The sequence below is a fragment of the Malania oleifera genome, chromosome 13 (assembly GCF_029873635.1).
Source record: "Malania oleifera isolate guangnan ecotype guangnan chromosome 13, ASM2987363v1, whole genome shotgun sequence".
In the NCBI taxonomy this organism is placed as follows: domain Eukaryota; kingdom Viridiplantae; phylum Streptophyta; class Magnoliopsida; order Santalales; family Ximeniaceae; genus Malania; species Malania oleifera.
This window is the reverse complement of record NC_080429.1, coordinates 5,227,508-5,371,686: the sequence shown is the minus strand read 5'-3', so window position 1 is coordinate 5,371,686 and position 144,179 is coordinate 5,227,508. Positions and strand designations below refer to the sequence as shown.

General features: G+C 36.1%; 6 protein-coding genes, 1 long non-coding RNA gene and 1 pseudogene across 12 annotated transcripts in view; 5 read left to right on the top strand and 3 right to left on the bottom strand.

The window, feature by feature from the left end:
- Positions 1–3,409: 3,409 nt before the first annotated feature.
- On the bottom strand, positions 3,410–10,740 carry LOC131145405 (putative pentatricopeptide repeat-containing protein At3g25970). Of its 2 annotated transcripts, XM_058094430.1 has the most exons (2): positions 8,604–10,730; positions 3,410–7,216 (listed from the first exon to the last, which is right to left on the bottom strand). In XM_058094430.1, the coding sequence occupies exons 1-2, from the start codon at positions 10,684–10,686 to the stop codon at positions 7,074–7,076; spliced, it is 2,226 nt and encodes a 741-aa protein (XP_057950413.1). In that variant the 5' UTR covers positions 10,687–10,730; the 3' UTR covers positions 3,410–7,073. The 2 variants fall into 2 exon arrangements, with proteins under 2 accessions (XP_057950413.1, XP_057950414.1); XM_058094431.1 differs by lacking the exon at positions 3,410–7,216 and having other exon boundaries at positions 8,262–10,740.
- LOC131145402 (disease resistance protein RPM1-like) lies at positions 3,775–7,347 on the top strand. Its single transcript, XM_058094426.1, has one exon. The coding sequence runs from the start codon at positions 3,775–3,777 to the stop codon at positions 6,517–6,519; it is 2,745 nt and encodes a 914-aa protein (XP_057950409.1). The 3' UTR covers positions 6,520–7,347.
- A 3,094-nt stretch (positions 10,741–13,834) lies between the features above and the next one.
- Positions 13,835–16,793, top strand: LOC131145418 (uncharacterized). The gene is made up of 3 exons (XM_058094462.1): positions 13,835–14,351; positions 15,426–15,677; positions 16,280–16,793. The coding sequence occupies exons 1-3, from the start codon at positions 13,995–13,997 to the stop codon at positions 16,547–16,549; spliced, it is 879 nt and encodes a 292-aa protein (XP_057950445.1). The 5' UTR covers positions 13,835–13,994; the 3' UTR covers positions 16,550–16,793.
- A 1,409-nt stretch (positions 16,794–18,202) lies between these two features.
- On the bottom strand, positions 18,203–18,618 carry LOC131146716 (large ribosomal subunit protein eL27x-like; annotated as a pseudogene).
- Positions 18,619–57,818: 39,200 nt separating this feature from the next.
- On the top strand, positions 57,819–76,582 carry LOC131145412 (polypyrimidine tract-binding protein homolog 2). Of its 2 annotated transcripts, XM_058094445.1 has the most exons (11): positions 57,819–58,053; positions 58,731–58,934; positions 59,053–59,262; positions 72,275–72,337; positions 72,430–72,503; positions 73,002–73,097; positions 73,291–73,348; positions 73,891–73,995; positions 74,087–74,168; positions 74,934–75,046; positions 75,689–76,582. In XM_058094445.1, the coding sequence occupies exons 2-11, from the start codon at positions 58,749–58,751 to the stop codon at positions 75,986–75,988; spliced, it is 1,287 nt and encodes a 428-aa protein (XP_057950428.1). In that variant the 5' UTR covers positions 57,819–58,053; positions 58,731–58,748; the 3' UTR covers positions 75,989–76,582. The 2 variants fall into 2 exon arrangements, with proteins under 2 accessions (XP_057950428.1, XP_057950429.1); XM_058094446.1 differs by lacking the exons at positions 57,819–58,053; positions 58,731–58,934 and adding an exon at positions 59,407–59,464 and having other exon boundaries at positions 59,096–59,262.
- Positions 76,583–78,481: 1,899 nt separating this feature from the next.
- Positions 78,482–93,480, top strand: LOC131145404 (ATP-dependent zinc metalloprotease FTSH 11, chloroplastic/mitochondrial). 3 transcript variants are annotated; one of them, XR_009134142.1, is made up of 18 exons: positions 78,482–79,435; positions 80,634–80,787; positions 82,349–82,441; positions 82,663–82,751; positions 82,834–82,957; positions 83,939–84,058; positions 84,634–84,684; positions 85,454–85,515; positions 87,554–87,611; positions 88,173–88,298; positions 88,373–88,453; positions 89,071–89,200; positions 89,296–89,444; positions 90,305–90,586; positions 90,789–90,878; positions 90,963–91,016; positions 91,938–92,163; positions 93,020–93,480. XR_009134142.1 is itself a non-coding variant. In XM_058094429.1 (17 exons), the coding sequence occupies exons 1-17, from the start codon at positions 78,831–78,833 to the stop codon at positions 92,091–92,093; spliced, it is 2,424 nt and encodes an 807-aa protein (XP_057950412.1). In that variant the 5' UTR covers positions 78,482–78,830; the 3' UTR covers positions 92,094–93,480. The 3 variants fall into 3 exon arrangements, 1 of the variants encoding a protein (XP_057950412.1); XR_009134143.1 differs by having other exon boundaries at positions 92,662–93,480; XM_058094429.1 differs by having other exon boundaries at positions 91,938–93,480.
- Positions 93,481–100,335: 6,855 nt separating this feature from the next.
- On the bottom strand, positions 100,336–104,392 carry LOC131145421 (abscisic acid receptor PYL8). 2 transcript variants are annotated; one of them, XM_058094468.1, is made up of 4 exons: positions 104,349–104,392; positions 103,849–104,247; positions 102,720–102,935; positions 100,336–101,107 (listed from the first exon to the last, which is right to left on the bottom strand). In XM_058094468.1, exons 2-4 carry the CDS (start codon positions 103,969–103,971, stop codon positions 100,889–100,891), a joined length of 558 nt encoding a protein of 185 aa, XP_057950451.1. In that variant the 5' UTR covers positions 103,972–104,247; positions 104,349–104,392; the 3' UTR covers positions 100,336–100,888. The 2 variants fall into 2 exon arrangements, with proteins under 2 accessions (XP_057950451.1, XP_057950452.1); XM_058094469.1 differs by lacking the exon at positions 104,349–104,392 and having other exon boundaries at positions 102,720–102,863; positions 103,849–104,284.
- Positions 104,393–135,600: 31,208 nt separating this feature from the next.
- Positions 135,601–144,179, top strand: part of LOC131145422 (uncharacterized) — a 10,432-nt gene continuing 1,853 nt past the window's right edge. Inside the window, exon 1 of the long non-coding RNA XR_009134152.1 lies at positions 135,601–135,808. This is a non-coding gene — a long non-coding RNA (uncharacterized LOC131145422). The remainder of the gene's footprint in view (positions 135,809–144,179) is intronic.

Genomic DNA, 144,179 nt, shown 5'->3' with positions numbered 1-144,179 from the left:
TATCAATAAGTCTTTCCTCAAAAAACTTCGTTGGAGCTTTTGAGTATTGCATCGTCATTGCAATATCTTGAGAAATTAGTATTTGATTTTGCTTGCAAAAATTCTTTTCAAATCACTTTCAAATATTTAGTGTGTTTCATCTTGATAAATCTTTGAAGAGATATTTGTTTGTATGACAGAAATCTATGTTGCAATATTCATTGATTTATATCATTCGTTGAATACAAAGATTAAACTCTTTTTACAAACCAAACATATACATTACTTGAGCATCATACAATTGAGAAAATCTGCTAATTGAAATATATATATATATATATATATATATATATATATATATATATGTTATTTGACTGATATCTTTGTTTGAACACTTAGATTAAATACATCTTGTGATACAAAGATCAGATAGATTTGCACTCTCACGCACTAATTACATCAATAATAAATATATTTGAGAGTTGATATATTGAACCACATTGAGTTTACTTATTATTTCATATTGGTGGTGTATGTGATTGCGTGTAACTGGGTACATATCTGTTTTACTTGAAAGTATAATCACTGTACCATTTCATTGATTGTGAACATAATGTTGTATTTCCAGGCACGGGCCTGAAGAGGGGGCTAGCCCTTTAAAATAGTCCCAGATTGGCTTAAACCCGGCTAGAAAAGTTAAGTGTATCATCCTGTTAAAGTGTAGGTTGAGGTCAACCCCTCTGATTGACTTGGTTGTAAAGGTTGAGGTCAACCTTGTACTAATTGACCTGATTGTAATCGGTGTCACTCCACCCATTAAGTGAACCTTTAGTGGAATTCTCAGACTTGCAAGCTAAAGGTGCGAACATAGGCACAGTTGGCTGAACCCCGATAACATATCATATGTCTGTTTATATTTCCGCACTTTATATTTACCACACGGGTATGTTATTGTGTGAATAATGCGCATGATTTAAATTCCATGTATTTTACTTATCTGCGCATCTGAGTAGACCGACCCTAGGTTGTGAATATACTGTTGCTAAACTAATTGAACTTAGGAGAGAAATTTTAAAATTTCAATTTACCCCCTTTCTTGAGAATACACCAATTCTAACAAAATTAAACCATTAGATTCAAATCAAAGAATTACGGTCAATATAAGTTGATTTTTTTTCCTTTATAATCAATTAGTAAATTTTAAAATTTAAATATTAAAATTCAATCATTAATAAGAACAATTATATTTTAAATTTTTTTAATTTATATCCTAGATGCACAAGTTTAAAGACATCTACCCTTGAATTGAACATTAAAAAAATCCTTAATTCAAGTTCTAATTCTAAAAGGGTAACATAAAAAATAACAAACCCAAGGTTAAATTATTATAAAATCAAAATTTTAAATTTAAGTTATTAAAATATTATACAACATTTAATTGCATAATATATTTTTATATGTTTATAATATATCGATTTGGTTCAATTAATTGTGGTTTTATATATACCGAATAAAAAGCAAATCGTCAACTTAAAAAAATAAAAAATTTTAATTGAGACTAAATCAAAAAAATAGTTAACAGATTTTTAGATTCAGTTTTTTTTTTTTTTTTTTTTTTTTAGAATTTTCATGCCCACGCCTAGTCAGAATGTCTCCCAAATTTTCACTTTCATGCTAAAAGAGTTCATTTCAATCAATGATTTTGGTTGGCAAAAGAAAGAAAAAGAAAATAAAGAGAGGACTCATTTTTTACTATATTTTCTCTCTATACCTAATACTACTAAAAATAAAAATTTATGATATTATAATTAGAAATTAAGAAAAATCAAATTTTAATGATGCCTAAAATAAAAATTTTATTTATTAATTTTGAATATTTTTTTATTTTTTTCTCACTTTCCTTGATAACCAATAAGAAAAAAACGGATTCCTTTCATATTTTTCTTTCCATCTCTTAGTATTTTTCAAATTCTAAATAGAGGGTCAATGTTTCATGCTTTAGATTATAGAATTGTTTTTCTTAAAAAAAAAAAAATTATGCTTCAAATTAGTCTTTGGCTAATAAAAGAATACAAATATATTTTCCAACCCATTTGAATTAATGATTTTAGTTAGGAAAAAAAAATAACGAGGAAGCTCATTTTTCACTATATTTTCTCTTTATATCAAATATTATTAAAATAAAATTTTATTTTAATATAATTAAAAATTAAGAAAATCAAATATATATGATGTGCAGAATCATAATTTTATTTATTAATTTGGTATAATTATTGTTTTCTTTCTTACTGAACTAAATATAAAAATGTAAATTTCTTTATACTTTTCTTTTCTTTATCTAACATTTTCCAAGTTCCAAACGAGAACCAATAAAAAAAGGTTTGAATTTTTTTTTTTTTTTTGCAAGATCGATAAATTTTCACAGGAAGAAAAATTATAAATGAAATGATGTATACAGTTCTCAATGAAATTTAGTTTGATGTCAAAAATATAATAATACATAAAATAATAATGATTAAGAAAATTTATAATTTGACATCTGTAGATGGTTTGTTTATCAGTGGATAGAATTTTCAAAATAAACTGAAAATTCTATTAAATTTCTTTTCAAAGGAAAAAACTAAGTTCTATAATTTAGAGAAAATATTCTGCAACATGTTGGTTTGTTGTAAAATGCGAACCGTAATTAACCCATTTTAAATGGTTAGTTGAAATTCGATTAATGATTTTTAAACCAATGTCCAATGAATCAAATTGTTAGATTCAATTTAAAATTTTTGAGTCAACATTTTTTTCCTATTATAATCAACTTATAAATTTTAAAATTTAAACTTTAAAATTCAACCATCAATAAAAAAGTCTTAAATTTATGAATTTTAAATTAGCACCCTACATAAATTCAAAACATCCACTCATGAATTGAATATAAATAAAATCCATAATCCACGTTCTAATTCAAAAAAAAAAAAAGTATAAAAGTAACCAATCCACGTTTCAAATTGTTAATTAAAAACAAAATTTTATTTCAAATTAAAATAATTCTTAAAATATTATAAAAATATATTTATAATATATTGATTTGGTTCGATTAACCACGGTTATTGCATGGACTAACCCAAAACCGAATCATTAACTGAAAAAATTGAAAACTTCAAACCGAAAAAATGAAACCAAAGAAATAGTTAATCGATTTTATGCTCGCCCCTAATATACGATCTAGTATTTTTCATACAAGCTGTCCCCTTATACTTAAATTTTACCTTTTGAGAATTTTCTTTGAGAATTTATTCCACTTGTACGAAAAATGTTGACATAACGCAATCCGTCGCACTGGTGCATTGCACTAAGTTTTTCTCCGACAAGGACAAGAGCCATCCCTTCACTTCATCCAAATCCAGCCATTGACTAAAGACAAACTTCCCCAGAATTATTGTTATTTTAATTATTTAGTTGTTTATTTAATTAAATAATTAATAATAATCATAATTATAATTAATTACATGATTCCAGCATAACTAAATCAAGAAGATGTTCACAGTAGCATTCCCAAAAACAACAAACAAAAAATAGTCGTCACGCGGTAATGTTGAGGAAACTACATGGGTAAGTTGACTTTTGACTTCTTCTCAGCAACCTGTATTGAATGGCTGGCAAGAGAGAAACGCTCTAAGGCATCTCACTGTTCATAATTGTTGAGACCCTGATCAAGGAGCTTCAAGCTTGAGAGAGATTTGAAAGAGGTCTGGCACGGGCAAAAGGGACATTGGAACCTAATAAGTCCACAAGTGAGGAGAGATGGCTATGATAGCAGTGAAGATTGTGTTGGAGAAGTTGTCTTCCCTCGTAGGAGAGGAAGCCAATCTGCTCGGTGGACTTGGCAAGGAAATTGAAGTGCTGCAAGATGACTTGGACAGCATGAAATCCTTCCTGCAGGATGCGGAGGCGAGGAGCGAGAATGACCAAGCGGTGAGGACTTGGGTGAAGCAGGTGAGGGACGTGGCTTATGATGCAGAGGATGTGCTTGAAGAGTTCTTACTCCGCTTGGTGCCGCCTCATGGGAACGGCTTCCTCCGTTGTCTTCGCACTTCGTATCATCACATTAGCCAGTCAAAAGCACGACACCAGTTGGCCGTCCAGATTCAGCGCATAAAGGATAGAGTGAGGAACATTTCACAGAGAAGAAGCACATTTTCATTCAATGACACGAGCGCCGGTACCAGCTTGCAGGAATGGCATGACCCACGGCGAGCTTCTCTGTACATTGATGAAGCTGATGTTGTGGGAATTGAGAACCCCAAAGCTTTGCTAATGAAGTGGCTCGTCGAGGGAGAACAGAAGCTTACAGCCGTCTCTGTTGCTGGAATGGGCGGCTTGGGGAAAACAACTCTAGTGAAGAAAGCTTTTGACAGCCATCCAGTGAAGAGAGCCTTTAATTGTCATGCTTGGGTTACAGTCTCCAAATCATTTACAACTGAGGAGCTCTTGCGGGCAGCGCTCAAAGGATTCTTGGAAGCGACAAAAGAACCAGCTCCGGAGGGAATGGAATCAATGATCGACTTCCAATTAGTTGATAAGCTAAGAAATCATCTGCAGCAAAAGAGGTATGTCATTGTCCTTGATGATGTGTGGAGCCCAGATGCTTGGGAAGCAGTCAAATATGCACTCCCTGATTGTAACAATGGCAGTAGGATAATTTTCACAACACGTTTAATTGATCTAGCTGATTCTATAGAAACTACTGGTCATGTCTACCATCTCCAACCTCTACCAGAGAGGGAGGCTTGGACCCTTTTTTGCATGAAAGCTTTCAGAGGGGAACGGAGAGGCATTTGTCCTGAAGAACTTGAGGAGATTTCTCGAAGTGTCTTGAAGAAATGTGGGGGACTTCCACTTGCAATTGTCGTGATAGGAGGTTTGCTGTCGAAGAAGAAACGGATTTTGGAATGGAAGAAAGTCCATGACAACCTAGCTGCAGAAATGAAAAGTGATTGCCACCTAGGAAATCTCGAAAGAATACTTCTACTAAGTTATGAGGATCTACCGCACCACCTTAAATGCTGTTACTTGTATTTGAGTGCTTTCCCAGAAGATTACTTGATCAAAAGAATGAAGCTGATCCGGCTATGGGTTTCTGAAAGGTTTGTGGAAGAGAAGCAAGGCCTTACAATGGAGGAGGTTGCAGAGGACTACCTTAATGAACTAGTCAATAGGAGTATGATTCAGGTAGCTGAAATGGATCAGCTCAACAGGGTTAGGACTTGCTCAATTCACGATCTTATGCGAGAAATTATTCAATTGAAATCCAGGGAAGAGTCACTTCTTACAGTTGTGGGTGAAAGCGGTGTTGCAGAGAACGAGAAAGTTCGTCGACTATCAATCCATGGTAATTGCAACAACTTAATGTCAAGCATGAGATTCCCTTATCTTCGGTCTATTTTTCTCTTTACACGATCTTGCACATCCTTCCGCCGAAGATTCTTTTCTTGCTTTAGATTATTGAGAGTTCTAGAGCTAGAGGGTGTTCCTCTTTCCAGCCTCCCTCCAGAGGTGGTTGAATTGATTCATTTGAGATATTTAAGTTTGAGGAGCACAGAAATAAAGCAGCTCCCAGAGTCCATAGGAAAGCTTAAGAACCTTGAAATATTGGACTTAAAAGGAACTTTAATATCATCAGTGCCTAAAGGGATCTTAGAGATGAAACACTTGTGCCAGCTCCGTAACTTCCATTACCGTTTTGAATCTTCAACTTATTTTGGCAACATATATGGCACTAGGGTTCCCACAGAAATAGGAAGATTAATGAGTCTACAGAAACTTGGAACTGTTGATATAAACGATGACATTGAGCTTGTAAAAGAACTTGGGAAGCTCACCCAACTTAGGAGGTTGGGTGTGTTGAACCTTGGAGAGCAACATGGAACAGATTTTTGTTATTCTCTAGAGAAGCTGAAACACCTTACCACATTGTATATGCTGTCCAAAGGTACTCTTGAAGTTATAAAATTAGACTCGCTATCTTCACCCCCAGAGTTTCTTCAGCGCTTATATCTAAAATGTAGATTATTGGCGTTGCCTCAATGGCTTGCTTCCCTACATCACCTTGTCAAGCTAGTCCTTCAATATTCAAATTTAAAAGTTGACCCCTTGAAAGCCCTTCAAGGGCTGCGTAGCTTGGTGATGCTTGAACTTCGACAAGCTTATGACGGGGAGGAACTATCCTGTGACAAGTTGGGATATCCAAAGCTGAAAAAGCTTTTCTGTCATCAACTGCAGAGATTGAAGTGCATAAAAATTGCAGATGGAGCAATGACTGAGCTGAGGGCATTGGATATAGCAGCATGTTGGGAGCTAGAAAGGGTGCCAATTGGTACTGAGCATCTCAAGAATCTTCAAGATCTGCTGCTGTGGGATATGCCTTCAGAATTCTTGGAAAGAATTGGACGCTTAAATGGCGAAGATTTCTGGAAGGTTCAACATATTTCAACAATTAAGCATGTCTATAAAAGTGGACAAAGATGGGCTGCTGAGACTCTTTCGTGATTAAAATGACTAGGCTGCATAGAATATTGACATCTGTCCCTCAGATGGTGATTATTTCTGGAAGGTTCGACTCATTGCAACAGTTAGATGTGTACATTAAAGCGGAGGAATGAGCTGCAGGGACTTTCATGATTCAAAAGAGCAGGCAGCACAAATATTGGTGGCCACCCCAAAGGTGCATACCTGATTACCTGCCTATGGAACTGTAGAAAAGAAATGGTGGACTTGATGGCAAAGACATCTCGACGGTTCAACATATTCCACAAATTAGGTCAGCCAATAAAAAGTGGTGGAATATTGGCTGCTGAAACTCTTTCATGATTCAAAAGACAAGGATGCATAGAATACTGAAGGTGATCCCTCGGGTGCATACCTTACGCACTGCTTCCTCTCATTCTTCTTCTTCTTCTTCTTCTTCTTCTTCCTCCTCTAAATTTTACAGTCTTCCATGTTGATCGGGGTAGTACACCTGGCAAGAATAAAGTCACTAGACTGGATTGGGAAAACTAGTCGAGCTTATCCCAGAACACCCCATCCAGGCACACTGATACCGTCTATGAAGTAGCCTGCAAAAACCAATGGAGGAAAAATCTGCAGCAATGTCCAAAGGATGCCATTGGATAGCTGCGGGTTGCCTTGGATAAATTGAAGGTGAGATAACCTGCTAGATCTTCTTGCCTAATTTGGCAGTTAGTTTCTGCACCATAGACCACGTTGACCAAATATCATGACAAGAGAAAATGTAGTAAACTCTTTGTTCTTCTCTCGACAACATGTTATAAATAGTAAATACTTAAGATTTTTAAAGAAAAGGTTCTGACAGCAAAATTGAATGTGTAACAGTATGAGTATGGTAATTGGTATGGCTAAGGCCTTTTGGGAAATGAAGATCAATACAATTAGGAACTGAAGGTTGTAGGCCAACCACCTTCCTCTATCTTTGATTTTACGTTTGCAGAAAAAAAAACAAAAATTCTCTGTATCTTGCTGATAATCTTTCGACTATCTAATAACCAACTTCTGTGTGATGCTACGGTAATGCAGTTAACTACATTAATTAAGGCCCCATCAGTTGTCCCTAAACCCAATTGCAATGAGACATGACAATGTAGTCCGAGTAGGACAAAAATAAAGAGGGTTCTTAAAGTCTTGTTTTGGAAATAACTGCAACAGTCAACATTATGTGAAAGTCAACAAGCACAGTAATAGCAAAAGCCAAAGACTGGAGTGAGAAACGTTCTTCACAGACACCAAACCTGATAAAACTTGTCAGCCAGAAATAAGAACAAAGCAAAGATCTACTGCAAGAAAAAGGCTCAACTAGCGCATGTGTGTGTGTAAATAAAAAAGAATGACCCCTAAAAGAACACCCAGGCAGCTGGACGACATGGATAAATCATTGCTTTCTATTTCTACTGCCACTAGAAAATGTTCTTAATAGTATCTTTTTTGGGTTGAAATACTTCACAGCAATTAAATTAGTACTTTCTACAGGATATGTGACTTCGATAATTTTGGCTGCATTTTGTTCAAGTTCTATAATTTAAAGAATGCCCAGGCATGCCATATAAATTTCAAACAACAAAAACAAAAAAAGCAACAGCTAGAAGAGAAAATTTCCCTCATGCTTGCTTTAGCAGGCCAGTATTCCAAAATTCATGGAATCAAAACATTGATTTTCAGATAGGAAATAAACAAATTAATCAACTAGAGATAGATTCTTACTTAGTGCCAGCATATTATGAACAAAATAATTTTTATCAAATCATGAATACCTTAATAATTAGAGAGCAACAACATGTTCCACATATGATATGTACCCTATACAATGCTATGGTGACTAAAAAGATTTTCAAAGTCCCTACATCAGATGGTTGGTGAATTATACACAAGTTTTTGTCAGCAATTCAAGGATATAACATTGAACAGCTAAAATGACTCTAGTTAATGGAAGTGTCTTTCACTGAAATAATAATCCCCTGTTATTGGCAAAGAGACATTGCCAAATTGAATAATAGAGCTTGCATTTACAGTTAGATGCTCCAAAGTTGCATAAATTACATTACAGTGTGGATTCGTTCTACCTTCTACAGAGAAGACATGGACTCTGTTGTTCAGCTCAAGCCAACTGCATCCAGGATCTTTCTTCACTTTCAAAGCTCTCAATCTCTTCCTCACATCCATCTTCTCTCCCCACTTCCCCATGCTTGCATATATGTTCGACAAAATAACATAAGCACATATTGGCATGGGATCTAATTTAAACATTTTCTGAGCCACCCTCTCACCTACTTCCATGTCCATCCAAAACCAACAAGAACTAAGCAAAGCTCCCCAAACAACCCCATCAGCTTCAATTGGCATCTCTCTAATAAGCTCCTCGGCTTCTCGTAGATGACCTGATCGGCCAAGAAGATCCACCATGCATGCATAATGTTCTAAGGCAGGGGTTACTCCATAACATTTTTCCATGGCATAAAACAATCTCATCCCTTCATTCACCAAACCAGCACGACCACAAGCAGACAGAAGCCCTGCAAAAGTAGCTCCATTAGGTTTTACTCCTTGCTCTAACATTTGCTCGAAGAGTATGATCACCTCAGACCCAAGCCCATGGTGTGCATACCCATTAATAAGAGCTGTCCAAGCAGCCACATTGGGTGAAGAGATGCTAAAAAATGATTTTTGAGCACCAATTATGCTCCCACATTTGGAGTACATGTCTATAAGGGATGTTCCAACATAAACATTTGATTCAAACGGTGTCTTAATCAAATGCGAGTGAAGTGATTGTCCTTGTTTAAGAGATCCAAGGCATGAACAGGCATGAAATAGAGCAGAGAATGTTGATCTAGTTTGGTCAACTGGTAATCTGCGCATGGTCATGTATAGTTTCAAAGCCTCTTCATGTTGACTATTATGAACATAACCAGAAATCATTGAATTCCATGTCACAGGGTTCCCTTGCCCTTTTGTTTCTTCAAAGAGTTCAAGAGCCTTATCAATTTCACCATTCCTAGAATACACCGATATCATAGTATTCAAAGAAGTTGTAGATCTGTGAGGCATCTCCTCAAACAATTTTTTTGAATCCTCAATTCGACCACTAACTGCATACCCTTTAATCATCAAATTATACGAGACAGGATTAGCTTCAGCCAGTTTACTGAAAATTAGCTCAGCATCTTCAATCCTACCCATGAGTATAAGCCCTTCAATCAGCGAATTGGAAGCGTTTAAACACAGGTTTGTGCAGCTACAGTAGATTTTCATGGCATCATCAATAGCATCACAATGACAATAAAAACCAACGAGTGCATCGCCAATTGAGCAATCAAATTCAAATCCAAATTTGATCAAAAGCCCATGGACAAACCTTCCTTGGTGCAAAACTCCCAATCTACCACAAGCCCTTATTACACAATCCAAGGTAAACTCATTTGGGGTCACTTCACCCTCCACTCTCATCAACCCAAAGAGCTCCAAAGCCCACTTGCAACCATCCTCCCTCTTTGAGTAACCCGAAATCAACGTAGTCCAAGCAATGACATCACGGGTTGGAATTCTCATAAAGACATCCCAAGCCTCACTCATTAAATTACACTGCACATACCCCACGAGCATCAAACTCCACAACAATTCATTCCTTCCGCGCAACACATCAAAAACTCTCCGAGCTTCTTCAATTTTGAAACAACTCGAATAAAAATACAACAAAGCACTCCCTACGAGCTCGAAGCTCTCTGCCCCAGATTTCCAAACAAGACAATGAATCTGTTTTCCGTCACACAACGATCCGACACAAGCACAAACACTCAAAACCGACGAGAAAGTGGTTTCGTTTAGCTTCATGTTGCTATAGTGCATCTCGGAAACTAGGCTGAGAGCTTCGCTGTATCTACGCCATTTCGAATACCCACAAATCATAGTGTTCCATGAAACCACGGTTCTCGTTGGCATTTCGTCGAACAGATTTCGGGCCATGTCCAACTCGCCAATTTTCGCGTGGTGGGCAATTGAAACGTTCAAAGAGACAACGCTGTGATGAAGCGTTGAATAGAGTTTGAGGTCCTTCCATCGTTTATGCTTCCAACTTCCCAGAAAATAAGATTTCACTGACATGGTCGAAGGCATGAAGAAGTTCGCAAACAAAACCCGCATACTCATCCTGCGGGACACCTTCAAAAATCCCTCCTATCAAGATTTGGTTCGTTTTTATAATTAATTGATAATTATTTATACTAATAAAATACTTATACAGATTTATATTTATAGTTTTTTTTACTGCCTTTTTGAAGATAAATTTAAAATATTTATTTTTCTTCAACATTTCAAAATAATGTATGGCCAAATAGAAAAGAAATTCTTCCAATTTAGTCTAGTGTTCTAAATATCCCAAATACTCGACTTTTTGTACCTGTTTAATAATAATTCCTTCAATAAATTTAAAATATCTTTCCAACTTGTGTTTATCTTTTTTCTAATTATTTTTTAGGACAAAAGACACTAACCTCTCCTGAGGTTTGGTAAAGAGATAGATTTTCCTTGAAATTACAAAAATTCCAAGTACCTCTCCATAGGTTTTAAAAATTTCAATGGTCTACCATGAGATTTGTTAAGAAGACACAAATATCTTCTTATATTTTGTAAAAATAAAAATAAAAAATAAGTTTTTTCATGAGAGATCTGTGTTTTTTTGACAAACCTCAAAAATGGTTTATGACATTTTTGAAACTTCATGAGAAGTTAGTGTTATTTTTTAAATCTTAAGAGATATCTCTATCTTTCTACTAAACTTTAGGAGAAGTAAGTGTCTTTTGTTATATTTTTTAAAATTTAAAATGAAAGTTTACATAATATGATATGCACCTTAATAGTGGGAATAAAGTAAATTTTAATTATTTTAAGCATTTTTAATAGAATAAATTTGTAAGACATAATAAACCAAACACAAAATCCTATAATAACAACACCAATAATAAATTAAGCCTTAAATTCTATTAGATGAGGTCAGTAATATAAATTAACATAACAAATTAACCTAACCTTGATTAACATAACCCTAGTTTAGACTAGCCTTGGGTTTCCCCTTGTTTATTTCCCTAAAAAATTGAAGAAAATCGAAATAAACACCGAAAAGAAAAGAGAAGTGGAAAGAGGGAGGAGTTCGGTTTTTACCTCTTAATGATCCAAATTCGGATATGAAACTTCTTTGCCTTCTTGTGATCAAAGATTTGCGAGAATAAGAAAAAAGAGTGAGAATAAGGAAAATAAGAAATAGCGGAAACTAATTAGTAGAACATGTGTTATCATATGAATGGTGCTCCGTGGCGCGACCAGAACTGTGCATTATGAGAATGGTGTGACGCGAACCTAGGCATCCAATCTATGTTTTCACTAGATGAACGGATTGCTAGCACATCAATGATCCATGCCAAATTCTCAAAACTAATCAGAGTCTTCCACATGGCGGGTGACATAATGATGGTGTCACCCTATTGCAAAAACTTTTTAAAAAATAATATATATATATATATATATATATATATATATATATATAAAGTAGTGCCATATGTTGCTGCCGTTGGCTGACACGTAGCCACTCTTCTCCAATCGGGTCACCCTAGGTTGACTTGTTGACCTGATTCAGATCGATTGAACCAGTCTAACTTTTCTGAGCCATCGATTTATTTATTTAATTTTAAAATCGACTTTTATTTTTAAAAAATTGGGGAAGATAGTAAAAAAATTGAAAAAATATTTTTTAAAAAAATAAAAATTATTTAAGTTATTTTGAGTTGGATAACAAAAGAATGGAAAATAAAATATCAAAAATGAAGGAAAAAATTTTTTAAAATCCCAAAAAATTGTAGATATTGTTGAAAAATTTGCATAAAATTTTATAAAAATTTTATAAAATTTTGGGAATGTTTTAAAGATTCTTTTTTGTTTATTATCAAATTTGATGAATTTGTTTAATTATTATCTGTATATAGTATATTTTTGTATGTGTGCGCCCCAATAATTAAATAAAGGGTAAAGAGGTGTCTATGAGGGAAATTTATCTAATAAGATCCTTTCATTTAGAGTTCTTATTACACATTTCTAAATCACATCTTAGTTCAAATTTTATTTTTAAATTTTAAATATTTATTTATTTTTTTAAAAGTAATTAATTAAAGACAATTAGATTCAGTTTATGAATAATTCATGGTTAATTAGGAACAGCTAGTAGAATTGATATATAGGAGCTGCTAGTACATTCCTCTCATATAATTGAATTTTTTATCCTGACTCTGGTAAATACAAATCGAGACTACTGGTTTATTGACCTAAGATTAGTCTAGAAGACCAGTCAATGACTAATAATTATGTGAACTAATCGTACCTAAGTTAATAACAGATTAGTGGCAGTTCTATTGAATTTATATTATTATTATCTCTCATCATTCCAAACCCTTCTTTGAGACGTTGCGGCATTTGTAAATTGATATTTTTTCTACTATTCTTTATTTTTTTTCCATGTAATTTCATATTTAAAATATAAAATGTGTTATTATTTAATAATAATTTAACTAAATGTATTATTATTATTTAAAATAAACTATATTTCTTTTGTATGAAAGGTACAACATTATTATTTATTTATATTTTATAAAACTTCGCCAAAGAAAATTTTAAAATATATTTAAAATAATTTTATGATTAAATAATTTTTTAAACACCTAAAAATTAAATAAATCTATTAATTTGTCTATAAAAAATTAATTTAGTAACTTTATAATTTTTTCAACACAATTAAATCTCAATCCAAATAATTATATTAATTATGAGTTTTTTTTTTTTTAATTTTTAACCAAGAATTAGTAATGAATTTCATTGTAATTAATTTTGAGAAAATTTAATTATGAATTTTTTGGTATGTAATTTTTATTTGAAGTGAAATTAATAATAATTTTTTTATTTGTTTTGAAAAAAAAAATTAATTATATTTTAGGCGTGTTATATATATTATAATTATTATTTTAGTAAATTAGTTCATGGATGACGTGTAGGTGATATACCAAATAATTTCTCGCACGTTGGAGAGTGAAACCAAATGTTGTGCATGAAACGCGGCGTTTTCACTGGTGGGGAGTATTGCTTTAGATTCGGTAACAATGGTTCAACCCCACAGTTCAGCTGGAGACTGCCGCGTATCACTCACTGCATCATCGCTGTTCCAAGTTCAACTCATGGATCATCACAGGCGCGCAGTAGCTCCATGCACCCTGCCACGTGCCCCCTTTCCGCCACGTCACCACGCCCTCTCTGTCTCTATCTCTCTAACTGGTTCGCTCTTTTCTCTAACTCCTCCCGTTCACCCCCATTCCATCGGCTTTACCAGATCTCCTTCCCTCCGACTCTTCTGCCAATCAATCAATTCACATTACGATTGGTTAAACTAATTAAGTAATTTGTTCATCGATTCAATCATGGTGAAGCTGGCGTCGGCGCGGGAAAGCCGGCTGTACGGGCCGCGGCTGGCTCGAAACCGGTCGGAGTACACGAATGCGGGGCTGTACGTGTTCGCGGTGGTGGTTTTCATCGGCGGCTTCGCGGCGCAGCTCTCGAGGGAGCCGAAGTCGGGACTGGTTCTGCTGCTCATAGCCCTGGCTCTGATAATCGCCGTGAACCTGCACGATCTGGTGGCTCATCTCGCCGGAGTCGATTTCCGGCTGCCGTTGGTGGAGTTCGACTTGCAGCTGGCGCTGGTGGAGTTCGCTGTCCCTGTGGTTCAGGCCGTCGGGTCGCTGCTCGTGTTCTTGGGTGTTCTTTTTCTCTTCATTCAGGCATGCTCTCTCTCTCTCTCTCTCTCTCTCTCTCTCTCTCTCTCTCTCTCTGGTTTTTCCGTTTTCGTTGCTTTACGGAAGTTTCCAAGCAGGTGAAAGGTGAAAAGGCATGAAAAAGTGCAGGCAATTATCAGACGCAGTATTTACTATTTGCCGAAAAAGGAAAAAAAAAAAGGAAGAAAGGAAAATACAATCGAAAAAAATAAAAGAAAAGAAGAAAGGAAAATACAAACGAATGGTTTCAGGGCTGTTTAATTATGGAATTCATTATTATTTTTATTTTTTTGAGGATCTTATTTTTAAATATTTATATCAAGAATTTGCAAAAATAAAGATGTTCTTCATGCCTTTTTTTTTTTTTTTTTGCTGTTAAAGCACTACAAAACAATAACAAGATTTTTAAATTTTTTTAAATATCTGAAAAATAAAAAATGAGGTGACATATTTGCAACTTGCAAGTTTATAGAAATTTGAACAGTAAAATGTTTGCAATTAAATACCTTTAGTCCGTCTATTTATAGAAATTAATAAACCCTATGTTTCTAGATAATCAATGCGCTTCACACATTACTAAATTAATTAAATTTTATGCAACAATATCAACATCAATTAGTTTGAGACTTTGATATTAGATTTTTTAAGTTTGAGAAAAGATAAGGGATAAGAGATGAGTTAGTTTTGGTCGTATGACCATTGAGCCTCCATGGACAAAAATATAAAAATAAAAAATAAAAAATCAATCAACACCAAATGGGAGAGAGAGGTTTGCATCTAAACATGCTGTGGTTAATAGATAATTGTAGGATTGAATCGATAAACCTCCTATTACTAGGAGACTTGCAAGCTGTTCATGGCCCTTTTGATCCAACCAGGGGAGCAAACATATATATTTTTTCCTTCGTGGGTGCTTTTTTTCTTTTGAAGTTTTAATTCAGGTTTTAACTTTCTGTTTCCATGATAATCTGTTTATTATTGATTTAAGCTGTTTTGCTAAAGTCCATATCGTGTTCTATAATTTTATGTGAATGTTAATGTTCTTGCATGGGGTGGGTATGGACTATGGAGAAATTGCAGGCAGAGAAAGGATATGACCATACTAAGCCAGAGAAGCATGCTGTCAACATGCTTATTGCGGGTCCTATCCTATGGCTACTGGGCTCAATCCACAACTCATGTCAGATATATGAGAGGGCTGATGGGCATGTCCAAATTCTACAAGAGAGTGTCCACATTCCATTCTTGTTGGGAAGCTTATTGTTCGTGGTGGGCGCAATTCTCAATGCTCGTGAGCAAGCTCAACCAATCCATCACGGCATCGACTTACTTGTATGTCCCCGCTAACCATCGAACTCAGCCATGTTACTATTGCTATCTTATGAAAACCAAGGTCGAAATTGGAAGCATCGATTCTGGCCTTGGATTTGCAATATTTTAAGAAAATACAATCAACACTGTATCGATCAGATGTGTCAAGATTCATACAAATTCAAATTTAGGATTCGAAACCCAACCTCTCAAGATAGGGTAAATGATCTTAATGCATTATAGAATGGTGTTAAGTTGTAAGTTTGTTTTTCCCCGAAATGTTATGAGAAAGACACCACTATGAAAAAGGAACAAGTTATAAGAGAGAGATGAAGATTAGCTTTTTTTTGCAAAATTGTTTGATTTGCAGGGTTACTATTTTAGCTTACAGTCTTTAATACTTGGTTTGAAATGCAAATCATCCTATTGTAGGCGCATTGGTTGAAGTTCATAGGAACAAATGAATTCATTTGCAAAGTCTGCAGTTCCTTGATTTGTTAGGAAGCATATTTGACAAATTATGGGATCGAAATACTAACAACAAATCATGGAATTGAGTTACCTTAATTGAAATCAAACCAAAATTGGTACAACTTAGGAATGATTTAGGTTTGTGTGTGCAGAGTAAGACTTGGGCCTGGTTGGGGATTTTTGGAAGCCTCTTGTTCTTGATCGGCGGATTGATGAACGTTGTGAAAGTGTTCAAGATGCAGCAAATCAACGGGCTACGGTTGGAGAAGCTGCGGGGAGGGGCGCACGAGTGGCTTATTCATGAGAGAGAAGGCCACGTCTCGCTCATTATAGAAGAGGAGAGGATGAGAAAGAGGCAAGCCGAAGAAGCCAGACGGACAGTTACGACTCCTTACAAGGATGTTCTTGTTGGTCACAGTTGAAGGTCTTGCTTGGAGGCTGAGGTAGTTCCTTTGGTACTTATCGCATGTAGTTATTTTCTACCCGTCTAGCTGATCTGCAGTAGATTACAAATCAACAGCTTCGCTGTTTTTTGTTTTTAAATTTTTTGTATTGAGTTGTGTTCAATATTTAGTGACATTTACCTTCGGCAATTGTTGTTGGCATTCTTCACCGTTTCTTGGAAGAAAATAATGGTAATCTTGTGTTGGTTTGTGGAATGAAAAAGTGTCATATTTTCTTTTGTAGTTTTCTTTATACATTGCACCAAAAGGATGGTTTTCAAAAATTATGTATATGGCCCTTTAATTGAACTAATGTTCTATTTGCTCCCGTTAATTATTGTCCCTTTTATTGTTTAGCTTGCTTTTAATTCTCCCACACTTTAATCCCCTTTATTTACTTTTTTTCTTGTAATTTTTTGTTTTTTAAATGTGTGAATGATGTTGTGTTTGGCCTTGTTTGGGTGTTGGAGGTTCTTCTTTTGAAGGGATGAATTGTTTGGGTGTTGGAGGTTCTTCTTTTGAAAGGGATGAAATGGAATATGAAATGGGAGCTTAGTTATTTTTTTGTTGTGTATTTCACTATAAATGGGCTTCCAATGAGTTTTTTTTTTTATATCCTATAGCCAACAGGATCTTCAACTATCATGAGCTTCACATTATTTATTATCATGTGGAAAATAAATAAATCATAGCATAAACTTTACATATCGGAATCAGTCATATTAAATTTTACATACTGAAATCAGTCATACTAAATCAATCGAGAAGAACACCCAGAGAAGCCGTAGAAATCGTTTCTCGCACTTTTCCTCGATCTCTTTCTTTCCTTCATCAAATTTATGGGATGAATTAATGATCAGAGAGCAAAGGCAGAGAGAGGACAAATCCTCTATATCTTCTTTCTTTTCTTTCCTTTACCTTGCAGCTAACATCACCATTCAGCTAACCCTTAAAGCTTTTGAGCTTAGTTTTCTTTTCTTTTTTCTTTCTCTTCTTTTGCTCTATTTTCCTTAGCTTAACTTGATGTTAGCTTGCCCTTACAACTACTCCCCATAACAGTAGTTAATGAATATAATATAGGAATACCGTTCAAATTTTCAGTCATAAATATCTCATTTATTTCAAAGCTAAGTTTTTAGTTAACCCCTTAATAAGTATTCAATATCCTTTATCATATGGGACATGTACCCTTCATGTGGGATCTATATCATTCATGTAAGACATATTCTTTGAGATATATATCCTACAAAAAATATAGCACACTAGGGAAAACTTCAAGAAAATCCAATTCACCATTTCCATATGGTCTCTACAAGTAAATTATTGATTGGAAAAGTAAAGGGGTATTGCGAGTATCAAACTTTTCTTATCCTTCCTCTCAATTGTTTTTTTTAGCATGGTATCTTTTAGGGGTGCTTACTGTGTAACGACTAGGAGTGAGCATAATTCGGGGAAACCCGAATTAATCGAATTAATCAAATTAACCGACCAAAATTGGTCGGTTCGGTTCAGTTAAAAAAACCAATTCGGTCGGTTCGGTTATGCCTTCCAACATTTTGGTTAATCGGGTTTCGGTTCGGTGAATAGAAAATATTAATTTTGTTAACCGATTAACCGATTTAATAAGGATACTCAAGACCTGAGCTTGGTGAAGAACCACCTGTTTTTGTCGGTCTTGAATCTCTGCTCAAGCTTGGCCTTGGTTTTCTTTGGTGGCGGCGACCTTCTATGTCGCGGGGGATTGAAGGGTTTCAGCGTGATGATGTCCCTTGAGCTTGACGGTCGAGGGCTACACCGCATGGCCATAACGTGATTGCAGTTCACCAGCTTAATGAAGGCCTTCATGCGGGACTTCTTCGCGGCCTTCTTGGTGGAGTCCTTTCAGTCTGCAGATCACCTTCTTCGGGTACTTGGCTATCCCGGCAACCAAACAGTGCCCGTATGGACGGTCACAGGTGCCATCATCGAACGATCGGATGATCATTGTGGCCGGCATAGCGGCTTTGGAGGAGGACCACCACCTTGTTTGGCTTCAGAAACTTCACCATTCTCTCCCTATCCCCCCCTCTCTCTCTCTCTCTGAGCAAAACCCTAAGCAACTCAACGAGCTCAATTCAAATTTTGGGTCTCAAATGAAAGAACCCACCAGCTCAGAAGAAGAATTTGAGCTAGTAATCGAGTACACAGCTCCGCGGCTGAACCGAAAGCGCATTATGTAGAACAATTCTCTAAATCGATCCCATGTCATAGCTATCAACGTCGTCCTCTACTATTCCAGGACTTTCACAGCAGTCCACTAGTGCTCGACTTCTCCTGTCAATTTATAAGTAACGAATAGAACCCGCTGCTCCTCAGTACACTGCAGCATGGCCAACATGTCATCAATATCCTGAACCCAATTCTCAGCCACTAATGGGTCGACCCCTTCGAAAAAACAATGGGGCTTCATATGCATGAACTGCTCAATCATGCAGTTTCGTTCCCCTAAATTCCTAGTCATTTCTGCCATCACCTGCTGGGTGACGCTACGTAATACCACTAGTACACTTAACACACTAGGATCCAAAAGTAATCTTCTATGACCATTCATTTTATTATCCTTAATCCCAATTTAGGATTCAATCCTAACACTCACAAACAAGAACCGGCGATAGTATCCATGGTTTTCCTGAAATCGTCACCCCAGGAAAAACACAAAAACAACCACGGAACTCTTGCCTCCAAGCTGCAAGATAGAACCCCAAATTTCCAATCTCATCCTCTAAAAATGACTTACTTATATTTCAATCTACCCATCTCCTACTCTCATTAAAATCCATTCCTATACTTTGGTATTGTTTCCGCTGCACTTTAAAATTTACAGAACCTACCAACTTAGGCTCTGATACCAAACTGTAACGACCTATCTAATTTTCTCATATATATATATGTATATTTCTTTTTACATAATAGCCTGCCAATAATCATAACTACCACATACATAATCCACCCAGACCCGTGGGTGATGGAAAATAAACCTGTCATATGAACCTGACACCCGTAGCAGTGGAAGGCTACAACATATACATATCAAATAGTCCAACAAACACAATACCTATTCAAATACACACATCCCAACATGAATATAAAGTTTCCTAGGATCACTACCCCAAAGTCCATCTGACCCTAGTGGAACGACTAACCCTTCTAGTAGGGTAGATCAGGCGACCACTATCGCTGAGTTTTATTCGCTCCTCTACCTAGATTCCTTGAAATATTTTAAAACTAGGGTGAGACACCTCTTAGTAAGGGAAATAAACTAATATCAGTGTGTGGCAACATGGGTATTTTCATGTGTCATAAGTATATACTGTATATAAATCATATCAAAAAAATCTGTCTGATAAATACTGAATAAACATATTTGAAAGTAGCATACATGTCATGCTAAATATTTGTACATGTAAAACATCTTATATCACTGTATAATATGTGAAATAAATCTCAGGATGGATAGCTAGCTGATGCCATCATGCCATGTATTACCCCCACATAACTAGGTCGTGCGGCCCGAAGGTGAGACCTAGTACTGGCTGGAAGACCATGTTAGATCAATATTAGTCTATAAGTATGATGGGCCTGCCCCACCCTGGTCCGAACTACCAGGGGGACGTCTACAACTACGCACTAAAGCCACATCAACTGCCAATCTCCCACAGCCCCTTGCGGCATGTGGCAGCACTAACATAATCTGAATACATATATAGTTACGGTACCGTACTGCTGAACTGATCTAAACTAAGTCATCCGGGTACTGATATCATATATTGTATTTCATATGCTGAATATAACCGTTTCACCATAATATCTAACATAATAATATTTTTATAAAATAACATATCTTATTTCGGCCCTGCCGCGACCATTTCATATCATATCATATAAATTATAGCCTTACGCCTGTTTATATAAAACTATGCCCCTTACGCCCATTTCACATAAATTACGGCCTGCGCCGTTTCATTAAATACGGCCCTTGACCATTCACATAATTACGAAAAAAATAAAATTCCTGTTTACTGTTCAACCATTTCCTGAAAATAAAATAGCACGAAGGTTCTAAAAACATAACATTTACCCATCACAATAAAATCATAAGATTTTATACCCATGCCACACAAATTAAATCATTTTCCGTGATAATATATATATATATAAACATTCCCTATAAATAGCAGTAATTTTTCCAAACATAATTTTATATCATATATAATTTCTGAAATAAAATGATATAGAATAATAAGTATTTCCATGAAAATTATGACTTTATTTATTCACTTACTTGGTTTCTCGAACTATGCCAATAGGAATCCCAAACTGATGCTTGCGTCGCTTGCCCGGACCCTGTATCAAAAATCCTAATTCCATTAAATAAATCCTAAGTAAAATACTATTTTAATATTTCATAAGCCCATAAATTCTAAATAAATAATTATACCCTCAAATATAACCAATTTACTTAATTCCTCAAATCTCACTTTACTTGGAATTGTGCTTAGGAAACCCAAATTGAAAATTTACTCTAGTCAAAATGATGACAATTGCGACTAGGACCCTGTGGTGGTGCCCGATCGTCGATTTGACTAAAGATCTAAGGAGAAATTGAGAAAATAGGGAAAGAATACCTTACCCCAGGAGTGGTGCTTACGCCGCTCCCACGACAAATTCGCTCTAATAGAAATGTCGGTGGCGGAGCTAGGAATCTAATAGTACCTTCCATTTCCCGATCAGCTAAATATTCGTCGAGAAATTGAAGGAAGGGAGTGAGATGAGATAGGAGAGAAAGAGGGGGTCCGAGAGAGAGATGGGAGAGGCGATCTAGAGATCTCTAGGTTCCCTCCGGTCAGAGTACTCTGCAGTCTACGATGAGATACGACGACTGATCCACACCGACCTGAGAGGGGCAGGAGAGAGAGAAGCTCGCAGCGACGAGCTTTCGTTAGAGTGAGAGAGAGGTTGTTAGTCCTGACGATGAGCAAGTGAGTGCGTTCAGTGACGTGTTGAGAGTCAGCTGCTACTACGCCCGCCTCCAGGACGGGAGGGGGTGTGGCTTTTTTGTGGATTGTGATTGCGAGGGCATGGGAGGGGGGCGGGAGGCTTTCGGCCGAGGGAGGGAGATCCAGAGAGGGTTTTGCAGGGGGAGGCGGGTTGGCGTATGGGGGGGGCGGGTGTTTGAGAGGAGGGTTTGCCCTTCGTTGGGGGGTTAGAGGGAGCACAGTGTGAGGGCTCAGGAGGGATGTAGACGAGTGAGGGGGTTCTTTCTTTTGCGATGAGGGAGGTTTTTCGGGTGCTGAGACGATGCCATTGCTTAGAGCGGAATGATGGAGTGGATTGGGGGGCGGCGGGGGGGAGTGGGCCGTTGGGGAATTGGTGGTCCCTTCCTGTGGACCGGACGCGAGGGGGGCGTTCTTCTTTTGGTTGTGATGATGAGAGAGAGCAGATGATTCGAGGAGTACGGCGAGGGGAGTCCATGCGATGAGTGCGAGGTGGGGGGGGGCTAGGATGGGGGGGCGTTTACTCTATTGGTTAGCATTGTTGAGACTGACGGCACTGGGTGAGAGAGATGAGTCGACACTTATGTTATTGAGTTAAGACGGGCGGAGAGAGACGAAGAAGACTAAGGCACAATGTATGAGACTGAGGGCCGAGCCGAGTCACTGAGACGAGTGCTGACTAGAGAGAGGGGAGAGAGAGCGAGGCTGCATAGAGGCATGAGAGAGAGAGGGTCTGAGGAGTAGAGGAATGAGAGGGAGGCGGGTTTGGCTCTGGCGGAGGGGGGCGGGCTGTTCGGAGGGAGGGGGGCTGGGGTGGCCGGGGACTAGTGGGTCGGGTGTTAGCGCGATGGTTTTGTGGGTGGGTCTTGGGGGTGCCGGTGTAGGCGGCTTGGGTGGGGAGGGGGCCGCTGTGCGCGGCGGGGAGGGGGGGGGAGTCGTCCGGTGAGGAGAGTCCGGCGGCCTGGGGTTCTGGGGGAGGGGGTGGGACTGTGGGGGAGGATGGGGGGGGCGGGCGCCGGGCGTTCGGGGGGGGTGTCGGGCGCAGGAGGACCGGGTGGGGCGGCGGAGGAGGGGGGACAGGCGGGAGTGGCGGGGGCGCGTGGGCGGCCGGGGGCGAGGGCGCGGGGTTAGGATTGAGGTGGGTGGGGGGGGCGGGGGGGGGCTCGGGGGGGATTGGATGGGCGGGGGGGGGGGGAGGCTTGTGGGGGGGATGTGAGCTTCCTCCTCAATGGGGTTTATATTTAAGTTGTTGGAATTTGTGTATTCCTAAGAGGGGGGTGAATTGGAATTTTAAAACTTCTTCCTAAGTTAAACCAGATATCAGTAATACACAAACTTGGATCTTTCCAAGGATATACTAATTGCACAGATAAAAATAATATGTGGAAATTAAATCATGCGCAACATTCACAATTAATAAAATTATAACATATAGTGAAGGAAAATTCTACAGTGAACTAGATATAGACATTTAAAAGTAGACATACGATATGTTATCGGGGTTCAACCAATACTGCCTACGTCCCCGCCTCAAGTTCACAAGTAAGAGGATTCCACTAGTTGCTCATTTGCGGGTGGAGCGACACCATTTACAACACCTTACCAGGATGGTGCACCTAGTTCTCTTGACCAGGTTTGAACCAGTCTGGTACTTTCCTAACCGAGTCTGAGCAAGTCCAAGACTATTCACAGGGCTAGTCTCCCTCTTCCGAAAACTCATCGGGAATGCAACAAATATCAATATTTTTGTATAATAAAATGTTTCTTGCACAAACAGAATGTACAACAATAAGCACAATGCGCACTCATGTATGATATGAATATGAAGCTCAATGTGAGTTATGCTCAGTAGAGTAATTCAAATTTATCTCTTAAAAATATGTTTGTCAAGTAGTGTGAGAGAGGACAATGAAAATGATCTTTGACTCAAATGTATAATAATCAGAAATTTCTTTTCAAATATCCAAATGCCCTAAATGATATCTCAAATATATTTTTCAAATATAAAGCACTAGAGATATTTCAAATTAGTTTATCCAAAGATATTTTCAATAATATAAACAACAAGATAAGCTTTTGAGAAATCTTGCAAAAAAGTATGCTAAGATCCACCAAGTATACTCAGATTCCCCCCAAAAATATTTATCAAGTGAAAATATATGGGAAAATTCTAACTATACTCTCAAAATTGATTTTTTCAACAAATAAAAGAAGAGAGAGAGGAGAGAGATGGAGACCGAGTGAGAGGAGCGAGAGAGGAGAGAGGGATGGTGACGCGAGAGAGAGGTCAGGACGAGGAGGGGAGAGCGAGAGAGAGACGGAGAGAGGGAGGAGAGGAGATGAGAGAGGGAGAGAGAGGAGAGAGAGAGAGAATTATGCCTTGGATGAAAAAAGAACGCCCACAAGAAATTTTTTTTACTTAAAAAATAATTTTAAAATGAGTGTGTGGGAAGGAGGATAACGATTTTGATATGAAAGATCAATGCCCAAAATAAATTCTCTCTTAAAAAGATTTTCAAACCAAAAGGAATAAGAGAGTATGGAATTTAAAATCAAAAATAATTTTGGGAGTGTTTTCAAATCTAATCTCATGTTTAAAAATGAGTAATGGAGGACTATATATAGAGTTGGGAGGATTTTTTTCCATTAGGGACATATTAGCGATTTTAAAAAATATTTAATTAAGTTTTAACCCTAATTACCATAGTACACCCAAGAGGTTCGGTCGCCCGGTCCTTAGGGTCGGTCGCCCGAACAAACACAAGCCTATTTTTAGGTTCGGGGTGACTGTGGGTAAGTTCTTTTGGCTGAAACCAAGGCGATTTCCCAACCTTCATAGGTTCAGGTGCTTGACCTACGGTTCGGGTTGCCGAACCTCCCAATTCGGTCGCCCAGGGTGTTTTTGAACTACAGGTTTGGGCGCCCGAGGACAATAGAAAAAGTAAGCTTTAAGGTTTGGTTGATCGTTGATGTTTAGTTCAATTTCTGTTCAGTCGCCCGGGCCTAAGTCAACATGTTGACTTTCTACCAATTCAGTCGATCGGGCCATTTATAACTCCCTATGGTCGGTCACCCGAAGCCCTTTGAAAGTAAGATTTAGGTCCTGTTTTTGATTAGAATTCTCTCTTGTTCACATAGTTATAACTTTTGAGTTATGGGGGATTTTCCATAAAGTGTTTGGGGACCTATGGTCAGTCTACGGCTTAGGCTTTTTAATTAAGGCTAAAAACCTGGCGTCGGTCAACTCTTTTCTAAGGTCTTTTGATTTCCCTACAGTCTGTTTATGAACTTTCATTCATACCATGCATGCCATGCATTATTACACACTAAATAGAAAAAACTAAATGCAATTACAAAGAGAAATAAAGGTCTTCTTCTTCTTATTCTTTTGCTCCTCTGATCATGGAATACGCAGGCGGTATGATCTTTATGTTCCTTAGGCTTGCATCAATCCTCTTTCATGTGTGTGTTCTGAAATATTAACCTGTTCAAGTACTAAGCACATACACATTAGTTCCAAGTGCTTTGTCAATATCAAAACAGGGATCAGACTCAAAAAGTCGACATAAGCTTTTCTTCCTTTTTTTTTTTTTTTTGGGAATAGAGTGCATGTTCTGAAATTTGATTCCACATGTCCCATCTCGGTGGGCTTTGAAGCTTACTTAGATGAGAGCCTCAGAATGGCTCAGACACGCCAACTAGATTGTGACTGAAGGGGGAGGGGAGGGGCATAGGACCATGGAGTTTCACATGATTAGTAATTGAGTTTTAAAGGATGCCCATTTTTTAAAAGACCTAAATTTTGCTTTTAAAGAATCTAGACGTTGTTTGCTTTTGGTTCGAACTTGATTCGTAATTTGTTGGATTCTCACTTGTTTCGGTATTGGCAGGTTTGGTTTCGCTCTTGGCATTCTCAAAGTAATTTGTTTCTTATATCTTGGGTTTTGTTTGTTGTTGTTCGTTATGACTAGTGAACGAGAAGATTCTTTACTATCTATTAGGGTACGATTGGATGGTAAAAATTATTTTTATTGGAGTTATGTGATGAGAAATTTCTTGAAGGGTATGAAGATGTGGAGTTATGTTTCAAGTGTGGCTTGTAAACCTGTGGAGGGGGTTGAAAAATATGAGGACTTATTGGATGCGTGGGATACTTATAATTCTAAAGTTATTACTTGGATCAACAATTCTGTTGATAGTCGCATTGGGATTCAATTGGCAAAATATAAAACTGCTAAGGAGGTTTGGGACCATTTGGCAAGATTGTATGTTCGGTCTAATTTTGCTATTCAGTATCAATTAGAGATGGATATTCGAGCACTTGCACAAAAGGATAGAAGTGTTGAGGATTTTTATTTGGCTATGACTGATCTTTGGGATCAATTAGGTCTCACATTGTGGAATTACAGAAGTTTACTCCATATGTTGTTCTTAGGGAAGAGCTACGATTAGTCCAATTCCTAATGGCTCTCCGTGATGATTTTAAGGGCATTCGTGGATCAATTTTACATTGCGTTCCACTTCCTTCAGTTGATTCGGTGGTCAGTGAATTGTTGGCAGAGGAGACTCGTCTCAAATCTCATACTGGAAAGGGAACCTATCCCCCATCTGCATCCGTTTTGGTTGTTCCTCTTGAACCACCCTCTTTCAGTCAAAATCGATCTTTGCCTCGCCCAAACAATGAGTGCAACTTCTATAAGGAGAAGGGACATTGGAAGACTCAGTGTCCAAAATTGTTGAATAAGACCCAAAATTCACAGCCTTGGCAAAATGGAGGAAAGTCATCTCAGCGTTCAGGGGGCCCAATGCCCTAGCAATGATGACCAGGAGGGCACCAATCTAATACGGTAGTTGTTGCCCCTTCATCGGATAACTGAGAGAATGATTCCTTATTTGATCCTCACATGAGTGCCCTTGCAGAATAGTTCCAGAAATTTCTTGCTTCACAACCATATGCCATGTCCACTCCATCTGCAGTAAGTTTGTCATTGTCTACTCCCTCAAGTATATCCTCTTCTTTGTGTATTTTAGATTCTGGTGCAACTCATCATATGTCCCCTAACTTCTCTTCATTTACGTTTATTTATCCATCATGTTGTTCAAATTATGTGCTAACTACTGATGGCACTCCTGTGGCTTTAGAGGGTGTTGGTTCCATATGTACTCAAAATCTTTCACTTTCAGATGTTTATTTCATTCCTAACCTAACCATGAGTCTTGTCTCTGTTGGTCAATTGTGTGATGCTGGTTGTTTTATTAATTTTTCCTCTATTTCTTGTCATGTGCAGGATCCTCAATCCAGGAAGCTGATTGAGATAGGCCATAGAGAGGGTGGCATATATGTTTTGGATGAGCTGCATGTTTCTGATCATGTGGCAACATCGGGAGTAAACCTCTCCTCATTTCGATTGGATTCCTCATCTTATGCTTTTAATTTGTGGCATTCTAGACTTGGTCATGTGTCGGCCTCTCGTTTAAATTTTTTGGTGTCTAGTGGTGTTTTGGGTGACTTACATATACATGATATTTCTGATTGTTATGGTTGCAAATTGGCAAAACTTTCTACATTACCTTTTAATCACACCATGTCTAAGTCTATCGCATTTGATTTAATTCACTCTAATGTGTGGGGTCCTGCCCCTATTGACACATAAGGGGGGTCTAGATACTATATATCTTTTATTGATGATTATACTCGGTATTGTTGGGTTTATTTAATGAAATGTTGATCTAATTTCATTCATGTCTATACTGCCTTCTAATCATATGTTCGTACTCAACACTCTACTGTAGTTAAGTGTTTTCGTTCCGATTTGGGTGGGGAGTATACTTCTAACACATTTTTTAAGTTGCTCATCTCTGATGGTACTATTAATCAATTTTCTTGTACTGATACTCCTCAACAATGGTGTTGCCGAAAGAAAACATCGTCATATTGTTGAAACAACTCGCTCTCTTCTCTTATTAGCTAAGATTGCGAGTGAATTCTAGGGGGAAGCAGTTCTTACTGAGGTACACTTGATTAATAGAATCGCCATATCCCACAGCTTTGGTCTCTTCCCTTGGGAAAAATTATATGGGTCTCCCCCTGATTACTCCTCTCTAAAGTATTTGGTTGTCTATATTTTGTCCTTCGTCCCACTATTGAGCGAACTAAATTATAGCCATGTTCTGCCATGTGTGTTTTCCTTAGTTATAGAGAGGGACAGAAGGGTTATATGTGTCTTGATCATGTTGCTCAGAAACTATATGTCTCTCGTCATGTTGTCTTCCTTGAACACATTCCTTTCTTTACTGTTCCTACCCTCAAATGGCATAGTCAGACCTTATTCATATTGACACTTTCTTTGATGATGCGAATGGTGGTGATGGTGGTAGTGATAATGATGCAAATGGTGATGGTGATAATGATGCAAATGGTGGGGGTGATGATACCCCTCTTGCGGCCCCCCAAGAATCTCCTGTGGTTGTGGATTCTCATGAGTCTCGTTATCCCAAACGTACTCGTAAGTTCACTCAATTACCAAATTTTTCTTATTATTGTTATTCTGGTTCTTTCACTTCATTTTTAGCAGTTATTCACCCACGTTGTAAGCTTACCTCGTATAAGGAGGCTGCTTGTGATCCTCTTTGGCAATAGGTTATGGCTAAGGAACTATCTGCGTTGCATAAAACTCATACTCGGGACTTGGTGTCACTCCCCCCTGGTAAGAAATCGACTGGTTCTCGTTGTGTTCACAAGATCAAAACAAAGTCAGATGGTTCTATTGAGCGATACAAAGCTTGTTTGGTTGCTAAGGGTTTTACCCAAGAGTATGATATGGATTATGAGGAAACTTTTGCCCCTGATGCCAATATGACAATTGTTCGTGCTCTTACTATTGTAGCTTATTTTTGTCAATGGGTTGTTTCTCAGTTGGATGTTAAAAATGCCTTCTTGAATGAGCCTCTGCCTGGTATCTCTCATAACCCAGGTGAGGCTTGCAAACTCAAAGGCTTTATATGGTCTCAAACAAGCCCCTTGAGCTTGGTTTGATAAGTTTTTGATGATTGTCACTTCTCTTGGCTTCTCTTCTAGTGCTCATGATTCTGCTTTATTTGTTAAGCGTACTTCTGCTAGGCATATCATTCTTTCTTTGTATGTCGATGATATGATTATTACGGGTGATGATTTTGATGGTATTATGGACTTGAAAAAGATGTTAACTTAGGAGTTTGGCATGAAGGATTTAGGGTCACTCCGCTACTTTTTAGGAATTGAAGTAGCCTACTCCCCCAAAGGTTACTTGCTCTCCCAATTGAAGTATATTGTAGATATTCTTGACTGCACCCATCTCACTGATAATCAGACTGTTGATACTCCTTTTGAGATTAATGCTTGCTACACTCCCACTGATGGTATTCCCCTACCTGATCCCACCTTGTACCATACTATGGTTAGTAGTTTGGTATATCTGACTATTACTCGCCTATGATGTCCATATCGTGAGTCAGTTTGTTGCTTTACCTACATATGTGCATTGGTCAATTGTTTTGCGCATCTTGCTATATCTTCAAGGGACTCTCTATTAGAGTCTTTTATTCTCTTCAACCTCATCATTAAAGCTTTGTGCCTACTCGGATGTGGATTGGGCTACTGATCCTACTGATTGAAATTCCACTACCGATTTTTGTATACGTTTAGGTGACTCTCTTATTTATTGGAAAAGCAAAATGCAAGCAATTGTTTCACGCTCTTCCACTGAGGCTGAATAATGTGCGATTGTGTCTACCATGTCTGAGATTGTGTGGTTACGTTGGTTGTTGGATGATATGGGTGTTATATTTTCTGCTCCTACTCCTCTATATTATGACAATAAGAGTGTTATCCAGATTGCAAGGAATTCGGTGTTTCATGAACGAACCAAACACATTGAAATTGATTATTATGTCATCATACACCACAATCAACAAGGGAATATGTTGTAATAATGGATCGGATATAGAATGCACAGCGGAATAAAAATGCAACAAGCAAATCAAACTCAACCAGAAAGCATGAAATAACAAGTACAACAACAAGATGTACGTTGTTCGGTAAAGCATACATCTATGGAAGCAATTGGCTCAAAAATTTCACGAAGAAATTTAAGAATACACAAAACACTTCTTAAAGATCTCTCTCATGTCTCACGATACCCTCATATAGGGATAAATAGACTTTCCTTCAGAGGTTTCCCTCTAATTACCCAACCACCCCAACGTTCAAATTCAAAATTTGAATTTCTTCTTGCAGCCCAAGCACACTCGTCGACGATAACAGAGAATTCACCGACGAGTCAAAGAAGCCCACTCATCGACTAGTCTATCCTCTCATCGATGAGTCTTTAACTCTAAGATTTTTCTGGCTCTTAGTATCTACTCGTCGACGAGCACATGACACTCATCGATGAGTCTTTTGCTGCCAACACAAGAAGACCTCTATCTCACGTTTTCCTTCCTTTTTTTGTGATTCCCATCAAGTACAAGAGCCACACAAAAATACAAAAATCTCCACCTTGGCGATTATACCTCCCTTAGGAGATCCCGAAAACATGATTAAATGCTCCACCTTGAACTTGAAACGCTTGATTGAGACCGTCTCCCTTTTAGTACTTGGAGACATGCACCAAGTCCAAGAAATGCTGCTTGAACTTCCTGATGGTAGCTTCATCTTTTACCATCAACCCCGATATAGTTGTAGATTCAACACCTGAAGACTTCACCCTAGGCTTCCAATAAGACCTTCCCACAACTGTGAACACAAAAGTTGCCGCAAGTTTTATATCACCAAAGCCCCCTGCATAGTCTTCAACAAAACTAACAATCGACGGTCCACTTTGTTGCATGCTAAAACATTTTATTACACAATCATGAAGGACCTTTGACATATCCTAGACATCATAGCCCGTCCTTGGGTACCGAACGGTAGACATTTCACAATGATTTTCCACAAAACCTCCCTAAGACGGCAAACAATGTCTCCCTGCGGTTCTGTCCACAAACAACCCTGAGATAACACCAATCTCCTTGCAGTTCTGTCCATGCGAATCAGAAAACCAAGACCCATCTTGGTCGTACCCAACACATGCATAACAAAAAACTTTCAACAGAGTTCCCAATTGATTAGCCTCAGTTAAAGCATTTCCAGCCAAAAACATGTCATTCACATACAACGGATACATTACTATCACCCTTTTCCCAACTTAAAGCATCACCAATTTATACCTAAATGGTGGTCTGATAATGCACATGGGCCCACCGTGATCCTGCTAATTTCCCGAGCTGAAACTCCCTACAATACGACCAATATCATTGTTGCCCTAAGTCTGTTGCTCCGCCTGCATTACATGCTCATTCATATCGTGATACTGTTGACCTGAGATAGAACTTCCCGTATTTCTGTCCTGAGTCCTTAACTTTACCTTAATAGCATAATTGCTGCCGCCGCAGTTTTCTGGCATTAGTTTCTCTCCCTTTACCGAAGTATGCTGCCCCATGAATTTAACAACAAAAGTCATGTCCTCGATCACCCCTTTGTTTGCCACACGATCACCCAACTTGCACCCACCTTTCTTATAAACCAGAAAGATGTAATGTCTAGACATGACACCAAACCTAGATCCTTCATCCCTAAAATAGTGCACCAGTAAACATCCACTCACAACCGAGTAGTCTACCGCAAAACATGCCCACAATTCACTTGCCACTTTCCCACCTAGCAATACCTTTAGCGATCGGTCACACGAGAAACATGTCATACTCATGACTTCACCAAGAAGTACCCTGCAAGCCTTGCATATGATCTGCCCTGCTCACAAAACTCCTTGAACAAAACCAGTGTACTCAGTCCCAATAGCTGACATGAGGATTTCTCTCCTAGTCTAGTACTCCACCTTAACCACAACACCTCAACATCAGGTTTGTGCCACATGAGATAAACCAAGACCTTCCGTGATACATTCACGAAAAACATATGTCTATCCTTTGATGCTATCATCATCGGTCCCCAAACATTTGAATACATGTAATCATCCATATGCTTCAACTGCATATGCCACAAAGTATCTAATTTAGATTCAACGATTGTAGCTCCACCTACAATGGTAACACCCTGCGGTACATAGATATTTCTTACTATCTTTTCCCCTTTCATCACTATCGATTTGCTTTCACACACTTTCATTTCTTCTTCTTTTTTCAGACTTGTAACAAAAATTCATTAAAGTCTAAAATACCCAATGAAATAACATTTTTTCCTAAACCCTCAACATGCTTCACATCACATATGGTTCTTACAACACCATCATGCGTTTTGATTTTGACATTTCCAATACCAAGTATTTTGCATGAAATATTATTTCTCATCAAAACACAACCAGTATTGATTGACCTGTAGGTGTCAAACCATTTTCTATTTGCTGTCATGTGATAAGAGCATCCGGTATCTAGGATCCAAGAATCATCTGTGAGGCACTCTAAACCTGATGAAATACAGAGCATATCCCCATCACTGCACTATGTGTAACAACCCGAAGAACAATGGTATTTAAATAATAAAAGAAAGGGAAATGGAAACAGGAACAAAAGGAGGCAGTTGACTTTGTCGACGACATTGTAATATGGATGGCATAATACCAGAAATTTTTCAACTCCTCGTCGACGAACACAGGGGATTTGTCGACAAGGGTATAGGAGGAGCTCGTTGACGAGGATAGGATTTGTCGACGAGAAGATACCGAGAGAAAATTTGTGGAAACCTGAAATTCGTCGACGAGGGTTGAAGTTCGTCGACGAACTTTCTATAAGTCTCGTCGACGAGGTGACGTGGCTCATCGATGAGGTGACGTGGCTCGTCGACAAATCCCGCAGTATAAATAGGGTTAAACGTGATTTTCACTTCATTTTCCTATGCCGAAGCTCTCTCTCTCTCTCCTTATACAGTTTCTCCTCCTTTTCACTAAGATTTTGGCCCAGATTTCTGCTAGTTCTACGATCTGAAGCAATCACGACACTCCTGAAAAAGTTCTCTGCAAGTCTGCCTGAGTGGATCGTCGGTGGGGTAGAGTTGGAAACCATCCCAAATCCAGGATAAGGTTTTCTACTCAGTATTTGGTTATTTGACAGTTGAAGGAAGTGCTATACGCATAAAAATATTGAACTTTAGTTATGGGGAATGCTGTTTCCAGGGTGTTGAGTTGGGAACCTTGCGGGTGCGGGACAGATTTTCTTAGGGGCTTTCCAAAAATCAGGTAAGGGGATAAACTAAGTTAGTATTTTATGAAAAATATGTATATTGTTATGGCATTTGATTTTAGGAAAATAAATATATTTATATATGATTTATATTTGGAAAAATACTATTAAAAATGATGGTATGTTAAATATGCGGAAAACTTGTTAGTGTGGCATGAGTAGAAATTGTTATGAAATACTGTTTTCTGGGAATGTGTTAATGATACGGATTTTTATAATGGAAAACCGGCATACGGGCTGAGATTTTTATATGTTTTGCTGGCATACGGGCTGAGATTTTTATATGTTTTGCCGGCATACAGGCCGTGTTATGTGTATGATTTTCCAGCATATAGGCTGAGCTATGATATGATTTGTCAACGTACGGGCCAAGCTATGGATGTGATTTACCAGCGTACGGGCTGTGCTATGATATGATTTGCCGGCGTACGGGCCGAGCTATGGTAAAATGTGTAATACCGGAGTACGGGCCAATGATTTTCATGATATATGTATATATGAAAATGATTTGATTGATTTGATAATTAATGATATGAAATATCCATGTATCACAATTTCAGTATATGTTATATGATATCAGAACCTGGTTGGCTTGGTCTAGGCTAGCACTTGCACGGTACCGTTGCTATGTGTACATGATCATCATGATCATGATATCTGTGTTAACGCTGCTGTACGGAGTGGTGTGAGATTGGACGGTCGATGTGGTTTTTAAGAAGTATGTGAGCGCCCCTGGTGTACGGACCAAGTCTGGCAGACCCATCAGACTTACAAACTGTACTTTTGACTTGGCAGTGGTTGGCCAACCATTCAGGTCTCGCCTTTGGGCCACACAACCCAGTCATGTGGGGGTAATACATGCCAATAGCTAATGTCACAACCTGCTCATTTTCCATATTTTTTTTTATATAATAATAATATCAACATCATACATTCCAGCTCAGCAGGTCACCATCTATCTGGACCCGTAGGTACTAGGGATACATCAGAATATATATATATATATATATATATATATATATATAGCAGAAGCCTAAGCAGTAAGAAATATACAATCACATGCTTCTTCTCATTTCATATATCACAATATACCAGAGTTACTACAATCTCTGTACTTTCATATATACATCCCAAAAATGAAAACTAGGGACAATTCCCACAAAACCTAATGGTCCCTACCAAAAACTTACCCTTCAAAAGAGCAAACAACTGTTCTAGATCGGCGAGGCTTTTTCAGCTCTCCTATCTGGGGCTCTTGAAAAATTCATAAGATTTAGGGGTAAGACACCTCTCAGTAAGGGAAATAAACTAATACTAGTGTGTGACAACATGATTATACCGTGTTCTACATATACCATACATATCATAATCAGTACTATTTATCAAATCTGGGAAAACATATGTATATCAAAACATGGCAGAACATACTGCATTTCATAACCATATCTCAACTCATATCATAATAATAACATAAAAACCATCCCTGGTAGGTTAGCTGGCTGTTATCATGTATTACCCCCACATGAATGGGTTGTGTGGCCCGAAGGCGAGACCTAACAATGGTTGGCCGACCACTGCCAAGTCAAACAGTAGTCTGTAGGTCCGATGGGTCTGCCAAACTTGGTCCGTACACCAGGGGCGATCAGCACACTTCTTATAAACCACATCAACAATCCAATCTCACACCACTCCGTACAACGGCGTTAACACAAATATCATGATCATGAAAACCATGGACACATAACAACGGTACCGTGCAAGTGCTAGCCTAGACCAAGCCAACCAGTTTCTGATATCATATACATATACTAAAATCATGATACATGGATAACTCATATCATTAATTATTAAATCATTCATATCATTTTTCACATATACATATATCATGAAAATCATCGGCTCGTACGCCGATACTTCACATTTTATCATAACTCGGCCCGTACGCCAGCAAATCACATAGTACATCCCGTACGCTGGCAAATCACATAACTCGGCCTGTACACTGGCAAATCACATAACACAGCCCGTACGCTAGAAACTCTCATCCACATAGCACGACCCGTACGCCGGCAAACATATCCACATAGCACGGCCCGTACGCCGGTAAACATATCCACATAGCACAGCCCATACATCGGCAGACATATCCACATAGTACGGCCCGTACGCCGGTAAATCACATATATATATATATATATATCTCGGCTCGTACACCGATTTTCTATCATAGAAATCCATATCATCCCCATTCCCAGAAAACAGTATTTCACAACATTTTTATACTCATGCCACATTGAACAAATTTTCCACGTATTCAACATATCATCATTTAAACAGTATTTTCCAAATATAAATCATATATATAAATATATTTATTTTTCCTGAAACCAGATGCTACATATATATACATGTATTTTCTCAAAACAAAACTAGCTTAGTTTATCCCCTTACCTGATTCCTGAAAAGCCCCTAAGAAAATCTTTCCCGCACCCGCAGGGTTCCTAACTTAACACCCTAAAAATGAAAAACCCCCAGTAATAAACTCCAATATTTGTACGTGCATAACACTTCTTATAACTACCGTTAAGTCAAATTCGGCTTAAAAAGTCTTATCTCAACTTAGGGATGATTTCCAACGTTCCAAATTCAACACCCCTGGAAATGAAAATTTCCAGTATTAAAGTTCAATATTTTTACGTGTATATCACTTTCTTCAATTGTCAAAAATCCAAATATTGAGTATAAAGCCTTACCCTGGATTTGGGATGAAATCTAACTTCATTTCCCTGACGATCCGCTCCGGCAGATTTGTAAAGAACTTCGCCAGGAGCGTCGTGGTGGCTTCGGTTTGTTGATTCAGCGTAAAATTGGCCCGAAATCGAAAAGAGAGAGAAAGAGTGTCGTAGGAGAGAGAGAGAGAGAGAGAGAGAGAGAGAACAATGGGGCTTCCTAGGGAGGCTTGTACAATTATATATATTAATATTATAATAACTTACTAATTGAAGCAAAGCTTCTTGGAGAAGCTTGTACAACTTTATATATATATTAATATTATAATAACTTACTAATTGAAGCAAAGCTTCTTGGAGAAGCTTGTACAACTTTATATATATATTAATATTATAATAATTTACTAATTGAAGCAAAGCTTATTGGAGAAGCTTGTACAACTTTTTATATATTACATATATATATATCATAATAACTTACTTATATATATATATATATATATATATATATATATTCCTTATCATACTATTCATTTTACTTGTTAATTTAATTAATTTATTTCATTTTATTATTATTATTATTTATTTAATTTTATTTTTTGCGGTTACTACATTCCTCCCCCCTCAAAAGAATTTCGTCCTTGAAATTTACTGTTCCCGTAACTCGCCATCCTTTAACCAAGAAAAAGGGTCGACTCATTTTATTACCTACCCTCACTTATGGCGGAGGAATACCGTGGTTACATTTCGAGTCTTGGAAGATTACATATACAAAAGAAAACCATTCTCCCAAAACTAAAATACTACACTAATTAAACCATTACATGTACTTGCAAAAGAAACTACCTAACTACTTGCATTTTATCCCATCAACTTTCTTGGAATAGATGCAGATATCTCTGTCTCATCTGCTCCTCGGATTGCCAAGAAGTCTCTTCTAGCGCATGATTCCTCCACAAAACCTTTACCTGAGGAATTTTCTTATTACGTAGCTCCTGTACTTTCCTATCTAGAATCTATACTGGTACCTCCTCATACCACAGTGAATCACTAAGCTCCAATTCATCGTAACTAATGATATGAGAAAGATTTGGGACATACTTCCTCAACATAGCAACATGAAATTCATTGGGGATCCTGGATAACACAGGTGGCAAAGCTAGCCTGTAGGCTACCGGCCCCACTTTATCTAGAATCTCAAATGGACCGATAAACCTTGGACTAAGTTTACCTTTCTTCCCAAATTGCATAACCCCTTTCATCGGAGTTATCTTCAGAAACACATGATTACACACATCGAATTCTAAATTCCTGCGGCGATGATCGGCATAACTCTTATGTCGGCTCTGAACTGCATTGATCCTGTCTCTGATAAGCTGAACCTTATCACACGCCTGCTAAACCAACTCTGGCCCCACAACTCGTCGCTCACCCACTTCATCCCTAAACAAAGGAGATTGACATCTCCTACTATACAGAGCCTCAAATGGTGCCATGCCAATGCTGGACTGATAATTGTTATTATACGCAAACTCTACCAGTGGTATGAACTGAGTCCAACTACGCCCAAAGTCTAATACACACGCTCGGAGCATGTCCTCTAATATCTGTATCATCCTCTCAGTCTGCTTGTCTGACTGAGGATGGAATGTCGTACTACACGATAACTGAGACCCCAAAGCCTCCTACAAACTCCTCCAAAATCATGATGTAAATCGCGGGTCTCTATCCGACACAATCGATACTGGCACCCCATGAGAACGTACTATCTCCTGAATGTAAATCCTCGCTAAACGACTGAGGGAGTAGTTGATCTTGATAGGTATAAAGTGGGCGGTTTTAGTCAAACGGTCAACAATCACCTAGATGGCATTTTGGCCATGTAATGCCATTGGCAGACCTGACACAAAGTCTATCGATATATGATCTCACTTCCACTCTAGGATGAATAACGGCTGCAACTGCCCTGCCGACCTCTGGTGGTCAGCCTTTACCTGCTAGCAAGTCAAACACTGGGCTACATACTCAGTGATTTCTCTCTTTATGCAACTCCACCAGAACGTTTCACACAAGTCTCTATACATCTTCGTACTAACAGGATGAACGGTATACAAGATCTGTGAGCTTCTTCTAAAATAGTATTCCTGATCTCAGTATCGGCAGGAACACATAATCTGAAATAGAACCGCAAAGTTCCATCATCTGCAATACTGAAATCCTCCCCCTGACCACTTTGCACTCTATCCATCACCTCTGCTAATACTGGATCTTCCTTTTGATTGGCTTTAATTCTTTCTTGTAGAGTATGTTGTACCACTAGGCTAGCAATACATACTGGGAGATCACTCTCTACTAACTCTATGCCAAGTCTCTTTAGATCCATCATGATCGGATGCTGGATCCCCATAGCCGCCAACACTGGCTCCTTGGATTTCCTGCTTAATGCATCAGCTACCACGTTCGCTTTCCCCGGGTGATAACTGATGGTACAATCAAAATCCTTAATCAACTCCAACCATCTTCTCTGCCTCATATTCAGTTCCTTTTGCGTGAAGAAATACTTTAAGCTCTTATGGTCGAAGAAAATCTCACATTGCTCGCCATACAGGTAATGCCTCCAAATTTTCAACGCGTGTACTACTGCAGCCAATTCAAGATCATGTGTAGGGTAGTTCTTCTCATATTCTTTCAACTACCTGGATGCATATGCAACTACCCTGCCATGCTGCATCAATACACAGCCAAGTCCTTTCAAGGATGCATCACTATAAATGACATACCCCTCACCCCCATATGGGATAACCAAAACTGGTGTTGTGACTAACCTCTGCTTCAACTCTTGAAAACTCTGCTCACAGCAGTCATCCCACTCAAATCTGACATTCTTCCTCATCAGTCGTGTCAAGGGTCCTGACAAAGCTGAGAATCCCTCAACGAAATGAAGGTAATATCCAACTAGCCCCAAGAAACTCTTGATCTCCTGGACATTTCTCAGTCTAGCCCAATTCACTACTGCCTCAATCTTGCTAGGATCCACAGAAATACCGTCTCCAGATATAACATGCCCCAAGAACACGACCTCCTCAAGCCAAAATTCATATTTACTGAACTTGGCGTACAACTTCTTTTCCCGAAGTGTCTGCAAAACCTGCCTCAAGTGCGTCTCATGCTCCTCATAGTTCCTAGAATATACCAGTACATCATCAATAAAAACAACAACAAACTGATCTAGGTATCAGTGGAAGACTCTGTTCATCAAGTCCATAAATACCGCAGGAGCATTCGTCAATCCAAACGGCATAACAAGAAACTCGTAATGCCCGTACTGGGTCCTGAAGGTCATCTTCGAGACGTCTTCTGCTTTCACCTTTACCTGATGGTAGCCGAATCTGAGGTTAATCTTCAAATACACCCTTGTACCCTGGAGCTGGTCAAACAAATCGTCAATACGGGGTAGAGGATACTTGTTTTTGATCGTTACTTTATTAATTTCCCTGTAGTCTATACACATCCTCATAGTCCCGTCTTTTTTCTTCACAAATAACACCGGAGCTGCCCACGGAGATACACTGGGTCGTATGAAGCCCTTATCAAGCAAATCTTACAACTGATTTTTTTTAATTCTGCCAACTCTATTGGCGCCATTCGATAAGATACTTTGGAAATAGGCGATGTTCCTAGAAGTAGATCTATGGAAAAATCTACCTCTCGATCGGGTGGCAAGCCTGGTAACTCATCTGGGAAAACATATGTAAACTCCTTTACTACAAGCGTGCTAGCAAGTTTCAATTCATTTTCTGACATCTCTTTCACCACAGTCACAAACCCCTGACACCCACTCAGCAGCAGTCTTCTGGTCTGAATAGCTGAAACTAGCTGAGGTGGGGATTGTATTTGCTACCCTACGAACTTAAATTCTGCTTCCCCTGGAGATCTGAATATCACTTCTCGTGCACGGCAATCTATGCTGGCAAAATTAGCTGCTAGTCAATCCATGCCAAATATAACATCAAATCCGTGCATGTCCAGCACTATCAAATTGGCAGACAAAGCCTTCCCTTGAATATCAACTGGACAACCTCGGAGCACCCTATTACACCTTACTACTGACCTAATCAGTGTAGATACCAACAATTCAACATCTAACAGTTGTGTTTCAGCCCCATATAATTTAATACACCCCGAGGATACAAACGAGTGTGTAGCTCTTGAATCAAATAATGCAATAATTTTAAAAGAAAACATAACAACCATACTTGTCACCACGTCACCCGCCATCTCAGCCTCACCCGGCATTAGAGTAAGCACTCTGGCTGGAGCCGTATTCCTCTGCTGGCCCCCACGTGGCGCATGATAACCTCCCCGGTATGGTCTAAGAGCTGGAACTGCATTTGGTGGAGTAGGGCAGTCTCGTACCATGTGCCCCGATCTACCGTAGCGATAGCACACCGGAGCTGCATCTGGTGGGGTAGGACAATCCCACACTATATGCCCTGATCAACCGCAACGATAACACACTACACCACCAGCTCGACACTCTCCCCAGTGTCTCCTACCGCATGTTTGACAGACTGGAGGGCCGTGCCCTATCTGCACCTCGCGTCCTCCCGTATCCTGCCTCCGCCCTTTGCCATGATTTCCTCTCCTCCACTAGCCTGGTCTATGACCCTACTGGCAGCCAGTAGATGTAGATCTCTTCCTCTGTCCCTGCTCCTCTACATCAAAATGCTCACCAACCTCTGCCAAGGCTGCCCTGTCGACTAACTCAGCAAAGTCCTGGACCCGCAGCACCACTACCCGCTTGAATATACTCCGCCTTAAGTCTCTCTCAAACTGCCTCGCCTTCTTCACTTCATCAGGAACAATGTATGGGGCGAAACGAGAGAGCTCGATAAAACGTGTTGCATACTGCTAGACGGATAGCTGTCCCTGCTTCAAACTCAGGAACTCTTCTACCTTAGCCTCCCTTACAGTAGCTGGAAAATACCTGTCAAAGAACAGATCTTTAAACCGGTCCCATGTCATAGCTATCGGAGTCACCCTCTACTGCTCCAATAGTTTCACCGCAGTCCACCACCTCTCAGCCTCTCCTGTCAATCTATAGGTGGCAAAGAGGACCCTTTGTTCCTCAGTACACTGCAGTATAGTCAAGATTTTCTCGGTCTCCTGCATCCAGTTCTCAGCGGCTACAGGATCAACTCCGCCTGAGAACACTAGAGGATTCATCTTTGTGAACTTCTCTATGGTGCACCCTTGGCCTGTAGATGGACCACTCTGCTCCCTCGAACTCCTAGTGATCTCAGTTATAACCTGCTGAGCCACGCTATATAATACCGCATTAGAGTCGGTCCCAGCTGCACCTGATGGTCCTGCTCCATCACTGCCACTCGCATGGGCACTATTTCCTTTTGGATCCATCTTGGAAAATAGCAGTTGCAATTCAGTAATCCTATCCTCATAATTTACCCACCTATCCTCACCACTTATCTCAACATTTTTAACTCATTTCTAATCCCCAGTCCTACATTCTAGGAACACAACCCGACAATAGCTTACTATGATTTTCCTGAAATCATCACCTTAGGAAAAACACAGAAACTACTACGGAAGTCCTGCCTCTAGACTGTAGAACAAATCCTCAAATCTTTTCCTAAACTCTGATATTATTTCTACTGCTTTCTAAAGTCTACAGAACCTAACAACCTAGGCTCTGATACCAAGCTGTCACGACCTGCTCATTTTCCACATTTTTTTTATATAATAATAATATCAACATCATACATTCCAGCTCAGCAGGTCACCATCCACTTGGACCCGTAGGTACCAGGGATACATCAGAATATATATATATATATATATATATATATATATATATAGCAAAAGCCTAAGCAGCAGGAAATATACAATCACATGCATCTTCTTATTTCATATATCACAATATACCAGAGTTACTACAATCGTTGTACTTTCATATATACATCCCAAAAATGAAAACTAGGGACAATTCCTACAAAACCTAACAGTCCCTACCAAAAACTTACCCTTCAAAAGGGCAAACAACTGTTCTAGATCAGCGGGGCTTTTCCCGCTCTCCTATCTTGGGCTTCTGAAAAATTCATAAGATTTAGGGGTGAGACACCTCTCAATAAGGGAAATAAACTAATACTAGTGTGTGGCAACATGAGTATACCGTGTTCTACATATACCATACATATCATAATCAGTACTGTTTATCAAATCTGGAAAAACATATGTATATCAAAACATGGCAGAACATACTGTATTTCATAAGCATATCTCAACTCATATCATAATAATAACATAAAAACAATCCCTAGTAGGTTAGCTGGCTGTTATCATGTATTACCCCCACATGACTGGGTTGTGTGGCCCGAAGGCGGGACCTAACAATGGTTGGTCGACCATTGCCAAGTCAAACAGTAGTTTGTAGGTCCGATGGGTCTGCCAGACCTGGTTCGTACACCAGGGGCGATCAGCACACTTCTTATAAACCACATCGACCATCCAATCTCACACCACTCCGTACAGCGGCATTAACACAAATATCATGATCACGAAGACCATGGACACATAGCAATGGTACCGTGCAAGTGCTAGCCTAGACCAAGCCAACCATACATATACTAAAATCGTGATACATGGATAATTCATATCATTAATTATAAAATCATTCATATCATTTTTCACATATACATATATCATGAAAATCATCGGCCCGTACGCCGGTATTTCACATTTTATCATAACTTGGCCCGTATACTGGCAAATCACATAGCACAGCCCGTATGCTGGAAAATCACATAGCTCGGCCCGTACGTCGACAAATCACATAGCACAGCCCGTACATTGGCAAATCTCATCCACATAGCACGGCCCGTACGCCGGCAAACATATCCACATAACACGGCCCGTACGCCGGCAGACATATTGACATAGGACGGCCCGTACGCCGGCAGACATATTCACATAGCACGAACCATACGCCAGCAAACATATCCACATAGGACGGCCCGTACGCCGACAGACATATCCACATAGTACGGCTCGTACGCTAGCAAATCACATATATATATATATATATATCTCGGCCCATATGCCGGTTTTCTATCATAGAAATCCATATCATCCCCATTCCCAGAAAACAGTATTTCACAACATTTTTATACTCATGCCACACTGAACAAATTTTCCACGTATTCAACATATCATCATTTAAACAGTATTTTCCAAATATAAATCATATATATAAATATATTTATTTTTCCTGAAACCAGATGCTACATATATATACATGCATTTTATCAAAACAAAGCTATCTTAATTTATCCCTTTACCTGATTCCTGAAAAGCTCCTAAGAAAATCTTCCCCGCATCTGCCGGGTTCCTAACTCAATACCCTGAAAATGAAAAACCCCTAGTAATAAACTTTAATATTTCTACGTGCATAACATTTCTTATAACTACCGTTAAGTCAAATTCGGCTTAAAAAGTCTTACCTCAACTTAGGGATGATTCCCAACGTTCCAAATTCAACACCCCTGAAAATGGAAATTCCCAGTATTAAAGTTCAGTATTTTTACGCGTATATCACTTTCTTCAACTGTCAAAAATCTAAATATTAAGTATAAAGCCTTACCTTGGATTTGGGATTAAATCCAACTTCGTTTCCTTGATGATCCACTCCGGCAGATTTGCAAAGAACTTCACCAGGAGCGTCGTGGTGGCTTCGGTTTGTCGATCTGGCGTAAAACTGGTGTTAGAATTGGTGTATTCCCAAGAGAGGGGGTGAATTGGAATTTAAAACTTTTTTTCTCCTAGGTCAATCTATCCTACAACAGTATATACACAACCTAGGGTCAGTCTATGCAATTTCCAAATGAGTAAATAAATATAATGTGGAATTTAAGTCATACACATCATTCACCCATAACATACATGTGCGGTAAATATAAAGTGCGGAAATGTAAATGAACACACGATATGTTATCGGGGTTCGGCCAACACACGATATCCTCTAGCTCGCAAGTCGAAGGATTCCACTAATGGCTCACTTAAGGGTGGAGCGGCACCTTTTCCAACCAGGTCAAATTAACACAGGGCTGACCTCAACCTTAACCAGGTCAATTAGAGGGGCTGACCTCAACCTACACGCCTTAACAGGACGACGCACCTAACTTTCCTAACCGGGTCTAAGCCAATCCGGGACTATTCCAGGGCTAGTCTCCCTCTTCAGGCCCGTGCCTGGAAATACAACAGTATTCGAAATACAATCAAATGGTACAATGAATAAGCTTTTGTGTAAAGCAGATATGTTCTCAAATGCGCGCAATAATATACACCACAATATGATTCAATATATAAGCTCAATGTGGTCTAGATGGTTCAACTCTCAACTATGTTCTATCAGTGTAATGCGTACGTGAGAGTGTCAAACAAACAATCTTTGTATCACAAGATATGTTCAATAAATAAGCTTACACAAAGATGTCTAGTCTCAAATACTTCAATCAGCAAGATATTTCAAGCATGTGAGTATCAAATGAAGTATATGCTTGGTTTGCAAAAGATGTGTAATCTTTGTATTCAGCACATAATATATGAGTGAGTGAATATTGCAACAAAGATCACAATCAAAAACACAAATATCTTTTTACAAATATATCAATATAAATCACACAAGATATTTGAGTATGTTTTGAAAATGATTTTGCAATCCAAAGACAAATACAAGCTTCCTAAGAAATTGCAACACAAATGCAATACTCAGGAGCTTTAACAAGTCTTCTTAGGATAGGCTTATTAGTAAAAGCCCCCTAAGAACACTTAGGTTTAGCTCTCGTAAAACCCAAATCAATCAATCAAGAGTGGGAGAGCAAACCTATTTAGACTAGCACTCAATCAACTTACAAATGGTTTAGTTTAAATGAGAAGGTAAGTATGAGTGTAGGAGGCTTAAGAATGAGTAGTATGGGCTTTTGGATTTTCAGAGAATTTTCACCTAACCAAAGTGGCTAAATACATGTTAATTTTCTCAAATGAACTCATATATATAGGCAAGGGAGAAAATATGACCGTTGGGGACCTATTGGGTATTATTAAAAAAGTTTGATGATGTTTAAAACTTGTTAACCCTATTTAAAAAATATTAACTACGGTAAAAAATCAGGGCAACCCGAGAGGTCCGGTCGACTAGAAATGGTTCAGTCGACCAGGATTTAAATGGCTCGGTCGACCAGGGGACTTTTGAACTGAAAGGCTCGGTCGACCGGAGAGGGAGATTTCCCAAACTTCCGAGGTTCGATCGACCGGGCCTTTTTGAACTGCATGGTTCGGTCGACCAGGCCGCTGGGAATTCTCCCAAGGACCCTTCAGTCGACTAGGTAGTTGAAGTACATAGTTGGTCGGTCGAACAGGAGGTCAAAATGTTGACTCCCAGGTGGTTCGGTCGACCGGGGTCAAATGAACTGTAAGGGCTCGGTCGACCAGGGCGTTGGTCAACAGTTGACCCAGACCAATTTCGGTCAACCAGCCCAAAATGTACTAGCTTGGCTAGTCGACCGAAAGTGCATCATGTGTGTATTTCGGTCCCTTTTTGAAACAAACAAGCCCTATTCAAGTGCCTAGCAAATATATGTGAAAGTGTGAGTGTCCTAGAGGCACTTAGGGTCCAATTTGAAGACACCGAAAAAGTTTGGTGTCAGTCGACCGAAAGGTACACCCTAGGGTCTTTCTAAGGTTATTTTTCATTCATGATTTGGTTTGAGCTTACGTAGTAAATCATACATGTGATGTGTGTGAGCTTATTACAAACCAAATACCTACTTACTATTACAGACCAATATAAATATATTACAATGCTGAATTATAAATTGGTCTTCAAGCTTTTCTTGCTTTGTGTACATCTTGATCTTATTATCCTTAGTTCCTGCACAAGACCTCCAACGCTCATTAGATACAATGAGTATTTGTCATAATCAAAACCGGGCGTGACCAATAAGGTCAACAACTAGCCCGGAATCGAAGAGAGAGAGAAAGAGTGTCGTAGGAGAGAGAGAGAACAATGGGGCTTCCTAGGGAGGCTTGTACAATTATATATATTAATATTATAATAACTTACTAATTGAAGCAAAGCTTCTTGGAGAAACTTGTACAACTTTATATATATATATATATATATATATATTAATATTATAATAATTTACTAATTAAAGCAAAGCTTCTTGGAGAAGCTTGTACAACTTTTTATATATTACATATATATATATGATAATAACTTACTTATATATATATATATATATACATATATATATATATATATGTTTCAATATATATATATATATATATTTTTTTTCCTTATCATACTATTCATTTTACTTGTTAATTAATTAATTTATTTCATTTTATTATTATTATTTTTATTTTTATTTTTTATTTAATTTTATTTTTCCTGGTTACTACAGCTAACCTACCAAGAGTGTTTTGTATTATTATTATATGAGATGATATATGTTTATGAAAATGCAGTATGTTCTACCATGTTTTGATGATATACATGTTTTCCCAGATCTGACATAATAGTTTACTGAATATGTTTTGTACGGCATATGTATAACACAAAATACTTATGTTGCCACACATTAGTATTAGCTTATCTCCCTTACTGAGAGGTGTCTCACCCCAAAATTTTATAAACTTTTCAGAAGCCCCAGATAGGAGAGCAGGAAAAGCCTCGCTGATCTAGTGTTGTTTATCTGCCCTCTTTGAAGGGTAAGTTTTAGTAGGGACAGTTGGATTTTGTGGAAAATGTCTCTAGACCTTGTTTTTTGGGATATATATATTGAAATACAGTGGATATAGTAACTCTGGTATTTATGATAATGTGATGGATGTTTTCGTATTTATAATATTGTAATTGTATGTTTCCTGCTACTTAGGCTTCCGTTATGTGTGCTGAAAAATCTCTGGTACCCATGGGTCCAGGAGGATTATGATCTGCCGAGCTGGGATTTGTGATATTAATTTTATTTAAAAAAATATGGAAATTAAGCAGGTCGTCACACTCTGAATCTTCTTTCACTACATTTGTAGATTCTGACGGACCTTGTTGATTTTTAGAATTCCCTTTCTTCCACTTCGGACATTCCAGTCTTATGTGCCCAATTTTACCGCACTTAAAATATTTCACGTCCTTCTCCTTCTTTTCGGATTGCAAACAAGATTTGTTTTGAGACTTACGTTTCCCATGTTCTTGATTACTTTTCACAACAAGTCCTTCACCATGTGAAGCTTAATTGCTAATCATTTTTTTTTTATGAAAACCAAGCAATGCACTTATCATCTCTTCCAAATTCAAGCTATGCTTGTCCCATGTAAGAGTTGTAACCAAATTCTCATAAGTTTGAGATGTAGGTAGGGAATTTCATAGCATTAATGCTTTGTCTTCATCCTCAAACTTTACATCAACACATGCTAAATCACTCACAATTTGATTGAAAGTGTTGATATGTTGGTTCAAATCTGAACTCTCAACCATCTTAAGCCAATACAACCTTTGCTTAAGAAAAAGTTTATTCGACAAGGATTTAGACATATACCGGCTTTCTAACTTTCATCACACAACTGCTAGAGAATCCTCCTCCATCACATGATAGAGAACTTCATTGGCCAAACACAAGCATATTGTAGAAACGACCTTTACTTCCAATTCTTCCCATTTTGCCTCATCCATGCCAATCGGTTGAACGCTAAGTAGAGCCTTAACCATTCCTTGTTGCACAAGTATATCCTTCACTCTCCTCTTCCATAAACCGAAGTTCCCGGTTCAATCAAATTTGACGAAGTCAAATCTTGTAGAAGATGATCCTGAAGCCATATCAAAAATTTCTCTAATACCAATTTGTTGTAATAATGGATCGAATATAGGATGCACAGCGAAATAAAATGCAACAAGCAAATCAAACTCAACCAAAAAACATGAAATAACAAGTACAACAACAAGATGTACATGGTTCGGCATAGCCTACATCCACGGAAGTAATCGACACAAAAATTTCACTAAGAGATTTGAAAATACACAATACACTTCACAAAGATCTCTATCATGTCTCACAATACTCTCAGATAGGGATAAATAGACTTTCCTTCGGAGGTTTCCCTCCAAGTACCCAACCACCCCAACATTCAAATTCAAATTTTGAATTTCTTCTCGTAGCCCAGGCGCATTCGTCAACGAGGATAGGGGATTCGTCGACAAGTCAAAGAAGCCCACTCACCGATGAGTCTATCCTCTCATCAACGAGTCTTTAACTCAGAGATTTTTCTAACTCTCCGTATCTACTTGTCGACGAGCACAGGGCACTCCTCAACGAGTCTTCTGCTACCAGCACAAGAAGACCTCTATCTCATGTTTTCCTTCATTTGTTTGTGATTCCCACCAAGTATAAGAGCCACACTCAAATACAATAGACTATTACTTTGCCTTTTGTTCCCTCCTCCATGCAGGTTGCTGACTTCTTCACGAAATTCCACATTGTCCAGCGCTTTCGTTTTTTTATTGACAAACTCTCGATACTTCTTGCTGCTACATCATGAGTTTGAGGGGGGATGTTAGTAATATTTATATTTTGCATTATGTCAGGGTAAAACAGTCCTTTTCCCTTTTATTCTTGTAGACTACATAAACCCTTTTATCTCTTGTAAAACCCTAATTAATTAAATATGCACCTTTTTCTTTTCCCCAAACTTTGGCTCCACTTTGATTCTAATAGCTTTATTTTTCATTTGTTGACATTGATATGAATAACTTAAAAAATATAAATACAAATATGCATTCTAACTTCTTCACACAAATTTAAACTTCTAAAAATAAAATCTCATTTTTTTTTTAAAATTATTAAAAAACTAAGAACAAAAAATAATTATGTTCATTTTATTTCTACCTTTAAAGCTTAATTTACATTGTTGGTGTGACGACCTCAAAATCTTAATATATAAAGAAACATAATAAATAGAAAAGTCAACCCGAACCCGTGGGTAACGGGGACTCCTGTCAATCATAGCGAAAACCTAAGTAGCTGTAAATATAAATCGCATTCTCAAAACCATAGAATATATAATACCAGAGTCTACTACATCACCAAAATATTGTGTTTATATACAACCTCCAAAACATCAAAATAATCCCTAGGATCACACAACAAAAATCTCCTAATCCTAGTACAAGACTTACCCTCCTAACGGGGTAACTCGATAAACTACGGCCATGCTCTGCCAGTCTTTCTAGGTTTCCTGAAAATCATTTAATGTTCGGGGGTGAGACACTTCTCAGTAAGGGAAAATAAACTATATACAACTGTGTGACAACATGAATATATAATGTAGTTATACATATATAATACATTTCATATATCTGTAAACATTCGTCATAACATACTGAATCATCATATACTTTCATATTTGTTAGTAAATCATATCGTACATAAAACGTTTGTTATAACTGATAATACTGAAAACATACCCAGGATGAATAGCCAGCTGATGTCATGTATTACCCCCCATGATGGGTTGTGCAACCCGAAGGCAAGACCCGACAATGGCTGACTGACCACTGTCGAGTCAAAAATGTCTGTAAGTACGATGGGCCCGCCACACCCTAGTTCGGACTGCCAGGTGGACATCTACACTTTACTAAAAGCCACATCGACTATCCATCTCTTACCCCCTCGTGGGGTGATTAGCACCAATCTGATCATAGATATCTGATCTATAAGCTACGGTACCGAGCTCCTGTACTGAACTAAACTAATATCCGGATTCTGATAACATATAATACATGATAATATAGCATATTTCATAATTTCATAAATACGGCCTCGCACCGAAATCATTTCATAAATACCGCCTCGCGTTGAAATCATTTCATATATACATGACCTCGCGCCGGAATCATTTTAGGTATATACATTCTGAAAATAAATCAATTATCATGAATTGTCGAAATCATCATAACATACTGTATCTTTTCATAATACCTGAAAATATGTTTTACTTGTAAAATCTTGCATATCATAATACTTTTCATGAAAAATAACATTCATGTCATACAAAGCTAGGCAAGTCATACATTTCATTCTAAAATCATAATTCCTGTACAACAGTAGTATTTTCCCAAATATGCATTCATTCCATAATATTTAAATATCGTACATATTTTTCAAAAAATCAATTTGCTCATAAATAATAGTAATTTGTGTGAAAAATAACTGCTTTAGTTTATTCTCTTACCTGGCTATTGAGAAAGCTCCTAAAAATCTCGATCTAACACCCGTAGGGTTTCCTGATCAATGCCCTAAAAACGACAACCCCCAGAATTAAACATCAGTATTTCTTTGTAAATATCATTTCCTACAACTATGGTAAGACCAAATTCGGCATAAAAAGTCTTACCTCAACTCAGGGATGATTTTCAACGGAGTCCCACCGACGACCCGCTGTGACAAATTTGGAGAGAACTTCTTCAGGAACGTCGTGGTGGCTTCAGATCCTCGAACTGGCGGAAATCCGGCCTGAAATTGAAGGGAGAAGAGGAGGGAGCCGAATGGAGAGAGAGAGAGAGAGAGAGTGTAACACCCCGACCCCGAGGGGCCTGGGATATTAACTTTTTACTACTGATTTACAGCGGAAGCAAATAAACTCAATTTTATTCAAACCAGAGCGCTAATTATTCATGTTACAATCACTTATTTCAAATGAAGAAAATTACACAAACGTAAATATCTGAAATCATACTAATGTTTCTAAATAAATCTTTATTTTTCTAATCCCCACCCGCATGCTTACTAAGCCTGATTTCCGACATGTCCTTCAGAGTTATCTGAAATAAAATATGATTGAGGTGAGACGACGCTCAGTAAGTAAATAAGATTATTATTAGTGTGTGGCCAAAATGAACTTTTAAAGAATTTCGTAAAAGAATATTTAATACTATAACTTCAAGACTGCTTTTAGAATAAACATAAATTTAAAAATTTCTGCATAAAACTTTTGTCATCAATTTCAACAGTAAATTTTTACAATCATATACTATAACTGCTAAATTAAACTTTTAACTTTAAAACTGTAAAAATATTTAATGATAAACATACATATACTTTTCCTTATACGTTTTCCTTAGATCGTCATTTAAGTACCAAAATGATCCTTTTCACGTAAACTTACACTTTTCCTTCAAATCATCAGTAACTTTGTACACGTAATTAAATATGTATAAATATATATTATAAAAACCCACCCTTAGGCCTGTTTGCCGTAAGTCATGTTTACCCCCATGACTGGGTTGTGCGGTCCGAAGACTGGACTTAGCTGGCTGGCCGACCAAACTAAATCAACGTACGTAAACTTTAAGTGAGATTTTCCTTATTAAGTCCTGATTCGGAACCAGGTGTGCACTCAGGAGAAATCCACTAACATAAATAACCACTCTGTAAACAGTGTGGGTGCACTCTGATCCGTATAAACTTTAAGCTGCGGTACCGAGCATCTGTAACTTTGAACTTTCGTTGCCATAAGGGGTTTTAAAATCATCTTATTATAATTTATGCAATTTAAAATAATATCGTAAAAATCTCATCTTTACTCATATTTTCATAAAAAAAATGCAACGTAAAAATAAACTCATGCCACACAATTTTTGTGTTAAAAATGTATATAATTTTATTTTTGAATAGAAAGAAATGCTGAAAATTTACCCGAGGGGATTGGAACATTTCTTAACCCAAAAATAGATGCAAGTATATTAAAACTAGAACTGGTATAATTAAATATGCGTAAAAATAAACTCATGAAAATTTTGTGGAACTAATTAACATAATTAAAATTTACGTACAAAATAAACTCGGGTATGAATTTAAAATAAAAAGAAACTAACATAATCAAAATTTACTTACCTTCTTCTTTTACCGTGTGCTACAAACACAATAACTATCTTTAAGAAATGAGATCGGAAAGAGTGGGTGATTGAGAATTTATTTAAAAATTCTCTCTCCACCACAATTTCTTTCACTCACTAATCCTTCTCTTCCTTGAAAAATTGTTGTGAAAAATGAAGGTTGAGAGCTCCCTATTTATAGGAAAATTTTGGGGAAAGAATGAAATTTATAAAAGTGTGGGGAGATTGGTGAAATTATAATTTTTAAAAATTAAAGAATGGGCAAGGGATGGGCAAGGTATGGGTTGAGTATGGGATGGGGATGGAGACCATGTGGGAGTGCTTGCCACCATTCCCATTAAATAATTTTTTTAATTAATTACTTACCTAATTAATCAATTAGTTAATTAATTATTTTACTATTTCATTATTTTTCTTAATCATTATTATCAATATTATTATCATTGTTATTACTTTTAAACTATTTTTAGTATTTCTTTATTTTATTTTTTGAATAGGAATTAAATTTGAATTTTAAAAACTCATGTGGGCCCCACATGGTCTTGTGGGCCCCACACAACTTCGAGACCCAAATGGATCCTACGTCACTCGAATAACTCTCATATGATTTTATGCATCCTACATAGCTTTGAGACTCGTGTAAACCTCCATACGGCTTCGGGACTCATGTGGGCCCCACACAGACTTGTGGGCCCCGCATAGGATACCTATATTATTATTATTTTATCATATATTTTTTCAAATTATATCAGTTAAAACATTATTTTATGTACTTATTTACGTATATAAACAGTGTCTTGTGGCTCCGGGACTCATGTGGACCCCACATAGTCTTGTGGGCCCCATATATGATACCTATATTATTATCATCTTATTATGTATTTCTACAAATTATGTCTGTCAAAACACTATTTTATGTATATATACTTATTTACGTGTACAAACAGTGTCTATCCTGTTTATCCTATGAAATTCCATTTTGACCAAGCCGACCTCCAGGGAGCGACTGAGCCGCAATGGTCTCTGAGCACTCGCTAAGATAAGGTCTTTCTTAGGCATCAAACATGGAATCAAGGATCCTACAGAAAACACTTCTATATTGATATTAACTTAATGACTATTTTTATTATTTTATTATTATTGTACTTTAATCATATATATATATATATATATATATATATATATTTGGGTCATCACAGAGAGTGAGAGATTTCTTAATTTTGAAGTTTAAATTTGGGTTTTTGATATTTATAGGACTGGATTCGTCGACGAGTCACGTCATCTCGTCGACGAGTCCTTTAATAATTTCGTCAACGAATCCCCTGTGTTCGTCGACGAGGTGCAATATCGTCGACTTCCTTCTTCTATTACTGTTTCCATTTTTCACTCTCTTAATCTTTATTTAAATACTATTATTCTTCGGATCATTACAGTTGACCTATAACCTAACAACTTAAATTTTTAGGTAAAGTGGTAATCTTACTAAAAGATGGCTCTTTTAGCAGGACATATAAAAAGATACATTTCTAACTCTTTTGTATAAATGTTAAAAAATTTTAAAAGTAAAAGGATATTTTTAATTAATTAAGAAATTTAAAATAAATACTTTCATTTTTTTTAAAGGTGTTAACAACTACTTTAGTTTAAAATAATATTTTACCCATTTAGACTTGGGCCGCCACTTAGCTCAATATGCATAGCAATCACAACATCTAGGCCTTTGGTTCCACAAGTTTTCTTTTGCACTCTATATTTTTTTTAAAATTACATATATGTCACCTTATTTTTCATTTTAAAACACTAGTATTAAAAACTATAAATAAAATATATTTTCTAAATTTGTATACAAAAGTTTAAAAATTCAAAAATAAATCTGAAATTTAATATTTATTTATAAAATTTTTAATAAAAATAATTATTTTTATTTTTTTTAGCTTATTATGGGTTAAATAAAAATAGTAAGACAAATACACAACCCCCCACAACATGCCCACAGAGAAAAAAAAAAATCTCACCAACTGCAAGCCCTTCTCCAACTATGGTTAAATTCAAAAAATAAATTATTGGAACCAAATTTTTATTTATTTTTTTAGTTTATTATGTGCTAAAAAAATATATTAAGATAAACATGCTCTCCCAACATCATAACAAAAAAACGGTTCACAAACTACAAATCCGTCCTTTCGAGAAATTCCAACTAAGAGTCAAAAGATAAATTACATAACAAAAGTTCAAGCTTACACTATTAATTTTCTAAATACGCATAACTTTAATTTAAATTTTAATATAACATCGCTATATGACAAAGTAGTCAAGTGTAAGTTTAATATTTTCTTCAATATTTCTCATACTATAATTAAAATTATATTGAATATATTATATCATATTAGAAATGGTGTAGTCCCAATAGGGGGGTGAATTGGGTATTTAAAAATTAATGCAAATGTTTTAAACGATTTTAACTACAATTTAATCAAGTGATCAACCAACAAGAAAACCAATCAATATTCACAATAAATATAAGCAAATAAAAATATGCTCAAATTAAAGATATTAGGGAAGAGAGAATAAAACCCCGATTTTTACAAGGTTCGGCTACACCCGCTTATGTCCTTACCTTAAGAAAACCACTTGAGGATTTCACTATCCACTCTTTTAACATGCGAAGCCACCTCCCTCTTTCACTTGGCGGAGAAGCCTTTACAATCACTCCTTGCTAACGGAGATGCCTTTACAATCGCTCTTTGTAGGCGTGGATACCTCTCCAAGTAATATCCCTTTGCTTGACACAATTTACACCCGAATCGTCGTTTGTAGAAAGAAAATTCAAATGGTGTACAATAAATGCTTCTCAATTGAGTTAATGTGTACAATAAGAATAATACACTAATACACTCAAAATATTATGAATAGAGCTCAAAGAGTATCTAAAAGGTGAGTACTTGAAGGATGAACAATGAAATTACAAAGTGTTTGGGAAAAATTTTCAACAAAGGATCAAAAACTTGGATTTAAATGATGGAAGTGTATCTTTTTTTTTTTTTTTGGGTAATTAAAACAAGTTAGAAATCTTGTATTTATATCCAAAATGGCATACTAGTCGTTTTATGAACGTTGGAGGTTGAAAATATTTGTTTATTTTGAAAACTAGCCATTTTCCAGTCGTTACGTCACTTTTCCCAAGAGGTCCGGTCGACTGAGGCGAAGACTTGGTCAGCCGAATGTCAAATCTGCGAGTTTCGGTCGACTAAAGTGAAGATCCGATCACCCAAATAATGGGTTTTCCACTGCAGACACCTTTTAGTATTTTGGGAATAACTTTTTCTATAAAACTCCAACTTGAACGTTATTCATATTAAAAGAAAGTTAAGAGAAAATTCTACAAATTTTATGTTGAACTCGTTTTGAGATGAGAAGTGATTGATCAAGATAATTCATTCATCAATGCGGTGACAGAAACATGAACAATTTTGAAAAACTTGTTTTAGAGTTTTTCATTTCAAAAATGATTTTAAAACTTTATACATTAGTAAAATAATTTTCAACAGTTTGAAACAATTTTTTGCACATCTTAAAAATGATTTTCAATGGAATATAGAGTGCTTAAGGTCCAACTACCAGCTTCTTCACATAATCAATGAAAGTGTACTCACATAGATCCTATTTGCAAAATATATGAAATAACTTATTTAAAATTTTCAAACTTGAACTTCATAAGCTCTATAAATGTAACGACCTCAAAAATTCATGCCATTTTGTTTTGTTTTGTTTTTTTTATATCTGTATCTACATCCATACCTAAGCAGCGGAAACACAAATCATACAACCATTCACATATATACTAAACAATACCAGAATTCAATATATACATACCATAGTCACACAAAAATACCCCTCCAGCATCATCTACTCAAAAATACTCAGCTTTGACAAAAACTCATCCTATAACTAAGGTGATCAAATTACTTTCTATCCGCGAGCCTGATCTGCTCACCTATCTGCCTCACTTGAAAAATGGTAAAGTAATGGGGTGAGTCAACGCTCGGTAAGTAGAAATATGCTATTACTAGTGTGTGACAACTAAGTTAAAGATACTTTTAAAATAGTAACTGAACTGTAATGCATTAAATCATCTGTATAGCATATCTTTATTTCACAATTTAAAATACATTGTATCGTCTGTTTTTCTACTTTTCATACTAATAATATCATACTATACTCATCATATACTGTAAAACTGTATACATATACATAACTGTGCTTTGTCCCTGGGACTCTGTACGTCATGATTTGACCCCTCATGACAGAGTTGTGCGGCGCATAAGCGGGACTTTACCTGGTCAGCCCTCCAGATAAGTCAATACACTCTATACTACCTCAGCCCAGCCAAACTGCATACACTCTTAAGCTCGGGACTGGCTGCTACCTCGTCAAACCGGCCCCTCCACCAAGTGAACTGGGGAGCTACATACTCTCTAAGCACAGTCGACGGTACCTATATACTATCTGAGATATGTGGTTGCACTCTATCCGTATCTAGCAACGGTACCGTGCTTTGTAAACTGTATCTATCTGTAATTTTTCCATAAGGATTTGATACTATATATACATATATACTCTTTTAATGTTTTCATCATATTTTCCAAAATTACCATAATGTTATATTTATATACTGTAAATACTGTAATCTCTGTATACTATATCTGTAGTATTTTGATGCTACCTCTGTATCTCTGTCTATATACTCTGTATGTTATGGTAATAGGAAACATGATATGCTATAACTTGGCATATACTGTTCTGTATAAAACTGTGATATAATACTGATCTAAATAAAACTGTATACATGTATATGCATATATATATATATATATATATATATATATATATATATATATACGTCTGTTTCATGAACTACTCATATAAAAACTGTATATGCATGTAAATTTCTCTGTATAATCTCTATGAATATATACCTCTATCTGTATATTCAGTATAGTATGATACATTATAAAAATTGTATACATTCTCCATCACATAAAAATCCACTTAGGCCACACAAGCATTTAAACTCATAATTTGTAAAAACTATATAATAAACTAGTATAAGTACGTGTCTATAAAATCTCTATTAACATCATTAAAATTCCTAACATAACATATTTCCTTTACGTTAGCTTTGAAAAGCCCCTACATAATTCTGGCTCTATACCCACAGGGTTCCTAACTCAACATCCTGAAAATACAATCCCTTATAACAAAACATCAGTATTTTCTTACCTACAACATTTCTCATAACTGAGAGAAAGACAAATATTGAATAAAATGTCTTACCCTGAGATTGGGACGAAATCTAACACAACTTTTCTAGTGATTAATTTCGGCAGACTTGCAGAGAATCTCGCCAAGAGCATTGTGGTAGCCTCAAATCTTCGATTCGGCGAGAAACAGGCCCGGAAACGAAGAGAAAAGTGAGAGAGAGAGAGGAGAGAGAGAGAGGGGCGCAGATAAGTGATAAAAATATGAGTTTTCCCCTTATATACTGCGGCCTTCGTCGACGAGACACGTCATCTCGTCGATGAATCTTTCAATAAATTCGTCGACGAGTCCTTGTATTCATCAACGAAATTCAAGCTGCTCCATAACCCCTCTCGGTATTTTCTCATCGACGAGGCCCTATATTCGTTAACGAGTTTCCTTATGTTTTCGTCGATGAAGCCCTGTATTCGTCGACAAGTTCTAGCAATTCCTTGAAATTATTATTATTATCCCCAATTATTATTATCTCCAAAATGCGATGTCGTTGACGAAGTCTACTGCCTCTTTCTGTTCCTATTTCCATTTTTCCTCTCTTTAATATTTAAATATCAGTATTTTCTGGGTCGTTACAATAAATATCTTCATAGTCTTCAAGTTTTGTCTTAATATGCTTCATGTTCATAGTTAATTATCATCGTCTTGTACGTTTTATGACTTTCCAATTTATATCTTTTATTGTGCTTAGTACCTTAATACCTGTATACATACTTAGTAACAGAATTAGATGTTTTGATTTGTCAATGAAACCTAAAAAGTCAACATATTTCAATAATAATTTTTTTAATTCAAAAATTTAAAAATAATTTTTTAGTATTCATTTTAACTTAAATCATACCCCACGTCTAATTAATACCACCCCATACTCCGTGAATCCAATATATGGGCTAAATCATTAAATAAATAAAAAAAATAAAAACAAAAGAGGTATGGGCTAAAGTACGCCTGACGACCTCGCATCCACCGCTCTGCTAACATCAGCCAAGGTGTACAGTGCGAACCTACGCCTAAGCGGCGCCATAAGTTTTCTCTCAAACCGCGACGATTGGAGAAAATCTTTTATATCCCTCGATTCTATCTTGTTTTTCTTTTTCATCTTCCATCCTCTGGGAGCCCTAGAATTCGAGGGTAGAAGTTCTTCCTTCTTCTCCATTCAACACCAAGGTATTTGAATCCAACTCTTCGATTCATCGAAGCCTTTCGTGGTTTGACCTAATGTCTCTCTCTCGTTTTTAAGTGGAATAGGTGATTCTGTGATAATGGGATTGATTGCTTTTTGATATTGCGCATTGAAACTGTTCTTTGTTTTTCGTTTATAATATTTTTAAGTGGATTTTGTATGTTGATTGTTGAACGTTGATTTTGTTTGCTTTTGTGCTTTTGGAAATTGAGCATTTAGCGGGCTATGCCGTCTCAGCAGAATTAAAATGTTTGTTTTTTGGTGTCCAAAACATGAGTACTGCATCTGGTCGGTTGAACTTTGAATTTATAATTACACATGGGGAAATTATATCATTTAGGAATATGGGTTAGTTTACGAGAAGTACCTTTTAGATTATGGTTGGACTTCTAATTTGATTTCCGTTTCTTACATGACTAGTGTTGTGTGGAATGTGCTATTAAAATTGTTGAAAGATATCAAATTACATAATGAAATAGTTTGTGAGAGATGTAATTTCTGCATTGGAGGATGGGCTTCTGGTTTTGTGGCACATCTCCTCCTCACCCACGGGGTAGATTTTGTGCTTTTTTACCTATGAAAACGCCAACTTTCATGTTGAGTCATGAATATGTAATTTACTAGTGCATGGGTATTTTATTTTGGCGGTGACTTTTTGTAGGTAAGGGTTTTCTATAGAATGACTTCTGTATCCAGTCAGCCGCAGTTCCGGTACACCCAACCACCATCCAAGGTACTTCACTTGAGAAACTTGCCTTGGGAGTGCACAGAGGAGGAATTGATCGAATTAGGGAAGCCTTTTGGTAAAGTTGTCAACACAAAATGCAATGTTGGGGCAAACCGAAATCAAGCTTTTATTGAATTTGTGAGCCCTATTCCTTATTTTATTTTATTTTTATTACTGTTTGTTATAATCTTGTCCAAGTCAACGAATAACTTCCACCAACTGATATTGATGTTTGCATTTTATTAATCTTCTCTAGGCGGATTTGAATCAAGCTATTGCAATGATATCCTATTACGCTTCGTCCTCAGAACCAGCTCAAGTACGGGGGAAGACCGTGTATTTGCAATACTCCAATAGACAAGAAATAGTGAACAATAAAACTACAGCAGATGTTGCTGGAAATGTATTACTGGTAACAATTGAGGGTTCTGATGCTCGTCTTGTCAGCATTGATGTTTTACACTTGGTAAGTAAATTGCATGCTATTCTATTGTAGTTATTAAAGGTACACTTGTCAATGCAAGGAAGTTGCCAGTGAGTTCTGTAATTAGGTTGTGGTTTGTCATGCTTTGGAAAGCTTTTGTTGACATAAATGTGAATGGATCAGCAGGCCCATGTCAAGGCAATATCTTCGATGGCAGCCTAATGCTTCGGGAGAAAGAGCGCATGTGTGTTTGTCTCCTTTCTCCTTTCCCCTTTCCTTAGCACTGCGTCTTTCTTCCCTACTCTTCATCCTCATCTTCCTCTCCCTACCATTCTTAGACTTTCGGGTGCTTTCATTTCTCTCTTGTGTTTCCATCTCCCTTTCTTTTATGCATGCATTGTGCTGAAATGTTATGCCTGTGCTGCAATTGTTTACATTGCACTTCTATGTACAATTGTTGTCTTAATTGTTTTCAAGTTTGGTCTTAGTTTTCTTTTTTGATAAAAGAGGTCAGTGCAACAAAGTTGAGTAGTGGACCAGCCCTGTTCTTAACAATAATTTTTAAATTGGATGACGGTTTCTCAGTGCAAGAATTCTATGATCTGGGATTTTGTTATATATTTTTTATTCTTTTCCACTTTCCAACTGTGTGCACTGGTTTCAGTCTGATTTAAATAAGTTGGTGTCCTGATTTTAAATTATCTAAATCTTTGGACGCATCATTTAATGTTCAAATTTAGGCAAAGCAATACAAAATAATTAAGCAGAGTTAATTCAAGCCAAACAAGACAAATTAAATTTGTTCTCTTTATTTTGAACTTTGTCCTTGTGGAGTAGGGCTTACTTTTGCTTAGTGACACTTTTTTCCCCCCAACTGTATTCTGTTCCGGCCTTGGGCTTCATGCTTGAGAAAATTGTAATGAACTATTGTCTCATTGTTTAGAGTCCAATTCTAGGTGTAAATCCAAAGGAATGAAGTGTAGGGATCCAAAGATTCAGCAGCTTCTTCATACAAAAACATGCTAAGGTGTTTGAAATTCTGCCCAAAGACACTTCCCAAGGAAACACGGAAACCATGGCTTCATCTATCTGTCTAGGGGATGTTAACTTTGCCAGCATCAGTGTTTGTTCTGCCCATCTCCTTATAAAAGAGGCACATTGCAATAACCTTTCTTGCTTGGCTTCTATTTAGCTTCATTTTTTTTTTTGGATAAAGTTTTTGATTAGTTTAGTGCGCCACATTTCTGTACGAGCAGCTAAAGAAATCAGCAAGGGCTTCAAGCTCCCAGTCTTGAGCATTCCTTTCAAAGGGATGTTCAGCCCCATCCCATTGTCAAATAGATCAACGTTCATACTCAAAAAAACATCTTTATTATATGCCATGTTGAAAATGTCAACGAATTGAACTTTTAGTGAGGTGAGACCACATCAAATGTCATGCCAAAAGAAGATTATGTCACCATTTCCATCTTCAATGTGGATGGAAGGGAAAAAAAAAAAAAGACTTTCCAGTTCTTCCTAATCCATTTCTAAACATCTACTTTATATGTCTCTCGAACATCCTTAAGAGTTCCACCCATTGTGATCAATGCCATATTCCGCAACATAAACTTTCCTTCAAAAATGCTTGCTTTTCAACTTGATCCGCCGAAGCCATTAGCCTAGGAGTGCTTTGTTGAACAAGGTTAGTGATTTTACCCCCAAACCACCAAGTTGAATTGGCTGTTTTTGAGAACACCCCCCCTAAAAATAAAGCGCACAGCCGCACACGCACAGGCACATTCATAACACACTTTACTAGATGATGAAATGCTCTCTTACATTACCTCATAGGAAGTTTTTTCTTTGTTCAAAATAAATATCTTCAAGCTTTTGGCCACTAGGCATGGGGTGGGGGATTAGACAGAGTGCCCAGAGTTCTAAGACAACGCTCTTGGTAAAAGTGAGCCTTAACCCTTTCAAAGGGAATTACACTTCAACTTGGTGAACTTTTTTTCAAATCTTCAAAATTTGGCTCCTGAACACCTTTTCTCTTGAACTTGGCCCCAAGTAGTTTAAGCTTGTAGACAATTCCCTTTCTTCCTTCTCTGGTTTGAGTGTCCACAATTTTTGAAGCTGTAAGGGCAGCATCTGTGATTTGTCTCCCCTTAACAAAAGGAATGATTGTGTTGCCTATAACTTTCTTGATCACTTTTTGAGTTTTAAGGCTAGCATTTTGGAAATTAGTATGTAAACACTCCTCAATAAGCTTGGAAATCAAACCTTTAATATTAATGGTCCTACCTATGTTATGAATCAAAGCAATGAATGTTGAGCTAGGGATTTTCACAAATCTACCACTTTCATGAAAGTATTCAAAGGGTTTTATGATATTAGATTTAAGACCACAACCCCGCTTCCCCCCCCCCCCCCCCCAAAAAAAAAAAAAAAAAAAACCACCCACAATGAAGTCATCTTTGAAAATGCCATGGTGAAACTCAAGTTTTATAACCATGACATTCCTTTTTATAACCATGACATTCCTTTAAAGAGTCGGGGTTTCTTTAAGGGATTTTCAAGCCATACAGAGTCTTATCAATCTAGTTGAATATAATACCCTCAATCTATTGTCTCCAAGAAGCCAACTTAGGGTAAAGATTCTTGAGGAATTTGCAGAAGCTCTCCTTTATATCTCCATCCTCTTCAAGGACCTCCTAGTCAATGTCTATTTTGTTCATAGCACTGAATCTTCCATGTGAATTTGCTATTGGTGAAAAAATTGTGTTATGGATCTATGGTCGTCCTAGAGCCAAAGTTCCCTAGATTTTTCTCTTCAAACATCTTCCTTCATATGAATAGTGCCGAATAGCTCGTCTCTTAGTATCAATCTTCTTCCTTTATCCTTCTTAGAAACTCCCATGGTCGTCTCCATTCCATCCAAATCTTTGAGGTCTCTTGTAAAAGACACTTTCTTTGAATCAGTTTCTCCTTATTCTGCTTTTTTTATTTTTTCTTTTAGTCCCCTAATGCCTTCAAGTTAGAAGCTGCCACTTGGCTTGCAAAGCCTGTGACTTGAAAGAATAGACCACCATGGTTAGATCAAATCTTTGAAGCCTTCATGTTGGGCCACACCTTTTCAACGCGGAAGGGATGTGGACCCCAATGACCTCATTTCATATTCTGGATAGGCAAGTGCTTGGGTATAAGCCCTGAGAGAAGTTTCTGAGAATTTGGTGTAATGATTCTTCCTGTCTTTTATCAGTCAATTCTCGAGAAAGAAGGGGTCTCTTTGAATTTGACTAGGCAAAGGATCCACTTAAAAGAGGGAAGTCAATAAGTGCATTTTACATTGAAGAAATCAAGGAGCACCCTTATACTAGTATTTTTCGAAAACCCCCTCGCTTCTTTGATGAAGCAAGAGAAGCATGTTGAAATTGCACCTGGTAACCCAAGGTGCATCCTGCCTATCTCTACTTCCAAAAAGCTCATTCATCTGAAGCTGCTTAGAAGATCCTTCACTCAGTCCATAAACACCAAAGAGAAGCCATGTGAATTTGCCATCCTTAGTTTTGAATAAATAGCAGACAAGAAAAGCCCCAATTGAGCTTGTTTACTAGCTGTAGCACACCCTCTCTCCTAGGGTGAATTATTTTGCCACCACTTCCCATTGCCTCATGTAAAATCCAGCCATTAGCCTCCAAGTTAGTTTCCTGCGAGTGAATGATGTCACTTCTTGAAAGCATTTCACAAACATAGACCTCTTATTATGATCATTTAATCCCCTGACTCTCCAAGAGATTAGGGGTATTGTCATGGTTTCAAGTGGTACTTGTTGTATCTAATATCTTGAGAATCTGAGGTTCCCTCCTTTCATTGTTAATAGAAAACTTTAGCCTTTTTGGCTCCTTGTTTGTTTCTATTTTATTTTTGCTACTCGGTTTTTTTTTATGAAACAAAGTAACATATTTCTCTATAACTTCCTTTCAATTTCCTCAAAGAGACTGAAAGCTTTCAAAACCATCACAAGCTATTCAAATAGCCCATTTTAATTTTTTGAACCAACCAATTGTTGATATGTTCCTTAAGTTCCTCAAGGCCCTGTGAGTGGATATCTGTCTTACTGCAATCCAAAATAGCCTTATTATTGATTAGGATGATGGCTAAATTAGGATAGAAAGCCTGATCCAGGGTACAATATGAAGCTTTGGAAGCTACTTGAACTTCACTGTTTTTCCCCAAGTCCTCGAAAGATTTGTAAGTGTTGTCTTGGTAGGCTGAGATGGGCGTGTTCTCCTCATTGCCAATTTTCTTTGCATCCCACTCTCAATTACTTGGTCAACTAAAGTTTTTTATTTTTTGTTTTTGTGTTCAGATTTGTTGCCTGATGATGGCTTGCTCACAAGGCCTATGGTTTCATTGCTCATTCAGGTTCTTTAGCTGCAGGGGTGAGGAGTGAGCTGGGTTTAAGCAGTGATTTTGGGCCATTGCAGTCGGTAGTGCCCTTGCCTTTAGATCAAGGGATTTAATTTTGTACCTGAAGGGTCTGCTTTTGCGCTGGTTTGGAGTCCAAGCTAAGCCTAGACCAAAGCTGTTTGAAACTCATAAAGAACCTAGTCTTAGAGATGGTTAGGCCATTTTTTGAAATTTGAAATGCTGTTGTATGACACCATGTGCGTCAGGTGTGTAAGCTTAGTCCCCTTCCCCAAGAGGCTCCATGTTCCTTCACTCTGTTGTGAAACAACCTAAGAGACATTGATTCAATGACCACTGAGACTTGGTCCCTTTAAGTGGTTATGCTGCTACTGATGAGCAAGATGACACTACTGCATGTCGATTTGGAATTGTCCTTTCTTGATGTTTGGCAGAAACCTTCCACCAAGCTCACCCACTGTGGTGGAAATTTTTTGTCGCCCCCGTGTCCAAAACACATTGGAAGAGTTCCTGCTTCCCGAGTGATTTATGAGGGTGCAATAAATTTGTCAAAATTATTAAATATTCCTCTTTTAGTCTTTTATTGGCACAATAGAGTTTTGTCCCCATTTCTCTTTATCCATAACTCTAATCAAGAGATCACAAACTAGACAACCTCCTAAAAAACTTTCAAGAAGATGGCAACCCTGTGACTCCTGGTACACTTCGATACTTGGAGGTGGTTGACCACCTTGCCTTCAAGCACGACGTTTTCAACCCCCATAGTGCTGCAATCATCTCCTCACATGAGAGATTTTTCTTGAGGAAAATTTTTTTCTACTTTCTCACAGGATTTTTGCAGCCATTTGATATAATATTACTTGTAGTATTTTTGTTGGAGTGGGTGGCTCATATAAGGAATACATACATGGGGAAAGCATGTTGAAGTAAGAACAAGGAAGTTGGGTTGGAGGAGGAAACCATCGACAGTTTGGTCGACGGTATTGTTTGATACTGATTACGGATTTTGAATTGGGAAGATTAGTAGATTGGGGATTTCAGAGGATTTTCCTCCGGGGATTGCTATAGGGGCTACTTTAGGAACTTTCTAAGGTTTCTGTACGCATAGGGCTAGCATATAAACAATATTGTAATTCTTGTTTGAGATTGATAATGAAAAAATTCAGCCGCTTGCTCCCGTGGACATAGGCACATTGTTGAACCACGTTAATTCTCGTGTCTTTGTTTATTTGCTTTCCTTATAATCTGCATGTGATTGTGTTTCTGTATATTATTCATTGTTGGTTGCTGCATTCCTTGATTTGATCAATTTGTGTTTCTGTTCCGCATTGGTAATCTTTGCACAACAAATTGGTATTAGAATCAGGTTGCAGTGATTGAGATTTCTTCTGCGAAGTTTGACATTGTCAAGTTCGATGGATCGGGAAATTTCGAACTTTGGCAAAGGGTTAAGGACTTGTTGGTGCAACAAGTTATGGTGAAGGCATTATATGGGAGCAGCTAGAAGTCATGGATGACATGAGTTGGAAGGAGTTGGAAGGGAAGGGTGTCGTGACTATCAGGCTTTGTTTGGCCAATGACGTGATGTATCACGTCATGGATGAGAAATTATCGGTGACAATTTGGCTGAAACTGGAGAGGTGGTATATGTTTAATTCATTGACGAACAAATTGTATCTTAAACAAAAACTATATGGGCTTAAGATGACAGAGGGTTCAGATTTGAATTAATACATCAATGTATTCAATCAAATCATCAGCGATCTGAAGCGAGTTGATGTGTAGTTCAAAGACGAAGACAAGGCATTGATGCTTCTAAATTCCCTATCTACGTCTCCTACGTACGAGAATCTAGTTACGACTCTGACATGGAAAAAAGAAACTCTGGAGTTAGTATATATCACGAGTGCCCCGTTGGGTTTTCATTAGAGGAAGAAAGCCAATGAATGATAATTCTAAAGGTGAAGGGCTTGTGGTGAAGGGTAATAAGGATCGTGGGAGAAGCAAGTTCCAGGATGGACCGAGTAACAATAAGGCTCGGTCCAATTCTAGGAAAAGGAAGGACCTACGGCGTTTTAAGTGCGGGAAAAGGGATTACATAAAACCGAATTTTCTAGAGGGAAAGAAGGAGAATGCAAAAAATAAAGAAGGCTTATCAAACTTGGCGAATTTAGTGGAAGGAGACTCAAGGAGCAGTGATGGTGATATGCTTTCCGTCTCATCCGATTCAGATGGTTTCTCGGATTCTTGGATCTTAGATTCGGCGTGCTCATGTCACATAACGCCCAACAAAAATTGGTTAACCACTTATAAATTGGTAAATTCTGGTTCTATTCTGATGGGAAATGATGCTTCATGCAAAATTGTCGGAGTATGGAACATTAGAATCAAGATGTTTGATGGTGTGGTGAGGATGCTATGTGATGCTAGGCACATACCAGAATTGAGAAAGAATTTGATTTCATTAGGCATTTTAGACTATAATGAGTTTAGTTACAAGTCTGAAAGTGGGGTAATGAAAGTGAGTAAGGGTTTTCTAATCGTGATGAAAGGGAAGAAAGTATCAGGGAATATTTATACACTCCTAGGTACTACAGTTGTAGGTGGAGCTGCAGCTGGAGAGTCTGAGTCGGACACTACCATCTTGTGGCATATGCGATTAGGGCATATGAGTGAGCGTGGAATGATGAAACATCTTAAGAGAAATCTTTTGAAGGGGGTCAAATCATGCAAAATGGATTTCTGCAGGTACTATGTGCTTGGGAAACATAGTAGAGTACAACTCATGGTAGCCATGCACAAGACGGAGGGAATCCTTGATTACATTCATTCAGATGTTTGGGGGCCGGTGAGAGTAGCGTCACAGGGGGGGGGGGCATGTGTATTTCGTGAGTTTCATTGATGATTACTCATGAAAGGTTTGGGTGTACTTCATGTATCACAAGTCAGAGACGTTTGCCAAGTTTAAATTGTGGAACGTTGAGGTGGAAAACCAGACGAGGAAAAAGATTGAGTGCCTCAGGTCAAACAATGGAACTGAGTACACTGATTCGAGGTTCATGGAGCCATGCGAGTAGCATGAGATAAGGAGATATTTTACAGTACGCAAGACACCACAACAAAATGGTGTGACGGAAAGGATGAACCGAAACATAACTGAAAAGGCTCGGTGTCTCAGGTTGAATGTAGGGCTCACGAATAACTTCTAGGCAGAGGCAGTAAACATGACATGTTTCTTGATTAACAGATCACCATGGGCAGCACTAGATGGGAAAGTTGCAGAGGATGTGTGACAGGCATCGAGGTAGATTACTCCGATTTGAGAGTATTTAGGTGTCCAACCTATGTGCACGTTCTTGGTGAGGAGAGATCAAAACTTGAGGCAAAGTCTAGATGGTGCATCTTGTTGGGATATCAGAAAGGGGTGAAATGAATCAAGTTGTGGGATCTGAAGGCAAACAAAGTGGTGATCAATAGAGACGTGATTTTCGATGAGAAAGCCATGTTGCGACGTACTCAGGAAGAAGAAGAGAAATAGGTGCCAAAAAACTACAGTGATGAGCATGTAGTGCAGGTTGAGTTAGAGACTCAAAGTGGAGATGATAATGATCAAAGCATAGGGATTTCTAGCTCGAGAGACCAACATCATCGCAATATAGCCGTAGATAGACCCATAGTAGTTAGAGGCACAAGGTGAGCTGAGGTGCAAAGGGCCTTTGAAGCCGAGGCGTGAGGCGTGAGGTGCACAATTATTAAAATAGTGTACAATGCCTATTTGGGGTAATTGATATATGAACATATGAATATCTAGTAATATTAGAATTTAAAATGCCAAAACATTCGATACCAAAATTGGGAATCTAATGAAATTACCAGGTCGAAGGCCAAAAGCGTCAATAAACATAGCTCAACATCCAGAATCCATTTAAAATATAAGACCTGATATCCTAAATGCAAAAACAATGTATAATATATTTCATAAAAATTTATAGTTTTTATTAGTTTACTGCATTAAATGAAAGATCGTGCATAATTAAAAAAAAAAGTAGCTAAATTCAGAAAAAATGTTATATATTAGTTATAAACTTGCATTAAATGAAACTACATAATTAATTACATGTAATATTAGAAGAAGAAGCATCTGGCAGCACAAAAGAACTGAAAAATAAGAAGCAAAAGAAAAACTGAAGAAGACGAACTGAAGAAGAAGAAGAGCTGCAGAAGAAGAAGAAGAAGAAGAAGAAGAAGAAGCAGAGCTGTAGAAGACTTACTAGTTCGAACTTCGAAGCAAATGAAGCATATGAACTCATGAAGGCTTGAAGGCGAGCTTGCGAAGAGCTCCAGCTGGTTCGAAATGTCCACGACGAACTCACGAAGCTCTTGACAAACTCGCGAAGGGTTCTTGTTGGTTCAAAGGATCAAAGATGAACTCGTGACTGCAGGTTCAAAGGATCGAAGACGAACTCGCGACTGCTAGTTCGAATGGTCGATGACGAACTCATGAAATTCCTGACGCATCGCGAAGATGACGTGAAGAACTAACGGCTGGTTTGAAGGTTGGTAGACGAACTCGCGAGGGCTCCTGTTGGTTCGAAACAAAGTCGCAAAGGGTCGTGCTTCTTCGAAATGTCGAAGACAAACTCACGGTCCTGGTTCGAAGCTCGAAAACGAGGTCGCGAAGGCTTCTGGCTGGTTCGAAGGCTTGCAGGCGAACTCACGCTGCTGTTTCGAAGGATCGCGAAGGCTCCTGCTGGTTTGAATGTGCAAGACAAAGGGTCGTGGGGCTTCGATGAAAGGGACTAGGGCTCTTGTTTGTTCGAGTCGAATGAGGGCTACGACTCTGGTTGTGGCTATTTCTCTCGGTTAAAAGACCAAAAATTTACAAGGTGCGACTCACTGCACTTGTCGCGTCATTGCACCTCGTCTCGCCTAGCGTCGCCTCTTGCAAGTCGCCTTGCCCCGCATGGTTTGAGGCGTAAGCCTCTTTGCCTCACTGCGCCTTGCGCCTGAGGCGCGCTTTTAACTACTATGGATGGACCTAGACGCACTATCAGGCCACCGCTTAGGTACGGATTTGATGATTTTGTGTCTTATGCACTTATCACTAGTAGCAGGGATCCTACTACCTTTCAGGAGGTGGTGCACAGTCAGGAGAAAGTTAGAGGGACGAGCGCTATGGTGGAGGAAATGGAGTCATTGCATAAGAACTAGACGTGGGATTTGGTGGAGCTTCCAGCAGGGAAGACGGAGATAGGATGCAAGTGGATGTATAGGAAGAAAGAAGCAGTTTCATAAAAAGAAAAGTGAGAAGTTCAAGGCTCGGTTAGTAGCAAAGGGTTACTCACAGAGGAAAGGAGTTGATTACGATGAGATCTTCTCCCCTGTGGTTAGGCACACTTCCATTAGGGTAGTGTTGGGATTGGTGGTGCATTACGACATGCATTTGGAGTAGATGGACGTAAAAACAGCGTTCCTCCATGGTGATGCAGAGGAGCTAGTTTATATGGTATAGCTAGAAGGGTTTAGTCAACTGGATAGGAGCACTTGGTTTGTAAACTGAAAAAATCACTTTATGAGCTAAAGCAGTCTCCAAGACAGTGGTACAAATGGTTGGACTCCTACACGATCCATATTGGGTATAGGAGGTGTGAGTACGATTGTTGTGTCAAATGTGAGGATTCTTGAGGACGGTTCACTCATATTTTTTTTGTTTTATTTTGATGACATGCTAATTGTTGCAAGGAATATTACTTAGGTAAATCAGTTAAAGACTCTATTGAGTAAAGAGTTTGACATTAAAGACTTGGGTGCGGCCAAGAAGATTCTTGGGATGAAGATTTGCAAGGACAGAGCTACAGGGAGATTGTGATTATCTCAGGGTAGTTATATGGAGAAGGTGTTAGAGAAGTTTAGCATGGTAAATGCTAAATCGGTGAGTACACCGCTAGCGAATCATTTTAGGCTATCGACCGCCCAATGCCCAAGGACGAATGATGACATTCGTGACATGTCAAAGGTCTCCTATGCCAGTGCATTAGGGTGTCTGATGTATGACATGGTATGTATAAAGGCCGGACTTGGCACAAGCTGTCAGCATGGTAAGTAAGTTCTTTTCGAATCCAGGTCGACAGCATTGGGATGCAATCAAGTGGATTCTCAGATACTTGAGGGGTACAAAAGGATATGACATTATGTTCAATAGACAACAGGGTGATCCTTCAATGGTAAGTTATGTGGATGTAGATTATGCTGGGGACTTGGATGACAGGAGGTCTACCACAGGATATGTATTTACCCTTGTGGGCGGGCCTATTTTTTGGAGGTCCATGGTGTAGTCACTTGTTGCTTTATCTACTACTGCATCAGAATATATGGCAGTGGGCCTGGTTGAGGCTGCCGAGGAAGCATTGTGGCTTACAGGATTGGTCAAGGAGTTGGGTTTCCATCATCAAGTTGGAGCTTTGCTGCTGTGTGATAGTCAGAGTGTCATCTATTTGGCGAAGAACCAGGTGTATCATGCGAGGACAAAGCACATAGATGTGCGGTTTCACAGGATCAGGGAACTAGTAGCTTCTGGTGAACTACTACTTGAGAAAGTTCACACGTTTGAAAATGCGGTTGATATGTTGACAAGGCCTGTTAAAACGGATAAGTTCAAGCTTTGTTTGGGCTTGATTAACGTCTCCAGGTGTTAGATGGGAGGCGTCCCAATCTACTATCCCAGGTGGAGCTGCGGGTTATGCTTTCGTATTTTTCCTAAGGGGTGAATATTCACCAAGGTGAAGATTGTTGGTGTGGCTCATATTGAGTGGAATACATATGCGAGGAAAGCATGGTGAAACAAGAATAAGGAAGCTAGGTTGTAGGAGGAAACCGCCGACTGTTTGTTTGACGGTTTACCCTCGGGAGATAACCGTTGACGGTTTTAGCCTTCACAATTCAGGCTTGGTAGTAAACCGTCGACGGTTTCAGCAAACCGTTAACAGTATTGTTCGGCGCTGATTATGGATTTTGAATTGGGAAGATTAGTATATTGGGGATTTCAGAGGATTTGCCTCCAAGGATTGCTACAGGGGTTACTTTAGGAACTTCTAAGGATCTGTACGTATAGGGTTAGCATATAAACAATATTGTCACCCTTGTTTGAGATTGATAGTGAAAAAATTCAGCTGCTTGCTCTTGTGAATGTAGGCACATTGCCGAACCACGTTAATTCTTCTGTCTTTGTTTATTCGCTTTCCTTATAATCTGTGTGTGATTGTGTTTCTTTATAATATTATTCATCGTTGGTTGCTGCATTGCTTGATTTGATCAATTTGTGTTTCCGCCGCGTATTGGTAATCTTTGCGCAACAATTATGGTTACACTTTGCATGGGGATTTAAGCTTGTAATATATTTTACCCACTAGGAACTTGAGTTTCTTATTCATTTTTCTGTAAAGCTGTACTTGATAAAATTTCACCCGAATATGGACAATTTGACCGTGTGGAGCCTATATTGCTTTCAGTGACATTATCATGAAGTGTTGCTCAGTCATGTGGATGGATGGATGCAGCTATGTGCTAGTGATGTGTAAATTTATGATTACTTCTCAAGTGGCATTTTTATGTTGGGACAGTGGCTGGATAATGCTGTTTAATGTGTAGTAGGACTACTGAAATTCTTATTTGTTTCTTTCTTTTTAAAGAGTTCACTTTGGGCATTGGTATTGACTGATCTTAGATATGTAGCTTTTGCTCTCTCTTTCTCTCTCTCTCTCTCTCCCCCCTTCCCCCCTTCATCCCCCCACTCCCTGTGGCTTTTTGTTTTTGAATAAATATTTCACAAGAAATGGGGCTGGTCAGCATTCCAAGACTGAAGCAAGCTACTCATTCCATCTGTTGGTTCATTTGGAAGGAAAATCAATTGATAACAATTTGTAGCTTCGCACACACATTCAAATGCTCCACTAACCCAAGCTTAATGATTTTTTGGGCCTCATGCAACCATGGGTGGTAGAGGCTTGGTCAATGTGGTCAAAGTTCAACTTTTTTTTTTGGTGAGATTTTTTATATGTTTTTAAAATAATCAACCTTTGACTGTTTTGATTGGGGACCATCCGTAATGGATGGGGATAAAATTTGGTAGTATGTTGTGCAGGTGTTGAATCTTCAACAGGGGAGATAATTTGTTAGCTTCATTTAAAAAAAAAATGAGTCACTTAACTTAGTAAAACTTGGGAATAAGTGGAGACACATATGCACAAGTTTGGTGAGTTCTTTTATGCGTATGTGGCTGGGGCCTGAGTGATGATACAGAACGTGCCATATAGCTCTTTTTTAAGGAAAGATGTAAAAAAATGCCTAATTGCAGTTTTTCCCTAGTTAATTGCCTGATCACTTACGAATATTTGCCAGCATCCAATGATAGATCTTTTCTTGAATATGGAATCTTGGAATATTTGATGGACAGTGAATTATGATATGGAATTCTGATTGTTTATGTAATAACTTGTATTGTAAATGAATGCAAAATGTAATATTATATATTCACATGCTTAGTTTTATGATTTAATCTTTAGAAAAGTCAATCTGTGGAATTGCTTTTTGAAATTTGTAGGGCAAATGTTTCATACATCTTTCTGAAAGTTATCCAATGATGCAGGTCTTTTCAGCTTTTGGATTTGTTCATAAGATTACGACCTTTGAGAAGACAGCTGGATTCCAGGTCCTTATATTTAAAGCTAATTCTAGTTTTGTTTGTGTTATGAGTTTTTATGAGGCTTATAATCTGTGTTTCTTGTGTGATCTTTTTTTCAGGCATTGGTGCAATTTTCTGATTCTGTAACTGCTTCTTCTGCAAAAAATGCCCTGGATGGACGAATCATCCCTAGGTGACATTGGGTTTTATGTCTGGCATGGATTGTGGTGGAACTGTATGGACTATTTGGATGTACTTATGTTCAGGGTGGACATCAGTTGGGCCCCTTCTTCTTTCTGCATCTTTATGACAAAATAATCTTGTCAAATCTTTTAGTAACTCGTTATTTTTTTGTTTTTGGTTTAATGCTGTACTGATATTTACTCATTTGAATTTTAATTAGTTGGCCACATTTTAATTGATTGTGGATGATATGGCACCACCCGCAGATGTTCCTAATGTACTAGGAATTGAGGCTTAGCTGAGTTGACTCCATGTCATGAAAGTGTATTCTGTGTGTTAATAATGTGCTAGGTTGAATCATCAGATAGTAGTTTCTGGCATTTATGTCCTCCAAAATTAAAGCTACTGCAGTGTTTTTGAACTATGCTTACATAGTGGTTGCATTGGTGTCTAATCTACTTACCTAATGATTATTATTTTCTTTCTTTTTTGGTGTTCTGGTGGTAAGGTACCTGCTTCCGGAGCACTTGGGACCATGTACCCTTAGAATAACTTTTTCTGCTCACACAGATTTGAGTGTGAAATTCCAGAGCCACCGTAGCAGGTATTTCCTGTCTATTTTTTGTTGCCTATTCATACATAACTGAGTTTTGTATCTATAACTTTTCTTTCCAGTGTCTAGACTTCCATAAACAATTTTGATGTTTACTTCTGTTGCCTTTCTTGTATTTTAATAATAACACTATTCATGCTATTTAATATTGGTATATCTGCTAATTATACTTCTACTGGTCTAGGGATTACACTAATCCATACCTTCCTGTTGCGCCATCAGCTATAGATGCAAGTGGTCAGGTAAGATGGGAATTTTAAATTAAAGTGGAGGCTTGATATCATGGTAACAGTGTGGTCTGGCATGGTCACTGAAATGTATAGCATCAGTTCTAGAACTAGAGATTCCCCACATTCGAAAAAATGTCTGGTTGTTTGTGTTCATCAAATTTGTCAGAGTGTTCTTGGGAATAGGAAAATTGTCAAGGAATTGTGGTTCTCACAACCCTCGCTAGGTTGCTTATGTTGTCTGCACAGAAAGGGCATTGGCACCCAGTAATTTCTTGGCCTCTATGTAGGCTTTTTGTGTATTGTTTGAGGCAGCCGGAGAAATTTTGTTAATATCTTTGCTTGGGTAGTTGCCAAAATGTCAAATATTCTTACTTTATGCTCATCTGTTGGGCTACGTAGAATGTGCACTTTGAGACTTGTGGATGAACCGTTTGAGACTTTATCCAGTCTTGTTCGAGGATGCATAAGATTTCTGTATCACAATTTAAAACTATCAAATAAACTGTATTCTTCTGTAGTTTGACAAATGTCATGTTTATTTGTCATTATTGCAGTTTGGTGTGGGCATTGATGGGAAAAGGCTAGAAGCTGAGAGTAACGTTGTTCTTGCATCTATTGAGAACATGCAGTATGCTGTCACGTTGGATGTTTTACATATGGTATTGGCAATTTAATGTTTGCTATTCTTAGTCGAGAATGCCTTTCTCAACGATCAAGTCTAATTATTGTTCTGTTTTCTTCCATGAGTAGGTATTTTCTGCTTTTGGACCTGTCCAGAAGATTGCTATGTTTGATAAGAATGGAGGAGTTCAAGCTTTGATTCAGTATCCTGGTAACCTGACTTTCTATTGCACTCTTAAGTTTCATAAAAAATCAACATCACTATTGCAGGTATTCTTCAAATAAAACGAACCTTTAGTAATGTAGTTGTCCAAAGAAGGCCTGGGTGTTTGTTGTGTAGGGAGATATCTTAAACAATGTGCCATATATGGCTGTGTGCCTCGTTTACTGTTGCTAACTCAGAAATGATTTGAACTGTTAAACAGAAAGATGATAACATGGTTGCATTTCTTGTTTTTGTACTATTTTGTAGAAAGATAATAAAATGCTAGATGCTGCCCTTGTTTTTGTTCTAGGTTCATAATTGTTTAATTTTTTTCAATGGCATTTGGGTTTCAAGGGCAAACTGCTGAAGTAAAATTATAATCGACAGCTTGGAAATAATTTGTACCTTTGTTATTCTTAATCTTTAATTTCTATTTTGTTCCTTCTTTTCTTGATTTCTTTTGGAGGCTTGCATTTGGTGTATAACCATACAACAAGTGTAAAATTGCTAAGAAACAAACCTTGGATAGATTCTGAAAATTGATAAATTTGATTTGCTATCAAACCAATTAATGAACTTTTGATATTTGACTAGTTCTTTCTTAGTAACAATCAATCTCAACCTTTTCATCTTTCCATTTTTCTTGTTTCTTTTTCTTAAAAAGAACTTTTAACTTCTTTCGCGTGGTCTCTTAAATTGCCTATGGCTGAGAGAGTGGAATGGTTGCAAGGATATCGAAGTTATGTATTTGATAGTGAAATCTAATTGCAGACGTTCAGACAGCTGTTGTTGCTAAGGAAGCTTTAGAAGGACACTGCATCTATGATGGAGGGTTTTGCAAGCTTCACATCTCATATTCACGTCATACTGATCTCAGTATAAGGGTAATTTGCAATTATCATTTGAAAGCTTAATGCATATTTAGTATGATTGTCATTTAAATCGTCACAAAACATGAAAATGTTTGTGAATGTCCTTCTATCATTTTCCTCTTTACATGGATTACATGACATCTGGGAACACCATCCTCTCTAGGCATTACTTGTAAGTATTATGTTAGGGTACTGGTCTCATTGGTAGGATTTACCTATTGTTGATACATTTTTTATTGGCTGTCCTTGGGAGATTCTTTAAAGAGTTGTACTATTTGGTTACAAGATTTGCTAAATGGATGATGTGTAGTTTTTGGGTCATTTTTTCACCATCTTCAAAGGGCCTTCAACTATGAGAGTGATTAAGGCCTCTGTTGGTTGATGGATAGGTGATCCTCATTTATTTCTGTTGTTTGTTTCCCCTTTATGGATATAGGTTCATTATTCCTGCCTCATGACCTCCTTGTCATCATACATTATTTAAATACTGCTAGTGTTCAGTTATAATTATCATGATGCATATCATTAAGTAGCACCAAGAAATGTTGTGTTCCATTTTATTATGAAAAGTTCAACGAAACAAAAATGAAATGCAACTTTCTTCCTCTGCCCCTTCTTTGTTGGAGCATGTAAAACTTGATATGTTGTTTGCAGGTGAACAATGATCGGAGCAGAGATTATACAATCCCAAACACTCCCATGTTGAATTCCCAACCCTCTATTCTGGGGCAACAGCCAGTTCCCGTGGCCGGTCCATCTACCCAGCAATACAATGGGACGCAGTTTGCTCCAGCACCCGATGGTCCTGTGGCACATCAGCCTTCAGCAGGATGGGGCTCGGCTGTGTCAGGGGTTCCACCATCCATGCCCATGCAGGTGCATAACCAGCCTTACATGCCACCTGGGTCTATGCCTCCCCCTGGAATGTCTCTGCAGCATCCTTATGGGCATTGAATATATACCTCCTAATGCCCTCGGTCAGTTTTTACATTCTTCTGTCCTGCAGCATGGGGTTTTGTATTTTTCAAGGGTTGATGCTCCTTCGGAAGCGTGGATGATGCATGCGTCTGGTAGAAGCATCCATTGGGCGACTTTGCCCTAAATATTTGGCAAATGTACAAGTTTGAACAGCTTGTTTGTCCTTGAAAAATGGGTTGTGGGAGTGTGGGCTCCTTTCGCAGGCGTACGAGGGTTCAAATTGTTCTCATCTGTTTTACTGTAGAACTGTCAATTATATACACTCCAAACTTTATTTTGGGCTAATTTGTTGCTTGTGAGGAAAAAAGAAAAAAAATATTTCAATTCTTGCCTCCATGTATGAAGGGGAGTAAGTGCATAGGTGAGGCCAATGCCAGCCAAATTATCTTCGCTAGCGCATTGTCTTGGCTGGCTGGTGCATTGTCTACACGCACACAGAGACAGGCTTGGCTGGTGCATTGTCTTGTAATGTTGTTAAAGCATGACTTAGTAGGTTTGAATGGTTCTGCGTATTTGATTATAGTTTACTAATCATTATTTGAATAAAATATAATAGAAAATTATATTGCATTTAGATCCCATTTAGATGTGTGAGTGTAGATTGGGGCCATTTACAGTTCAATAATGTGATCTTAAGTGTTTGACAGCATTGGGGGAGGCGAGTTCCAGTAGCTGGGTCGGTTATATGTTAAGCATATATTAATTAATTACTTTTATTTTTTAGCTTTTTGGACATCTAAAATAAAAGTGTAAAGCCATGCATTTATTGATGTATTTATTATCAATATTTTGTTCTTTGATGTTAAGCCAATTATTTTGTACTCTTTTTTGCTTTGATTTTTAATTATATTTAGCTCAATATAAATATTTAATAATATTTATTTTAATTTTTGTGCTTAATTATATATATTTTGCAAATAACAGCAAGCCCACTAATTTTTATATTTATTTTCTTTATTCATATTTGTGTTGTAAGTAGACATAGACTATAGGAGGAGATCTAATTTCATGTGTTATTTGCCCTGACAGCACTTTCTGGTCATTTCAAAATTTACTGTGCAAATTTTTATTTTGTTTTTTTTTTTTTATAAAAAAAACTAGAGTTATTTAGGGTGAATTTGAAAATGTTTGTGAAAATAAAGGAAAATATTAAGAATAATTTTTTATGTTTGCTTCTTAAGGATAGGGGGAATTTATGTTTTCTTATATTTTTCTTCTCTATAAAATATTATACAAAAATAAAAATTTATTTTAATATGAAAAAAATTTTAAAAAAATAAACCATTAATGATGTGTAAAAATAAATTTTTATTTATAGATATAGTATTTTTTTTTATCTAGTATATTTTTTATTTTGTTTCTCATTTTCCTTGATAACTAAGCATGAAAATGAACATTCCTTTATATTTTTATTTTGTGTTCTTAATATTTTTTAAGTTTTGAGCAGAAACTAAAGAAAATAAATAATAGAGAAACAATTCTAAGAAAAGAAGCAAAATTTTATGTATTTTTTCATGAGGGTTTGAATTTCATCAATCAAAGATGTCATATTAATATTTGAGCTTACTTTGGAGTGATATGGACTTGAGTCAGGTTGCATTATACTTTTGTTAATAATACTCCAATTGGTAAGTTTCAAATTACATAAAAGGAGTCGTTCCTAATAAGTCTTTTTCTAAATATAAAACACAAAAGTTTGATTTTATAAATCACTAAGATTTGATTTTTCTTAATTTTTTATCATATGAGAAATTAAAATAATATTTAATGTATAGAGAAAATACAATAAAATGTTTTTTTTCTCATTTATTTCTTCTCCTGTCTGTTAACAAACCTCTGCTTTTGATCTACACAAAATGAATGTAAACAATAAATGACTCTTAAATTTCAAGAGACAAGTATATATTTTTTAATTATTCATTTTTTTTTTCTTTTTTGATGACCAGTTTTTTACTTAACAACAAAAAATAACTCATTTCCTTCTCATACTTCTTACCATGTTATGTGACCTGAAGCAATATAAAAAATGAATGCTAATTACCACAAAATTTAAATAACTTTTTTTAATTTACATTATCTTATCAATTTTATTCAAACCTCTACGGTCTACACAACACCACACTAACATTAAGGGTCCATTTGGATCAAAGATTTTGATGGAGAAATGAAATGAAAAAAAATGAGAAAGAAACTCATTTTTTTTTTGTATTTTTCTTTCTACATCAAATACGATTAGAAATAAAAAATTATTCTAATATTATTAAAAATTAAGAAAAAATTAAACGTTAACAGTTTATAAACCCAAATTTTTATTTATTGATTTGATATATTTTTTTATTTATATTTATTTTCATTTTTCTTGATAACCAAACATAAAAATTAAATTTATTCTATTTTTTTTTTCATTTTCTTATATTTTTCAAATTGTAAATGGGTCTAACAAAAAAATAAGAGTAAAGAAAATGAAACAATTATATACATTCATTTAAAAAAAAAATTAAAATACACACGTACATATGCACATGCATGTATATACTTGGCAACATTTTATGCAAGTAGAAAAGTCTATTGGCTTGGGTCATGACTCATGTAGACGTGTGTATATAGGAGCGGAGGAAGCGAAGGGGAAGCGCCAATTTCAATCGAGATAAGGTCTGTCCCTTCTTCACTTCCTTCTTCCATCCTCCGCCCTTCTTTCTTTTCGTCTCTGTTTCACTCAGACAGAGAGAGAGAGAGAGAGAGAGAGGGAGGGTCTCTGTGTCTGCGCGCGCTGCAGCTGGAATCTCCTCTCGTAAACCCTAGAACCTGACGCAGGACCATGACTGCTTCGCAAGCTTCTCTCATCTACAGACCTCCCCTCCCCCACTGTTATATCTCCTCGAAACGCCCCTCTCTCTCTTCTTCCAATTTCCTCCCTTCTCCCTCCCTGTCCTCACCTCTCCTTTCTCTCTATGCAAAACCTTTCTTCCGCCACCACCGCATATCTCCTGTTCCTTGCGCATTGCGTCCGGACGAAGTCAACTTGAGCGCGGAATCGACCTTCCCTGCCGATGACTCAGTTTTGGATTCCGAAAGTCCTCAAAGCATTGAACTCGATGGGGACTCGGTCGCCGCCGAAAATTTGGAGAGCGACAACGGGCGGGGAGGTGAATCTAGGGGGGAGAAGCTGTTGAGCGATGAGTTTAGTGGTGAGGAGGTGAGTAGTGATGCAAAATCTGTCAGGGTTAGGGCGGTGGTCTTCTTGATGGGCGTGGTGGCGGCGGCGAGGAGAGCGTTTGAGAATGCTTGGCTATCGGATTGGTTCAGTTGGTGGCCGTTTTGGCGGCAGGAGAAGAGGTTGGAGCGGCTGATTGCGGAGGCGGATGCGAGTCCGAAGGATGCGGCAAAGCAGTCTGCTTTGCTGGTTGAGCTTAATAAGCACAGGTGAATGACGCTCCTGACAATGTCGTAGCATCTTCATGTTGTTGTTTTACCTTAGGTAGGAAGTATTTTGCTTGCTTTTCAAGGCAAAATTTGTTGTTAATTTCCCTCAGAATATGTAAAGGTAGCGTTAATAACTTTCTACTTCTCGCTGGACCCGGTTAGAGAATGAGATGGATTGGAGTGGGGCTATAAAATGGAATGGTGAATTTTCTTGGTAACGTAGTTTTAGGATTTTAGGGCAGAGTATATTGAATGTATGGCAACACTATGTTATGTAGAAGCTGTCATTGTCTTTCACAGCCAAAATAGAGAGTTATTTTTTATTGGCAATATTTGTAGTCTCATACACGTTAAGCAAGCAATTAGTTTGTTGTAAAGTTGAATTGTTTCTGAAAAACATAAAATATTAATTTCTATGAACAGATTAATTCATAGAAATAAAAAAAGTGAAGAAATTCACTATTGGAGCTTAGAGGAATATTAGTTGTTATATGAAGATTATTCGAGTCTTGCTGTATGCAACACTGACTAAATTCAAGCTTGTCTTTGAGATTCAATTGAGTCCATACTATATTTGTAAATCCATCTGAGTTCCACCTTAGTACTTGGATTTATGTACTGAATTGCTGTCTAAGTTGCCCATATAAATTCCTAAATACAAGCGGTGAAGCAATAAGCTTTATTAAGGATGTACTTTATCTTTATATGTCGCATGTGTTAAGAAAATGGCCTTAACGTAGCTAGAGTGCTAGAATGGTAGAACCCCATTAGCAACTCAGCTTGTTGAAATCCAAGACTTATTGTGGAATTGTAAGGATTTTTGAAGGCTTAAGAATCTTCTAAAATTTTTAATTTCTTGGATCCAAAAGGTCTTATTCATTGGCCCCTTTGAACAGTAGTCTACAAGTCTAGCAAATCCACAACACTAGAATTAAGAAGGTTTTTCTTCAAGAAATTATTCGTGTCATAATTTTGGGAGTTAATATATTCAAATCATTAGATAAATAACTATTTTCCGCTGGAGATTCTCTGAGTGGATGAACTAAAAATAACTTCTATGATAAGGTTACAAGAATAATATTTTAATAAATGGCATTTCAAAGAAATAGTATTGAATATTATTACATCTCTTTATGATATATTCAAATTAGTTAACAAAAAATTAATGGTTGTGTTTTTTTCTATTTGTCCTCTCCAGTCCCGAGTCTGTCATCAAGCGTTTTGAACAAAATGATCACGTGGTAGATAGTAGAGGAGTTGCTGAATATCTTCGAGCCCTTGTGGTCACTAATGCAATTGCCGAATATCTTCCAGATGAGGATTCTGGAAGGCCTTCTAGTCTTCCTTCATTGGTAATCTAGTGCGTCCACTTTATTTTGCTTTGGTTATTTGTGATTTTCCAGTCATTTTGAATTTTTGAAAGGCTTCATATGTTGTATTCATCACAAGATTAAAGGGCATCAAAATTTAATTTAAGCGCAACTATATCTTTTTTCAGATAAAAATATTTTATCTACTACTTAATACCAAACCACAAATATTTTGAATATGGGTGATGAATTTGAAGGCCCATGAAGGTATTGTGATGTACCATTCTATTCTCTTATTTATTCTTAGTGTGTGTGCGTGGCACGCGTATCATAATATGTTATGCTGTCTAAGATGTAATATGTTCAATTCAGAAATATTGTGAATTCAAATTTTGTCTCACCTCGTCTATTCTTCATTTGTTCTACAATAGTTACTACTACATTACATTTTGTGTGTTCGTACAACTCTATTCCACAAAGAGAAGCCTCGTTGATGTTCATTTAGTTCTAACAGCCCACATATGCTCTGGCTCTATGGAGTATATTGTGCTTTTTCTAGATGGATTGAGTACTATGTGAAGGTCTTTTTTCTTCTTCTTATTGGACAACTTGATATGTATTGTTGTATATGGCCCAAGCTTTGGACTACCTTTTAGGTAAAGTGGTGACATAACATGATATTAAGGCCTTGGCAGTGGCACAGGAGCTCATGGGTTCAAGTCTTGTTGTCTGTGTTTTCACCCATTATGTCTATCATAGTCCACTTTGTTTTGTATGTGTTTGTAAACCTCTTCAAGTTTAATCTACTTTGGCCCCTCATGAGTGAGATGGGGTTGCATGCGAAGAGGGCTGGATAGCTTCAAATGCATTGTTGGTCCATGCCAATTTTGAATGGTACCATTCTTGGAATAAATTTACTGAGACATTGCTTGTAACTTTTTGTTTTGCAGTGTAACTTTAGCTTAGACATTGCCACTTTTTATCCATCTTCTTGCATTTGTAGCTTGATAGTTACAAAGAAAACACACTATTTATCCCAAATATATTTGCTTTCCCTTTTTGGTGTTACAATTCATGAAAACAGTGTCCTTGGTTGAGCTTTCAGATACGACTTGTTGGTTTTTTTAAATAAAAAATAAAATGATAACCAAATTGATGTCTGTAGGTTTTTTTCCTGTCTAAATCCTTTAATATCACACTCTCTCTTACTTGGTCCCTTTTTTGTATTCTTTCAACTAATTGAGGCTGTTTCATTTAGACTCCCATAGTTTATTGCATGTGCTTCTGATCTTCCTCAGTGCACTGGCTTTCCCACTAATCCATGTGCCCTAAAATTTATTTGCACAAGTTAAAGTGGTGTTTTCATTTTATTATATGTTTCTTTTTTTTCTTTACCTGATTGAAATTGGTTGGCTGCATGTTCTTTTTATCTTATTTTATTTTAATTGTCTGATTGGATACAAATGCGTTGCTTTGCAATCTTTAGAAGACATCCAATTTAATTTATTCTTTTAATGAATTTTTATGTGTCAGTTTCTTTTCTTTTTTTTTTTGGTTTGTTTATGGAAGTTTTGTTAATTTGATAATTGAAATTTACATATAGTTGCAAGAGTTGAAGCAGCGCGCATCTGGGAACATGGATGAGCACTTTTTGAACCCTGGTATATCTGAGAGGCATCCATTGCATGTAGTGATGGTAAGAATTAGCAACAGAATGTAGTCTTTGTATGCAGCTGATAGCCTTGTATTGTTGGCTTTTGACACTTTTTTTTTGTTGCATTAAAATATAATTTTTTATTTTTTCCCTTTACAAATTAGATTCTTTTTTCTTTTTTAAAAAGTGGAATATTGTTCTTTTTATTTTATTTTATATATATATATATATATATATATAACACATGTTTTTCCCCTTATTAGGTTGGCCCTAAAGTGTCAAATGGCTCATCACGTTTTGTACGAGAGCTTATCTCAACCATCTTGTTCACTGTTGCTGTTGGTTTAGTGTGGTATATACTTAAGCCCTCCCCCCTCTCTCTGGTTATCCATGTTCTTGAGTTGTTGCTATCATTATATAAATATCATTTGCAGGTTTATGGGTGCTGCTGCACTTCAGAAGTATATAGGAAGCTTAGGAGGTATAGGAACCTCAGGTGTTGGCTCAAGTTCTTCCTATTCTACAAAGGACTTAAATAAAGAAGTTGTGCCAGAGAAGGTAGATATTTGATGCTGTGATCAGTTTGTTTTGTTCACAGTTTTAGTTTTTTATTGAAATTACTTTTTTTTATATTTTTATTTCTTTTGTTTCATGCTTAGAAAACTAAAGAAGAAGAAAGAGGGTGGTTCAAAATTAGTTAAGAAGAAGAAAACTTGTGTTCAAGGAGCTGTCAAGAAACTTTTCATGAGTTAGGATTCTAGTGCATTTTAAGGACCATTACACGCACCTGGGGGAGACAGTTCTCAGAGTAATCTATTACCAGAAATGATTTTGCCTCGGTTCTTTATTGTTTTGAAACATTCAATGGCACATAGAAATGCATCATCAGCATCGTAGAACATTTATGGACTGTACTTTCATCATGCTCTCAATGAAAATCTGCAGTGTTTCGGAATGTTTTTATCTGTATTGTTTCCATTTCTGCATTTTGCTTGTTTATGTATCCAAGGAAAAAAGTTGAAACATGGTTGTGAATTTTTTCTGGGAACATGTTTTTACTTTTTGGGTTCTGAAACATGTGGCGCCAAATACATTTCACATGGGTTGGGTTTTTAAGAAGTGAAATTTGAAAAATAAAACAGAATCCAAAACATTTCCAGATGCTCCATACCTCTCATTATTGAATTTCCCTGGGGCAAAATCCTCTGTACCACCATATTAGTAGTTCTTGGATACTTAAGAGACAAGTTGCTTAATGTTGTGTCAGTGCACTCTGATGATTTAACTTATGGGGTTAAGTCAAACAAACATTTTTTATCCTAGGTGTTAGGTGATGCCCATCAGCTCTCAGTTGTATTCCCTTTTTTTTTTCTTTAGACATGCCAGTTTGTTATAAGTCATTTTATTTTACCTTCATACTAGCTTTCTTTCAAAATTTCAAACATTTTTGTGTAAGTGACTAAGAGATTTGTCATCTGTGCTTCGGATATGCCAAATAATCATAAAACTTGTGATTTCCTGACCTTAGCTTTGATGCAGAATGTCAAAACATTTAAGGATGTCAAAGGTTGTGACGATGCGAAGCAAGAGCTTGAGGAAGTAGTGGAGTACCTCAAAAACCCAGGGAAGTTTACTCGCCTTGGGGGGAAGTTGCCAAAGGTTGGCCCAACACATTGAGTTGTTCAATTTTTCTAATAAGTAAACAGTATTTCTTTGCTGCAAATGTTTTTTTTTTTTTTCCATTTATATTTTGCTCTTTTTGTTAGTATTCCCTCATGAATATCTTTATGTTTAATTAGAAGGTTTTAGTTGCGCTTTCCCATGTATGAAGCATAGTATGTTCACTTGCATTAACTCTCAGGTAAATTATTGAAGTAGATGTTCTTATGTAATGGCTCTTGGCAAGGTTTTAATTAAGGTTTGATGACTATTATTAGCTTAAATTTTTGTTAGTCAATGGTTAACTGAAATTTGTATGTAGTAGATCTTCCAAGGTTATGATTGAGGTTCACTAACTTTATCATTCTCTCATATATATTTTGTAACCATCTAGCTGTTAAAATTGGTTTCCATGCCTTTTGAAGAGCACTCTAATAGTATTTGGCTTCTTGATCCTAGTTTTTTGTATTATCCCAATGATCTGTTAAAACCTTTTCATTCATTTAAAAAAATTTTATTATTTGTGGGTTTTGTTCACTATATTGTATGAATCTAATATATATACATATTTGCAGGGGATTCTTTTGACAGGAGCACCTGGAACTGGAAAAACTCTGCTTGCCAAGGTGAGATGTGAATATTCATAAAAATTGCTTTTTTGACATGCCCCTCTTGGACTGCCTCTTTTTTGTAGGATTAATTCTTGTGTTTGACTAATGTGTTGATCTGCTAAGGAAATGCATTATCTTCACTTGCCCTTGTGTTAATGAAACTTATCTCAAGGCTTTTTAGCAATTTCACAATGTTGGTTCAATCATATACAATCTATGGTCATTGTATTCCATCATGATTCATTTTTTATTGTGTCTGTTGCACGTCAAACTAGTAGTGCCTATGAATCCTGAGCACTCCAAAAGCTCTAGGATTGATAATTGCTGAAATTGCTTCTACAGAACAATTAGAATCAAATGTATATAATTATAAAATTATGTTTTTCTCATGAACCTTTACCTAAAATGTAGCAATGAAATATTTGTATCTCTTGGTGACCTTATCAGGACTTTTTGCATGATAGATGGCAGATTACTGAAGGCTAGTTGATTTTGAAGAAGAAAATGGATTGTGTTTTTTTATGCTTACATATGAGACCTTTATCATAGATGGATCTTTTGGTGTCCATGGTTGTATGAATAGGAACTTCGGAATTGTTGATGATGAATAATCAATTATGAAGTATGCTTGCCAATTCAATGCGCATTTGCTTTGTTCTGATTTTTCTCATTACCTACAGATTTGTCAGGCATTCAGTGTGCTGTTCCTGGATGCCTTTGCTTTAGCTTAGTGGTGTTTCATATTGTATCCTGACTTTGGTTTAATTTTCCTGGATCTCTGTAGGCTATTGCTGGAGAAGCTGGTGTACCTTTTTTCTATAGGGCAGGCTCTGAATTTGAGGAAATGTAAGTTATCTATGTTGTACTTATAAAGATTTTGGCTAGCTTATTGTAAAACATATTTTTTGTCTACAGAAACCCAAAAAAGTGTAATAGTGCTGTTATTTCTTGATAATGGTTTTTTGTTGGGGATGCTATGGTTTATGCCATAATGTTTGCCTTTTCACTGAACTTTATATAAGAGAACTTTTTCTTGTCGTAGGATCATCAAATAATTGTTTAATTATTTGTGTTTTGGTAAGTGAAAGAATGTATTAGAGGTTCCCTTGGTCTTTAATCTTCCGTCTTCCGTCTTTAAGACAACTATAATCATCATGAGTGTGGCTGAACCACTCATACGCTATTTGTTTGATGATACTAATTCTGCCAGCTCAAGAAATGTATTTCTGGTTGATTTAAAGGATGAAAGCACCTTGATATTGGTGCTGACTGTTTAGATAAGCACACAACCTGGAACAGTGGGTCAATCAGCTCATTGTCTGCAATAAGCCATTGAGAAATTATGTACTAAAGTTCTCAATACATGAGTTTGATCATCTTAGAATTATGTAATCAATGAGTGGCATAAAACATCTACCAATGATTTATATGACTTTTATTGAGTGAAAGGATTGAAAATTTAAATGTTGATTAAATCCTCATATTTGTGAGAGTGTCTGCTCCAAACTATTGTAGTAAAAATAGGGAAAAAGGGTAGAGATAAATCAAAATGAGCCTCATATAACTTCTGTTGAAGGGAAAAACAAGAAACAACCTGCAAAAAAATTCTATCTATAGCAATTTCTTATCCTTTTCTTTTAAAATTTTTGTTGACTCTGTAGACTTCCACTTTGATGGAGGCAATCAAAGTCCTCCTTTCTGTTCCTGTACTTAATGTTCCTTCTGTTCATATTATTGGTACTTGGTTATCTCCTCCAGAGGTATCTAGATGCTCTTAAATGGATGTCTTCATTATTTTGTGGGGAGTATTTTTGAGGAGCAGCTTTTCTTGGCAGGAAACTATACATCCTTATGCAAATTGTAACAGGGACTTTAGGATTCTTTGTGGGGGCTCATCTCCTTTGAGGGCTTGCTTCTTTGTTGATATTTGAGACTGCTCTGACTTATCCTTCTTCTTTTCTCCACCCCGACCCAACACACGCAAATGATGCTCTGAACAGAATTTCTCATATTTTCTATTTGGCATACTTGTACAGCAACGGAGCCTTAAGGCCCACTTGTTGGGGTTGACTACATGAATACTTTTTTGCCATTCCACACGATCTAGGGCTATATCTTTTGGCAAATGGGGGGCTGTCACTGTTAGATCCTTAGTCACTTAGTGCAAGTTATTCGAAATCTACCGCCTCCATCTCCTATGGCCATTAACTTTTCCTTCTCTCATTGGAAAAACACTTTCCCTCTTGCAGATTCTTCCGGTTGTAAGACAATTTCCATAGTCCAACTATTACCATATGATGCTTGGTTTCCAGTCCACCCACTTTTGAGCCTATTTTTATCAGATCCTTTAAATACTTGGCCTTAGAACTGCTTGAAAGCTTCTTTTGATTTTGCTGGCCTCACAATATCAGATTAGGATAAAGACCCCTTCCAGTCTACTTAATACTATTGGTTGTTGGACGTATCTTGTTGGCCTTTCAGCCGTTGTACATTCATATGTTGGATGATTCAGTTAAAATATAAAAATGTATCGCATGTACAGTGGGGCTGGTTGCGCCACTGTGTTGCAAACGTGTATGACTGTTGGATTTGGGTAACATGATCCATAGAAAACAATTTGTCTGGTTTTTTCATGGAATTCAAATAACATTTTACTCGTCCAAATGTTTAGCTTTGAAATTCTTGCACAACCATTCAAGTCTTTCTAGTATGAGAAATTGATTTGCATAGTTGCATACTATTTAGCATGAGTGCTTTTGAGTAAACGGACCTATTAGGTTTTAGAAATTACCTAACTAGTCTTTTTTCACTATCATAATGCCAAGCAATTTGAGGCTTTTGGACATAAAATCAAGCATATTTTCTTTATTTTTTTATGTGGCAGGTTTGTTGGGGTTGGTGCTCGTCGTGTAAGGTCCTTATTCCAAGCAGCTAAAAAAAAGGTGGGTTTGTTTTGAGCCATTATTTTGCCAGGGCCTTGTTACAATTATCTTGATGGCTGTTGGTGCTGCTAAATACTGTGACATGTTGCTTTTTGATATTATCATGTTGTGTAATGGACATACAATTTGTCTTTCTCATGTTTGAATAAAAGCATGTTTTCAAATTCTTGAAGGATTGCTTTTCTTTTCCTCCTCTCTCCCCCTCCCCCCCCTTTTTCCTCTCCTTGATGCAAGATATCCTGTCAGGCATATGCATGCAGTAAAAAGAAATTTGAAGGTTCAATTTAGCACATCTGCCTTGCTATTCTACTCTTCTTGAAGATTCAGTTTCTTCCTTGGGTATTGTCATTCTGAATATGTTAATGTCAACATGATATACTGGTAGCCCACACTAGCGAAGAAACCAAACAACAGAGAGAGAGAGAGATTTAGTTATGTACGTGTCTATTTCTGACAATTGCTAGTTTTGATATTTGTTGATTTACTGTTGTAAACAAGCTTTCTTATTACTATTAATACTTCTTTTCGATTGCATCACTTATGTTACACTGCCTTCACCAGGCTCCTTGCATCATTTTCATCGACGAAATAGATGCTGTTGGATCCACCAGAAAACAATGGGAAGGCCACACCAAAAAAACGTTGCATCAGCTGCTTGTTGAAATGGATGGTTTTGAACAAAATGAGGTACATTTGGCATGTCTAGTGGTATTATTGAAGTCCTGTACAAATTTCTTATCTTGGATTTTTTTTCCTTACAGGGCATAATATTAATGGCTGCAACAAACCTTCCTGATATTCTTGATCCAGCTCTAACAAGGCCTGGTAGATTTGATAGGCATGTAAGTTCCTTTATCTTTGATGGATGATATAATTTTTTTTTTTGGGAGTTTGGAAATTTGGAACTTCTTACTTTGAAGATTTATTCAGAAACTGAACTGAATACTTGATGGGATGGAGGTCTCGGTTTTTGTCTTTGTGACAGCATGGTAAATTCTTGCCTGAAGCTTCACCCAGTTCAAATGTTGTTATTGTGCTCTGATAAATGTGTTTTTAGTTTAAACCATTTAACTCTTACTGGTGAACTTCTCGGAATAGTAGATATTTGGTTCATGACTGGATCTTTTATTCCTTAGATTAATTTCTTCTGTGAAGGATTTGGGATTGACATTGGGATTTTTTGTCTCTACCAACTGATTTTATGCGGAAAAACTCGGTTCTAGTTTGTGGTTAACCTGTCAAATGTCAATGTTGGGACCTGTAGAGAACAATCCCTTGATTGCTAAGGGCTGGTCTGTGATCACCCTCGTAGAGGGCCGTGTGTCCAATGCCCTACATATTTGGTTTTACTCATTTATATTTGTATAAACTTTTCTTTGTGAGATACATGTTTGCTTTCAATTTGTTGTTTTATTAAAAGCTTTTGGAGAGGAAGTCTTTAACTAAGATCTGTTTCTAGATTGTCGTTCCAAATCCAGATGTGCGAGGTCGTCAAGAGATATTGGAGCTATATTTGCAGGATAAGCCATTGGCTGATGATGTAGATGCTAAAGCAATAGCTCGTGGTACACCAGGGTTCAATGGGGCAGGTGGCTTTTTCTTTCATTAGAGAAATCTCCACATGTTGTAGCTTATCTTGTTACCTGCAAAAATAGTGTTTTCCCATATTTTTTTTCTCAAGCAGATCTAGCAAACTTGGTAAACGTTGCTGCCATAAAGGCTGCTGTTGAAGGTGCTGACAAGTTGACTGCTGCTCAGTTGGAATTTGCAAAAGACAGGATTCTTATGGGTACAGAACGGAAAACAATGTTCATATCTGACGAGTCAAAGAAGGTGTGTGTATAATTTGAGAGGCGGTTTAGAGTCTAACCTATGGCTTGGTTGATTGATGTTTTACTCTATATATTTGAAGTCAGCTTTTTTATTTATATATTTTTCTATATGAGAAAAGGTGGTTGCATATGTTTCCTTATGATTGGTATCCTGGAAGAGAAAAATTCTCTGACAACTTAGGATAAACAGTTGCAGTCTTAAAATAATTGTTAACTAAATCAACCAGCTATGCTTTCTTGTGCTTTGAATACCCATGGAATTTGCTCTTTATATTACATATGGACCATAGAAAGGCTTCTTTGAATTTTTAGTGGAGCTAGTTTTTTGGATTTACATAGGGGATTGGAGGAACTTGCTCGTTAGATGTCTCTTTTTGTTGTTTTAGTTCTTTTTCTGGTTCAGCCCAGTTTTTTGTTCAGGAGTTATCTTATTCTCCCTCCTTGTAAACTGTATCTCTATTAATGAACCTCCTTGTAAACTGTATCTCTATTAATGAATTTTCTTTTGCTATAAAAAAGAGAGAGAGAAAGGTTTTTCCAAATGTTGTAGACCACAATTGATCAGAGACTATAGAATTTTTATATTTTTAAATTCTATGTGAACTATGATATACTTCATTGAGAAGTGCAACAATAAAATGTCTGGATCATCCTAACATGCTGATTTGACTAATCATATACCTCATTCGCAGCCACTTACAATTTATTTCTGTTTGATCATGACTAAAAATGGAAGAGTCCGCTTCTGATTTCGAAGATTTCAGAATCTTAAAGAGCTTTTTTTTTCTTGGATAGAAGGATCTTACATAAAATTGTTATAGTTGCTTATATTGCTAAACCGTTGGTAAACCATCTTTTCAGCTCACTGCATATCATGAAAGTGGTCATGCGATTGTTGCCTTAAATACTGATGGTGCGCATCCAATTCACAAAGCGACAATTATGCCTCGTGGATCTGCTTTGGGAATGGTTACACAGCTCCCTTCAAGTGATGAGACATCAGTTAGCAAGAAGCAGTTATTAGCCCGTCTTGATGTTTGCATGGGAGGGAGAGTTGCAGAAGAACTTATATTTGGGAAGGACTACATCACAACTGGAGCAAGTAGCGATCTTAACACAGCAACTGAGCTTGCCCAATATATGGTATTTGATGAGTTCCTTGAAGAAATCAATATTTCAAAAAACTTGTAAATGAGTTTCCAATTTTTGTTGCTAGAATACTAACATGATATTTTTTAGCTTCAAGGACTTGCATCCTTGTGTCCAAAGCATTAGTTGGTAGCTTTTAAAAATATGATTTCTTCATTTCATTATCTTGATGCATCCCAAACCATTTCTATGGAAGGTTTCAATTTGTGGGATGAGCGATGCAATTGGACCAGTTCATGTTAAAGAGCGACCAGGCTCAGATATGCAATCACGTATTGATGCTGAAGTATGATTTGCAATTTTGAATCCTTTTTATGTTGTAATCATTATAACTGTTATTGGACCTTAAATTGTAACATGGGTTGTGCAGGTGGTGAAACTCCTTAGAGAAGCATATGATCGTGTGAGAGCCCTGTTAAAGAAGGTTTGTCTTTGAGTCTTATGACTTATAATTGGTCTTTTCAGGAGGGAAAACTGAGCGATTGCTGAAGCATAGCATCTTTAACTTCTTCCCCCTTTTGTTTTTTTTATGTTTTTTTTCTGGAAGTGATATGGAGTTTGGCTATCTTCCAGTATTTAGTTGAGCTGAGATTAGAATTATCAGGAAACTTGTTGTTTTCATATTCTTAGCCCCCTTGTGAGGAATTTTCTGGTAGATTTTGATATCGTGGACCTATTATGCAAGTGGAAAGAGAAATTGAAGAGAATGTAATACATAGAGTTAAAAGCAACATGGGTAAATTAGAGGAGTGCATTAGGCGTGTTGTATGATCGGTAGAATATCCTTAAAATTAAAAGGAAATATTTATAGGACAGCTATAAGGCTAGCCATGCTTTATGGATCAGACCAAGCAGCGACCTCTGAAGAGTGATTTAGTTATTGTTTCTGCTATTAAGAAGGGGTAGAGGTACACCTAAAATAACCGGGAGAGAGATAGCTAGGAATGACTTAAAAGCTCTTATGCTAGCAGAGGAAAACGCCCTTGATCAGGTGAATTGGCAGAAAACGATTCATGTAGCTGACCCCACGTAGTGGGACTTAAGGCTTGTTGTTATTATTGTTGTTTTTACAAAGATGGAGGGGGAAAGGTATATTTAATTCAATATTAGGAAAATTAAGTTCCTTTTAACTTTGAAATGCATGAATATCAGCAATATTGCAGTACTAGGTTGCCTTTTTTTTTTTTTTTTTTTAATTTTTATTTTTATTTTTATTTTTATTTTTGGTGGTCGAAGTTTGCTTTTTCATATGATTCGAGTTTCTTGGCTGACCTTGGTACGTAAAAAATTGTAAATATTATTATTAATTCTGACAAATTCTGTGTCTGTCTTGACATTATTTCAGCACGAGAAGGCATTACATGCATTAGCAAATGCACTCTTGGAGTATGAGACACTAAGTGCGGAAGAAATAAAACGTATTCTTCTTCCTTATCAAGAAGGACGGTTGCCTGAGCAACAAGAACAAGTAGAAGAAGAAGGGGAGCTTGTGTTGGCTTAAATCTCTCTTCTTGCATATAATCTATTCAACTTTTGTGGGAGCTCTGTACAATGTACCCCTACCATTACAGGTAATTATTTCTACATTCTTTTTTATATTATTTTTTTCCACTTCTCCATGTTTTGTAAATTATTGGATCTGTGATCATTTAGAGTTTCAGCCCTTTCTGGGAAAAATTTTGAAGGATGTATGTTATTTTAGATTTTTCTGAAAATAATAAGTTCAATATGATGCCCATTTACGCATTTTATTGGTGGAACTTCTTTCTAAGAATGTCAGCACAGCTGCCAAATCAGGGTCAGAATGGAATTGAAATTTTGGCCTTGATTCTGCTTTCATCGATTAGTTTCAGTGAGGCTAGAATTGCATTTTATCAGAATGCTGTGGAAGGGTGATCCCACATCAAATCCATGGGAATTACCGAATCTTTATCTGCCTACTGTTTGTGAAGATTAAAATAACATCCTGCATCTCTCTCCCCAAATTTACCCTTCATCTCTACTCCCCAATCTCTCTCATTCCTCTCTTCTCAGAACACCCATGTGACGTGGGTTTTGTTTTTTGGCAGTTGGCGATGCCCATGACCAATGAATCACCGGTGTTAATGGGGCAACTGCAACCAACATTGGAATTATTGTAGTTTATTTTATTTTATTTTTGAGATAGGATTGGGGCTCTGTCTTTGTGAAAGATCATTGTTTTTTATGGGTGCCTACAACCATGAGGTCGCTGACATCCATGACAACCCAAAATTTGGAGTTTTGATGTCTTTTTTTCTTCTTCTTCTTCTTCTTCTCTTTGTTTATTTATTTATTTATTTTTGAGATCTTAAACTGAAGGGCTGTAAAATTGCAGATCTGTTTATAAGAATATACAGATCTGCAAAAATTACATTTTAGATAAAATTGGCCTCTGTAAAATTGCAGATATCTTCATGCCATGAACCTGGGTTGCCAGCATTGGAGCTGGGTTCGCACAGTTGCAAGGAATGTTGGTGATGATTGAGGTAGCTCTGTAAAATCACAGTTCTGTTTTCAGTGGTCTAAACTATGAGCTACATAGTCACTCTGAATCCACATCACTTGAATTGCTGGATGGTGAGGGTCGCATTTGACCATGCTACTGTCATTTACATCGAGATTGTAATTGTATAGGATGTATATGGTATTGTGATTCATAGAATTAGAATTCCACTCTTAGCAAAGAGTACCAGTCTTTTAAACAATATAGGTCCTATATATTTTTATATTTATTTAATATTTTTTTGCAATGAAAAAATGTACTTGGTTGGACTTCCTAGATTAAAGGACGTCTTTGAAATCATAGGTATGTTCAACCAAATGCAATAATCCCATTCTAACTTCAACTCAATTCTTATTTTGAATCATTTCTTGCCCCTTGATTACTCTATGGTTGGGAAATCACCAGTGTGATCCTCTGTTCAGGTCATCTCTTAGCACCTTATCACACTGGGGAACAGTTAACTCAGGTTTTTCGAATGACACAACTAGGAGTCATGATTTCTGATGGCTGCTTGTACAATTTGTAATGTCATTTTTCTCAAGTTGGAGTTGTTTACTAAACGTAGGTTACACCTTTTTTCTCTTGGGATGATAATGTTCTGTTAATTTTATCGTCATTCTTGAAGTCAACTAAAACTTGAATACAGCCATCAGTGGGAACAATTTGATGCTCAGTTAAGACTTATGGTGTGGAGTGAACGAGTCATAGGTTGATATCAAGGGCAGCAATTCTGTTGCTTGGATCCATTCAAAATATGTTTGTTAAGCACAAGGTGCTTGTTGGGACCATCCATCAAACAAATTCACCATTCATCAGCTTCTATTATGTTTATTCTTGAGGTGATGGCGAAGCTTTTGAACGTAAAGCCTAATGGTGCATGTAGTTGGAGTTTTTTCTGATTTTAAATTTATTTTAATTAAAAATATTTGAGTAAAGTTCAAGTGGAATTTTGTTTCCATGATTGATGTGTTTGAAAAATTCCTGGATGATCTAGCGTTTTTTAAAGAAAAGACATTAGATGGTCAAGCGTTTTTTAATGAATGGTCCAGCGTCTTTGTTCTAAGAGAGGTCACCCCCTGCTGATGCGCTGCGGCTAAAAAACGGTACTTAGAGTAGCGTTTTTTGCTTTGATATTTCATTTCTTCCTCTCTTTCTGCAATTCGCAGAGGAGGCCGTGAGTGAGGAGAACGTAGAGTGGGGAAGTATAAAGGTGATTTGACGTAAAGTGAAGTTGTAGGTAAACGTTGGGTTTGGATTGTACAATCTGAATGTTCTGTCACGAAGTACAATCTAAATGTTGGGAAGGTAGTATATAAAGAAGGGAGATGAGGTATGGATTCTTAAATTAAACATTATTCTTGTTTTGCTAAGATTTTAAATTTTGAATTGAAATTTGTGTTAGTTTGTAGTAGAAATTGGTATTTTATATGTTGAATTTGGTTATATTAAAGTAAATTTGGTAATTTGAAACATATTTTGGGAACCCCCAATTTGAGGTTAGGGGTTTTTTCATATCTGAATTTTTTCTTAGTAAATTCATTTGAATAAATGATGAATGCATATGAAATTTAATGTTTTACGGCATTGAATTATATTATATGATTTTTTTTTATCTTTTATTTTTATTACAACATGTTTGATGGCATGGAATTTATACGATTTGAATTTTAACTTTTGTGGTAAAAGTTGAGGTGCTTATCGTGCTGAGATTCAAAAAAAGTGAGCGTGTGATTAAGAGATTATAAAAAATTTAGTTTTAGAAGTACCACAATTTTCAACCTTTTTCTTATACAAATTTGAGTTGTTCCTAAGTTGCTCAGACCTCTCCATACACTCCTCATTCGGGTGTAATGCTCGGCCATCATTTTATATTTGTAATTGATTTTACTGGATATGCCCCTGCCTGACCAATCCAAAATAAAATAAAAAAGTTGTTGTGCTTGCACAGGCCCCAAAATTGTCAATTCCAAAATTTCCATGGTTCAAATTTTAGAGGCCAAATACAAGCGAACTTGCTCAACTTAATTCATTATTTTGGGACGTATTCATAATGATAAAATTACTGCAAATCTATGAATGATAGGGCATCAGTCTTTCTTAGATCCATGGGATCTTGGGATTCCTTCTTTACCAAATAGGTAACTCGATTTAATTTTTTCCAGTCACAAGTATGGCAGCCACTAATGTTTAAGGAAAATATTTTTCAGCTTCCTAGAATTTTGTGGCAGCTTTTTCTTTATATAAAATCATTGGGGAGTAGTGAAATGTGGCAATTCTTTTTCAGTTTAATTCTTTTTTTTTGCATTGCATCTACACTTAAGTAGTGAAATAACAAATACTGGCTTTCTCATCAATTGAAAATATAACCTTTAAATAAGCAATTGGCTCTCTTTATTTTTCATTTAGTAGTTAGTACTTTTTTCCTCAACTCAAATCAAGAATGATATCTTAATGAATGGATTTACTAATTGTTATATTAAATATAGTATAAGAAACAGCTAAACATCGTAGAGGAGCAAAAATTGAGCTTTCTGAGAGTCTCTTGAAGATAATGGTAATTGGAACAAATTCCTTAACAAGAAAATAGTTTTTATATTTCCCTCGCATGATAAGTTGGTAAAGTTCACCATGTGCACATCAATTGGTTCCATGGCCTGCCTGCCCACAGTTAAAATTTTGAGGATGCAAAGTCTAGATGTCCAGATTTCAATCACAGCTACACATGTAATGGCATCGGAAAATTCAAAGAGTAATTCCCTGCAATTTGCAGTTTTGGTCAAAACAACTTGCACAATAGTTCAAGAAATCTAGGCGGAAATTAAATTGGATTCAATGTTTTAAGCCGTTTGGCAGCCATCACCAGGCTGTCCAAGAATCCAAATAGGACAGAAATTGAAGGCTTCAATTCATTAAGATATTTAGCAGTCCATTCTCAACCTCTGCCCAAGATTTCAAATTGGAATAGAGCTAACGGATTCAACTCATTCCGTTGTTTAGCAGCCCATTTTCCCAACCTCAAATACCCAGGTTCTCTACAAGCATCAAAGACTCCGACCAACATTGCGGCAGTGGGATCAAATGGCATGCTCTTAGCAAAATCTTCAAGCTTATCCACAAACCCATGTCTGTAAGTTCAATCATACTCTGATAGTGTTCCAATCGAGGTGTGATACAATAGTCTTTGTCCATCGAAACTCAGCTAGACCCTCACAAATCCAAGCAAGCAAAATTCATTGAAGGGTTCTGGCTTTACCCCCTTCATCAGCCCAAACAGTTTAAGTACCTCACTCCCTCCTCTACTGTTACAACATCCCAAAACCATGGTATTCCAAAGAACCACATCTCTTGAAACTGTCTCCCTAAAAACCATAGTGTTCTAAATTTTTTTAAAAATTTGTTCTAATGATAATCTTTAATTTAAAATTATTTTAAAAATATAATCCATTGTCTAAATGTGAGATAATCAAGTGATGTGAAGTAATATTTTTCTCCACCAAAGACATTTTTTTTTGGTCAGTGAGGGGTGGAGCAGCAGAAAATTTAGATTCTTTAAGATTAGTATAGAACACATGTATAAAAGTTTTAGTTTTTTAAGATTCGAAATGAAAATATGAATAATAGGGAAATTGTTTAACTGTATAAAATAGTTTGTTATTTTCTTTATAGATTTCAAAGTAATATAAAAAATTTATTTTCAATTAAGCGAAGTCTAAAAGATAGGATCCACCTTATTGGCCACCTGCGTGTCCCAAAATACCTTTAGAAACCCCTCTTGAAGATATAAAAGCCCAACTAGATCTCAATAATGCTCCCATCGGCACTTTTTAACTTTATTTCCAGCAAAAGTAAAATATGGTAATAGTATATGGACATCAATTCTCAGACAAAATCATTTTTTCTACAATCTCTCAGCCCTTTAGAATTCGAACTGATTAACATCATACTTTACTAATTCTAAAAATAATAATAAAAGTAAAATAAAATAAAATAAAAAATAAAGCATAAATGGTTAACCTCAATTCTAGATTTTTCTTCACTTTTTGAACTTCTCTCTCTCTCTCTCCCTAAATGGCACCATGGTTTTAAATCGCAGTTGTGGGTAGCGTAACGTAACGGTAATGGGTGTAACGGGAAGCGGGTGTAATGACCGTGAATTTTTTTGAAGCACGCACAACCTTATGCATATTAGCGTACTTGCATGTTTTAAACTTTTAACCCTTCTTAAAAAGAATTTTAGTGTATTTTGGATCTTTTAGTTTGAGTAACTAAGTTATTTGGTAAGGGCAACAAGTTTACATTTGTTTTAAATCACCATTGATAGAAAAATTACGTGTGTGTGTGTGTGTGTGTTTATACTTCTCATAAGAATTTGTGATAAATTTTTATGTGTGCTAAATTATTAATAGAACAAAATATATTATGCACTGCATTAATCTATTAGACACATAAGATGTAATGCCCTAACCTAAGACACTGTCTTTTTCAATGTGTTTTGTCCTCACTCACACACTTTTTAAGAAAATTTCCTAGAAGGTCACACATCCTTATATTACTCAAAATCAAACACGCTTAACCGTAAAATTCTTATGTGATGGCTCTCGAAAAGAAAGATGCACCTTATTGATATGAGTAGTAACATCAAATTCTTTTCAAGTCTTTCTTCTACGGGACATCACATAAGACATACAAATATAAAATAGTTAAAAAGGAAAGATGGTTGAAGTTGAAAAATATAGAACATAAATATCACATTACAATATTATCAAAATAAAATATTTTCCTAACTAGTATTTTCAAAATTTTAATATAGCATCTATTGTGAGTATTTAAAGAAATAATAAATTTTGTATCATTGTCATCCTCATTTTAATCTTTTCCCCCTCTCACCATATGGTATATTGAGAATGATTTATAAAAGAGAGGGAAAAAGTGAGAAGAAAAAGTAAAAAATGAAAAAATTTTTTTCATGTAACAGTCTTACAACGGCTACGTAACGGTCGTAGTGGCCTTTACGTAACGGTCGTGGTCTGTAATGGGCGCTACAGCCGTGATTTTTCTTCTCACCAATTTCGCGGTGTGTAATGGTATCGGTAACCCAAAAAACCATTACATAACAGTTGCGGCCTTTATTTAAAACCATGAATGGCACACAGATAATTATCTTACTATAAGAAATATACAAATTGTAATTGTTCTCATAAGAATGTCTTTATTTTCTTTGATAACACCTAAAAAGGAATAATTAGTTCATGACAATCTTTATTAAACCTTAAAACTAAAATTGCATATTTGGTACATAAGAATATAATGAAAATAAGAACAATGAAATCAAATTTATCACTTGATTTTGTCACTGTTCATTTAAATTTTCCTTTTATTCCTTTCCTATCTCGCTTCTTTCTTCAAACCAAACATAACAAAAGGGTTCTAGATGATGAGTTCATAAACAAGTTATGACTTCTTTTTAAAGTTTTATCATACAAACTTTAGAACACACTCATTGCTATTAAAAGTGATAAAAAGATTTAGAAGTTAAAATTAAAGGCAATTAGCTTAAATATTCCTAATTGTGATTTATAATTGGTGATTTTTTCTTTGAAATTATTGCTCGTAAATCAATAGAAATTATTGTAACATAAAGAGATTTTTTATTTTTTAAAAAGGGACAATTATTGATTTGTATAATAGCAAATATTATTTTTTAAAAATCCTAATATAATAAAAATATTTCAATTATTTAAAGTCAAGTGGCATATGCATGAGCCATGCAAAAAAAAAACCTAGTTCAAATAACATTTTTTTCAATTAAAATACTATTTGGTGTGGCGTCTTTTATAAGATACCGGATAATCCAGCATATTTTCTTTAAAAAACGCTGGACCATGTTACCTTTTTATGGACGCATCAATCATGAAAATAAAGTCTACCCGAACCTTTTTCAAATGTTTTTAAATAAAATAAATTTAAATTCAAAAAAAAAAAAAAAAAAACCTCAATGTAATTGAATCCACTCAACTGTACTTGAATTCAAAACAGGACTCGATTTGACTTTTTGAGTAACCTTTCTTCCAAATTTTAGGAACATTACTGGCAAGCAAGCTTAACCAAATTCTTATTATTTTATTGTTTTCTCGAAAGTCACTCACTCTGAGTCAAGTTTTAGTGTATATATATATTTTATAACTTAATCCCCTCGCACACCCCACCAGCCACCACCCGCCCAAAGAAGGGAAGAATAAATAAGAGGAAGGAAGGTGCAGAGTGTCGTTGGGATCACCTGTGGAGTTGCGCACATGAACGTGTTGCTACTTTTTCATGTCAACAAAGACAGCCATCTCAAAAAGTCCAAATGGGACGCCAATTATGCGAGGAGTCTTTCCTTTTTGGCCACATCCCATTTTAGGACCTGTTGCTTTCATGATTGGGGGCGAGTGGAGGCAGCCTTCCTTTCCCCTTTTGAGCAAACCCACAAACGACAGCTCCATTCAAGCAAATGAACATCTTCAAATATCGCCATGATCCATGTTCTGAGAGTTGATAGGAAAAACCTGCTGCCGTCGACGATGATAACAAACAGAAATGAAAAGTACGTGGTCCATCCATCATGGGCTATCGCCATTATGAGCACATGCATTCTCAACGAATAAGAAGCATAAATGCAGTAGACCCCAATCAATACATATATTATAAATGTGTATGAACAAAGAGAGAGGACCAGAAACAGAGGGAAGCAGAGGGAAGCGGGTATAATAAGAAAGAGAGGACTAAATGAGTGGGAAGAAAATGGAATAATATTGTGAAGAAAGTTGATTGTGTGGGAGACATGGGGATCAAATCGTTGCGAGCTCTCATTGACTTTCAAGAACGAAGAAGATGAAACATATGGGATCAACTCAAGGCTAAGTTATAAATAGTAACTTTGGTTTTCTTTAAAAAAAAATTACAAGATTGCCACATTATTTTCCAGTTTCTCAACATTCGTTTTATTGACAACTTAACAAACATGGTGAAACACCTTTCCATCCTTCTGCAAACTACGAAATATGGATGTACTTTTGTGACCCTTCAAAAATCTAAGATCGAAAGAGTAGATCTGTTTTCTACAACTAAGCAGGCACATAACTTGCAATTAACGGACAACTTCGCCGAAGCCCAAAATTGCCGTCTGAGGCTTCGAAAGTTTCCTCCAAGCCATCCTCTCAGAGCACGAAAAATGGTGTAAATAAAAGGAAGAAGACAATTAGAGCACTGATGAGAAAACAAAATACAAGGCCTCTTTAGTCTCTTAACACATACTGCAAAGCCCGCCAGACAGGATGGCTGACTCCGTGCCTTCAATAATCACTGGACTAAACGCTACAATGACTACATGAAAATACAAAATATACAGACAACCACTCTTCTTCACACAAAACGCAGACAAAACTGTGTAACATCAAAGGGAATGAAAGAGGAGGCCGGTTTTTCTTCTTTGTTTTTTCCCCTTCTTTTTTTTTTTTTTTTTCTTATTTCCTTTTCCTTTTAAAACCTTCAATTCGTGGTCGTGATTTGAATACAGAGCTGTGGTTCTTGAGAAACTTAAGACAGGAATTCCAGCATAATTTAAGAAGGAAGACAGACACACTGCAAACAAAAGTGAAGAGAGTTTTGAGCTTATCTAGAGGGTAGAAGAAGAGCCAATGCCAGTCTGTCTCCAAAGCCTCCGGGATCGATACGAAAGCCTCAGAAGCTTCATTCATGGCGGTCATAGCCCGAGACTACCCAGTCAATGTTCACATCCGGTCAATAGGCTCAGTTCGGTCCTGAACTGCAAGCCGCTCTGAAACATCAGCAAGTGACTTGAGATTGCACTTGATCAAGGCCTCAACAAAATAGCAGGTCTCATCCCTTGTGTTCCCATCAGGCACATCCACCACAAAAGACTCGATTACCAAGGTCCCCGGCCTGCCTTCTATGGTCTCTGGGTGGAGGGAAATGATTGAAGAGTAGTTCTGAAAACCAAGAATTGATTATTGTGTAATTAAAGAGAGAAACAAGGTTGAACTGGTGTGAGCTGACAGCAAAACTACAGGAGGACTAAAGAAAAGCAATTAGGAAAACAAAAATTCTTCAAAGCTTACTTTTTTCCTGCATTAAGTTGCTGTAATGGCTAAGGTTTCAAGTTTGGTTATTGGTGTGGGTAATACTTGTTAAGAAAATGATAGCAATAGTTAATAGACCAAATGAGAAAAATCAGATAACTACCAAACTTCAGTAATCCCCCTCATAACTCAGTGAACAGAAGCTATGCTCCTTTCTCGCCCAATGCACATGGCTTCTATGGGTGAACATGCAAAACAATGGGCCTCCAAAGTTCAAAGTTGTGACCTGATATGGCCTATACATGTAGCATGTATACATTCAAGAAGATTGGAAATCACACCACAATATTTGCATTCCATGTATGAGATCCCTAAAGATGATACCATTCAGTAGAATTCAAACTAGTTTCCCCAGAATTAGATTTTTTCAGCTGCCTGTTACTTTCCTTCTAACCTACCATAAGAATCAATTTCTCAAATGCTCATTGTATATTTGTATAACCATCCAGAATATAAAACAAGCTCAACGGTAAGGCTTAATTGACATGGTAAGAATTTCATCTGGGGACTTGTTATGAATAAACATGAAATCCCATAGATGGGACAAGCACTGGGGTCATTCAGCATGTTGGACCAAATGCTTGTCTGATTTCAGATACTACCAAAAAAAAAAAAAGAGGAAGGAGCCAAGCATAAAAAATATACAAATCAAGAAACTATATGTGGATAATGTTTTCCAAACTCAACTATCTGCTAACAGATATGTTGGATGGCTTGAGGACAATGCTGATTCATTACCATGATACTTTATATAGCAGCAAGTAGGATTCTAACAAACATTGCCTATGTAACCTGAGGCATTTCAGGTTAACTTCATGCAAAATCATTCAAACAATGTACAAAAATTATTGAAAATTAAGACGTCAATTTTTCATCTAAAACTTCCTAAAAATTTTGGGGTAAAAAATATATTCAAAATAAGTTACACAAGCACATCTTGAGCAAACAACTTACTAATTCTAATGCATTCTTGCTTTCTTAAGCCTTAGCTTGTTTTCAGAAAACAGGATTTGGCTCAAGATTGCCCATTTTTCTCAATTCCATTATTAATTTCAGGGTTTCTCTGAATTTGAAAGTTTCCATTTAGTAGGTTTCCATACCAAGGCTCAATCCAATCAAATCCGCAGTGTCTACCAATTTTTCCATTACCTTGGTCAGTGGACTTGCATTGAACAAAGCAAATACTGTGGGGATCTATGGAAATCAACAGATACACGTTTACTCCCGGAAATAAAGAAAGAATAACAGTAAAATTTCTCAAAAATGGTGCCCACATAAGCATTTTCTATCATCTTTTTAAGGCAACCAGTAGGAAGGTTCAAGAAAAGCAATTCACTTTTGCAGGAAAAGCATATTAGTTTCAAGATGCAAGCAGAAGTAAAAAGTTAGCAACCATACAAAAACCAAAATAGGCACAGAGAATGCTTGTGTTAAACAAAATAAAAGAAAATCGATCCCATACCCGTAGCCTGTGATCCCCACCAATGATCCTAATACTGATCTTGTGCTCCTCGTCATCAAGAAGTTCCAACCTCTCAGTGCTGGTTGTTGCAGGAAGCCCAGACTTGACATCAATTTCTCTGAGACTCCCAATCTCAAGGTTGCCCTGCACGACACATCTGCTGATAAAGGGCTTGTACTTCTGGGGTTGATCAAACCTTCTCACCAATGACCAAACCTAACAAAAAATAAATAAAATTGCTTCTCTCAAAAATGGTCAAGGAAATTTTCTGCGCTAGAACATGCACAGAAACACACACTTACCACTCAAGCTCTTTAATATTGGGAACTAAATTATTTTAGAGAGTTGAACTCTTTGTAGACGAAGATCTATCATTAATGTTTAATTGGTCACATACCCCAGCACAGAGTGAAATAAGTATGTATCTCAATCAGCATATTTAGAATCTTGCAGAACCTATTAAAAACCAGCAGGTGTTGATAACCACAGCAATCCTATCCATCAATCAAACATTGAAACGTTTTACTTCAACACACCTCCTGGCTGATAAAGTCGAAGTTCACAGTTGTTTTGAAATGCTTTCAAGATATTTTAGTACACAGAAAGTTGCTGAGAAACCGTAGGAAAGAACCATGGCGATCCTATCCATCAATAGAAGATTGGAAAAATTGTCACAATAACAGAACTCATATAGGCAAGCGTACATATCCACAATCAGATTCAGGCAGCATCTATATTCATTTTCAGGAGATTTTAATACGCGGAAACGACTCTAAATCAGGTTTGGTTACTTAGAAAATGTTGGGGAAGAGAAGAAATTAAAACTTAGTGCCTCCGGGAAACCTCTACACAGTTGTGCTCAACGCGACAGTTCGGCGTATAGTGGCAGAATTTCTGTTTATCATTCATGAATTTCGACAGCAGACGCAAAATTTAAAAACTATCGGTCAAACATCGAAAATTTCCCAAGAACCAATATAATCACCCATATATGGAAACATCAAACGAATAATTCGCCAAGTAGAATCATACATCAATCGATCGATCCAGAGACAAAGAAAGTAACATATAGAAAGGAAAGATAATTTACATACGCATATATAGAAAGAGAAAGACAGCGAGATCATACGAGAGGAACAGAAGCCTTGATGTGCTTCACCAGAGCAGAACTGCATTGATTCTCGGCGACCTCATGGTTGTGGTGCCTCCGAACAAACTCAGACTCCAAACTACTAAAACCATTTCGACTCATCGTTCTCTCTCTTACTCTCTCTCTTTCTCCCTATCTCTCTACAAAACAACCATCAACGATAAACTTGCCAACTCCACAGACTACGTCGCCGGAACCCTAACTTCCCAGCCGGCCGGAAAATCCTCCGGTCAAACTTCCAGGCGAAACCTCTCTTCCTCTTCCTCTTCCTCTTCCTCCGTCTCTATCTATCTCTCTCTGCTTCTCAGATGCTCAGACTCGCTATTACCTCACCACCATAACCATAGCCATAGCCATAGCCACATCAATAGCTTCAGCCTAAAAAATATAATAAAAAATAAGAAATAATATAATAATTTTATTGTTGTTGATGTATTTAATTCAAATTCCCAATATTTTAATTATAATTTTATTTATACTTTTAGCTGGTAAATCGAAACCTCCATCTTCAGTCTCCTTGTCATTTATAGAACCGGTCTCCATTTTATTCCTCCAGATTCATTAAATACCCTCGGCATTACAGCCAATTTACACTTTGCCATTAGTTATTAGCTTTGTGCACTTAGCCCTAATACACGTGACCAAACCTCTCCTATAATTTGTGGTAGATTAGGCAAATTATCGAATGAAAAAAGTATAATCTATATTCGATTCGTTTAAGTAATAAATTAATTGAGGTTTGAATCAGATAACTCATAATAGATGGCAGATAATATGTCATTCTCAAATATAATTTTTTTATTATTTTATTATCAAAAATAAGAAAACATTTTTGTCAATACATTCGAATAATTAAATGTTTCACAATTAGTGAACTATTTATTTGTGTCATAATAATTAAAGTTGTATAAAATAACTTGCGATTAGCTTACAATTATAATAATTATTGGTCATGATAAATTAATTTTGATGTAATTAATGAACATTTTAATTATTACAATTTTAGTTACTATACTCTTTTAACGAGTGTAATGTCAACTCAAATATGATTAAAAAGCAGGGTTTCAAATAATTAATCAAGTTGAGCTACCAAAAGAGATTAAAATTACTATGATTTCAATATAAATTAAAAATTACAATCTTTCATAATGACTAAAAGTACACTCATCTCCTCATTGAATGCTAATTCACCAAATCAACAGCATTCAAACCAAACATTCATTGAAATTACGACCAAATAAGATAGGAAATAATAATCAATTTGAGTTTGTGTAAAAGCATAAAAAATCAAAAGAATGAGTTAGATTTTCTAAAAACTAATTATTAGAGACCAATATCATAAAAAAGCAATTAAAGGGATATCTCAGCATACAAATAACCAAACGGATCATGAATAGGAAGGAGAAGCAACTCTGCTATGTTCACTATTGATACAGTAACCAGTTATGAAAGGGTAAGATCAAGAATTGAAACACCATTATGAATATCAATAACCGAAGCATAATAGCACAAACACTAGAAACGAGCTAGGAAAAGATCAATTACAGAGAGAGAAAGAAAGAGTTGAACCTAGTTCGGCACGTTGCCTTATGGGCTAGGGTTTTTCAAGGAGAAAGAATAGCACAAAGCAAGGATTTCTTTTATCCTATTAGGCATTTAGGGCGTCAACCGAGAGGAAAGAGGGTCGGAGCCACTAGACTACGAGAGGCACTAGGCACTGTGCACACAATAGCACGAGGGCTATGTAGAAGCTGAGAAGGACCAAACCATCGAAGGGGGTTAACTAGTTGACGCGGCGAGGGCCGCGAGGCTATGAAGCAGGTGCAACGGCACTGTGACAGGCTAAGTGGGTGACAGCAATGTCATGTGAAACCCATAATCCCTAAACTGAATGAAAGATCAAATATGAAGAGAAGTGATATATTAATGAATCAGTGATGAACAATGAACTGATCAATTGAATTTGAAAATGTTAAGTTGAATGTGGACTGGGTCGACTGGCTTGGAATCAGGACTTGGGGCATGGGCTGACTTGCCGCTTGAGTCTAGGTGGTTGCAAGCTGGGTGGGTTGGGCTTTATGGGTTTTAAGTTTTAGGCTCCATTTCTTTTAAAATATTGAACATTTTTTAAGCGAGTTGATGAATATCCGTCAAATAAACCCAACCCGACCCATTTAGGAGACGGATATAAAGTTTAAAAGCATATTCAACCCATTTAACAAACAATTCATTATAAATTGATTAAAGTAGATTAGATTTGGTTCAGATTAACGGATTTGTATTCATTTTGCCCAGTCTGTATGCTAATAATCGAAATGTGCCTGAATTAATGTCGCATCTTCACGAAATGTTTGGACAATTGTAAAAAAGGCGTAAGGGCAAATTACTTTTTGGTACATAAGATGAAGAAAAAATTATAAATATAACATTTATTAAAAAATACATAAACGTAAAAAATAACACTAAGTTTGTTCATTTAAATGTCATATTATTTATATTTCTTCAATTTATTGATTATCTCTTATCAAAATAAATACAAATTTTTGAATTATTTTTTTTGAAATTGTTATTTATTTTGAATGAAATTAAAAATAATATATAAATAGAAAATAATTGATGCACTTCTTAAAAATTATGCATATTATTTCTTCACAAGTTCATTTAATTTTTCACTTACTAATTAATAGATTCAATTTAGTATGGATAAAAAGTAACAAGTATTATTTAGTATATAAGGCATCATACACTTTAATACAAAAAATATAAAAAAACTAACAAATGTTATTCAATATAAATGTCGAGAGTTTTAATATTATTTTCTAAATGCTTCAGAAAGTTTATTTTATTTTATTTTATTATTTTTTTTGTACTTTAATTTATGGTAATAATAAAATATATATTTTTAATAATAAACTAAAAAATTAAAATGATAATTTTATCAAACGAATAAATAAAAATTGACTAGCTAGATGTTTTTTAAAAAATTAATTTTAAAATTTCCTTCTAAATATTTTTAAAAATAATTAAAAATTAGTGTGATGTAAGAAATCTGCAGGCGTTTTGCATTTGGTACAAAGAATCTAATTGTGAAAGCGAATATATTGTCTTGTTTTGGGGGAAAATTGTCGGCGACGGCAAGAAATTTTTAAAAAAAAAATTCAAATACATATATAAATAAAAGAGCGGGTCATTTATATTTATGTATGGGGGACGTTATCCGGTACGCTGCGGCCTGCGGTAATAGATTGTTTACCACACTGATGAGCTTTGGAGGACGTGCGATGTTCGTTATCCATGTGGGGTTGGCCGAGATTGAGACCCACCTGCGCTGATGACAGCGTTCTGACTTCTGAGCTGCCATGGTTGCATCATACATTTTGAAGATGACGCAAGGGTGCTGTTAGCGGACGTGGTGCCTGCCGTACTAGATCTTTCCTTTATTTTTATAAAAGGGTTTGACGTTTTCTTAGGATAATGATAGAGAAATGTCATTCGTCAAAAAAAATTAAAAGGAAAATTTTCTCACCCTACAAAAATGTTATTTTCAAAGTTTTTATATAAAAATGTTATTATGTGTTAACATGATATGAATTATTCGTGTTTAAAATTTTTATACTAAGTTTATTGATGTCGCGGGTCGAAGGATTTGAAATGAAAGATGAGTTTTTCATAAGCCTTAAAGATTAAATTATTTTAATTATGATATTTTTAATTTTGATAATAAAGAAATTATTTTATTAATAAGTATTTCTTGAAGATATTTCTTTGTGTTTGTTGATCTTTTTCTCTTAAAAATAATAATTATAATTCAAGATTGGTTTGGGAATAAAGTGAACAGATAGGACATGCAATTTGGATTTAGTTTTTATTTGGCTCCTGAATTTCTTTCCCGTCCTTATGTTTGGTTGACATAAGGTGAATTGAAAAAAATAAGTTGGGAAAAGTAGAAAGAAAAAAATATAAAAAAAAACCCACTTTATTTCTTACCCAAGTCATGGAAAAATAATAATGAATTATTATTATCATCATCATCATCACATTAGTAACAACAACAATTATTTAATTATAATTATTTATAATGATATTATAAATAATACTTTTAAATAATTATTTATCAAAGTTAATGAGGTAGTCTTGAGGAGATAGTTAACAATTTGATGATAGGACATTCATGTTATAAATCTTGAATTTAAATTTTGAAAAGAACTACAAAAAATGTCAAATGTAATTAAGATCGAATGGTTCAAGTTCAATGAACCTTTTAATATAAGTAATACAGATTATTGTATATATTCTAATATTTAATACACATGTAGCCCTAGTTAATTTTCAACCATATAATTGTTTTAAATGTTAGGATCGGAGGAACTTGTGAGTGGACTTGATATACATGGGTGAATACCGATTTGATCCAAAAGCTCAAGCTAATTGGGTCTTGGATCCATCCATGTATATAAGCACCCATTATCCACTTCAATTTTTTAATGTGGGATAAGCTCACAAGTGGAATTCTCAACAATCTCCCCCTCCCTTGTGAGTTCCTGCTTCCCCTTGAATGAAAATCGTCTCACTTTTGAAACAATTCTCCAACAGTTACTCAAGTGGGCCTTACCACTGGCATCTTACGTGCCTCAAATTGCATTCCACGTGCCTTCAAACTAATTCTACCTCCCACGTCGTGACCCTATTTGAATCCATCCGCAGCCTATATAATCCTTATTGGCCTCATCCACAAACTTGGTCATCCAACTGTTAGCACATCAGGAGAATTAGCTTCCCTTCTCGACTTTTTTACGATGTCGCTCACCCAGAGTTACGAACCGTCGGCTCTGATACCACTTGTTAGGACCGGAGGAGCCCATGAGTGGGCTTGATATACATGGGTGAACACCAATTTGACCCAAAAGCTTAAGCTAATTGGGTCTTGGATCCATCAATGTATATAAGCACCCATTATCCACTTTAATTTTTTAATGTGGGATAAACTCACAAGTGGAATTCTCAACATTAAATGCTAAGAGAGAAAAAAGCATGATTAAGTGACTCTTAGCCCATTCTTAATATAACAAAAATAAATTATAGGATAAAGTAAAGAAGAGCCTCTTAATCCAAGCACACAGGCTAGAGCCGACTAATTTTGTTGTAATATGGATGGGATAAATACGAAGTATAGCGGAATAAATACAATAAGTAAATGAAACACAATCAGAAAATGATAAACAACATGAACTGCAACAAGATTTACATGGTTCGGGAAAACTTACATCCACGAAAGTGATGGCACAAGAATTTCACTAAAGAAATCTCAAAGTATATAATATACTTCTCAAATGATCACTCATTCTCTCAATACATGCTCAGAATGACATATATAATAGTCTCTCAGAGGTTTCCCTCCGATTACCCAAACCACCCTAACGTTCAAATTCAAAATAAAATAAAAAAAGCTCGCAGCTCAGGTGCACTCGTCGACGAGTACAAGGATTCATCGATGATTCAGAGAAGGACACTCGTCGATGAAAACAAGTCATTCGTCGATGAGCTCATTTTTATGCTCTCGGTATCTCTAGAACCCTGAACTTTTTCTACTCTCAGGATCTACTCGTCGACAAACACAAGGCACTCGTCAACGAGTCCCTGCTGTGCTGTCCCTTCATATTTTTCTTTCTTCTTTGTTTATGAAAACCAAAGTATAAAAGTCACACCATAAATAACAATCTCCACCTTGGCGATTATACGCTTCTTAGGAGAATCCCGAAAAACATATCTAATTGCTCTACCTTGAACTTGAACCGCTCGGTTGGGTTTGTCTCCATTCTATCAATTTGAGACATGATGTAAGTTTAAGCAATGTTTAAACTTCTCAGAAGTAACTAATTTCGTTAGAATATCTGCTACATTTTCAGACGTGTGAACTTTTTCCAACACAAGCTCACCCGAAGCAATCAATTCCTGAACCCTGTGGAACCTCACATCAATGTGCTTGGTTCTAGCATGGTATATCTGATTTTTCGCCAAGTAAATGACACTCTAACTATCACAATGCAGCACCGCTCCATCTTACTATGACCCCAGCTCTTTGACTAAACCAGTAAGCCATAAGTGTAATGATCCCAAAAATAGTTATACAAGATTAGTCGAATGATCCTAAAAATAAAATTATTGATTAATTAATTAATTAATTAATTATTAAATTGAATTAATTAAATGAATAATATGATAGATAGATAGATATATATAGATATATATATATATATATATATATAAAATAACCTATATACTACACCTTTCCTGAAGATTCAGGAAAGGTGATTTTAATTTGAAAATTGAAATCCAAAGAGCATTTACCCCTTGCACAAGTCTCCCATGGCTGAATCTTCACTTTCCCTCTCCTTCGTCCATGTCTTTCTCTCTCTTCAATTTTCTTAGCAAACGTGCGCCGATTAAAGAATGAAAAATATCCCTGAATTTCAATTTTAGTCACCAACGTTTTAACCAGAGTGGATTCGTCATTGGGACATCGTAGGCACCACTCCTGGGATAAGGTAAGAGGAATAAATTATGTCAGACATTTTGAAAATTAATTGATTAATTTAAAGCATGAGAATATGGAAATATTGTATATGATTTTCTGACTTATCAAACATATGAAAATAGTGGTTTTGGATTATCATATATTTTTCTGGACAATTATTATATTATGAAATATTATTTAAAATTTATGTGGCATGAGAAATGGTCTTGTTATTGTACAATAAACATATGGGAATATTTTATGATGAAATGTGATTTATACTAGTTTATGAGAAATATTGAAAATATGGTAGATATTGTGAAATGATGAAATATGATTTTATATTAGAATATGTGATGACAGTTTTATACCGAAATATAGACATGATATTTTTGATGCTGAGATATGTGATGATAATATTATACCGGGAAATGAAATGACAGAAATGACAGTTTTTATACTGAGATGTGGAAATGAGAACTTTGATGGACCAGTGTTGTACATGAGAGCATGATACTGTTGTTAGTGAATGAGTTAATGCAACCACACTACTCGGGGAGAGTGTTGGTAATGGAAGTCAATTGGGCTTGCAGAGAGATGTTAACCACCCTTGGGTCCGGACCAGGCTGCGGTAGGTCAATCGTACTATAGAAGCGTACAGTTTGACTTAACCTGGTAGGCCAGCCATAGTTAAGTTCCGCCTTTGGGCCACACAACCCGATCATATGGGGTTATTACATGACGGTGATATAAGAATGTCCACTCAAGTTTGCTCCTCGTTACAAACATAATGATTTTACATTAACAGACATGTTATGTTTCGTACATAGAGAAACTTATTAAGCACGAGCATTTTTTTCAAAAGAAACACATGATTGCAAATGTATTTATATATATATATATATATATATATATATATATATGGTTATGAGTATAGTTTTCATGATTTCTCAATTAAATTAATTATTAAATGAATGTGTTATGATACATAAAAACTCATGTTGTCACGCACTGACAATAATTTATTCTGTCTTACTGAGAGGTGTCTCACCCCTATAATCTTAACATTTCAAGAAATACCAGAAATCAAGCCTAGGGAGCTCCAGGGCGGCTAGGAGGTGTTATTTAAAATAAGTACCAGTGAGATACTGTTATGTATATAGGCATGCAGATATGTTTTGTCTAGGGGATATGTAAAATTATTTTTGGAGAGTTATTTATGTAATTATGATGGTATTAGAACTTTGGTATTGTGTTTGAGATTATATGTATATGTATGTTTCCGCTGCTTAGTTTATCATGAGAGATTGACAGGTCACCTCGGTACCCCATTTTAGTCGAGTTGTGGTTAAGGTATGGTATCAAAGATATATGAATATTATAAAAAAAAAAAAAAAATTGGGGTGTTACAGTTTGGTATCAGAGCCTAGGTTGCTAGGTTCTACAGACTTCAGTGGATAGCAATACCAAAGTATAGGTATGGATCTTAATGAGGGTAGGAAATGGATAGATTGGGAATTTAGTCATTATTGGAATTTAGATAGAATCTTAGGTTTTTGTTTCGAAGCCTAGAAGTAGGATTCCAATGACGATCTTCTATGATTTTCCTGTGACAACGATTTCAAGAAAATTACGACAAAACATTGATGGTCAGATTACCATCATCAAGGTCTAAAAGTTTTATTTAATTAATGTCCCATTAAATATTAATAATGTGATCATAGTAAGGTACATCATTTTAAGTAATAGGAAAAAACTACTGCCATCAAAATTAACTTTAATTAATTTTTAGGTAGCAGGTGTACCTCAATTTAAATTTAAATTTAAATTTAAATTTCTTACTATTTTCAAATAAAAATATGATTTGTCTCATCTGATTCAATATCTATGACTGCAACTCCCCCTACAACGATAGTTCCTGCAATGTGTAGATATTCCCATCCAATTTCTGCCATTTTTGTAAGGACTCAAAGAATAATGGTATTTAAATAATAAAAGAGAGGGAAATGGAAACCAGAAACAGAATGAGGCAGTCGACTTCGTCGACGACATTGCAATTTGGAAAGGATTAATTCCGAGGAAATTTTTCAGCTCCTCGTCGACGAATACAGAAGACTCGTCGACGAGGGTATAACAGGAGCTCGTCGACGAGGATAGGGTTCGTCGATGAAAATATAATTGGTCTCGTCGACGAGGAAATACTGAGGGGATGATTTTGGGGTTCTGAATTTCGTCGACAAAGGGGAGAGTGTAACAACTCGAGAAAAATTAATTAATTAAGAAATTATTATTATTAATTAATTAATTAATTATTATTAATTAATTAAATTAAGAAATTTGAGGATTGTGTATATATATATATATATATATATTTGTATATTTAATTATATATATATATAGGTAAGTAATATATATATATATATATATATATATATATATATATATAAGTATATGATAAGGTTAAAGTAGGATAAAGGTTAAAGAGGATAAAAGAAAGAAAAAAAAAAAAACTTAAAGGTTAAGTCGGAGAAACTAGAAGAGAAGAAGGAAAGAAAAAAAAAAAACAGATTCACGCGCTTTGAACAGAAGGAAAAAGAAAGAAAGAGAAAGAAAAATTAAATATATTATTTCACGCTATCCACTCTTCTTCTTTCTGCGATTTCGCAGTCGATTCTCGCCCAATTGAAAATTCGAGAATACCATTGAATTCTATTCTCCGCTACCGACATATCTACTAAAGTGGATTTGTCGTAGAAATAGTGTGGGTATATCTCCTCAGGTAAGTCAAATTTTCATTTTTATCTCAATTTTTCTTAAATTTTAAGTCAAATGGGCGATCGGACACCACCACGAGAATCTAGGGATAATTCTCTACAAGTCTACTGGAGCGAAATTCTCGTGGGGTCGTTGTAGAAATAATCCAAAATTAGGATAAATGAGTTATTTAGAAATTAATTATTATTTAATTATTATAAATTATGAAATGTTAAAATAATATTTTATTGGAGTTGATTTGATTGAATCAGGGTTCGGGTGAGCGCTGCGGGTATAATTTTGGGAGCCCTGCAGGCGTGAATCAGGGAATCAGGTAAGGGGGAATAAAATTATATCAGTATTTTATTAAAGTGAACCAGTTATTTACGAGCATAAGAAATTTATTATTTATCTATATGATTTTTAGAATAGCCAGATTGTGATGACCCAAAAAAAAAAATATATATATATATATATAATTAAAGTACAATAATAATAAAATAATAAAAATGGTCATTAAGTTAATATCAATACTAAAGTGTTTTTCTGTAAGATCTTTGATTTCATGTTTGATGCCTAAGAAAGACCTTGTCTTAGCGAGTGCTCAGAGACCATTGCGGCTCAATCGCTCCCTAGAGGTCGGCCTGGTCAAAATGGAATTTCATAAGATAAATAGGATAGACACTGTTTGTACACGTAAATAAGTATATATACATAAAATAGTGTATTGACAGACATAATTTGTAAAAATACATAATAAAATGATAATAATATAGGTATCATATGTGGGGCCCACAAGACTATGTGGAGTCCACATGAGTCCCGGAGCCACAAGACACTGTTTATATACGTAAATAAGTAAATAAAATAATGGTTTGACTGATATAATTTATAGAAATATATGATAAAATAATAATAATATAGGTATCCTATGCGGGGCCCACATGAGTCCTAAAGCCGTATGGAGGTTTACACGAGTCTCAAAGGTATGTAGGATGCATAAAATCGTATAAGAATTATTCGAGTTACGTAAAATCCATTCGGGTTTGGAAGTTGTGTGGGGCCCACAAGACCATGTGGGGCCCACATGAGTTCTCAAAATTTAAATTTAATTCTTGTTCAAAAATAAATAATAAAATAAATAAATACTAAAAATAGTTTAAAAGTAATAACAATGATAATAATAATGATAATAATGATTAAGAAAAATAATAAAATAATAAAATAATTAATTAACTAATTGATTAATTAATTAGGTAAGTAGTTAATTAAAAATTTATTTAATGGGAATGGTGACAAGTACTCCCACATGACCTCCATCCCCATCCCATACTCAACCCATACCTTACTCATCCCTTGCCCATTCTTTAATTTTAAAAAAATTATAATTTCACCCATCTCCCCACACTTTTATAAATTCCATTTCTTCCCCAAAATTTTCCTATAAATAGGGAGCTCTCAACCTTCATTTTTCACAACAATTTTCTAAGGAAGAGAAGAATTAGTGAGTGAAAGAAATTGTAGTGGAGAGAATTTTTGAGTAAGTTCTCAATCACCCACTCTTTCTGATCTCATTTCTTAGAGATAGTTACAGTGTTCGTAAGAAATAAGGTAAGTAAATTTTGATTATGTTAGTTTTTTTTATTTAAAATTCATACCCGAGTTTATTTTATAAGTAAATTTCAATTATGTTAATTAGTTCCACAAAATTTTCACGAGTTTATTTTTACGCATATTTGATTATACCAGTTCTATCTTTAATATACTTGCATCTATTTTTGGGTTAAGAAATGTTCTAATCCCTTCGGGTAAATTTTTAGCATTTCTTTCTATTCAAAAATAAAATTATATACATTTTTAACACAAAAAAATTGTGTGGCATGAGTTTATTTTTACGTTACATTTTTTACGTAAATATGAGTAAAGATGAGATTTTCACGATATTATTTTAAATTACATAAATTATAATAAGATGATTTTAAAACCCCTTATGGCAACGAAAGTTCAAAGTTACAGATGCTCGGTACCGTAGCTTAAAGTTTATACGGATCAGAGTGCACCCACACTGTTTACAGAGTGGTTATTTATGTTAGTGGATTTCTCCTAAATGCAGACCTGGTTCCGGACCCGGACTTAATAAGGAAAATCTCACTTAAAGTTTATGTACATTGATTTAGTTTGGTCGGCCAGCCAGCTAAGTCCAGTCTTCGGACTGCACAACCCAGTCATGGGGGTAAACATGACTTATGGCAAAAGGCCTAAGGGTGGTTTTTATAATATATGTTTATACATAGTTAATTACGTGTACAAAGTTACTGATGATTTGAAGGAAAAGTGTAAGTTTACATGAAAAGGATCATTCTAGTGCTTAAATGACGATCTAAAGAAAATGTATAAGGAAAAGTATATGTATATTTATCATTAAATATTTATACAGTTTTAAAGTTAAAAGTTTAATTTAACAGTTATAGTATATGATTAAAAAATTTTACTGTTATAGTTGATGGTAAAAGTTTTATGAAGAAATTTTTAAATTTATATTTATGCTAGAGACAATTTTGAAGTTATAATATTAAATATTATTTTACGAAATTTTTTTTAAAAAAAACTCATTTTGGCCACACACTAATAATAATCTTATTTACTTACTAAGCGTCATCTTACTCCAATCATATTTTTATTTCAGATAACTCTGAAGAGTATGTTGGAAATCAGGCTTAGCAAGCATGCGAGTGGGGATAGAAAAATAAAGATTTGTTTAGAAATATTAGTATTTTGTCAGATATTTATGCTTGTGTAATTTTTCTTCTTTGAAATAAATGATTGTAATATGGATAATTAGTGCTCTAGTTTAATAAAAAATTGAGTTTATTTGCTTCCGCTGTAAATCAATGGTAAAAAGTTAATATCTCAGGCCCCTCGGGGTTGGGGTGTTACACAGATTACTGGGAAAATGATGATTTTGGTTGAAGGTTATATTTGGGTTAATTGTTTATGGTATTAAAATCGTGTGGCATAAGAACAATTTCTTTCTAATAAATTGAATATGAATTTTTGTGACATTTGGGTTTGCATGTGGGAGTGTTTGAAATGATTATAGCATGATGAATGAGTTGTTATGTTTGACTCCTGTGTGGAAATATATTGATCTGTTGGGATACTGTGTGGAAATGTATTGATCTGTTGGATTACTGTGTGGGAATGTATTAATCTGTTGGATTCCTATGTGGAAATGTATTGATGCGTCTGTGTGAACTAACTGGTGTGGTTATTCGTATGCATCTCAATATAACGTTGGCATGAGGAGGTTGTTATATTGCTTAGATGTAAATCATGACATGACGTTGGCAGATTGAGGAGCTTGTCATATTGTCATTTATATGGGGTAGGACATTGGCAGGTCGAGGAGCTTGTTCTATTGATGTATGACAGGTAGGTCATGGGGATTGATACTAGTGAATAATGGCACCTGTGTGGGCCATGTTATATACCATGTATGGGTAGTGGTGCCTATGTGGGCCACGTTATATCTTGTGTGGATAATGGCGCCTGTATGGGCCATGTTATATACCCTGTGTGGGCCACGTTATATCTTGTGTGGATAATGGCGCCTGTGTGGGCCATGTTATGTACCCTGTGTGGTTCGTGGTGCCTATGTGAGCCACGTGTAGATAAGAAGTACGTAGGTGCCTGTGTGGGCCACGTATTGACATGTACGCAGTTACTCTATGTGGGCCACATACTGAGGACATTGGAAGATAAAGTATGAGATGCATGATTCCTGTGTGGATGTGTTGTGCGCATGTGAATTTAATTATAACATAAAAAAATAATGGTATAGCATATTGTGAATGCATGTGTGTGCATGCGGCGAGGTAAACATACCACTGGGGGCTTGCTGAGAAAGGCGAGTGCTCTGTTAGGTAGTTTCTTGGTATTGGTGCAAAGGGATGCTACTTGTATGGGCGGGTAGACATCCCAATCCTCAGAAACCTTCGCCTTTAAAATAATAAAGATGTGTGTATTGGTGGCGAGGTAATACTTCACCTGAGGGCTTACTGAGTAAGGTGAGTGCTCTGATAAGTAGTTTTTTAGTATCAGAGCAGAGGGAAGCTACTTGTATGGGCTGGTAATCTTCCCTATCCTTGGGGACTTTCGCTTGCATAAAATTTATGTATCTGTGCATATTGGATGTGTGTATGACATTAGATATTGGGGATGTTATTAATGGTACATTTTCTCAGTTGTTATTGATATTATATGAGAAGTAATTTATTTTGATATATAAAGATTAAAACTCAATTGTCACGCACTGTTATAATTTATTCCACCCTTACTGAGAAGTGTCTCACCCTAGTGGATTAACAATTTTTCAGGTTCTTCTGGAAACCGGGTTTGAAGGCCTAGGCTAGGACTGTTTGTGGTAGTTTCTTTTTGGGGTATTGTGAGATACTGATATATGTATAGATATATTTGTATGAGATTATGTTTTAAATATTGGTTGTGGAGATAGATATTTGGATGTTGTAGTGTTGGTTTTTGGTTGTTATATAGAACTCTGGTATTTATTTGAGGTTATTTATTTATGTGTCGCTGCATGTATGTTAATTATGGTATCAGATACAGGTGATTGGAACACGTGGCACTCGGGCCCCACTTGGCGGGTAAGGGGCATCACATAGAGTTCGTCGACGAATTTTCTATTGACTTCGTCAACGATATGACGTGGCTCGTCGACAAAGGCTTGTGTATAAATATGCTAAAACTGGGTTTTTCTATAAAAAATTTGCGAGAAACCCCTTCTCTCTCTAGATTTTCGGTTCCTCTTCATTCTCTCTTCGATTTCGAGCCGAATTTCCGCCGGTTCGACGATCTGAGGCCCCTCTTGGGAAAGTTCTTTGCAAGTCTATCGAAGCGGATCGTTGGTGGGGCTGAGTTGGAAACCATCCCATATCCAAGGTAAGACTTTCTACTCAATATTTGGATTTTTGACAGTTGTAGAAAGTGATATACGTGTAGAAATACTGAACTTAAGTTTTGAGGAATGTTATTTTCAGGGTGTTGAGTTGGGAACCCTGCGAGTGCGGGACGGATTTTCTTAGGGGTTTTTCAGGAATCAAGTAAGAGGATAAACTAAGCTAGTTCTTTTTAAGAAAATGTATGTATATATAACATTTGATTTCAAGAAAGTAACTATGCTCATATATATATGATTTTTATTTGAGAAACATTGCGGAAAATAATGGTATATTGAAAATATGAAAAACCTGTTTAGTGTGGCATAAGTATAAAATGTTATGAAATACTGTTTTCTGGAAATGTGAATATGATATGGATTTTTGTAATGGAAAATCGGCGTACGGGCCGAGATTTTTATATATGATTTGCCGGCGTACGGGTCGAGCTATGGATGTGATTTGCCAGTGTACGGGCTATGCTATGATATGATTTCCCGGCATACGGGCTGAGCTATGAATGTGATTTGCCAGTGTATGGGCTGTGCTATGATATGATTTACCGGCGTACGGGCTGAGCTATGGATGTGATTTACCAGCATACAGGTTGTGCTTTGATTTGCCGGCGTATAGGCCGAGTTATGATAAAATGTGTAATACCAGCGTACGGGCCGATGATTCTCATAATATACGTATATATGCAAAATGTTATGATTGATATGATAAATAATGATATGAGATATCCATGTATCACAGTTTCAGTATATGTTATATGATATCAGAACTTGGTTGGCTTGGTCTAGGCTAGCACTTGCACGGTATCGTTGTTATGTGTCCATGGTCTTCATGATCATGATATTTGTGTTAACGCTGCTGTACGGAGTGGTGTGAGATTGGATGGTCGATGTGGTTTACAAGAAGTGTGTGAGCGCCCCTGGTGTACAGACCAGGTCTGGCAGACCCATCAGACTTACAGACTGTACTTTTGACTTGGCAATGGTCGGCCAACCATTGTCAGGTCCCGCCTTTAGGCCATACAACCCAATCATGTGGGGGTAATACATGACAACAACCAGCTAACCTACCAGGAATGTTTTTGTGTTATTATTATTATATGAGATGAAATATGTTCATGAAAATGCAGTATGTTCTGCCATGTTTCGATGATATATATGTTTCCCAGATGTGACAAACAGTTACTGAATATGTTCTGTATGGTATATGTATAACACGGAATACTCATGTTGCCACACACTGGTATTAGTTTATTTCCCTTACTGAAAGGTGTCTCACCCAAATTTTATAAACTTTTCAGGAGCCCTTGATAGGAGAGCGAGTAAAGCCCCGCTGATCTAGTACGGTTGGTCTGCCCTTCCAGAAGGGTAAGTGTTTTGATAGGGTCAAATGTGTTTTGTGGGATGGCCCTAGAAATCTTTTGGGATGTGTATTGTGTGCATATATATATAATGATTGTAGTAACTCTGGTATTGTGATGTATGGTATAATGAGATGTATGTGATTGTATGTATCCTGTTACTTAGGCTTCCGTTATGTGATGTATCCCTAGTACCCACGGGTCCAAGTGGATTATGATCTGCTGAGCTGGGATTTGTGATTTGATTTTTACTATGTTATAAAAAAATATATGGAAATTAAACAGGACGTCACACTTTCATTACAGTCAGATTACCTTTCCTAACCGTTAGAACTCCACTTTTGGACTTGTAATTAAAGCCATTACAATCCAAAGTACCGAGTGATATCAAACTCTTTTTCAACTCTGGTATATGTCTTATATTACACAACATTCTTACAGCATCATCAAACATTTTTATCTTTACATTTCCTATGTCAATGATCTTGCAAAAAGCATCATTACCCATAAGAACTGATTCAGAATTCACTAACCTGTAAGTGCTGAACCATTCATTGTTCGAAGTTATGTGATAAGAACATGCCGAGTCAAGTATCTAAGAGTTCGTTAGATTATTCGACCTCGCTGAAACTAATAGAACATCACCATCACTACACGTTGAACCTCCTTTTTGAACAACATTCACAGATTTTGAAGTACCCTCATATTTCTCAGAATTTTCCTTCTTCCAATTCGGACACTCCAATTTCACATGCCCCTTTTTACCACATTTATAACACCGGATTTCTTTCTTCTTCTTGGATTGATTTTGAAATTTCTAACTTGATCCATGTTTGGATTTTCTTTTGCCTCGCTCGTTATTACCCTTTACCACAAGTCCTTCTCCTTCATTACATATTTTCAATAATTGATGAAAATTTAGTAAAGAACTTGTTACCTCTTCAAGATCAAAAGTTTTTTTCCCCACATGAGAGTGGTCATAAGATTTTCATAGGTATGAGTTGAGGGCAAAGAGTTTAATAACATCAAAGCTTTGTCATCCTTATCAAACTTAACATCAACTCTCATCAAATCACTAATAATTTGATTAAAAGTATTAATATGTTGATTTAAGTTTGATCCTTCAACCATCTTAAGTCAATACAAATGTTTCTTAATAAAAAGTTTATTATTGAGAGATTTGGACATGTACTGTAACGACCTACTTAATAAACTGGCGTGTTTTTTTATTTTTATTTTTATACTATGATAATCCACATGCTCTGATACCCTACCGAGATAAGCCCATCCATAAACCTAAGCAGCAAGAAGTAGAAACTGAATAAACATAACCATAAACCATTATATACAATACAAAACCAATACCAGAGTACTACTGTATTCCCCAAAATATACACATATTACTGAATCCCCAAATTACCCTCAACTAGCTAGGGTATACAAAAATCCTCCCAAAACATACTCACTTTGCTGACAGGGCACTACAGACGCCCCTCTATCTGCGAGTCTGGTCTGCTCGCCTACCTGGATCACCTGAAAAATGTTTCAACACTGGGATGAGCCAACACTCAGTATATATCATGAAATCTATTTTCATATAAACATGAATAACTGAATAAAAAAGTACAGTACAAATAATAAAATACACCACCTCTTTCCATGTTGTTTAAAATAGCAGTATTATAGGTTATAATTCAAAGTACTTATAGTGTACATAAGTATAGTCCCTGTTTCTGTAAATCCATACGTATGTAATAGTAACTGAAACTGTTCCCTGTGGTCATCTTTATCATGACATGCCCCCTCATGACAAGGTTGTGCCACCCATAGGCTGGATTTACCTTGACTGGCCAATCAGGAATAAATCACTGAACTCCGTCAGTCGACTTGCCCATCTCAACCCATATCTGGATGGGGAGCCTAACCTCTTCAAGGGCCTAGGTGGTCGACTTTACCACGTATTATCTGAATAGGTGGTTGCACTCATAAAGTAACATAATATCTGTAGCAACGGTACCGTGCTCTGTAACTGCAAGTCCAACAGGGTCTGATATTATATAATATATTTCTATACATATCTATCTGATTTACCTTGATTATGAAGTAATCGTAATAACCATGATGCTGCATAACTGTACTGTAATTCATACGTCGTAATATTGAGAACTGAATAATCATAACACTAAAACTGCATAATCATAATACTGAGATTCGTATAATCATGGTACTAAAATCCATAAAATCATAGTACTGAAATTCACATAATCATGGTACTGAAATTCATAAAATCATGAAACTAGAATTCGTAAAATATATACCCGTACCATATTCATGTTCACAAGCCACACCATACATAAACACATAATTTTCATAATTAAATAAGTTGTATAGTATTTTAAGAAATACTTAGCATAACATATTTCCCTTACCTTGACTTTGAAAAGCCCCTATGATAAACTGGCCTAACACCCGCAGGGCCTCATACACAACACCCTGAAACCAACATATGTCAAAACATAATATCAGTATTTTTCTGCCTACATCATTTCTTATAACTACCATAAGGCCAAAAAGGGACTAAAAGACCTTACCCTGAATTTGGGATAAAACCCAACTCTATTTTCCCGACAATCTGCTCCAGCAGATTTACAGAGAACTCCGCTAAGAGCGTCGTGGTGGTTTCGAATCGTCGATCCGGCGACTGGTGGGGTCAGAATCGAAGAGAGAAGGGAGACGTAGAGAGAGAGAGAGGAGAGATTGAGCGACGTGAGAAATGAATAAAAATTCGATTTTTAACTATTTATAGGGCCAGATTTGTCGACGAGACACGTCACCTCGTTGACGAGTCTTTCAGTATTTTCATCGACGAAGCCCTGTATTCGTCGACGAAATTCAGAGCAGTCTGATTCCGACTCTCGGTATTTTTCTTGTCGACGAAACCCTATGTTCGTCGACGAAATTATGAAGACCTTCGTCGACGAAACCCTGTGTTCGTCGACAAAGCTTGACAAATTTATGAAATTTCTATTATTTCCAAAATGCGCGTTCGTCGACGAAGTCTACGGCCTCCTTCTGTTTCTGTTTCCATTTTCTCTCCCTCTTAATAATTAAAATGCTATTATTCTTCGGGTCACTACATGTATTGACTCTCTAACTTTCACCATATAGCCGCTAGAGAATCGTCCTCCATCACCCCAATAGAGTACTTCGTCGGCCAAACACAAGCGTATTGTAGAAGCGACTTTTGCTTGCAAATCTCCTCATGTTACCTCATCAATTCCATCTAGTTGAACACCAAGTAATGTATTTCTCATTCCTTGTTGTACATGAGTGTCTTTTACTCTCCTCAGCCATAAACCAAAGTTCCCGGTTCCATCAAATTTGACGATGTCAAATCTTGTAGAAAATGATCCCGATGCCATAATAATAATCGCTCTGATACCAATTTGTTGTAATATGGATGGGATATATACGCAGTATAGCGGAATAAATACAACAAGTGTAAGGACCTGAACCCAAGTAGGTTCCTACATATAAATTTTTCAGCAGACGCAAATAAATCTAAATTATTTTTATTACTAGAGTACTAATTAGCTTTATTACAAATATATGTCTCAATTATTAAAATGTAAAATTCTAAAATTCTAAAATACACAAACATATTCTAAAATGTATTTTACTAAATTTTTATTTTACTTTACTCTTTCTATTCTCACCCATACACTTGCTACTCCAGATTTCTGGTATACTCTTCAAAATAATCTGAAATGTAAAATAATGATTGGAATGAGACAACGCTCAGTAAGTAAATAAGATTATTATTAGTGTGTGGCCAAAATGAGTTTTCATAATTTTGTAAAATAATATTTAATATTATAATTTCAAAAAAGCATTTAAAATAAATATAAATTTAAAATTTTTTGCATAAAAACTTTTGTCATCAACTATAACAGCAAAATTTTATAATCATATACTATAACTGTTAAATTAAACTTTTAATTTTAAAAACTGTAATTATAATTTTTAATTATATACATATATCTACTTTTCCTTATATGTTTCCTTTAGATCATTATTTAGGTACAATAATGTCATATTCATAAAAACTTATACTTTACCTTGAAATCATCAATAACTCTATACGCATAATTAAATATATATATATACTGTAAAAATCACCCTTAGACCTGTTAATCGTAAGTCATGTTTACCCCTATGACTGGACTTAGCTGGCTGGTTGGCCAAACTAAATCAACGTATATCATCATTAATTGAGATTTTTCCTATTAAACCCTGGTCCGACCTAGGTGTGCACTCAGGAGAAATATACTACCATATAAAACCATTTTGTAAACAGTGTGGGTGCACTCTAATCCGTTTGAACTTTAAGTTGTGGTACCGAACATTCGTAATTTTCTATATTGTCTGAGCCATAAGGGGTTTTAAAAATACTTTAATTATATAATTTCTACAATTAAAATAATATCGTGAAAATCTCATTTTTACTCATATTTTTGTGAAATACGCAACATAAAAAAAATCAACTCATGTAATCTTTACTTATATTTTCGTGAAATATATAATGTATAAATAAACTCATGCCACACAATTTTTGTATTAAAAATATTTTCTTGAATAGAAATTAATGATGTAAAATACCCGAGGGGTTTAGAACATTTTTTGACTAAACATTGTGCTACGATCACAACGAATATTTCTAAAAAATGATATCGGAAAGAGTGGGTGAGTAAGAATTTTAATTATAGCAAAAATTCTCCCTCCACCACTAATTCTTTCACTCACTAATCCTTCTCTTTCTTTGAAATTTTTTTGTGAAAAATGAAAGTTGAGAGCTTCCTGTTTATAGGAAAATTTTGGAGAAAAAAATTAAATTTGTAAAAGTAATGGGAGAGGGGTGAAATTATAAATTTTTTTTTTTAAATTAAGGAATGAGTATGGGATGAGTTAGGCATGAGTTAGGTATGTGATAGGGATGGAGGTCATGTGGGAGTGTTTGCCATTACTCTCATTTAATTAATTAATTAATTAATATTTTTATTTATTTATTATTATTATTATTATTATTATTATTATTATTATTTTTAAGTTATGTTTTAGTATTTATTTTTTTTTAAAAAGAATTAAGTTTGAATTTTGAAAACTTATATGGGCCCCACATAACATCGAGACCCAAGTGGATCCTATGTAACTCCATTAGTCATCACACGATTTTATGAGCCCTACATAACTTCGGGACTCAAGTGGACCCCACACGACTTTGAGACTTATGTGGACCCCACACAGTCTTATGGGCCCCACATATGATACCTATATTATTATTATTATTATTATTATTATTATTATTATTATTTTATCATTTATTTCTACAAATTATATTTATCAAAATACTATTTTATGTATATGAACTTATTTACGTGTACAAATAGTGTCTATCCCGTTTATCTTATAAAATTCCATTTTGTACAGATCGATCTCTATGGAACGACTGAGCCGCAATGATCTCTGAGCACTCACTAAGACAAGATTTTTCTTATGCATCAAATATGGAATCAAGGATCTTACAAAAAAGTAATTCTGTATTGATATTAACTTAACATTATTATTATTATTATTATTATTATTATTATTATTATTATGTTTTAATCGTATATATATTTTTGGGTCATCACAACAAGTGAATGAAACACAACTAGAAAATTATAAACAACAAAAACAACAACAAGATTTACGTGATTCGGCAAAGCCTACATCCACGAAAGCAATGACACAAAAATTTCACTAAGGAAATCTCAAAGTACACAATACACTTTTCAAATGATCACACCTTCTCTTAATACATGCTCAGAATGACATATATAGCAGTCTCTCAAAGGTTTCCCTCCGATTACCCAACCACCCAAATGTTTAAATTTAAAATTTAAAAAAAAATTGCTCGTAGCCTAGGCGCACTCGTCGATGAGTACAAGGATTTATCGATGACTCAGAAAAGGACACTCGTTGACGAAAACATGACATTCGTCGACGAGCTCATTTTTTTGCTCTCGATATCTCTAGAACTCTAAAATTTTTCTACTCTCGGGATCTACTCCTCGACGAATCCCTACTGTATTGCCCATTTATGTTTTTTTTTTTTCTTCTTTGTTTATGAAAATTAAAGTATAAGAGCCATACCATAAACAAATTTTTCATCCAGCACTCCAAGCTCAGGCAAAACAAAGCTATTAAAATTTTAAAATAAAAAAATAAAAAAGCATGCCTTTATCATATCCTTTATTATTCCTGATTGACCGCTTTTATTGCCTCTAATTCTCCTTTTAAAAATAAAAATTAGGTCTAATATATTTGGTAATTAACTTTTTCAACTTTTAGCAATTTTGAAGAGCTTTTAAAAGTTATATATTTAAAATTTTTAAAAGTTAAAAGTTAACTTTTCCTCTAAAAAATTATTCTTTTTCATATTCGTCCTTATTTTTTTTCCAAATATTATAAAATTATCAATACATTAATTACGTTTCCTAAAAATGCACATCCATTTTAGTCATTTCAAATAATATTAGGCACTTACAATTTTTTTACTAAACATTCAAAGTCGACTTTTTCTTTCTAACAATTTTTTATTTACAAAAGAGCCAATTTGTTTTTATAATAATAGCAATAAGTCCCTTTTTACTAATTAATTTAATCCTGATTGCAGAATAGAATCACTATCATATCTAATATAATATAAAACTATTTGGGCTATCTTAATTTTCTAAAACTTTAGCACATGAAATAAATTTACATTAAAATGATTAAATTAATATATATATATATATATATATATATATATACGTTTTTCTCACTCCTCTTGATCCAACTTTATTGGGTGTGGATAACACCCCCATGTATCCCTAGGAGCAAAATTGCCACATGAAATGTCCTCCTTTATCAACCCTATAGTTGACTTCCTAAGCCCAAATGATCCCCCATTTCCCATGAGCTCTATTTTTGTTCTATACATATATATATATATATATATATATATATATATAAAGAGAGAGAGAGAGAGTATAATATCACGATTGTATTATATATATATATATATATATAGAGAGAGAGAGAGAGAGTCAAAAGAGCTGTACTTCCTTGATATCATTTAATCATATCTTCATGTATTCTCTTACTTCACAAATTACATAATTATGGTAAGTAGATGGTTTTGTCATGGATGTAAATTGTCAGCTTTATATGAGCCCTTTCATCAGTTGGATCACCCACGAGTGACAATACTACAAATTTTTCCACCCTTTAAAAAAAACATTACATAAATTTTTCCATGGAATCTTCTGTCATTTTTAGCATTTAGTATTCACCGCAAATGTGGGCCGTACGGGTCCAGGCTCCAGACACGGAAGAGTCGGCAGAGGGGACGGAATAGTCACGCGCCCACGCTCCGCTTGGGGAATTTGTGGTCGGTCTCTGGAGTCGGAGAGTTTCTTATTCCTGGTAAGCCGCACGTGCGATGCACGGCCTTCCAAGGGTAGCCATGCCTTAAAAGAAGGACAAGGGGTGTATGAAAATTACCAAAAAATAAAAAATCATCATCGAAATCACGAAAATGGTTTAGCTTTCAAAATATAATTGAACCGAAAAATTGAAAAAAATAATTTAAATTTAAATTATATATAAAAATTAATATAGTATGTTAATATGATTGGTCTATTTAATATTTAGAAATTAAAATGACTAATAGATTCTCAACAACTATTGTGATAAGTAATTATTGAATATTTAGAAAATCGGTTAAAAATTGAAAAAAATCGTAATCAAATCGATGAATATTCGGCTCTCCAGAGGATAATAAATTCGATTTTGTTTCGATTTCGATTCGAGAATACTAAAATCATAAGGTTTGATTCAATTTTTGGTTTGACCTACAACCGAATCGTAATAAATCAAGGAGGTATTAGAAGTTTGTAGTTTGTACCATTTGGCTCAAGCGCCTGCACACGCGCCTTGAGAGAGGAGAGTGTGAGTTAGGTTTTATCTGAAATTTAATGCCACACAGTGGCGTGCGTGTCAGGTCAGCTTGCACATGACGGAGAAGAGGCCCAAGTGGAGCTCAGGCATGGTGTAGACGGTGAGACTAGTTAATGTGTTATTTGTTTATCTACTTATCATTTTGTAGAGTAACATATCTTTAAAAATAATTATATTAGGTTTAATTATTTTGTATTTTATACTATTGACTGAATATGGAATACGAAATTTTTTTTAAAAATTTTATCCAAATTATATAAATTTTTTTATTTTTTAACCTTTATAACTAAAGTTTCATTCATTTTTTTTTCTTTTTTTTATTTCTATACATCGAACAAGCCAAATGTAATTTTTTTTAGTGTTTATTCTCCTTTATTTTGAAAAATATTAAAAAATTATTATTTTCAATTACTTTGAGTCCTATTAAACAAATATTTTAATAAAAAAAAAAGAGTGACTCGGTTGCTTTTTTAGGATAAGAGGGCCGTTATACATAAAAGTATCAATTTTTTTGAGGCAAAGAGGTTATTTTTTGGATTCGAACTTGCAACCAACATGTTACCAAAAAAGTAACTTCACCATTAATCCAAGATCGACTCTCTAAAATAATATTTTAAACTCAAATTAATTTTCACAAATAAAATCATCATTTAATGCATAATATTAAATTAAAATTAAGATAAAATAATCTTGTGAATAAGAAATATAACAAAAAAAATGTCTTCAATTTTTGTTTAAGAAATAAAATAAAATTTGTTAGAAGATATATATTTCTATTTTTCAATTGTTAAGTAAAAATAAGATTGTTAGAATAAAGTGAATTTTGGAATATAGAGATTAAATAAATAAAATAGCTAGAATAATTTTTATTTTTTCATAATATTTATATTTTACAATTTTTTTATTTTTTAATTATTATTTAATCCAAACATAAAAGTAAACAGTTGTTTTAATTTTTGAAAATTGATAATTTTATTTTTAGATATAAAATTTTTATAAAATAATTTTTAAAGAAATAAATAATGTGTTGGACTTATCCAATCCAAAGTCAACTTTTCTTTATGAAAAACGATTTTACCCTTAAGATGATTTTCTTTAAATAATGATTTCCACACATAATTAACGTTTTATGATTTTCTATTTTACATAGAGAAAATAGTAATATTTACTAAGTATAAAAATTATTCATTTTTTTTTCATTGCCTATCCAAAAAGATAAATTTTGAACATATTAGCAGGCAAGAGCAAGTAGAAGTCGAACAAAGTATTTTAAATTTAAAATCTTATTCAAAATAAAAGAATAAGAAAAAAGTGTGATTTCCTCATATTCTCTTTATCCAATACTAAAAGAGGCTCAACTAAAAAAAATTTTAATTGAGAAATTTTGTGTTTTATGTGACGATAATTCTTTCCGTATGCCAAATAGGTCCAAAATTTTCTCTTCATGAATAAAGAAAAGAAAAAAATTTATTTTAAATTATGTTTGAAAGCGCAAATTTTTAACCTTTAAATTGAATTCGTACGAACTAAGAAAAAAAAAACTCAGTATAATTTCCTACACAAATATAAATTTAAAACTTGAAGTTTAAGTTCTTAAAGGAGCCGGTGTAACGGTGTTTATTGAGAATCGAGGGTTTTTTTTTTTGTGGGGTTGCAAGCGCGCTTGAAACGTGATAAGGGAAACATAATGGGAGAAGCAAAAGTTGACTGGGTAGAGAAATTTGAAGGCATAATTCCAGAATAATACCTAAAGGAAACCAATCAGCAAAGCAAAGATTAAAGTTGGGAGACTAGTTTGACTTCAATCAAAAGCATGGGGGTCTTTTATAGCATCTAAAATTGGTACCGCTCATGAAGGTCCGAAGGATCGCTGGAATCTTTGGATTATCAAGAAAAAAAAAAGAGGGGGCAAAGTTGCGCACGTTAACTAAAAATAGACAAAAGCACCAAAGAATGAAAAAATCATCAACAATTATACTATTTTTTTTTTTTTTTTTGTAATAAATGAATAAATTGATCATTCTCACTCTCAATAAAATAATTAAGGATTCAGTTAAAATACATTGACATGACCTTATGAATTTCAAAAATTTGACAATTTAAGAGAGATTTATGGGTGTTCGTTTGAATCAAAAATTTTTACGAAGGCAAGAAAAGAAAAGGAAAATAGTTAGGAAACCAATTTTCTATTGTACTAAATAATATTAAAAGTGAGAGTTTTTTCTTAAAATTAAAATTTTATTTATTAATTTAATATATATTTTATTTTCTTTGATTACTTTCCTTAATAAGTAAACGTAAAAAAATGAATTCCTTCTTGATTGGTGTAAATGTTTTAAAAATCCAATGTGCTAAGAGAGATTTTTGAAATTTTAGGAAAATATTAGTGTCGTATAGCTTTTGTGGGTTTGGGTCACCCTACCCCAGCACTGACCCATAACGAGATGGACCATAATTGTACTATTTTCCTCATCATTCACATTACCCAGCACAGAGAAGCAACACCTCTGAGCTTTTAATAGAAACCCTTCGTTCAGAGGCCACGACCGACTAGACTATAGATCTGTATATAATATAGCTTTAGCTTTCCTTTTAGGCTACAGCAAGCCTATTCCCTAAAACTCTCCTTCACCATACCCAATTTCACGCCTTCCTTTTCTTTTCTTTTTTGATTAATTAAAAATTTAGCATGTACGCAGGATGAAATGAAGAAGGCGGCCCATGCCCTACTGGGCCGCCACGTTTCAGCATAAAGAAAACTAGAGTACGTAGGGGCTACGAGTGGAACGGTACTATGGGAGTGGAAGGTTGTAAATGGGCCGCCACGTTTCAGCATAAAGAAACTAGAGTACGTAGGGGCTACGGGTGGCGCGGAACTATGGGAGTGGAAAGCATAGGGGACTATAAATGGGCCCTCCACAGCCCAGAGTGGATATATGCGTAGGGCATGCGTCCCATGAGGGTGTACGGATACCCCTAAATTATGAAGGAGCTTAGGACTTTTGGAGCTCAGAGCATAATTCCATTTCCACCCATGCCCTACAGGCTCAAGACCATTGGGCCACAATAATTCATAGTGGTTGCCCATCCAATTCCAAATCCCCAAATACCTAACCTTTTGTGCTACCATTTTTCTCCTTGTATTAAATTTTAGATTTTAAAAGATGCAAATTTCATTTAAAATTTTAACATTTTTTCAAAATTTTTTATGAAATTTGAAAAAAAAAAAACACAATTTTTTTAAAAAATTAAATTCTACAAACCTACCGTTTTATTTTGGGACATTTATACCCTTCTTTAATTTTTTTTTTTTTTAATATAAGGAGAGATTTGTATTTTTGGTAAATTTTAGGGGATGCATGTAGAATTTTTGAAATCCTGTGAAAATTTTGGGCGCGTGTGCATATGTTATTTTTTAGAAAAATCCGTGTTTAGGATTTTTGAAATCTTAATTGGTCATTTGTCAATTAATCACTTCGATCATTCAACCATAGGTAAAGAATCATTCCTTAGACGTGGGTTGAAATCCTAGCGTCCTGAATTAGTCAAACTTTGTATATAAATTATGTGATTGAGTGTTGTACCTCTACTTTGACTACATTTACACGTGTATGACCAAATTAATTTATTTCAATCCCAAGGATTGTCTGTAAAATACTTATCTCTTTCGGTTAGGAGTCTAAATCTCGAGTCTCATATTTAAATTTGAGTAAATTTAGACAAATTTTAATACAAATTTATATTATATCAAATCTAAATTCACACAAATTCAAATTTAAAGTCTCTCTCAAATATAAGCATCTAATTCTTGCTTGGCTTACTTTTTATGTTTTTGTTTTTGTTTTTTTTTTGAGTTTTGAAAAACTAATCACTCGCATTCAATCCTTAATTTATACTATTCATCCATAAAATGTGCAATTTCATTATTTTCTGAGGCCAAATTTGGACGGGTCAAATAAACTTTATTCCAATAATGAGAGAGCAAATTCACCTTCAATGTAAGAAGATTAAATAATAGAGAGAGAGAGAGGAGAAGATGAATAATAACCTTCTCAAAAGTCTAAGTCAAAATAATAAAAGAGAGGGACGAGATTTGATGAATGAAATGAAAATTTTTAACTTTCATATCAAAAGAGGAGTGCTAAATTTTCAACATCTTGAATATCTCATTACACGAATGAGAATAGGATAGGCTACTGCTTTGATAAGTGTTAGAAAACTTATCCTCAAAACTTATGTGTTAAGGAGAGAGAGTTAAGAGGATCTTATACTCATTTTGGAATTATTCACAGAAACGATGTGGGGCTGGACGGACATTAATACTCCTTCTCGAACCCATGAGGGAAATGAGGCGACGAGAGCCCATAGGGGGAAATGAAGTAAGGAAAAGTCCAGCCCATAAAGGAGCTAAGCAGCCCAAGGCCCAGTTCTGATACCATGTTAGAGAACTCATCATCAAAACTTAAGTGTTAAGGAGAGAGAGCTAAGGAGATCTTATACTGGTTTTGAAACAGCTCACAGAAACGATGTGGGACTGGACGAATATTAATAATAAGTATTTCTTCCCTTAGATTTGAAAGTAGTTTTTTAATTGGTCAAACTTTGAATATCAATCATGTGATTGAGTGTTGTACCTCCACTTTGACCATATTTACACGTGTATGACCAAATTAATTTATTTCAATTCTAAGGATTGTGTGTAAAATACTTATCTCTTTCGATTGGGAGTCTAAATCTCGAGTCTTAGATTTAGATTTGAGTGAATTTTGATAAATTTTAATACAAATGTATATTATATCAAATCTAAATCCACACAAATTCAAATTTAAAGTCTCTTCCAAATGTAAGGATCTAATTCTTGCTTGGCTAACTTTTTTTGTTTTTGTTTTTTGTTTGTTTTTTGAGTTTTGAAAAACTAACCAATCGTATTCAATCCTTAATTTATACTATTCATCTATAAAATGTGCAATTTCATTATTTTCTTAGGCCAAATTCTGACGGGTCAAATAAACTTTATTCCAATAATGAGAGAGCAAATTCACATTCAATGTAAGAAGATGAAATAATAGAGAGAGAGAGAGAGAGAGGAGAAGATGAATAATAACCATCTCAAAAGTCTAACTCAAAATAATAAAAGAGAGGGACCAGAGTTAATGAATGAATTGAAAATTTTTAACTTTCATATAAAAAAAAATGCTAAATTTTCTACCACGTGCAATAGCTACTTGTGAATTTGACATACACTTACTCTTATCATTTGAAAACGTTTCAATAATTTTTATTTTTTATTTGACAAAATACTTTCACTCACACAAACAATACTCTTTCTTAACTCTGTTTTAAATTAAGCATCATATCATATAACATCAGCACTACTTAAATAAAAATTTAAAAAATTTAAAAGGTTACTTGACAATACATTAATGAATTAGTATAAATATTTCAAAAATAAAATTTTAGTCAGTGAAATTATCGGAACAATATAATGATATTTGACACAATTCCGTGTTACATTTGATCTAAATTCAAAAACAGAATACGAAGAGTAGACGCCTTTTATCGAACCTCATAAAAAAATAATTAGAAGCATGAATTTTAAAACATGAATTTAAATTTATTTATATTTTTTAAAAAACCAATATAACTTTACATATTTTCATTCGAATCTACTCAATCCAAACCCAAGATCCGCTACGTGTTTCTTATCCAAAATTATGGTATCATGGGAAGATATTTTCTTTTGAAGTTGCTATAAAATTTGTTCACTAGCAAGAGTGCTCGTCTTCTGTACCTCAAGTTTATTGCCAGTTGATTTTTGATGTTGAAGGAAACAAATTTGTAGATGGGCATATGGCACACATGCTCTGCTATTGCATCATGATGAGTATATAAAATAAATGGCATTTACTGCACTACTCCAAACACATCCCAACTCCCCAAAAGCACAATATTTGCCCATCTTTATGAAGAAAAGTAAGAGGCTAAGAGCACTTTGGAAAAAAACAATCTCCCAAAAGTTCCCCATTGCAGAACCAGCCAAATAGAGAGAGAGAGAGAGAGAGAGAGAGAGAGAGAGAGAGAGAGAGAGAAACAAGGCCTTGTTTGCCATAAGAAGCTTCAAATCAAAGGGCAGAGTGGGCTTGTTCTATTTTGTGAGAATCTATGGCTGCTATGGAATGAAAGCAAAATTGGCTTTGTCATTTGTCAAGTAATTCCAAACAAACTCCAATCTTATGAACCTTTAACCTAAAAATGGTGGCCATGTATAACTCTAGGCCCAATTTTCATTAATGATATAATGGTCTATATAAATTGGGCCAGCCCAACATCTGAGACTGGGCTGGGCCTGCAGTCAAATCTTCCTCGGAGAAGCCCGGCTGGCCCAATGTACATAACACGGCCCGAATCACAGGATTGCAAAATTTTCTCTCTCCTGGATTCTTTAAAATATAGTACCCACATTTATCGTAAAATGCTAAATGAGGTTATGGACCCTTTGAATCTACCAATTGGACCTGAAGAATCAAGTTTGCCTCATAAGGTTTTAAGAAAAAAAAAAAAAGGTAAGATTATCTGTCTTAGTTATAAAAATAAGCTTTATAGTAGGGAAGTTACTAGTGGAAAAATATTATTTCCATAAGATGGTGGCCACTTGTATTTTAAAGAATTCGCCATTATTATCTCTTAGCAATACACGATTAAATTTTTGCATATATCTAAAATCCAACGGAAATAGAGTCTTGGCGCAACGAAAGAGTTGTCACCATGTGACGAAGAAGTAACGAGTTTGAGGTGCGAAATTGTCTCCTGCAAAAAAGTTTGGTAAGGTTAAGTGCTATAAACCTATTGCGGTTTGCCCTTTACTTAGACCTCACATATGTAGAAGTTTTGTGCATCATACTTCTCATATTTCTAAAGGTCAATCCAACTTCTTTCTTGGACATTCACACATTCTTTCAAGACTCCCAATGAATCTTTTTGTGTCTACCTAATTGCTCTACCAAAAAATTGTCATTATATTCGGTAACTCATCTCTATAAACAGTTTTTGACATCTTGAATATCTCATGACATGAATGATAATAGGTTAGGCTATTGCTTTGGTAAGTATTTTTTCCCTTACATTTGAAAGTAGTTTTTTTTTTTTTTTCTCCAATTTTTTTTTTCTCCATCCCTTTATTTTCTTCCAAAATCAATCTTCAATACCATCAAATATCTATTTCTTTGATCTCTCCACTACTGGTGACCACAAATATGGTTTAAGACATTTCATTTCCTAACCTATCAAACATAGTTTGACCTAAATCCTTGAAATCTTACTACTAAATGTTGCATGTAAGTTATCAATAGTGCAGTTTATTTTAGACAAACAATGAGGGAGTTATTAATAGGCCAATAATGATTTTGACTTATACAAGAGTTGCAACATAACAATTGGAGTCATTATTTTTTTTTATTAAATGTTTTCTTATTTTAAATCAGTCGAGACCATCTCTCGCTAATCACATTTTGGCTCGATTTGATATTGTTTGGAATGGTATGAATCATTTCTTTAGATTGAAATTTTGAGTGATATATGTACCAACTCATTTATATTGCTATCTACACAAGTTTCTTCGGATGGATAGGTGCAGTCTCATTTTCGTTCGTCGTTTGTTCAACTCTACAATTTTGTTTGGTGTATTTTGTTTTGATTTTGGTTGTACTTATGTTTTTATCTTCTTTATTAGTTATATTTAGTTTTATTATCCTAATTTGATTACTTGCTAGTGTTGATTTTTTTTTAGAGAGTTTTTTTTACTCTCTCTTTGGTTTTATTTTGTAATCACGGTATTTATATATTAATAAATAAATGGAAGTGCCGCTCTCTTTTAGTTAAAAAAAAAAAAAAATCTATACAAGTTTCTTGCGGAAAACAATGTTGGGCATTTCTAGACCTAGCCTGAAACAATGCCCGGATCGATGTTTGATTGCGCTGGGCCCAATGGGCCCAGGCCCCAGCGACCCTCCAAAAGTCCAACATGTATCATAAAAAAACCAAACCTTTCAATTTCCGGCCGTATAAACGCTATTTGTCGCATATCAAACAATTCTGTTCTCATTTTCACCAGAAAACCAAAGCTACTTCCCTCCAAAACCTCCTGGCTCTCTCTCTCTCTTTGTTCTCACGGATTATCTGTTTTTCTGGTACATTTTCACCCATTTGAATTTTTCAATCGAGTTTTGCGCGTATATGATGAACAAAAGCTTGAATTCGTCTAACTGTACGATCAGTCAGCACAAAACCGTAAAAAATTTTCAGGTTCTACTCTGAACTTTAATTTCTAAAATTTTGTTGCATTCTATTGATCGAACTTTGCTGCCGCATTCTTGGATGTTTTACTTACTTTCGTCATTTTTGTTTAGGTTTACGTGGCTTTAATCTGATTAAGTATCGAATTTCTTTAGTAGAACTCATTAAATTTTAAATGATCGTGTCAATGTTAGGGTTCATTTGTTGATAAACGTGAAATTTTTAATTTTATTTTTGCTCATTGTAATTTGTACGAACATTAGGTGACTGATTCATTATATTGAAGCATGTGTGTTTTAGCAGTTTTGAAGTGTTTTTATTAGTTTCAGAAGCAAGAACTACTTCGATTTTGGATTTTGAAAGCGAGAAAAAAGGTTTTCTTAATGCTAAAGAGTGGTGCCTAAATTTGGTATTAAAGTCTTGTTAAGTTGAAATGGAAACGGAGAAAATGGAAACGGAAAATTAAATGTCCTTGAAGAGGATGAGTTGTAGATGAAAATGAGCTGCGGAGGAGTCAGCTTTCATGCGTTGGAATAATAATGACCGCGTGCTAAAATAACCCATTAAATATCCCAATTACTCCCTTTCTTTCATATTTATTCAATATAATTATATAATGAAGCAATTGTACGTGAATGTAAATATAGTGAAGTGAGTGAGTGAGGAGTGTGAGAGTGCTGAAGGCGAGAGAGAGAAAAGTGTGAGAAGAGTTGAGTTGAGTGTGTATCTCCTCCTCCTGTTTTTCTCCCAGGTTATAGTATATTCGGTGTGCTTCGTGGACTTAGGTCAGATTAGACCGTACCACGTAAATTTGGTGTTCTTATTTTGTGTGCTTATTTTGCTTATGTGTGTGATTATTGTTCTTAGATCCTAACAAGTGGTTTCAGAGCTGATGGTTCATAACTCTGGGTGAGTAACATCGTAAAAAGTCGAGACGTGAAACTAATTCTCTAGACGTACTAATAGTTGGAGAACCAAGTGTAACGAACCAACCCTTTATACGGACCCAGATTGCTACCACACATACAGAACACCTGTACCTGATAAACATACATAAACAACTTGTCCTAAACAAGGATATACGGGTGTATCGCATACATAACTGTAATTCAAATGTTGCAGAAAAATATAAACATCCATAGGGATTCTATTAGACATATACCAGAGTTCTAACTGTATCTTTAATACATAGGATCCATACTTAAAACATAAACTCTATTACATCCCCAAAAGAAATTAACTAGGCTAACAACCAAGTACAAGTACAAAAACTTACTCCTATCAATCAGATTCTAAGCTCCAAAGTCTCACTAGAAGACTAGGATCGATGCCCTGAAGGACCTGAAACAAAGACTGTAAGATTAGGGTGAGACACTTCTCAATAAGGTGGAAGATATTACAACAGCACGTGATTATAAGAGTTTATTCTAGTTAAAACAGTTGCACAATTCCACATTCATATTACTACACCATAGGAGATATACAAATATAATTCAACATCTTGACAAGCGAAAGTTCCCGAGGTTAGGGTAGGGTACAGGCCCATACACTATACGATCCTTCCACACGGTACTCAACCTTGTGACCTTACCCATATTAGTTTTTTTTTTTTAAATCATCTTTATGAATATTTAGAACAACGACCAGCTTTGAAATGTCATAATATGTCTATTTACCCCATGACACGGGTTGTGCACTGATAAATCTGACATGCCCTATTCGAGCAGGCACTGCCAAGCATCTATTATATAGTCCTGATTGTCCCACCTGGTCCATTATTTCACCAGTAGTCACAATACTCCTGCAAGCCGACTATCTTTGTACCCACACTGATTCACATGTGTGGTTGCACTGTACTTTACAAGTAACGGAACCGCGCCTTTAGAAATTAGAGTATCTTTCAACTCTTTTAGTAACTAGTTGTGGTCCCATTTATCATATATACAATTTACAATGAAAATTAACCTGTGCATTTCCAGTATTTTCACAATCTCATTAATGAACTAAACAAGCATTCTTTCTTTCTTTCAAATTGAGGTATAGGTATCAATCGGCACACGTACTTTCAGTTTACCCCTTTTTACATATAAAACTCGGTATTTAACCGGCACCTGTTTTCCACAGTTTCAGATAGTATAATGGAACCTTAGTTCCTATAGTTCATAACTGTATATACCAATGCATTATAAGTCCATTTAACAGCATATATCACGTTCGTTTCGTCAAAAACTGCTTTAAGGAGTAATCGGTTCAAAAAGTCATTTAAATGAAAAATGAGGGTTCAAACATCTCCTACTAGTAGTTTAAAGCAACTAGGTAAGTTTTTAAAACGTTTGGAGATCATATGCAAAAATCTATAAATTTACCAAAATCGTAAAAATAATTAAACCAACACTTTTACCTAGTAAAATTTTACAAACGAACAGTCATAACGTACATAATAGTATAGACTACCGTTTTACCGATTTACTTTTCAAAATAAACTAATGTAAACAAATCCCTTTACCTTAAACCTGAAATCGAAACACGAACGAATCGATCCAAAATAACAACTCGGGGTCCCCAAAACCTAAAAATTGAAGAACAATTCTTCAATATAATTTCCTATACTACCGATTTACCGAACCGAAACCGAATTCAGACCCTTACTTTGATTTTAGGGAAAATCCCGAAATTCCACAAACGAAGATCCGTTCCACAATAAACGTAGAGATTCTCTTCCTGATTCACGTGATAATGACGGATCGTGGATTTCGGCAACAGACGACGCGAAATCCTAGAGAGAGAGAGAGAGAGAATGAGAGTTTATAAAATAAATCTAACTTAGCCTTTAAGTAATCAAAATAAATATATCCTCCAAGATATATATGTATAAATATCTCAAAATATTTCCTTTCAAAATATCTTCTCCAAAATATGTCCTCCAAATTATCTCTTTATTTATTATTATTATTAATTAATTAATTAGTTATTTATTTATTTATTTATTTATTTGGGGTCGGGTTACTACACCAAGTGTGTGGCCGAGGTCTATAAGGATCATCTAGACTGCGGATGGATCTAAATAGGGTCAAGACGTGAGAGGTAGGATTGGTTTGGAGGCACGTGGAATGCAATCCGACGCACGTAAGACGCCAGTGGTAAGACTCACTTGAGCAACTATTGGGGAATTGGACTTACTCCCATAAGGAGATGGTTTCCGTTTAAGGGGGAGCAGTTGAAACTCATAAGTGAGGGGGAGATTTTTTGAGAATTCCACTTTGGAGTTTGTCCCACATTAGAAAAATTGAGTGAATGATGGGTGCTTATATATATGGTTGGGCACAAGACCCAATAGGCTTAAGCTTTTTGGTCAAGTTGGTGTTCACCCATGTGTATCAAGCCCACCCATGGGCTCCTCCAATCCTAACAAGTGGTATCAAAGTCAGATCGGAGTAAAGTCGCTAGATCAGAGCAAAATTGCCAAATTAGAGCAAAGTTGTCAGATTGGAGGTCTCAGGAGCTATATTGTACTAATTACGTATCTAAGGAAATTCTGTTTAGGAAAGTAGGACTTAAGCGGTCCATTGTGACCCCCCACTTTCCTGAGAATTTATTTGGTGTAATTTAACACAATCATCACTGGGTTCCACTGCCACGTCAGCACTAGGCCCCACTGCCACGACATCATTGAGCCCCACTCAGTCCCATTATTCGATCTTAAGTATTTGATTCTCCTCCCTGTCAAGTTTTCCACTTCAACCTTCCAAATCCTAAACTTGGCAAACGTATTTGATTTGTGACGCATGAAGTAAACCCAAACCTTCCGTGAGTAATCATCAATGAAATTCACATAATACACATGTCCACCCTTTGATGCAACTCTAATCAGGCCCCAAACATCTGAATGCACATAATCAAGAATACCCTTTGTCTTGTGTATAGCTGATCTGAACTTTTCCCTGTTCTGTTTTTCAAGAACACAAATCCTTCAAAATTCCAACTGGAACCTCCGATGTTGTAACGTGGTTTCAGAAATCTTGGAACAAGAGTGTACAATCATGCCCAGGTATGTCCTACATAATTGTGAATCAGATAGGGAGGTGGAGACAAATACTTTGGAGAAACTCCCATTGGAAAAAGGCTATTGTTTGGATAATGATTTACATGTTTCGCTTGTTAAGTTGAAGGATATTAATGGGCAAAGTAAGAAGAAGTCTCAACAAGTTATTACCTGTCCAAAGAAACTTGATTTATGATTAATACAATTCTAGTGTGGAACGTGCTTTCAGAGCCATTTTTTGATGAAAGTTTGATGTCGCAATGGGTTGGCTTTCTAAATGTTCTGAATTTTTGTGCGAATGCATCGGTGGGGGATAAACTTTGGATGTTTTGGGAAGAGGAAGTGCACTTTAAGTCACAACATATGTCTGATCAAGTTATTTCGGGTATTTTTAGTTATGTGGACTAGAATTTCTTGGCTTCTTTTGTTTATGCTAAATGTCGTCAAACAGATCGCGAGGAACTTTGGAATGATTTGGAGTTTGTAAAGAGGGATGATTTCCCTTGGTTAGTAGCGGGAGATTTTAATATCATTTGTTCAGATTCGGAACGTATTGGTGGTCATACGAGGCCGTTATTGGCTATGGAGGAATTTAATACTTGCTTGGACAATTGTGGTCTTATGGATTTGGTTGTTACTGGCAGCAACATGTCTTGGTGTAATGGTCACAATGGAAATTCTCGGAGTTGGGCAAAACTGGATAGGGTCCTCTAAAATTCGACTCTTCTTCAATCTTTGCCTAATATTTATTTTGAGTATGGAAATAGGAGGACTTTAGATCATAACCCATTGATTATTCGGTTTCATAGAAATTTGCATTGGTATGGTCCCTTTCCCTTCAGGTATCAGAATATGTGGAGCACTCATCAGTCTTTTAAGTCTTGCGTGGAGGAAGCTTGGAGGGAGAAATCCCATGGCACGGGTTTAGTTAGACTTGTTGCTAAATTGTAGCATACGAAAGTTGCAATCCGAAACTGGAACAAGCAGGTATTTGGACATGTGCATCAGAACATGAAAAAACTGGAGGAAAGTAAGGAGGTTCTAGAGGCTCAGCTTTAGGAAGGGTATTCACCATAAATTGAGGAAGATTTCTTCCTTTCTAAACTCAAGTTGGAAGCTTGGGAAAAGAGGGAGGAGATTCATATTTCTCAGCTAGCCAAAAAGAAGTGGTTGGAGGCGGGGGATAATAATACAAAGTTCTTTCATGCATTTGTGAACCAAAAGAGGAAGAAGGCTATGATTCATTCATTGAAGCTTCCGTATGGAGAAGTGTTGGATTCTATGGAGGCTGTTCATGAGGGTGCAGTAAGGTGTTTTCAAACTTTCTTAACTGGTGCAGGACCTAGTCGAATAGCTTGCCTTGATGATATTATATCTCCCATGGTTTCTGAAGAGGAGAATATTGCTCTTTGTCATGTTCCGTTCGAGGTGGAGGTAAGGGATGCTATTCTCTCTATCCCGAGAAATAGTAGCCCAGGATCGGATGGTTTTGGTTTGACTTTTTTCCATGATTGTTAGGATATTGTAAAAGAAGAGGTGATCGATGCAGCTAGAGATTTTTTTGCTGGGTCTCCTCTTCCTAGATTTTATTCTGCATCTTACATTGTTCTAATCCCAAAAGTTCATAATCCCCAGTGTTTTGACAAGTTCAGGCATATTAGTCTTTGTAGTGTTATCTACAAATTTTTTTCAAAAATTATTGTTGCAAGGATGATAGGTTTATTGTCTGCATTGATTTCTCCGGAGCAGGAAGCCTTCATTCCCGGTAGTAGTATATTTGAAAATATTATATTGACACAAGAAATGATTCATTCTCTGCATAAGAAGTCTAATGGTGGAAATGTAATGATCAAAGTAGACATGGCTAAGGCTTATGATAGGGTCGATTGAGATTTTTTAAACTTGGTTATGAAAAGCTTTGGATTCTCCCAGATATTCTGTGGTTTAGTGGCGGAATGTATTTCCTCTCCTTGGTTCTCCATTATGATGAATGACACTTATAAAGGTTTCTTTAAACCTTCTCGAGGGCTTCGCCAAGGAGACCCTCTATCTCCTTATCTGTTTATTATTTTACAGGAAGTTCTTTCTAGACTTCTAAAGAAAAAATTTATGGAGAATAAGATAGGGGCTTGCTATCATCCTCGTGGGGCGCTTTTGGTATCTCACCTACTCTATGCGGATGACATTCTTATTTTTGGCAATGGTAAGAGCAGTTCCATTCGAATGCTTATCAAGACTCTTAAGAAATATGAGGATTGGTTTGGCCAAATGATAAATAAAGACAAGTCAAGTATTTTTTTTGTCAAAGAGAATTGCTTATGCTCGGAAGCGATCCTTGTTAAGGATGATTGGCTTTGCGGAAGGAGGGTTCCCTGTTACATACTTGGGTGTTCCTTTGGTATCGAGTCGTCTTACGGCCCGTAGTTTAGAGCCTCTAGTTGCTAAATTGAGGAAAAAGATAGCGGGTTTGAAATTTAAACTTTTATCTCAAGGGGGCCGCTTAGTTTTAATTAAGCATGTATTATCATCAATGGCTGTTCATCAATTGGCGGTATTGAGATTCCTAATATTGTCTTCACAAAGTTAAATTATATGTTATCGAATTTTTTTTGGAGTGGAGTAAATGATAAAAGAAAAAGGAAATGGTGTTCGTGGCGTAATATATGTAAGCCTGTTTGTGAGGGTGGTTTGGGTATTAGGGATTTTGAGTAAGTAAAAAAATCATTACATATGAAGTTTGTGTGGAGATTGTTAACTATAGATAATCTGTGGACTCAATTCTTTAAAGCCAAGTATTTGAATAATAGACACCACTTGAGAGAATAAAGTCAGATAAAAGAACCAGATTTTGGAGATCGATTGCTCGTGTGATACCTGAAGTATTAGAGCATGTTCGTGTTCAAATTAAAGAAGGGTCGGCCTCTTTCTGGTTTGATCGATGGTTAGCCTCTTGTCCCCTTTGTGCTAAGGTTCAGGAAATAAAAAACCATAAGCTATGGACGCGAGATTGTTGGGATAGGGATAGGTGGAATGTTGATTTATTAGTGGATCTATTGGGTGAAGAACGGGCTAAGGAAGTAATGAGCTCTGCTATTTCTTGCGAGGAGGGTCCAGATACAGTAATTTGGGGACCTTCAACAGATGGGAAATTTATCACGGCAAGTGCTTGGAAAATTATAAGGGAGTGTAAAGAGGAATTCTTAGTTTCAAAATGGATTTGGCATCCTATGTTGCCAAAACGGGTGTCAATTTGTATGTGGAAGTTTTGGTTCGCTTGTCTTCCGGTTGATACTCGTATTCAAGAAGTAGGTGTTCAGATGGCCTCTCGGTGTGATTGTTGTTCAAATGCGAAGATTGAATCTCTAGACCATGTGTTTGCATGAGATCTTTTGCTCAAGAGGTATGGAAACAAGTAGCAGTGACGTTGGGTGTTAGTTGTATGGAAACAAATACATGGGAAGCCAGAGTTAATTTCTGATTTAGTTGTGCAAGACGGGCCTCACAGTTAGGCATTTTAGTAGGTCTCTTACCTAGTCTCATCATTTGGAGACTTTGGACTCGTTGATGTAAAGCGAGGATGGAATATATTCATGATTCGGTGAGAATTGTGTGGCTTGATATTAAATATTGGCTGAGATCCATTTCAGACAAGTTAACTGAATGTGCACTTGCTTCTTGCACGGATAGTGCAGTCCTTCGTGCTTTGGATATTCAAGTAAAAAATGTGAGGGTTCGTCTTCCTCGTGTAGTCAGATGGTGTAAACCTGGGATAGGTTGGGTTAAGTTGAATGTGGATGGAAGCTGTAAAGATAACCCAGGTAATTGTGGTGGTGGAGGCGTGATAAGAGATGAAAGAGGATTATTTAAAGTAGCTTTTTCCTCATTACTGGGTTATGGAACCAATAATATGGCTGAATTAAAAGCGATTATTATAGGGATTAATTTGTGCAAAGATCTCGGATTTGATCAAGTGGAGAGTGCCTGTGACTCATCTTTGTTGGTTCAGTGGATTAATTCTGGGAAGCGTTCGGCTTGGAACTTATGGGAATTGTGGGAAGAGCTTGTGTTAGCATTGAGAGGCATACATTACAAAGTGGAACATGTTTACGAGGAGGCGAATCAAAGTGCAGATTTCTTTACCAAGCAGGGTGAATCTGGTATATCTCGATCATATAGTTGCCAAGATGAGCTTCCACAGCAAGTCAGGGTAATGATTCGATTGGATTTGTTGGGATTTCCTTCCTTGCGCTCATGATGCTTTGTGCTGGTGTTTGTGAAGGTTGGAGTGATTGGTTTATTCCTCGAGATCTTCCGGAGTTTTGTTTGTTTTTCACTTAT

What these genes read in the sequence shown, in the direction of transcription:
- LOC131145405 (XM_058094430.1), bottom strand. Translation starts at nt 10,686, where the DNA reads ATGAGTATGCGGGTTTTGTTTGCGAACTTCTTCATGCCTTCGACCATG. An exon ending in CCATGTCTTCTCTGTAGAAG is followed by an intron (nt 7,217 to 8,603) that starts GTAGAACGAATC and finishes TCTATGGTGCAG; the next exon opens with AAACTAACTGCCAAATTAGG.
- LOC131145421 (XM_058094468.1), bottom strand. Translation starts at nt 103,971, where the DNA reads ATGAGTCGAAATGGTTTTAGTAGTTTGGAGTCTGAGTTTGTTCGGAGG. An exon ending in TCAAGGCTTCTGTTCCTCTC is followed by an intron (nt 102,936 to 103,848) that starts GTATGATCTCGC and finishes ATTTTTTGTTAG; the next exon opens with GTTTGGTCATTGGTGAGAAG. An exon ending in GTGGGGATCACAGGCTACGG is followed by an intron (nt 101,108 to 102,719) that starts GTATGGGATCGA and finishes CTTGGTTTTCAG; the next exon opens with AACTACTCTTCAATCATTTC.
- LOC131145412 (XM_058094445.1), top strand. Translation starts at nt 58,749, where the DNA reads ATGACTTCTGTATCCAGTCAGCCGCAGTTCCGGTACACCCAACCACCA. An exon ending in TTCCAGAGCCACCGTAGCAG is followed by an intron (nt 73,098 to 73,290) that starts GTATTTCCTGTC and finishes CTACTGGTCTAG; the next exon opens with GGATTACACTAATCCATACC. An exon ending in CTATAGATGCAAGTGGTCAG is followed by an intron (nt 73,349 to 73,890) that starts GTAAGATGGGAA and finishes TCATTATTGCAG; the next exon opens with TTTGGTGTGGGCATTGATGG.
- LOC131145404 (XM_058094429.1), top strand. Translation starts at nt 78,831, where the DNA reads ATGACTGCTTCGCAAGCTTCTCTCATCTACAGACCTCCCCTCCCCCAC. An exon ending in AAGAAGTTGTGCCAGAGAAG is followed by an intron (nt 82,958 to 83,938) that starts GTAGATATTTGA and finishes GCTTTGATGCAG; the next exon opens with AATGTCAAAACATTTAAGGA. An exon ending in ATGGTTTTGAACAAAATGAG is followed by an intron (nt 88,299 to 88,372) that starts GTACATTTGGCA and finishes TTTTCCTTACAG; the next exon opens with GGCATAATATTAATGGCTGC.
- LOC131145418 (XM_058094462.1), top strand. Translation starts at nt 13,995, where the DNA reads ATGGTGAAGCTGGCGTCGGCGCGGGAAAGCCGGCTGTACGGGCCGCGG. An exon ending in TTCTTTTTCTCTTCATTCAG is followed by an intron (nt 14,352 to 15,425) that starts GCATGCTCTCTC and finishes GAGAAATTGCAG; the next exon opens with GCAGAGAAAGGATATGACCA. An exon ending in ATCACGGCATCGACTTACTT is followed by an intron (nt 15,678 to 16,279) that starts GTATGTCCCCGC and finishes TTGTGTGTGCAG; the next exon opens with AGTAAGACTTGGGCCTGGTT.
- LOC131145402 (XM_058094426.1), top strand. Translation starts at nt 3,775, where the DNA reads ATGGCTATGATAGCAGTGAAGATTGTGTTGGAGAAGTTGTCTTCCCTC.